Source organism: Strongylocentrotus purpuratus, unplaced genomic scaffold, assembly GCF_000002235.5.
Source record: "Strongylocentrotus purpuratus isolate Spur 01 unplaced genomic scaffold, Spur_5.0 spur5_scaffold_7, whole genome shotgun sequence".
NCBI lineage: Eukaryota > Metazoa > Echinodermata > Echinoidea > Camarodonta > Strongylocentrotidae > Strongylocentrotus > Strongylocentrotus purpuratus.
Genome location: NW_022145613.1, coordinates 22306630 through 22432257, shown reverse-complemented (window position 1 = coordinate 22432257; position 125628 = coordinate 22306630). Strand labels below are relative to the sequence as shown.

Here is a 125628-nt window from a genome sequence, read left to right as displayed (position 1 = left end):
ATCTTTAAAGTGTTTTAGACCTCGTCAAAATTATAGTACATAGTCTTTTGATTAATTATGCACAAATCAGATTGAATTCTGCTGTATGATGGGTTTGACAAGTTGTGAAAACACTTGTTTTTTATTTTCATTCTTCGTAAAATATTTGTATTGATATCCACATTATTAATAATCATGAAGTGTTATAGTGTATTAATGTACATACAAAACAGTATGAAATTGTATCACCTATAACAGGATGAAATATTAATGAGAATTATAATTAGAACAATATTACTCTGTGCACACGAAATACTTAAATAATCATGATAATTTCTCGTGCATTTTCTTTGTGTAAATAATCTCCTCTTCTTATGATATACCGAGTGTATCGATACTGAGCATATCACAAGCAGTGTTGAATTTGAACTTTAGATGAATATTCATCTACCGATGAGTTTAAACCTCTATGATTGTAATCTTGTATGACTTTTTAACTTGGATATTTCCACTGTACCAATGATACTAATCAACTATACCAAACAACATTCTGCGAGTTCACCACGTAGCTATGTAAATGCTTTTGTATAAATCTAATTGTACTTTGTTCCGACCTTTTTATCGGATTAGATCGAATTAAGTACTTTAATGTTGTAAATAATCTTATCGCTTTGTGTGATAAAGGCCTAAGAGGTAGACACATGCGTTATTATTGTTGATGTATGATCTAATTACTATGAAACTATATTAATCTGCGTATATTTGATGCCCTTTGCACCTTGTCCATCGCCGTACGATGCTTAATTGCAGCATAGTTCTGCGATCAACATTATTCTATGATAATATTGTGATTTTTCTATTGCATCCATTCTCTCCCACTTGAAGACCATTTCTATTTTCTTCAAAATAGTTTCGTCCTTTCTTCTTTTCTCTCACAATCACCCCTCCCCTTCCCCCTCTCTTTTAACCTTGGCATCGTTGATATCGAAAATATCTTGGTGTAATGTGTCTTCGCGGTATGTCCTGGGTTTTTGTGTATATTATAGTTGGTACGTAATTTGTATAATGTGTTACGTGTTTTATTATAAAGGTGTTTGCTTGTACACGATCGTTATGTTTTTAGGAAATGAATAGGCCGTTTTCGTATTGTCATGCATACGTTTACGTCTTTGAGAAGTGCCTCAATAAAAATGTTCATTCACTTGTTAAGAATAATAACGTATTTCAATAGTCAGAGTGCAAACTGCATATTATGTGTCGAGAGTGCAAATATCGACTTGCGCCAAAGTGATGCCCACAGCATGTATTATGTTGGGATTAGCGGAGTGAGAGAATAAATTGAATGTATCAAATGGAATGCATTGCATATGCTTTTTGCAGAAGCAAAGTCACACACGCTCACACACACACGCGCTCAAATGTTCGTTGATATTTGATATTCGATATTTGATATGTGTGGCATGATTAATTTTGTTAGGGATGTTATTTGGATCTGCAAAAAAACGATTTAATACCAAATCCTAATTGTTTTATTTAAACATCAGATAAGCAACTTTGGCGCAAGTCGATTTTTGCATCTCGCAAACACTTTTCTAGGTGTAACCTTTTTTTTTACTCACACTGTATAGCATATTGAATGAGAGGTATAGTTAGCGCAGCTATGACGGAACTCATTGTTCCTCCTGAATGCCTTGCCTTTAATATATGCAGAGGTTGAAAGAGCTGCTACCAGCATAAATCGAACACGGATCGTTTGGTTGTGTACGCCAAATGCCAGCCCACCGCACACTATACGATCCGATTTTCGAAGATTTTGCAACAGCATTTGATACGAATAATCAAACATGAAAAATTACTATGACATGAATAATCATGACATAGAATCTGAATACACGAACAGTCATATGATTAAGAATATCTAAATTTCAAGGGATTTCATTCTTTCTTGGAAGAGGAGAGCTAAATCGGCTCAGAATCGTAGTGACGTCAAACTTGTAATGCGATTGTTGTAGACTGACTAAAAGAGTTCAATGCACGAAAGTTTCGGCTGCTATTATTCTTATAATTATTTAGAAACTAACTCAAGAAGATGATGTTTGTTTGGATTTCCTATTTAAGACAATTGCCTTTTCGAATGCAGTGGGCTTCACATATCGTGTTAAGTTTATCATCATGTTACTTGAAATAATAATCTATGGGTCTGTCTGTACAGCTCTCATAACGTATAACGAAAAATAGATTATCTAGAATAATTACTATTGCATGTTAACACAGGGGCGATGGGGCCTCTTCTAAAGTGGGGGGGGGGGGGGGGATCTTTCTGGAGAGTGAAGCGGCACCTACAAAAGGAAACCTCAAAGCGGAAAAATACCATTTTTGGACATTGGTATATACCCCTACATTGTCATGATTGTGTTCACATTATCAGGAATTATATTAATATTTGATTCTCTCTTTACATGGTCTGACATAAGGCTTAGGCCTTATACCTCGCAGTTGGTCTAAATATTCTAAGATTTGTGAGGTCGCAGTGCGAGAAATTACATCTTATGAAGAGGATACAAAACAAATCCTTATGAGTTTTCCGCACAGTCATATCATTAAAGACTAGCAAGACCCTTTATAAGTAACATAATTATATTAACTATAAATATGAGCGAGCTTTGGGGGGGGGGGGGGAAACTGGCTCTGAGTAGCTTTAAATTAGGGGCGCATGTTATGGGAAAAGAAAAAGGGCATTTATCAGGAGGGAGTAGGACACTTTTTATGAAAGAAAAGGTGCACGTGTCAAAGTAAAAAGGGAGATGAAAATGGGCACTCATGAGAATGAGTGGAATAAATGGAATGGAATCAGATTTTGATAGAGGCATTCATCAGGGGTGAAAAAAGGGGCATTTATCAGAAGGAAAAGGGCACTTATTCGAATAGGGCGTTGTTGAAGGAAAAGGAGCACTCATCACAGGTGAAAAGGGGCATTTATGAGAAGAGGAAGGAGCTCTCATGGAAACAAATGGGATCACTTATCACAAGAAAAAGGGGCACGTGTCAAAGTAAAAGGGGGCACTTTAGGGTACCTTAAAAAAGTGGATGCACTCTGCCCCCCACCCCTCTGTGTTAACAATGTCAAATTTAGATTTCTAATGATACTAATTACTGCTTTGTTGTTTGGTAAAATAGCAGGTGTGCGGTTGTCTTGATCCTTGTACACTGTTGGTCATAATGGTGGAATATTTATTTGTACCCCAGTTTAGGGAAGGATTTTCAAAAATTATTTATTTCTAATAGATCTAGATAATGGCATACATTCTCAGATTTTATTGAATATTAAATTGCGAGTGTTTGTTTTGCGTGACTGCTATATCATATGTGTGCTACTATGCTAATCAGCTAGGGAACCTACTTCCTTAAATCATAATTGACAGTAATGATGATTAATGCCTCACAAATGGGCACTAATATAGCTGATCAGCACGATTTTTATCCTGGGGCCTCACAGCAACGAGGCTATTGCTTAGCCCCTGAATCATGACTGTACGCAGTGTTTGCTAGGGTACGCGGCCCCTTCCACAAATCCCCCAAACGAAGAAAATGCAATAAATTGTCAAAAATTCATTGCATTTTTCCCCGGCCCCTACAGGAAAAATTCCTGTTTGGCCATGCCTTGAACCATAATGCATGGCCCTACAGAGGAATTTTTCCTGTTGGGGGCCGGGGGGAAATGCAATGAATTTTTGACAATTTATTGCATTTTCTTCGTTTTGGGGGATTTGTGGAAGGGGCCGCGTACCCTAGCAAACACTGCGTACAGTCATGATTCAGGGGCTAAGCAATGGACTACTGCAAAAAGAAAAAAAAAAGGGTCAAGAGCAAAGGCGTATACTGTGACATCATCATTATGACCGAAGATGGCGATGGTAAAATTGCCTTGATGACTCTCTCTACAGTGTGAGTCAAAAAAATGTTTACACCTAGAGAATTGCTAATTATTTTTAAAATCATCTATGAACAGTGAATTGTTATACATCTTATGAAAGAGTGTTTTATCCCAGATCGTATGGTATCATTTTTGTGTGGTATGTGCTCACGCTTGGAAGAACAGGAGGCATTGTTTGCGAGAGTTTAACAATCGACTTGCGCCAAATTTGCTTATGTAATGTTTCATTAAAAAAATGGGGAATTGGGTATTAATTCGGTCTTTGCAGATCCAATCAACATCCCTAACAAAATTAATCATGCCACACGCAGGGGCGTCGCTAGACCTTTTTCAGTGGAGGGTGTAAAGGCCAACGATTACCGACGAAACTAGCCACCAATTACCGACAAAATTGAATGTCCAATATCTACATTTTAAACTCTATAAACCTGGGGTCGAAGGCTAAATTGTTTTTCCTATAGACTATCTATAGTACTTGCATTATGCGCAAAATGGTCATTTTCCTCGACGACATAAATATACGAATTATTTCTTCAATTTAGTCAGCATCATAAATATATATTTTAGTCCAGGCGCGGAGCTAGGATCTTATTTTAGGGAGGGGCGGTAGTGAGCAAGAGAATCACTTAAAAACGCGCTCATTAGGGGGGGGGGTGGGTGGGTGATGAAGCTTTTACGTTTCATTAAATCATTATAAAAAAGAAGACGATTTGCTGTACCGTTCTCGACTATTTATCCTTTTCTGAATTCTTGGCGTTTCATCACAATATAGAGAAAGGAAGACGATTCCTCGTACCGTTTTCGAATCTTAAGCCCTATTCATCTGAATTCAGTTTCCCCCTCTCGCGCGAAAGCATTGACGTTTCCTCAAATTATTAGAGAAAGAACACGATTCGTTGTACCGTTTTTTACTTTTAATAAGCCCTATTTGTCTGAATTCAGTTTCCCACTCTCGCGCAAAGCGCGGAAGCTCTGACGTTTCCTTAAATTATTAAAGAAAGGAAGACGATTCGTCGTACCGTTGTTGACTCTTAAACCTTGTTTGAATTTAGTTTCCCCGAAAATTTTAAACCTCTGATTTCTTTAGCTGATATTATAGGAAAGTGAAACTTCGAGAAAGTATTGTAGTTGTAGTCACTCTCGAAGTCGTCACAGCGGATAAGAAGTCACAGTTCGTAGGGAAAAAAACTCGTCGGCCGACCGACAATATACATCTCACCGGCTTCAAACTTCTGCATTGATATAGTACACGAGGATCGAGCAAGAATACCGACACAGCTGACCCGACACAGCAACATATTTACCCGTGTCTTTCTTGCTCCCTCGACGAGACGACTCCACTCAACAACCCCCTTCTCTCTTTTACTCCCACTCCTCCTCTCTCAGACTCTTACCTCCCCTCTCTCTCCTCTTTTTCACCCCCCCCCCCCCGTTTCTTTTGTTTCTCTTTCATTCTTTTTTTCTTCTTTTTTCTTTTTCTTTCTTTACCTTTCCTTCCTCTCCTCCCTCTTTTTCTCTTTCTTTCCTCTCTTTTCTTTCCTTACTTTTCCTTTCTTTCCTTTCTTTTCCTTTCTTTCTTTTCTTTTCCTTTTCTTTTTTTTTTCTTTCCCTTTCCCTCTCTTTTTTTTTTTTTTCCCTCTTTTTTTCCCTCCCTTTTTTTCCCTCTCTTTTTTTTCCCTCCCCCTTTTCTCTTTTTCCCGACGGCAGCGCAATTTTACCGACAATATCCTGACAGGTGGGGGGGGGGGGGGGGGGGTGTCGCACCGCCACACCCCCCCCCCCCTTTGACGACGCCCCTGGCCACACGTATCAAAAAATGAATATAAAATATCAGCGAACATTTGTGCGCGCGTGTGTGACTTTGCTTCTGCAAAAAGCATATGCAATGCATTTCATTTGATACATTCAATTCATTCTCTCACTCTAATATAATACATGCTGTTGGCATCACTTTGGCGCAAGTCGATTTTGCACTCTCGCAAACAATGCCTCCTGTTCATCCAAGCATGAACACATACCCCATGAAATTGATACCAAATGATTTGGGATAAAGCACTCTTTCATTAGATGTATAATAATTTACTATTCATAGATGATTTTTAAATAATTAACAATTTTCTAGGTGTAAACTTTTTTTTTACTCACCCGGTATTGATATCCCCCCCCCCCTCTCTCTCTCTGTCTCTTACTCTATCTCTGTCTCTCTGCTCTCTCTCTCTCTCTCTCTCTCTCTCTTTCTGTGTGCCGCATTATTGAAATATGCCTATTAAAAACGGGGAAGTATTTTGTTTGTCCAAAATGATTGCGTGTGTGCTGTGAAATAAATCCAATGAATATTGGAAAGTGTGTGTATAGGCGGTGTCACACAGAGGCCAAAAATCCGGATTTTAGTTATCCTCTTTATTGCTGTCTGTCATTAACTATCCCCTTAAAAAATCCTCTAACGCAGCAAGAAAGTTCTCCCTTGAAAGGATTTTTCAAGGGATTTTTTAAGGGATTTTTCTGTGTGACACCGCCTTATACGCACAAAATTCTACCAAAAGAAGAGTGAGTGTCAGGCGCGCCGGAAGCAGTTTGGGATTGGGGGGGGGGGGCAAACATTCCAGGGGGCTCACCTTCCAGGGGCAGATGACGTAATGAGAAAAAACATTCGGAAGGAGGGGGGGGGGGGGCAGACGAAAAATCTGCATCACCACCAGTCTTACATGTTACATGCAGGTCCCGCGGAACGTTTTTTAAAGTGGAGTATTAACGATCAGGCAGAGCGTAAACTGGCGTGGGGTCCAGGGCATGAGCCTCGGAAGCTCTGGGGTTTTAGGTATTTAATTACGGTCAGATGAGCATCCAGGGCCCTCTTTAAGGTCATTGACGTGTTCCAGGGAGGGGGAGAGCCCCCAGAAGCTCAGGGGTTTTAGGTATTTAATTACGGTCAGTTGAGCATCCAGGGGCCCACCTTAGGGCCTTGGTGGGGTCCAGGGGACTGAGCCCCGGAAGCTCAGGGGTTTTAGGTATTTAATTACGGTCAGATGAGCATCCAGGGGCCCGCCTTAGGGCCCTTGGTGAGGTCCAGGGTACTGAGCCCCCGGAAGCTCAGGGGTTTTGGGTATTTAATTACGGTCAGATGAGCATCCAGGGGGCAGAGCCCCCGGAAGCTCAGGGGTTTTAGGTATTTAATTACGTCAGATGAGCATCCAGGAGGCAGAGCCCCCGGAAGCTTAGGGGTTTTAGGTATTTAATTACGGTCAGATGAGCATCCAGGGGACCTCCTTACGGCCCTTGGTGGGGCTCGGGGGCAGAGCCCCCGTAAGCTCTGGGGTTTTAGGCATTTAATTACGGTCACGTACATGAGCATTTTTTATACCTTATTTGTGACATTGGCAGGTCACTTATTTTTCTCTCCGTCTTTCTTTCTCTTTTTCTTTAACAAACTTTTTCAAAAAGTGAGGGGGGGGGGAGCTCGAGCCCAGCCACTTTGCACACCATGACATAAAGGCTTCTAAATAAGCGAATTTTTCGCCAGACTGTAATTTGGAATTTCTTATTTTCCAACAAACGCATAACAAGGTACGACTTACAAAAAAATGGAGAAAAAATACCTGGAAATCATGTCATAATAGCAACATTTGTAACCATTGATATCGAATAAGAAATACACCCCCCCCCCCCCATCAGTACGCCATCGTTCAGGGGCTCATGTCTTCTCAAACCTATAACCAAAAAACAGACACGCTTTCCCATTCTCGCACAATATGTCCACGATATGCGCGTATCGCTATTATAAAGACCTCCATTGATAAATACGGTATAGGTGGCATGCGCAATGTTTATGAAATTTAATTCCTGTGAACTTTCCTTTTCTTTGAATGGAATTGTATATGCATGTGTTTTAATTCAGGTTTTTATTATTGTTATATTTTGGGTTAAAAATACAAACCATGTTTACTCCTTTACTGTGACACCACCGGTGGACAAGCATTTGCAAGGCTTGTTCACAGGCATAATAGGAATATTATCGATAGTTCGCCACGAGGGATTGGGGGAACCCAAATCCACAAATTTGAGGAAAAAAAACAAAACAAAACAAAACAAAACAAAACAAACTCGAGTACACTGAATAATAGTAAAACCGAGATTGGTGAGCAAAAAAACAGAAAACACTCGCAGTATACCATTACTCATATTTATTTTGTTAGTACTGTGTAGCAATTTGCGTACTGTTGAGCAATATTAATTTTGAAATTAGATTCATAAAAAAAGGATTTCAGCTATCAAATGCATCATACTCATGCACAAGAATAATCCTTCTTGGCATAGTTCATAATTATACGAGAGAGGGAGACAAGTAAAGCTAATGGCACTCGAAACATGAATTCATAACGTAGGACACTCTCATTCCTATACATGTATTTAGTATATGTGGAAACCCATTAATAGTACACCATTAATAGAACTCTTTACTTGTTTATTAAAGAACATTACTAATGACAATACAATGTACCACACCGTATACTTGGAATTGATACACAATAAACAGGTTGTCAACACATGGTTCAAAATATACATATATTGATGCATACAATATATTCACGTAGGTCGATTCATTGAAAACAGATCGCTAATCCACAATGTAATGATCATCTCTATTAGTACTCAGATAATAAATATTTTGCAAATAAATGCATTTAGAAAATCAAGTTAGTTGTTAAAGAGTGTTTAAATAGATTCATTATAAATGAAAACAAAATGAATACAGATAAAAACAATTTCAGTTGTTGAATTTAAAATTAAGTGCCGGGAGTTGAAACAAATAATCTAGTATTACAGAGAACTTGCATGTACATAATGTATTATTTCACATTATGTAAAAACTACATTTCCTCACTCACCATTAATTTGGGAGAGATAGAGTCGAGCCGCTCTTATTTCTTTCATTTTTAAGTCAATATTATCATTCCATTTTTAGTAAAAAGTAAAGTGAAAAAGGAAGACACATGAACGATATTTTTTCTGTTACTTTTCAATCGCAATTTGCATTCTTTAAACCGAGATCACATATCTTAGTTGTCATGGACATCAATTGCATAAAAAACTTCGGCTTAATTCTTAAACATGCTCTTCCTTGTTGTTCTTCATCTTGTTCTTCTTTTAATTCCCCTTCCTCTTCTTCTTGTTCTTCGTCTCATTCTTTTTATTGTTCCTTCTTTTTTTCTTCTTCTTGTTCATGTTCCTCCTCCTCCTCCTCCTCCTCCTTCTTCTTTTTTTTTTCTTCTTCTTCTTCTTCTTTCTTTCTTTCCTCTTTGTTTTTGTTATTTTATTCCCCATCCCCTTCTTATTATTGCAGAAATTAACGCAATGTTTTTTCGCCTCCATGTTTATTTTCTTTCCTTACCTACCATATTCACATACTGTATTATTTCTTTAAATGCAGCACACGTTAGTATAACTGATTGCAAAATTGACATATTCACAACACTTATATACAAAGTGAAATACAATACATTAAAAATATATATGTTCATATATGATGAAGAAAACAAATTAAATAAATAAAACATAATATTCACATTGATCAAAATGCATGTATCTACGTAAAATAGGACTTCTTTCGGGTAAAATGACAAGATATATATTTAAAAGAAATACCTACATGTATGTTCTACTACAACATATGCCAAATCCTTCTAAAGGATATTCTAGTACAAACATGTATTGGCATCAAATTACAGGGTTCGTTAATGGAAATACAATGATGATTTAGTTATAATGACATATTTTTTTCTTCAAAGATTTATGCAAATTTGTCCTTTCTGAAGGCAAAGAAGTGCCGTTCATTATGAGGTCATGGGGTCAGCCAACTTTTACATTTAGCGACCACATCTAATTACTATCATATAGCCTACAAAACTGTATATTCAGGCCTATGTAAATTGAAAGGAATGATGTGTACTGCTAAAGGTTACAAAAAAATATGTTGACAAGGGAAGCCTGGGGAAAATCTTTTTTTTTTCATGAACTTATCATGTACAATATTTTAATTTTGGCACCAACTGTTCTCATCAGAAAGAGCAGAGCACTTATAATACCTTAGTTCTCTTGAATAATTGAAAGGTAGAATGATATTTTGAGAATATTGATTTCAACACATAAGATTCAATAAACTCTCTTTTTGTTTGCATATAGCCAAATTGAGTACCCTACCTTTATATGGTTCAATCAATAGGGACATAGAATGATTCAATGCTATGCAAAGGTATTGCTTTACATGCTATCTATTTCCATTATTTATTTTTAGCAATGCAAGGAAGAAAATTTCCTTCAAAGTCCTGTTTCCAACAGCATATTTATCATTAAAGCAGCTAAGCAATTTTGTTCACAGTAATGGTCTTCAGGATGTCTTCATGAAAAGAAATGCATTACCTGCTCACAAAAAAATAATATACGGTTGACACTTTTACATTTTGAATATTCTTACACACGAAAATGGGTTATTTTGAGTTAATTTTATAAAATGCTATTACCTGGAATAGATTAAATATAATACACAAAATATAGGTTATAAGCATGGAATATGAATATTGAGTAATAAATTAAATAGCATGAATTAATACATTTGAAATAATTTAAATGGAATGCATACTGCTCTTCTGGAAATGTTACATATATCAGAACTCAGAATGCAAACTGGATATATGCTTTGGTAAATGAGACGATACATACAAAATATTCTTACAAAAATAAGGGCTATAATAGTGCAAGTATGCTTAAACTTGTCATAGTAGTTACACTGAGTACTGCCTTACATACAAATATAGTGATAACTGTCTCCTGGAATAAATCAACACATATTCTTTTATAAAGAGTTTTTCGTATTTCAATTCTCAACGAAATTCTGTAATATACATGTAGATACACATGAAGCAGTATCATGTGTGACGGAGGTATGCCTTGAATACAAATTCCTGTGATGTTATTTTCATGCAGAGTTTACTCATATATTATGATTTGGGGCTGACTGTCAATAACCTCTTCCTAACCTCAGGTACACCAAGTTGTACATATATGTTTAACCCCCCCCCCCTCCTCCCCCCCCCCCCTCTCTCTCTTCACACACACAAAGTTCTTCTCTCCATATCGCTCTACTTCTCTCCCAACAATATCAAGTAGTCCTCAATAGGACTTAACACTAAAGAACTTATACTTTTTTTTATCCCCTTTCAAACCCAACACTCCTTTTTCAGGACTACCCAAAAGGTTTAACCATAAACCTTATAAATGTTAATTTTTTTATCACATCCTACATCATAAAACTCCCATGAAGTGACTCACCAGGGAATGGCTCATGTGACATGAAAACTCCCACCATAAAATAGATTATATATGATGTAAAGTTAAATATGATACAGAAGTGGCTGTACCATAATTCATGTCACAGGTCAAAGCTATCAATAGCATGATACTGCATCCTACTAACTGCAGATTCAGTCAATGGTGCAGCGTACAGATAGTACAATGCTATAGAGAATCTCAACCAGAGCCTCTAACTGAATGTTATATTTTAATTTTACCCAAGTTCTTTTCTTACATTTTGTTGGGGGGAAGGGGCTGACAACACTATTTATTATGTATTGCACCCCTTTCCCTCTGGTGGTAATACTTGATGGATCTCACATCTATCTGCTATCTACTAGTCAAAATTTGACAATTGTCACTTCTTTCATATTTCAGTCATGATTCATTACTTCATGCTCCACGAACTGCATGCATCTCCTAGGCTGCTGTTTCTAAAAAATGAAAAATGTTATCATCACACCTGTTTGCATCCGAGTTCATCTTCAAGGTACTTTTGTTCAGAGTCACACCAGGTGAGATTAGCTGTCAATGAAGATGCTCGATGCCTTGGTTGACGTTCACAAGTTGGTCTGTGGTAGGAAGTAGTTGTTGTTTGATGATGACTTTGGTCCATCCCCTAAGAACACCTCCTCAAATCCAAGATTGTCCAGGGCTTGCATGTCCATACTATCTTCCTGTATTGGACACAAATAGATCTTGCCTTAGTGATTGGGAATTTGTTTCCAAAGGCGAGGTCTCACTTATTTGTGATTACTGTAATCACTCGAGAAAGAACAAGACTAATGTTTCATAAGAAATGAAAAATCTTCAATTGAGGTATCCAAATCTGGCATAGGTTGAACTTGTAATTTTGCTAAAAGTCTTAAATTGTAAGCCCGTCAGAACTCTAGAGCATGCCCATTAGAAATAACTGATTACTGCAAATAACAGCTACTAGTACTCAAATGGGTCAATAAAACCAAAATAAGGAGTATAAAGAAGCAACTTTCAAAACTACTTGAAGTTTGAAGTTTTTAAGTTAATTTTGTTCCACATTTACAGTTACATCAAAAAGCAATTTATTGTTTTTATTTTGTATACAAGCGTATAAGCGTAGATTACATTGAAGAAGAAAAAAAAAACAAAAAAAAGAAAGGTAAAGATTTCAAAGCAAGTATAATGTGCGAAAAACAGGTACAAAATTTTAAAAATATTTGGTATATGAAACAACTTTAGTAATTACAGTAGTAGTCATATTCCTGAAGTAAAATTCATTGTCTATGATCTCGTCAAATGATTCCCCAAGGGTTGTATGAACCAACCTGAGGTAGTTCTATATGCATTGCCATGGCATCCAACGCCAGGCTATTTCTCCATGAGCTGATGCGGTCATTACGATTACTCTGTGAGAAATCCAAAATTTCCTTTTTCATCTCTTTCTTTTGTTTCCTTATGGTCCTTTGCCTCAGTTGGTAGCAGTGGAACAGCAAAACTGGAAAACAACATGAAATCAATTAAAACCTATATCAGTCAAGGCCAAGAGATATCAAATATCAAACAGTGTTTATGCATACTGCATTTTCTTTTTAAAAACATGCTATGGCATCAATAGAAGTATTTGCTTCTTATGAAATATGCAGAAAAGAGGGCTAATCTGTGATGTCATCAATTAATGAATAGCGACATGTTCCCAAAGTAAACCAGTGATTTTGATTTTTAAAATTTATATCAAATCAAACCCTGTAAGGTGATACCATGTGAAATTTTGTGTACAAAATAAATGGAGAGCTGTTCATAACTAACATCATGGAACAGCCAATTTTTAGTTTGTCCATAACTTTCAAACTTACTTTTTTTCTTCTTTGCCATATTTTCTTAAATCTTTCACTGAATCTGTATCTCCTATATGCTCTTATGACCCCAAACTTGATGCAATGGTGAACTTCTAACTTAATATCATCTGCATACATGTAGGTATATAACAAAATACAAATTCATCTGGATCTGATTTAATCTGGTCATTGTACTGAAAATTAACTCATCTTCTATTCTATCATACACCTACATTGTACAGGTACCATTCAAATCCCCAAAAGTATGAATAATTCAAGTATTCCGGCAAAAAACAAATCATATGTAAACATACTCACACAAAATAAACAATACTGCAGCCCCTCCTACTGCAATGCCGAACCACTCTAAGATGGAGAGTTGATCTGGTCCAGCTGTAGTTAGAGATGGTTGAGTAGACGTGTCCATTGTAGTTGACGGGGTAGGAATAATAGGAGTTGGACTGAGGGATTGAGTTGTGGTAAATGCAGCACCAGATGATGATTCATTGATCAGTGAGATGGAAGACTGTGATGCCTCGGGTAACAATGGAAAGGATGATAACAACAATGATGATGATGATGATGGTGATGGGGATCTAGAAGTTGTTGGCATGGAAACAGATGATGGCATCAATACTGTTGGAGTTGACATGATAAAAGATGCACCCAGTGAAGAGGGTGGTGGAGATGATGAGGATTCCATAGAAGATGGCAAAGGTGACAAGTTTTGTGACATTGTTGGTGAAGAATGTCCAAGTTCAATTGATGTCACTCGCATCTCTTCAGTCGAAACCACTAAGGATGTTGCTCTTAAAGTTTGAGATGCTTCCACTATCACTGAACTTTGTGATGACAACGATGTACTTGACAAAGGAGAAGTTGATGAAGATATCAACGAAGGTGTAATGAATGTGGCCATGAGCTCTGAAGTTATTTCAGAAGCACTGTTAAATGCAGTATATACAGTGAAATCACTTGTCCACATTTGAGAAATACCTGATGGACTTGGAGAGGGGTATAGAGCTGTGGATGGCACTAGATCAAAAGAAGAACCTACTAGGGACGACAATGATGATGATGATGACGATGATGATGATGATGGAGTCGGAATGGATGTAAAAGGAACCAATATTTCCATTGTTGAATTAGGAATGATTATAGTGGTGTACTCAAGCTGCATGGAAGTAGTCACAGTGTTGCTCTCTGTATGCACTATATTTGCTAATATAGTCAGGAGATCTGTATGCAACGATAAAGAAAATTATCATTTAGTATGAGCAAGCCTTTTCTTTTTTAAATCATATTATAACTGCAAGCAATCCCTTCTAAGTTCCAACCAGGCACTGATACAATTTAGATTTTGACAGTGATGTGATAAACAAGAGAAATGAATTCTAGAATGTCACATCTTGTCAAATACTCTTGGCCTGCATTCAATAAACTTCTCAGGCATAAAATTTAAGGACTTTTAAAAATCTTTTTGCCAAGAGAAAAGTATCTAAATCAGGAAGTTTTGATTAGGCTTCTTGACTAATAATTAGTGTCAGTCGGTCAAGCCCAAAACAATTTTGTGGGCATTTATACCTTTAGTGTTACAAACTCCCATAAACATGTACATTTCTGTACAATTTTTTGTGCAATGCAGTTTTAATTTTAACACACATATTGCATAGGTAAATAAAAATGCGGTTGAGTCGGTCAACTTGACCAATTTGACTTTCTAAAATGATGTCATCGGAGCATCTGTTGTCTAAGCTTAGACAAAGTACTTAACGTTTTTAGAATACTGCTGAGCCACTTAAATGAAACTACATGAAATGGAATACGCATGAGGAAAAAACTTACAGATGCAGAATCCTTGCACCCTGTGGCTTCTAAAATCACTGCATGAAGCTCGCCTAGGAAATAATCTCCCTATCAGCAACGCCATCTTGAGTTCACTCAATGACAATGCTTCTTCGTCTCATTAGGGATCATCATATTGCTGATCCGGTAGGAAAATCTGGAAAATAATTAGAATAGATGAGAAGATTACCATAGGTGATGAATTATGCAGTAGACCGACTTGTCAGATGATGATACTGGCCATGCTCTACACAGACTCTAACTGAAAAGGAGTTATTTAATTCATTTCATTGCTGTGCATGCAAAGTTAATAAAGACATGAATTGAAGAAGGGGAAATCATGTTGTACCTACATGTATTTCTCTTCATACACTGCTACTGTACTTCATAGTTGTATTACCAATGTAATTACTGTAGCTGGTCATAGAGCTTTTTTCTCTTTCCTTTCTTTCTTTGCTTGTCATATAGTGAAAGAGATCACACATTCTCACAATTCTAGCTTTGAATGTCATGATGCATTTGTAACTTACGTCTTTGAAAAATAACAAGGTTGGCAGGATTTTGTAATCACTCTTTGCTATGATTAAGAACACAGATTATAAAAAAGAAGATTAAAATGGAAACAAAATGATCAGAATCATGTTCATAGACCCCTACAGACATTAAAAAATTACTAGAAACCGCTAAAGTTTGTAATTTAAATAGCATTTTAAGGATAATTAAGTGTCTTTCTTCATTTCTGGCAGCGAAGTGTCACTGTTAACCTAGACCGAAGTTTCTGTCTCCTTCGTTCGTTAGCCTAGGGTAGTAAGCACATTTTTTTTTTTTTTTGGTCCTCCAAAATTTTAAAATTTGCACCCCCCCCCCAAAAAAAGGTAAAAATTACGTGATTTTACATGATTTTTTTCTCAAAGGGGGTGGATCCGCCACTGATTTTACCTGATGCATATCCGATACATCTATTATTACCGGTATTGAAAATTAGGCCTACTATACTACAAGGGTTCCACTTACCAACTTGACTGAAAAAATGCGTTTAATGGTCCCTTTTCAGGAAATTATGGGTCAAAATCGACATCCATGTTGAAGATCTTGCAGCAGCATTTTAAACTTTCACCTGCGCTTGACGTCATCTAAATCTCATCCCTTCTAGAATTTAGTCTATGCTCTAGGCAAATTGATTATGAAGGAAACACTGTGCACGAGCTACGAGTTCGTATTGACGTTATCACAGTGGAATGATGTATAGTAGCCTAGGCCTAATTTTCAATAACAGATGCATTGGATATCCGATATGCATCCGGTAAAATGGAGTATTTTGGAGTAAACTGTAGACCTAGACCTCCTATCTATTAAAAATCAAATGGCCAAAATGCTTGAACAGGAGCAAGCGCCTATGTATGGTTGGCTTCTGTCTCTAGCTAAAGAGAGGAGCCGACCCTACCCAAATCAGAGGCTAACGAATGAAAGAGACCTAGAGGTCTAATACTGTTAACCCAGCCCTCGCCTCGACCTCTCGCTCGCTCGCCTGTACTGCTCCTCTGATCCTGTGACGTGAGTGTGACTGTAAGTGTAACACCGCTCACAAATCAGACACAAATAGCAGTAGGTGGGCGTGTACCGAAATCAATCGGATTATAAACATAGCAAAATACAATTAATATACAAAACTAAAACCCATATCGTAACTTACAAACACCACACTAAGTCAAATGTATGTCTGCGATCTGCCCATATATATCTGATATACTCTGCTTTTATTTGGAGCTTACCCTTCCATCGGCCACAAAAAGTAACGTACTAGACCTCTATCGGGAGTAAATCTCGGCTGGATGGGCGGGGTCAAAGTTCAGTGAACCGTAGACTCGACTAGACTACATGTATACACTCTGCAATCTGCATGCAAAGTTACCCACGAGCTATGCACGTTCATTATCATGTAATATACTTGTACCGTACCAATACATTAGTATTTAGTGATGAATCTTCATCATCATTTGTAATTAAACGAATTTCGGAATTGTAGGCTACCCATCCCCCATCCCCCTCCATGTCCCATGATCCGCTTTGATTTGTACGAGTCAGGGGTGTTGGAGGGGGTGTTGGAGGGGGGGGGGGGGGGGGGGGGGGGGGTACAGGGTATATATGCAGCTAGGCACGTAGCCACGGTTGACCTTTGTTAGACCCCTTCCCAGGACGTCGATCAATTACATGTATGTACCCCCCAAAAACAAAAAACAAACAAACAAACAAACAAAAAAAAACCATCAAACTCTGACTACGGCCCTGTATGGGGCTAAATGATATAAATTTGTAATTGTAATTTATACATGTTTATATGCATGTAGTCGAGTCTGGAGCATAGCTACTTAGTCCCTGTGTTAGTGTCGTTTACTGGTGATGATATACACCGGCCCTTAATTCTCGACCCATTCAAATTTCTGCAAATTGGCTGCAATAAAAAAAAAAGATGTTGCTTTTTGTCTTGATGATTGAAAATAAAATATATGAGACCTTTATCAAAATGTAAAAGCCAACATTGACATGACTTTGGTCTAATAGCCCCAGTGTGAAAACATGGTGTGGATGGTCTGGACGGCTTAAGTAAATCAAGAAAACATATCATTTCCTCATATAATGCAATATCCCCAGTGGCGTACCTGGGGTACTCCGTCAGGGGGGGCAAGCGACCGAAACAAACAAAAAAGGCGATGCTAATTTTCACTTCTGGCGAGCGAGCGAGCAAAAAAAAATCTTTAAGTAACGTTTGGTATATAAACTGGTATTGTTGCAAGTTGGGGGTGGGAACATTCACTTGTTAGCGACGTTAATTTCATTTTTTTTGCAAACGAGCGTAGCGAGCAAGAAAAAATCACTTCTTTTTCAATAATTGCCACTTAAACTTGGTTCAATTGTCCCATGCAGGGCGCGGGAACAATATTGTGTTTAGGGTGATTTTATACCCATCTTAGCTAGCGAGCGAAAATACATCTTTCTCTCAATGAATTGCTATATAAATTTTGTTTCATTGTTGCAGGTCGGGGGCGGGCACAATCGTGTTTAAGGCAATGTCAATCCCATTTTGGCGGGCAGGCAACCCCCTACATTTCTCTTTTTAATGATATTGTAGCAGGTTAGTGGTGGGCACATAATTCCACGAGCTAGCGAGCGAAAAAAATCACTTCTCTTTTATAGGGAAAATATGGTACATAAAACTTGGGTTCATTGTTCCATGTCAGGGACGTGATTATTAAAAGCGGTGTTATTTCTATTTTGGCGAGCGAGCGTAGCGAGCGAGCAAAAAAAATCGCTTCTCTTTTATAGGGAAAATATGGTACATAAAACTTGGGTTCATTGTTCCATGTCAGGGACGTGATTATTAAAAGCGGTGTTATTTCTATTTTGGCGAGCGAGCGTAGCGAGCGAGCAAAACAAAATCACTTCTCTTTTATAGGGAAAATATGGTACATAAAACTTGGGTTCATTGTTCCATGTCAGGGACGTGATTATTAAAAGCGGTGTTATTTCTATTTTGGCGAGCGAGCAAAAAAAATCACTTCTCTTTTATAGGGAAAATATTGTACATAAAACTTGGGTTCATTGTTCCATGTCAGGGACGTGATTATTAAAAGCGGTGTTATTTCTATTTTGGCGAGCGAGCGTAGCGAGCGAGCAAAATTTTTGTAATGATAATTGGTTCATAAATTTCAGATTTGTTTGTTGCAGGTCAGGGCTTACACGATCATGTCTAAGGTGATGTTAATTCCGTTTTGGCGAGCACGAGCACACCAAAACTTCTTTAAAAAAAGTTTGGTACATAATTATTAACTGGTTGTTGCAGGTTGGGGCGGGCACGATAGCGGTGTCAATGCCATTTTGGCGAGCGAGCATAGCGAGCAAGCAAAAAAAAAAATTCTCTTTTAATAGAAATTAATAAATAAACTTGTTTTTATTGGTGCAGGTCAGGATGGACGCAATCGCGTTTAACGCGATTCAATTCCTTTTTGGCGAGAGGGCGAAAAAAACTCTTCCATTTTTAATGATATTGTTGCAGGTCAAGGGTGGGCACAATTGTTTCCAAAGCAATGTCTATTCATTTTATTCGCGAGCGAGTGTAGCGAGCGAGAAAAATGAATTAGTCTCTTTTAGTAACATTTGGTACATACATTGTGTGTTATTGTTGTCATGATTGCAGGTCGGGGCCCGTCGGGGCAGGCACAATTGTATTCTAGGCAATACTAATCCTTTTCTTTTTTCAGGGGGACGCGCAAGTGAAAACATTTAATACAAAATAGGCTAGCAAGCAGTTCGCGCCAGCGAAGAGTTTCGAATTTGTTATATCACTTATATTTTCCTATTTTCATTTGTCTTAATTTTTCAGGGCCGTATGCGGAATATTTTTCTGGTGGGGGAGGGGGAAAGATGCGTTAAAAGTTTTCGAAGAATCTCAAAAGCAAAAGGAGTGAAGGGAGTTCGAGCGACCGAACTGGTCATGAGGGTACTTTTGCATTTTCAAAAGTAGAATTGAAGGATTTGGTATAGGCCTACATTTTCAGGAAAAAAACTGTACGTTTTCAAAATATCTGGGGTTAACTGCCCCCCCCCCCCTGGTGCGTACGGCCATGGTCTTTTTTTTTTAATTTCTCCATTATTTTCCTTTCCTTTTCTTTTCCCTTTTTCTTCCTTTTCTCTTCTTTTTCCTTTTTTCTTTCCTTTTCCTTTTTTTTCTTTTTTTCTTTCTTTCCTTTTTTTCTTCCCTTTTCCTTTTTTCTTTTTCTTTCCTTTCCTTTCTTTTCTTTTCTTTCCCCTTTTTCTTTTTTTCTCCTGGAGCCCGTCAGGGGGGGCACTCTGCCCCCCCTGCCCCCCCCATAGGTACGCCAGTGAATATCCCCCCCTGCTGGGAAAAAGTCTTTACTGAGAGTTGGGTATAAGAGCTCTTTTTTTTTTTTTGTCCCAGAAATTGGAAAATTATAACGACCGATATTTCGTTCAGGAGGGGGGGGGGGGGGGGGGGGGGGGGGGGGGGGGGGGGGGGGGGGGGGGGGGGGGGGGGGGGGGGGGGGGGGGGGGGGAGGGGGGAGGGGAGGGGAGGGGGGTAAGGTCAGTTTTTGTTTCTTCACCCTTTAGCACAAAGTTATAAATTATATATATTTTTTTTTTTTTAAAACACTTGAACAAAAAATGAGGGGGGGGGGGTAATAACTCCCCCCCCCCCCCCCCCCTGCGTACGTATGCGCCTGGTGCCAGGAGACTACATGGGACTTCAGCAACATAAGAACACCATAGGTACATGTATCAGGTGATCAGGTCCAGATACAGCAATGCCGATGTTATTTCACCTATAAGTTCGACTAGCAGCTCAATTAATTGGATTTTTTTTTTTTTTTACGTATACATGTATATGTTTGATGTTTAATTTTGGGGCGATCACACATCTACTACAGTGACAACTGCTCAAGGTTTTATTTTGTAAAAAGGATAAGGTTGGGGATGTCATTGGGTTTTAGGTTAGGTTTAGGGTTATTTAGGAATTTGTTTGGTGTAGGAAATTACCAAGGATCATAGTCACAGCGCAAGACCACTTGTCATACAACCTTTTACCCATCTTCTATCACATTTTAAACTAATTGTACTGCTTCAGTTTGGTCTGTATACTAATTATTCAGTTTAACCTGAACCCCCCCCCCCCTCGAGTCTAAAATCATGTTCAACAAAGAGAAGGTTATTTTGATGATGCATTTATCATACCTGCAAACATTTGAAAATAAGAAATCTGTACCCTTAGCGGGGGTCTGGGGGCGTAGCCCCACAAGGGCCAGTGTCCCTGCGTGAGTACACTACAGGCATACATGTAGGTGTGTATTGAACAGGCGATTTCACGGCCTTACATTGGCCATGTATGGCAGCAGCAGTGTAACTGGCAATACGCGGTAAATCTGTTTTTTTAAAGCAAATACACATGCCCTGCTCGATTGTGCAGCCATTCAATAATCAACGCACACAATTTTTTGTTTAATATAACAAATAATTGGTCATTCAAAATTTTGAATTATTTAGATTAATTTGGAACAGTTAGCAGGTATGATGTATGTCTATAACAAATGTCAGTTTTAATTTAAGTAAAATATTGGCCTTTAATTTTTTTAGGTGGGAGGGGGGGGGGGGGGGGGGTGGGGGAGCCCCTCAAATAAGTGATGCAATATCAACAATCCCATTTTAAATTTAGTCCATTGTTATCTGTAATTGTTTCTAAATCTGGTAATTAAACCCAGTAAAAACTCAGCTGTCCTATCTCATTACAAACACCCAATAAACGCATTCATCATACCAGTCACTTGCACTTTCTTTATTACTCCTGTTCATCACCTCCTTCATCAAAAACCAATATTTTTACAAACACATTTTGCAATATAATACTGCATCAAAAATATTTTGTCAAGTCGTGTATAGCTTTCCAACTGTTACATGCTTGCCGACATGAATATCTCATTGTTTTCTTTAATTATACATGTACTAAAATATCGAAGCTAAATTATTAAAGGGCAGTCCAACCCTTGCAATTAGTTGATTTGTACGAAAATTGATTTGTATAAAAGCAGTAAAATAACAAACAGAATGGCAAAAGTTTGAAATGAATCGGACTAATAGTAAGGAAATTGTGAATGTTTGAAATATGAAATCACCAAGTCTTTGCGAATCTCAAATTGGTAGTTTGGTCAGTGGGTAACTCTCCCATTTGCTGTATACAAAATATCTACAGGCTAAATCACACACTGCTATTTGTTGAAGACAACCTGACATTAGGGGCCAAAATGTTTTTCTCGTAAGTTCCATCTCCCTTGGGGCATAGTATTATAGGTCCTATAATAGAGACTCCTGAGCAATGAATATTTCAGAAATTTAAATTTTAGTCATTTTATACGTTTTCGTTTTATACTACATCACATTGACATTACCGCTTCAGCCAATTTGAAGTGCCCATATGAAGTGATTACAACTTTCAAAAATTCATAACTTTCTTATATTTAGTCGGATTTAATTGAAATTTTCATCAGTTTGCTTCTCTGATTTCCCTTGAACTAAAGCCGAACGTGTTGGGAGCGGCAAAATACAGTTTGACTTGTCCAAATTTGACTAACAAGGAGTAAATAAGACGTTTTACAACAAAGTTTGGTCAACAACGTCAACATTTTTAAATTTTACTTCAGGGAATATTTTATTTGTGTGACTTCGAGTTATGCAGAGTGAACTATATTAAACAGATCACTTTCTCCAATTTTGGCCCCATATGTAAGGTTGTCTTCATGAAACAATAAATAGCAGTGTATAATTTGAACTATAGAAAATGGGGTATTCAACATGCACAATCAACAGACTCCCATGAATCGCTCCATTCATTCAAAGTCTGGTGGCTACTTTCGACAAAATGGAAAATAAAACAAGAGAATACGGTGCATTTTATTTTTTATGTCATTTTTATTGATTTTTTTTGTTGTCGCCGCTTTTGCACTTTTTACACTACTCCCTCAGGAAGAAAGGCTTTGGATCTATTTGCCCTTCTTGGCACGCATCTTCCTCATGTAGAAGTCAAGCTCCTTTCCTTCCAGGATGTAGCCATCAGCACGTCCACATTGGCCAGGCCTTGAAGCAATGCATGCTGTGGACATACAACAAAAACAGAAGAAAAGAAAAACAAGTTCAGGATTGATCAACTAATTCACATTATAACAAGAACAGATTAGACTGGAAAAAAAGGGGGAAAAAACAACTAGATGGATCTTCGACTGCGTGTATTCCAAAATTATGCCCCGCCATAGAGCGATTTTACATTTACCAAAACAAAAGCAATTTTTAAAATTTAAGTTTGATTGTAATCCATTAACAGGTCCTCAGAATATCATGATTACAAGCTATCTTTCATATACATGTATGACCCTTTGAACTTTGACCTCATGACCCTAAAATATAATCAGTTTATTGGCTCTGTAAGATACATACATGTCTGTAGTTGATGATAATGCATTTACAAGCTATTTCGGCATACATGAGCATACATATTTACACGTATACATGTATGCACATTGAGATCACATTCGTAACAAAACTGCTTATAACTTGTTATTCTTTTTTCTTTCTAGATAAAATGACAATTTTGGACTACATCTAACATCATTCTTCAGGAAAAGGTAGCCTTAGAATAAACATGTCAAAGTCATTTTCAGATATCAGCACTATAGAGTGGTGAAGTGTGACGTCATCAAAAATAATATCCAAATGTCGAAAACCAATTGAATATATTAAGTATTGGCTGAGATATGACCATCTGAATAAATATACTCCCCATAGGAACTCAGTGTTATATGCTCTGGCTCCTAATGGTTAGGAGCCAGAGCATATAACACTGAGTTCCCATAGGACATATATTCATTCAGATGGTCATATCTCAGCCAATACTTTACATATTCAATTGGTTTTCGACATTTGGATATTATTTTTGATGTTCTTTCGGAATATGAAGAAAAAATCGAGAAATTCTCAAAATAGATTTTTATGACGTAACCCTGTAAGTTGGGGCTCTGATCGGATCGGAAGATCGGAGCGACACCCTCGCACCTATGATCGGTATCGGATCGGAAGATCGACAAAAAAAATCGGCCGATTTTTTTTTTTTTTAAAGAGAAGGTTGAGTTCTGGGAAGAGGTGAAAAATAATTTGTGAGCATTACTCATTCTTACTATGCAAGTGTGGAAGAACATCAGTTAAGACATGTTCCCTGAAAAGCATGGCTCTTCAAATGCCTTCATATTCTAAATATGCATGTAACATCGTAAAAATCGGGGGGCCGTTTTTTTACGCCACGTGTTCGTGTAGTCCCATATACATCTTTCTGTGCAAGTGTTTGTAACTTTACCAAGACTTGGCCAAATTTCTTATCATTTTGATGATTCCAGAACCTTGCAATACACACAAATTCTTATATGCTAGATGATCAACCTTTTCTGGTCGGTTCCACACCGTTTCTTTCACAATGCAATCGCATGACCAGAACTCAACTTCATCTTTAAATGACGAAAATTTTCAAGTTTGGGCTATCAGATTGCTCAAAAAAAATTAATGGCTGGAACTATTTTGTCATTTGGAGTTGTTGTAGACCATGTTTGTTGATATTTGGTGCCTTTTCATGACTTTGAAATTAGTAATATTGGTCTAAGAGCAGAGGCAAAACATGCGGGCCGCCATCTTGGATTATAATGTAGGTATATATTTTTTTTTAATGACGAAAATTCTCAAATTTTTGGCTATCAAATGCTTTAAAAAAATTCATGGCTGGGATTATTTTGTCATTTAGAGTTGTTGTAGACCATGTTTGTTGATATTTAGTGCCTTTTCATGACTTTGAAATTAATAATATTGGTCTAAGAACAGAGGCAAAACTTGTGGGCCGCCATCTTGGATTATAATGTAGATATGCATTATAATCCAAGATGACGGCCCGTATGTTTTGCCCCTGCTCTTAGACAAATATTATTAATTTCAAAGTCATGAAAAGGCACTAAATATCAACAAACATGGTCTACAACAACTCTAAATGACAAAATAATCCCAGCCATGAATTTTTTTGGGGGCATTTGATAGCCAAAAACTTGAAAATTTTGGTCATTAAAAAAAAAAATACCTACATTATAATCCAAGATGGCGGCCCTCATGTTTTGCCTCTGCTCTTAGACCAACATTATTAATTTCAAAGTCATGAAAAGGCAATAAATATCAACAAATATGGTCTACAACAACTCCAAATGACAAAATAATCCCAGCCATGATTTTTTTTTTGAGCATTTAATAGCCAAAAACTTGAAAATTTCAGCATTAAAAAAAAAAAAATTCTGCCAATTTTTTTTCTCTCGATCATTTCAATTGATCGGCGATCGGAAATTTTTTATCCGATCATCGGCGGCCGATCCGATGATCGTTTACAGGGTTATTATGACGTCACAGCTTCGGTACTCTATTCTAGCTGGAGTTTCTTGCCACACTGACTACAGGACTGGGGTTTTGTTGGGATGAATATTCACTTTTCAGCATAATGACTTACCAAGGAGACGACCGGTACCGAACTGTTCTTCAAGAGCCTGGGCAACCTTGGCAGTCTTCTTGCGCTCCTCGAACTTCTTGACAACTTTCTTGGAACCAGACACAGTCAAAGCCTTCTGCTCATCTTCGGTCTATTCAGGAAAATAAATGCTTGATTATTAGATTGAATATCATAAACAAAGAAAATGCATGACATATCATCTGCGATTTGGATGTACAAAAAAAATTCCCCCTAGGAAAGCATTACTTTTGCAAGAAAAAAGTTCTTGAAAACAACTTTAGCATCACAAGCAGCATTAGCGAACACAGCAGTCAGTGTAACTATGACTTTGTCTCCAATAGGCTGATCCAATGTCAAAACGACAACCAACCAGTCAGAAAGACTAAATTCAACATCATTCTGCAATTTATCACAAAACATGCCTACTTGAGCATCAATGAGCTCTTTTTATGTAATGTATTGGCTATGTATGGTTCTACACTCTTTTTTATTGCATGGTCCAGACAGACAATTTTGCAGGTCTGTACACATGGGCCAAAAGGGCATGTCTGTGCACTAGGTGCTTCTATGTAAAGCCCACCGCACACTCTACGATCAGACTATGATCCGATTTTGGAAGAATTTGCAATAGCATTTGATACAAACATTGAAACATGTAAAATGACTATATCATGACTATTCATGAGAGAGGATCTAAATAATCATATGAATGAGAAAATCAAATTTCAACGGATTTCATGCTTTTTTGGAAGAGAAAAAGCTAAATAGGCTTAGAATCGTAGTGACATCAGACTAGTAGTGTGATTGTCTACGATTTGAAGTGGGTTCAACTTTTATTCTGACTAGAAGAGTTAAATGCACTAAGATTCCGGTTTAAGTATTCTCATCATTATTTAGAAGCTAAATCTTTTGTCACCAACTATTTTTCAGGCCTGTGATTGGTTAAATTTAGTCAGCGCTGACTAAATTGTCGCTCTCTTTGATTTCTACAAAAGAGAGATATTCTCAGACATATATTCTAGCAAAAATTTAAACCAGATGCTGGGCTTGAGTTGTTTAAAATCAGGTTTAACAAAGGACTTTAGACAGAGCTCTATGGTTTACCTTCACATGATCTTAGGCCTCGGGTCGAGATAAACTGTAATAAGTAGAATACAGACCTTTGTGATTTACACAATTTTAAAGGTTTTTTTTTCAGCTGCCACTCAACTTTACAGAGCTGCTTTGCTCTCCAATATCATGAATTTTGATTTCTTTCCGAAACGGAGGGTACAATTACTATATTTCTTTTGAAGGGAAAACTCACCAGCTTAGCTCCCTTCTTCCTGGCAAGAGGCAGGGCATAGTGAGCCTCATACCACTGACGGAATGGTGTGGAGTCGATCTGAACGATGGCATTCTTCACCAGAGTCTTGGTACGCACCAACTCGTTGTTGCTGGCATTGTACACAACATCGATGATACGGGTCTTGCGGGTAGTGTCTGAGGGTGGAGCGTAAAGCAGAAGGGACAATTAATACATAATTATAGATTCTTATTAATAATGAACAACTAATTCTTAGTTGGAATGCAGTCAGTAAAGTTTAATTGTCTTCATGTGGGTTAAACCCATCAGAAAGACTAATCATAAGCATCATTCTGCAATATGTGAGACTCAAAGATTGCTACAGTGGAACCTCATTATAAAAAGCTCTAATAAAACAATGTATAACAAGTAGTGCTGTAACCAAACGTTTAACCGTCCGGTATCCGACCGCCCATGGCGGATTCCGGTTTGAATTTGACGGTTTCGTTTACCCGATTTTTTTTTTTTTTTTTTTTTTTTTTTTTTTTTTTTTTTTTTAAATTTGTGTTTTTATTGGAAAATCAAAAGAAATCACAATATTTACAAATAATTTACACATTTAGAAACAAAATCACAAAACAAAAACGGAGACTTAACTGTCGGGCATGCATTGGAACATTGACTAGGTTTCACTTTGTTTATGAATCTAATAAATCAAGTTTTGCCGACATTATAGTCATCATAAGTCAGCCCCGACTTGTGATGTTGAATTGTAGAGCAACACAATCAACTGAGAAGTTGACCCGTAAAACTATTAAGTGCCCAGCCTAAAAATAAAACAGTTCAATCAAAAGCCTCTAAATTGTAAAAATAACTCTGGCTTCACGTGACCGCGCAACGCATCGAAAGTCCCAACCATTAAACGAGGTCAATGAGACAATGACCCCAGCTCATGCCCCAGTTTTTCTTGCGCAATATTACAACAAATTTGGCGAGGCCGGGTGAAATACATAGTCTGTACTTTCAGTCACTGATAATGCGTAACCGTCCCAAACTCCATAGACTCCAAATCACATTTTAATTTTTAAAGTTACTTACAAATTATGTACAACTTTGCAAGATAACTACGAAAAGCGTGATTATGGTATTTATTGAAGAATCATATTCAAGAATGAATCAATAAACCCAGGCAAAATGTTGAGTTTCAATAAAGTTTTGAAGTTTATGTTTGTGTTTGTCTATGATTTATACTTAACTTGAGTTACGTTCATATTTTGTAAACAGCTACGTTACTGGTGTGTTAATCTGTCATGTGGAATTATCTAGTGACTAGAAATAACCCGGATCAGTAATTTTATTGAAATTGGGATCTAGGGGAAGCCTTTCTTATTTTCATCATTGATCAATTTCTAAGTCCTAATTACTAAATAAAGGGTGCATGGACGGATAATACACCGCCGAACTGTTTTTAATTCATTAACTTGTCGACAGACAAGTCGCAGACGACAGTATCTCTTCATAGTTTATTTGAGTGCCGTTGTTCTTGTGTTTTCACTGGCGGCCTTTTTTTAGAAGTTCGTCGGAAAATAAACTTAGAGAAGAATACGTTTCCGATTAGAATCTATAAATCAGCCGAGTGTCGATTTTTGTTTAAAAAACTGCCGATGATTATTTTGGCGGTTGTTTTTTTTCGGACGTCATTTCGTAATTTTCGTTCAAGAGTATATATCAATTTTAATGTATTAAACAAAATGATTAATGATGTAACTGTTAACTGAAGTTAGGAGTTTGAGATAACCCAGGGTATTTCGCCAGCTGATTTTGGAAGGGGGTAATCCTTTTTTGTTTAATAATATTGTAAGTCAAGTTTACTCCTGAAACAATTCTTTCATTTAATTCCGATTGTCAATAAAGAATCTAACATTCAGCCGAGTGTCGATTTTTGTTTAAAAAAACTGCCGATTGTTTTGGCGGTTGTTTGTTTTGGACGTCATTTCGTCCAAGCGTACATATTAATTTATTAAACATAATGATTAATGATGTAGCTTTTAACTGAAATTAGGAGTTTGAGATAACCCAGGAAATTTCGCCAGCTGATTTTGGAAGAGGGTAATCCTTTTTTGTTTAATAATATTGTTAGTCAAGTTTACTCCTGAAACAATTCTTTCATTTAATTCCGATTGTCAATAAAGAATCTAACATTCAGCCGAGTGTCGAGTTTTGTTTTAAAAAATGCCGATGATTGTTTTGGCATTTTTTTTTTGGACGTCATATCGTCCAAGCGTATATATTAATTTATTAAACATATTGATTAATGATGTAGCTTTTAACTGGAATTAGGAGTTTGAGATAACCCAGAAAATTTCGCCGGCTGATTTTCGAAGGGGGTAATCCTTTTTTGTAAAATAAATATTGTTTATAAGTCAAGTTTACTCCTGAAACTACCTATCACTATCATCCTTTCGTTTGCGTTCGTCCACGACGGTTATAATTATATCTTTCTCGCCTTCGAATTCGAATATTACGTCAAGATGCCAAGCAAAGTTTGGCGCGTGTTTACGAAAGTTTCGTCGACTACCGTGAAATGCACTATTTGCGATCGTGTGCTGGGCTATAAGGGAGGGTCGACCGGAGCTATGTTAAATCACATGAAGACTCATCCCAACTCCATTGAAGATGACAGACAGCCGAGACTTTCATCATTCAACCGACAATGTAACCCGGATAGAGCACAGCGAATTTCTAATCTCATCGCCGATATGATCGCAAAGGATGGACTGCCCATCAACTTTGTTGAGGGCGAGGGGTTTCGAGCACTCATGCACGACGTCGAACCAGACTTCACAATCCCTAGCCGACAAACTGTGATGAGAATTCTTGAACTAAAGTTTCTAGAGCAGAAGACTAAAATTAAGCACTGGATGAGCGGATGTGAACACATCGCAATAACGACCGACTGCTGGACAAGCTTGGGCCAGGAAGGATTTATGACCGTGACCGCACACGGCATCGATAAGGAATGGATCAAGAGAAGTTTCGTTCTCAACACCAGCCCTGTGGCGAGCCTCGACGACAACGATGAGGACAACGATCCCCCACTCCCACAGCGGCATACTTCCCAAGCGCTAAAGTCGCAACTCAGAGAAGTTGCTCAAACCTGGGAGATAAACAATAAAGTGTGTGGGGTTGTGCACGACAACGCAGCCAACGTCAGGGTGATTGGCGAGGCCGTGGGAGCACCGGACGTTCCTTGCACAGCTCATACCCTCCAACTCTGTGTGAATGCTGGCTTGAACTCGAACGGCCAGTTACAAAGAGTCATTGGAGCCGTGAGTCGCTTGGTAGGGCACTTCAAACACTCTGTGGTGGCATCACAAGCTCTAACTGCCAAGCAAGACCAGCATAACTTGCCAAAACATCGCCTAATCCAATCTGTCAAAACGAGATGGAATTCGGTGTACGATATGTTTGCTCGAGTTACGGAACAGCGCTGGGCCATCACAAGCGTTCTGAGCGATGAACGTTTGACGCTTCATCGTGATGCGACAACCCTGCAACTCAAGGACGAGCACTGGTCTATCGTCGACAACATGGGGAAAACACTGGAACCTTTTTTGGTAAGTACAATTGAAATTATTTTCATTAAATATATTTTAATTATCTTACAATTTTCTATTCAATTTCACAAATAAGAAATAATTAGAATGCATCAATCATATGCAATGAAATTTCAATTAACCATTCTACTGTAAATAACCATTTTTCATTAACGATTTTATCGTATTTTTTAATATGTTAATTAATATAATATACATAAATATATTTGCTCGTAAGTATGAATTTATGAACAATTTGCAAAGATGCAAACTTGAAAAAAGAAAAACTGACATTATTGCATTGGATTTGTAAGTTGTAAGTTTGTAACTAGTGGCTAGGTCTAGCTGTAACCATTGCATTGTCTTTTTTCACTTAATAGGTAGCAACAAAGGTACTTTCCAGCGAAGAACATCCAACGGCATCAACAGTCCTTCCAATGATCACGGGACTACTTGACAACTTCCTCATCGTGGAGGAAACCGATAGCGGAATAGTCCGACAGTTCAAGGAAACAACATCAGAGCAATTGAAGAGAAGGTACCGATTATATTAAACAAAACGCAAATGCTTCATTTAATTAAAGAAAGAGAAAAAAGAGACACTATCTCATTGGAAAAATTAACAACTTATTCGATTTTTAATATCAATTGTAAAAAAAAAAAAAAAAAAACTTGTATAAAATGTTGCTATCGCAAATAAAATGACAGCACTAGACTTTTAAAAAAAGCAACAACAACATATATAATGCTGATGCTCAAATATTACATTTCTAATTCATAAATTTTTCGTTTCATCCTTAGGTTCCATATCAAATCCGCTCGAGAGCGAGACGAGGATGTCGAGATAGAAGATGTATCGGCTTTGCATCTTGCTTCAGCATTGGATCCCCGCTACTCAAACCTCACTTATCTACCACGCGCCATGAGAAACGTCGTAAAGAACAAGCTGAATGAGCTTATCCCAGAAAGAGATGACGAAGAACAGAACGCTGATGTCGAGCAACCATCAACGTCGCTTGATTTCCTTATTACGGGAAGGAGGTTTACAGCTCCGCAACAACAGCGTGACAGTGTGGAAGAAATTCATACATTCTTTGATCTGCCCGTGGTCCCCTCTACTGCTGACGCAGTTGCGTGGTGGAAAGCGAACGAAGCGTCATTTCCTCTCCTCGGCAATGTCGCAAAGAGGTTTCTAACAATACCGGCAACATCTGTCCCATCCGAGAGGGTGTTCTCCACTGCGGGCAATATAGTCACCAAGAAACGGAGCTGCCTTTTGGCCGAGAATGTGAATATGCTGATATTTCTCAAACATAACGCAAAGTCTATCCCTCTGATCTGAGAAAGGACTTAAATTGATGATGTTATTTCATAAACTACATGCTCTTTATTACTCTTGTAGTATACTTCTCAACGATAAAGATGACATCACTTTGTTATTGTTAATTTGTTACAGACTTATTCCTCACTTACCCTTTTATCCCCGTTCGTACGATATGATTCTAGTTTCTGTTATAAATAATTAAAATATGTTATTTTATGACTTATCTTTCAAAGTCTGAATATACGCTATTCATCTAAAATGTTTGAAATTTGTTGAGTTTTTTCATGGTGATGTCATTTTTAGGCAATGAGATATCACCGAATGAACAAGTTAAATTTTTGAAGTACAAACTAAAATCGATTATTATCAAAATAAACTATTAGAATCAAGGTCACAAGTTTTCACAACGCTAGTTTATTAAGCCAACACAAACTTAACTGCTGAGCGCAGATCTCTAAATGTTCTTTCGTAATAATTATTATGCTCGGTATTTGTTATATTTCATTTTCTTGCCACATTTGCAAAAAGGGGGTAGACAACTAGGCATGTTATAATTTATAATCCTTGCCTAACACGTAGTATTGGGATAATTGTATCAAAACATAATGCGCCTGTAAATAGCCTGTACTGTTGTGTGTCGAACTGTCGATTTGTTTTATTTCTTTGTCAAAGATAAATAGCCCAAACTCTGAAGTTTGGCATTTTAATCTTTGAAATGTGCGTGCTTGACTAGTCTTGTCTCCCTGTCAGTATATTTCTTGTTACCGTAATTCAATGAATAGGAGACGATTGCCATATTTAAAATTGTTAACTTTAGAGAGTTAGACACAAGGCTTATGAAAATGATGATCCATGTACTGACCTCCGAAGTCCGAATTTCAAAGTCAAAAAAAGTTATAGCATCAGCGAGGGGTCGGGGTATGGTAAATGTGTTTTCTTCGAATCACATGTCAACATCTCGCTGTTTTATATTTGGAAGGAAAACATAGGAACTTAGGAAGCACGTGAATGCCCAACTCATTTACATATGCCTTGTGTCAGCTGCTGAAGTTGAATTAACAAGCAGTGATATGATTGGCTAGTCGATGTATGGATAATGTCCGCGCACACAATGCATGGAGTTTTGCGAGGGAGATCGAGAGAGAGAGAGAGAGATAGTGCAGTGATGATTAGAGCATGATTGGTCATGAATAATGATAAGTTGGTGCTGATTGTGAGCGATGATTGGTCGCTTACATGAGACACGATGCAGACAGCGCGGGCATGGTGCGAGAGAGAGAGAGAGAGATGTGTGCATGAGGGTACCGGGTCGGTGACGGGTCATAAAAATAAACATGATTCAGTAATATTCTTTGAAACCGCGCGCGGTGTCTAGATATTTACAAACTGAACAAGAAATAACAACCAAGTGATAAGCAGTAGTATTCAGCTTAGATTTCAGCTGGATATTTAAAAAATGAACAAGAAATGACAACCAAGTGATAAGCAGTAGTATCTGGCTTAGATTTCAGCTGGATATTTACAAACTGAACAAGAAATGACAACCAGTGATAAGTAGTAGAATTCAGCTGTCAGGGGCGGTTTAATATTTACAAACAGAGCAGCAATAACATCGCACCGCACCGATGAGTGATTGAGTGCAATGAATGACCTAGAAACTTGATACCTGGCGTGTGCTGGGTGCGTGATATACTACTATTCTTTTTTAATCAGCGGCGACCCTGGCAAAAGTGAATAATTTTCGTTTAACCGAAAACCGTCCGGTTTTGACTGGCGGTTAAACGGAATTGGAGATATCCGTGATGTTACAGCACTAATAACAAGGTGATTTTACTGGTCCTGCTCTTTATATTCTTTTGTTTTTTAGCCTCATATTACAAAATCATTTCCATGGTCCTAAGGACATTGTTTTAACGCGTTTCCACTATGAATACATGAAACCAGAATACATTCAAAGACCAAGTTGGGTTCTGGTCATGCGATTGCATTGTGAAAGAAACAGTGTGGAATTGATCAGAAAAAGTTGATCATGTAACATTTATGCATTGGTGTCATACTAAGAGGTTCTCGAATCTTCAAATTTTAAAGAAATTTGGCTCAGTCTTGGTAAAAGTAACAAGCACCTGTACACAGAAAGATGTATATGGGCCTACACAGACATGTGGCAAAACAATGTGGTACTCATTTTTAAAACTGTTACATGTCATTTTTAGAATATGAAGAGCCATGCTTTTCAGTGAACATTTTGTTCTGATGTTTTTCCAAACTTGCATAATAAACAATGAAAATGGTCACAAATTAATTTTCACCTATCCCCAGAACTCCACCTTTTCTGTCAGTGAGAGAAACCAACCAGGTATTTGAACTACTAAAAAGATCAAACATTCTACTGATGAAATGAAATGAAATACACAGGAATGTCATTATTCTGGGAGGTACATGTAGAAGGCTACTTCTAAGTTTACTTTCTTACGTTCTGATCCCCATGAGAAGTTTCCATTGTCTAGACGCAGAGCACGGCGTTTGATGTTTCCTCCCATGCATCGAACAAGATGGATCCTCTTGGCCCCAAGCTGTCATTAAAAAAATAAAAATGAAAATAAAAGGTTTATTATATTTTACCAATTTCAATAATCCCATTATTATCGATGACACATAAACCAACTACTTGGCGTATTTCTTTATTTAGGCAACAATCAAAATATATTACCTCACTAATAGTATATTATGGCCTATGGGCAATTTTAATTCAGAAATCTCAAAGAAGCTTTCCTTGGTGAACAATAACAGAACGATTGAATGTTGAATAATATGGACTTCGGTAATTAAATAATAAACTGATAACGGGGAGATTGCAGTCAGTGTAACTATGACAAGATAAAAATCCACATAGCTGATGTATGTCAAAACGACAATCAGCCTGTCAACAATTGAAAAAAATTGACATCATTCTGCATCTCCCCTTTCCTTGCCTTACAGTAAACCAGTGGACTGGTACATGTAACTGAATCACAAGTAAAAATAAAAAATAAAAAAAATCATTTTAAACAGAATTGTCTCTTCATATTTTTTAAGAAAACTGAGAATTAATAATAATAAATAATAATATTTAATTTTTATATAGCACTTAATACAAATGTCTCTAAGCGCTTTACAAATAAACTATTACCCCAGTCATTGAATTCTTTGGGGTATTAAATTTGCTTCTTTTTTTATCATTATTAATGCTGTTTTTTTTTTTACCAGCTACTTATTTACTTTATTTAAAGAGTAGAGTAAAGGAGCCGGTTTTCGGCCACTTAAGACAAAATCCTATTTTTTGGACCCTTTACTTCCTATTTATTATCATTTCTTGTTCAAATCATGAAGCAAATATTATTATTATTTAAACAAAAAAAGAATCCCAGAAAAAAATCACGAATTGCCATGACAATATTCATTTCAATTTTCACTGTTTTGGAGCCGGTTATCGACCTAGCGAGTCAGTTTACGACTGCATGTACAAAGTCCATAGGAAGCGCGCACGCGCGCCGTTCATTTCCGCGCTGATCTATAGCACAAGCGGGCGGAGCAGGTATCCCACGCCGGAGCTCCCCGGTGCTCGCTTGTCGAAAACTAGCACTGCGGTGATCGGAAATTGGAATCTGAATTAGATGGACATATCGTGTGTCCGTCGCGGGGTTCGGCTGCATTGATTTAATACATGCGATGAGATACTTTTGAGCTTGCGACTAGCACAAAATCGGGCTCTAAATCTGAAAAATACTTGAAATAAAGCTCATTTTATGGTACCCATATTTCTTACAGACCATGTAAGATACTCGATTTTTCAGATTTGGGTAGCGCAGCGGGACCGCCGATTACATCGCTAAAATGTGATATTTTAGGATATATTTTCCATTGCAAATGTGGTTCTTTAGTGACTCTGGCATGGTATGGTATGTGTGGGATATGTGTTATGCTATTATGCGATGTATTTTAAAGGGATTTTATCATGCATCCAACGAATCAGCCGAAAACTGGAGCTGGTCGATTACCCCCTCCTTTACTCTAGTTTGAGCTTATCAAGTGATATCTCACATTTTTCCTTCCTGAAATTCAGCTACTGTAAGCATTAGCAGTTATTGATAGTCATTACCTTGGTGAGTGCAGGTGGGCGACCCAGCTCAAACTTTCGCTTCATGCGAATGGGAGGGCATCTTCCTCCCGTCTTTCGTCTTTTGTGCCACCTATCACGTGAGATACCTGCAATGAAAGTGGAAAATAGTTTGCATCTTATACCACATCCACTTAATAATATGTTCTATCACTCCCATAGTCCAGTCAATATCCATTCTTGAAAGAAAAAAAGTTTCAAGTTTCAAGTTTCAAGTTTATTTATCTTTCTTTCATAACACACATTACAAATATGACATGAATATAAAAGAGTGAACAGAATATGGCGTTACAATAGAAAGATGAGGTGACCTTGGTTGAAAGCAAGGCTTGTGGATTTAAGGTCCCTCATGAGTAGATCTAGTGAGAAAAAGAAATTCTTTGGCGCACTTGCAATGCGAAAAACAGATTCATCACAGACTTAGTTTGAGCATCGACAACGCATGTAGACTCTATCCGTAGTTTTACTTTTAAGGCACGCTTTGTCTGCGTCGACAAGGATAATGAATATCCTCGCAGAATCCTTTTTTTGGATCGCCCAAGTGCCGATCAAAAATATGAAACGTCTTTAAGAATGCAGACGCTCCTTATTTTAAAGGACGCATCCGTCCGCATTTACGAAGATGATCCTTATTCTCAGACCAGCGCCCTTTCTGTTCAGCTTTTGTTAAATTATTGACCAATTTTAAAGGGCCTTGTACGTTGTAAGTTGTAAGAGTACCAAGTAGACCTAACTTAGGCGGCGGTAGGCCCTTGATCTAGATTTTGGAAGAGGCTTCTCTTTTTTTCCCCGATGAGCGACCACAATCAGCAAGCCGCTAGCAGAGTAGACTCTAGGCTAGTCTAACTTAGGTCTAGGCCTACTCCATTTTTTCACTTTTACTTTCTATGAGGTCAAGTTAATGCACATTTGCAGTAACTTGTGTTTTCTCGTTGAATTTATTAAGTAGACTATTACTAGCATAGGTCTAGGTCTAGGTTGAACTATTCCAGACCTAGGGTATCATAAAACTTGTGATTTGTGCGACGGAGAAATTGGACGGTATTGAATTACGATGCGAAACGTACATACATGTAGTTAACGCATATGGTGTTTTACATCTACGGTACATTCACACGTATTTTGAACTAAATTTCTCAGTTATCAAAGAGAAGAATTCAAACAGAACTTAACTAAAATGTAAAGTCATTGTTTTATTTGTATGCATTCCCACTTAGAATTCTGATAATTACACGAAACAGCTGATGTATTAGGATTATTTTCAGAGTAATCTTTTTTATCGTACCCATTTTGAACGGCTAGAGGTGTAAGAGGAAGTTGGAGGGCAGCGCAAAGGCATTGTGGGATAGATAAACTGCGTGTAACGCAACGATGTTATCAGTGAAGTTGTGTTTGAGAGCATGCAGTGGCGTAAAGATTACAAAAAAACCTGAGGGGGGGGGGGGGGGGGGGGGGGGGGGGGGGGGGGGGGGAGAAAAAAATCCGCATCACCACCAGGCGGCATAATGGGCATTTTTTATCAGGGATTATTTCAATGTTTGTTTCTCTCTGTATATGGTCCAAGATACTGCTTAAGCACCATACATTGCAGTTGGGTGTGATGGGCAGCAGTGGCGGATCCAGGGGGGGGGGGGGGCCGCGGGGGGCCCGGGCTCCCCCCCCCCCCCTTGAGAAAAAAATCATGCAAAATCACGCGATTTTTACCTTTTTGGGGGTTGGGCCCCCCCCCCTGGCGTTCAAGGGGGGGGGGGGGTGCAAATTTTAAAATTTTCGAGGACCAAAAAAAAAAAATTGTGCTTACTACCCCCCCCCCCCCCCCCCCCCCCCCCCACTGAGCGACTTTTCAGCTGGCTTAGTCGTTGTGATTTTTTTTTGGGAATCCAAAAAAAAAAAAAAAAAAAAATGTCCGCTTACCCCCCCCCCCCCCCCCCCCCCCCCCCCCCCCCCCCCTGAGCGACTTTTCGGCCGGCGCGATTTTCAAATTTTCGGGCGCAAAAAAAAAAAAAAAAAAGTTGGGCCCCCTCCCCTAAGAAATCCTGGATCCGCGCCTGATGGGCAGACCAATTTGCGAGCGAGCAAAAAAGTTTAAGATTTGTGAGTACGCAGTGTGGAAAAAATACATCTTAGAAAGATTGGGAAAAAACACAATTCTGATGGGGTTTTGAGCACAATCTGGACATGACAGACTGAAAATATATTTAATAAGAAACATAATTATATCAACCCTAAATGCGTAGCAAGCGAGCTTTGGGCGAAATTATTGAAACAAACTGCTCTTGAGTTGCTATGAATTACGAGCACTTATGATGAAAGCCCCCCCCCCCCCCCATTAGTAAGCCATACAATTTTCCTGTGAGAAAATTTCACATATACTTTTATGGAAGAAATTGACAACTAATCAGAGGCAGCGCTCCAGGAAGGGGGTTAGGGTGCACGTACTACCCCCACTGTTTTGGTACCCCCCAAAGTGCCCCTTTTTACCTTGAAAATGCCCCCTTTTTTCCCTTTGTGATAAGTGCCCCTTCCCCTCCTATTTTGTACCCATTTCCCTTTCTATTAAGTGCCCCTTATTTCGTGATAAGTGTCCTAATTTTTTTTTCTTCGATAAGTGCCCCTTTCCCCTAATTCTCGTAAATGTCCCTTTTTCACCCGTGGTTAATGCCTCTTTCATGATCTGAGAGGTACCTTTTTTCTTTATAATAAGTTTTTAATTCTCATAAGTGCCCCATTTGCATTTCTGGTGAGTGTGTCTTTTCGGGTGCGAGAAGTGCCCCATTTTAACCTTTGAAAATTGCCATTCTTACTTTGACACCTGCACCTTCTTTTGTCTAATGCCTGTTTTTTCCCCTCCTGATAAGTGCCCCTTTACCTTTCTCCACAACACGCACCCCTCATTTAAAGCCACTTAGAGCCCAGTTTTTCTTTATTTTCAACAAAAGATCGTTCGCTACGCTCGCTTGCATTAATAGTTAATATAATATATTACTGAATACTTTTAAAAGGGCTTTTCAGTCTTGAATTATTTTATTGTGCTTCAAGTAAAAAAATAATTAGTGCGCAGGCCACTTATAGTCAGTTGCCTATAATTATTACCACCTATCCTACAACGCCTTCTTATACCCTGATTGTTGAGGTGACCGGGCCTGTCAAATTTATATATCCTGCATTTATTTAGGCCACATCTAAAGTCAGTCTCATATGGTGATGTCAAGAGGGTTTAAATTCGAGGGAACAAAAACACAAAACAAAACATATTATAACACGATGCTTCTCTCCCTATCACATATGGTAAGTTTAATCATGGTTCATGATTTAACCAAGATTTTGCGCCCCGAATATACAATAAATTGCATAAAATAGCAATTTCATAGATTCAGCTTTCAGGGCATTTAGTTGCATAGGTAAAATGTCCGCCTTTAACCCCCCCCCCCCACTCCGTGAACGGAGGGATACCATGCGTGTTACCAAAATGTTCGGTAAAGGGGTACTTTTCACGCACCAAAGTCCGGCTCGTAGTACACAAAAATCCGGCCCGTATTGACTTTACAAACCGGACTTAGGGGGGTGTTTTCAAAAGGAGGGAATATGCATATGCGTACCCTAAATAACACCGAGTGGGTGGTGGGGGGGGGGGGGGGGCGGGCCTTTAACAATCATAGCTTCGTATATTTTTTTAAAATCCCGAATAGTAATAGCGTTTTTAATCATGGGCCTATCTCGGTAGGGGTTAACTCTTACAAAATTTTACTGGTAAATTTTATTGGAAATTGCGTTTGAATGAATTCAATATAAAAATTACACCGGTAAAATAACATTTCACGGTGCCATAATTTCTTGACCCAAGCATTTTTAGCTCATAAGTTTGGGCATGGATTGTTTGTCCCCTGAACGCCAAAATTATTTCTGAAACATCCCTTTCACTTTCTGCTTTACTGATGACGGAATATATTATTTTTTATACAGGGGTTGAATAGAATCATAATTGCGAAATTCAGCTTTAGGATAAATATGTTATTTAATATTTTATTGAGGGAAATAAACTTTTCTGATTGTTTTGGTACAGAGCAAGATGGAGGGGAGCTCGCAGTATTAGATACGTCACAGAGTTGCAAATAATGGGTTTGATTCCTCGCAAACTAAAAAATTCATAACTTTCTTATTTTAATCGGAATTTGCTCTAACTTTTACTGACCCGTTGCTCTCATTTTATTAAAACCAACTTAATGTCGGGATGGACTATTTCTCCTTTATTCACTTTTCGTATTTCACATATGTCAACGAAATATTGGGTCCCTTAAAGGGACTTAGTAACATTGTTCAGAGGAGAGAAAATGGTGCTAAGGTAGTGACTTCAATGCTAGATGTACAATTAAAGATAATCTGAATGTTTAAGTGAAAACGGACCATTATTAACGATAGAAATTGGGGAAAATGATCTGATCGATTCCTTAATTCTCCTAAATTTATTATTACAATTAAATTACATTTTAGGTGAATGTAAATCGTCACAAAGCACTGAATCGGCTTTACATACCATTCCAGACATTTCAGTGTTGAAAGATTTTTATAGCCTGTCTTATGTCTTATTTTTATGGAAAAACGGTTGAAAAAATTCAAAAGTGGTTGGGAGAATTTACTATTAATCACTGTTAGATTTGGTTCAGATGAACATATTGGAAGCAAATGTTATTTTAGAATATTCTATGATCGTTAATTGTCGAGGTTCAAAGTGATAAAATTGTAAATAATGTATAGGCCTATTATCACTGGTCGGGTGAAAACTCTTTGTGATGTATAGCTCCCTCTCAAAACTTATATTACTTTAGCTTTAAATATGTTTCTTGACTTCAATCGACTGATTTGCTATTCCCGTTTAGAAATTATGTATCAGAACTACATTATTCTAAGATTTTCATTATAGCAGCTACCATGGAGTGGCCTTAGGCGCTATTTGAAATATTTGAAATTTACCGGGAGCACCGGTAAATTTTGACTATTCATTTTGCTCGAAAGCAGATATGTTTTAGGGGCTAATTTCTCTAGTGCTTATAATACATCCACAGGGATCGACATTTTAAAGAATGACTATCTATCCAATTTTCAAAATTTCCCAAAATTTTGCATTACACTATTATAGATCAGATAAAGCGTGTTCTAGCTTGTAAAGTACTTAAAACATGACAACGTGATAACGCGATTACGTGAAGCAGTCCATGCTCTAACGTAGGCCTATAAACAAAAAATAACCACCATAAAATATATTTTTTTTGAAAAATGGCACGAGGGTTGTAAAACAGAAGGCATCTGTTGAAAGAACTCCGTGTTCCATGCACGTTTACCAGATTAATGTAGTGACCTCGAGGGGCATATCTAACTACCCATGTGGGCATGTGCTCGGCCATTAAATAGGAAATTAAACCAAAAAACACAAGCTGTATTAAAACATACCGTGTAAAGCAAATGGAAACAAATTAAAAACATATATTAAGGCAGTTCAGAATATTTGAAGGTGCGATCAATCAAACACAAATTGGCAACAAAAGTGACGTATTTTGCGAAGGCGCCTCACATATTTTCAATCATACGTTCACCCTAAATATACTATTGCATGTTTTTGTTTTTATACAACCCTGTATGTAACAAAGATATTTTGTCATCAATAACTTAAAAATGAACTTTAATGAAAGTTTCTGTAACGAATTGGAGATGAGCTCTAAAAGTATGTCACAGTGTGTTATCAGTTTTAGTTAATTTCACATGTGACAACTTCAAAAATTCATAACTTTCCTATTTTTGATCAATTTCACTAAATGTTATCACTGCCTGGGTTGGATTTGAACACACGACACGATCCTTGGTTTGAAAGGCATGTAGGCCTATATTATATGATGTACAGTATATATAATGATATTACATGTATATTATCATGGTGAAAAGTAATTATACAGAATCAATATGCACATTTATCACTTTGTTTTAGTGTGATTTCCCCCAAAACAACCAATATGCGGTTGTTTACAGAAACGTGGACAAATATATGCCCCCTCGATCGTCATTGCTCCGTCTAACTGAAATATTTATGTCCATGGTAGATCACACTGATTCATTAACAAAAAAAAATCATGCATGGTGACATGTTGAAAGTTGATAGGTTCAAACAGTATTGTGTATCAACTATCTCAGTCTATCTCTTTCTGCTTTATCTCATTCCCCTCCCCCCCCCCCCCCCCCCTCGCACGCGCGCTCTCTCTCTCTCCCTCTCTCTTTCTCTCACGTATATGTGCGCTGGCCGCCAGACAAAATTAGCAGTTTCGAAGAATTTGTTGGCCTAATATTCGGGGAAAAACTAATCTGAGGAAGCCAAGGTTTAAACTTGACGTACATTTTAGGTATTATGCTCCCTGAGTAACCTGGAAACGGTGCTTGCGTGCATGGTTAGCTTGAACATTTCGATCATGCCTATTACTAATAATCAGCTCTCTCCTGTTAGTCTGCAGGTACAGACTCGACTCATGCTCTGTCAGTCTCTGGCTGTGCCAGCCTATATTGGGTGCAGTGTAGTTCAGACCAGGGTCCATGCACTATAAAACAAGAGAGCCGATAAGGGTCTGTGCATGTAAAATACATATATTCTATGTTCGCTCCTCAAAATGATCATGGATCCATGAACTGTATAGTTGCACATAATTATACTGATATATTAACAAACATGCAGGGGCGCACGCAGAATTTGTTCAAGGGGGGGGGGGGGGGGGTTAAAATGTGAAAATCGCGCCGCTGAATAAGCGAGGGGGGGGGGGGGTCATCCAAAACACACACACATAAACAAAATTGAGGGGGTTCGACCCCCTACCCCCCCCCCCCCCCCCCCTCTGTGTACGCGCCTGCATACATGCATACAGGTATCCTATACATACATGTATGCGATAAATTGATGGAGCACGGCCTTCCAAAGCTTCCATTCGTCACATACACAGTAACTAGTAATCCGAATCCTACGATATGCAATATAGTTCAGAATTTTTGATGGCTGAATTTGTATGACTTAACATTTATTTATAATTAATTGACACGATTCGTTCCTGCATGATCTACCAGCAGGATATATTACATCACCAAAATAAAGCAAGATTACACGAGACTTATAATGTTCAACTTGTGTACGTTTTGTGAAAGGGAAAAGGGTATGCATGCAAGGGATTGATGCATCCATTCCACCTCCCTGATCTAACCAGGGAAGTGTCTTATACCTCTCTGATCTAACGTACTAGATGCTTGCAGTGGATGCTACACTGGATGCAATAGATGATATTCTGGTAGACAGGCCAGCCCTACTGTTATAAAATGCTCACACCATACCTTGCCGTGTAAACAATATTAACCCTAAAAAGACCGGGCTATTTGAGGTATTAGTACGGCCGGGGGGGGGGGCATTATGGCCCCCCTTAAGATCTCGGCCGCAAAGCGGCCGATCGCCGCGAAAATTTGCACGCATGTCAAGTGAAGTGTATAGAATAATATGATTATTTCATTATTTTGACAAATTCACTCATTTACATATTAATGGTAATTTATGCTAATAAAGTCATACAAATCACATTTTTTTACCCATAAATCATATATTATTTATATTTAAGCATTCTTTTTCACTACATATATTCATTAGACCATTCTGAATAATAATACGACAATTTTGTTTGGAAGAGCCAGATTATTCCTTATGTTTTCCCTTGTTTTAATAATTTCTTATGTATTGTTTTTTTTAACTGATGTATTTCATTGTTTTTGTTGTTTCATTTCATTTCTTACTACAATTCAACTATTTTGACTCCCAAAACAACCACCTAAACTTTAAACAAGACCCAATAACCCATGTTTGATCTGTTTTTAGGAAAAATGACCTTTCCATATGTCTTGTACACAAATCACGAAAATGAGCGATTTTCGGACTGACATGCAAAGACAAAAGGTCACGTGACCTTGTAACCGTAGGTCCGATTTTCCAAAAAAAATATTTTAAAAGTTGCGCAAGACTCGAAAGAAAAAAGTCAGCGAGCGGCGGGGCGCCATCCATATGCGTTCCCAAGCAATCGGAAAAAATCATGGAGGGGGGGGGGGGGGGGGGGGGGGGGGGGGGGGGGGGGGGGAGGGCATAATGCCCCCCGGCCTTATTAGGGTTAAAATGTGGTGTATGGGTGACCGCATGATCAGCATTCACTACTTACCTAGGCCTATCAAAGGCGACTTTAGATATTTTTTCCAACCAGAAAAAAATGATAGGGCCTCAAGTTTGTAGATTTCGCCAGCAGTGATCCTTTTCAGGACATGAATTATGCATGTGGCGTCTCTTTTACGTTTCTCGCGATGGTTGGGATCAAACACAAAATATGTAATCATGATGATTATAAATTCTTTCTATAATTCAATTCAATTTAATTCATATTTATTTCATTTCCAACAAAGATATTCCAAAACAAAGATATTCCTTTTTTTTTTCATACATAATTCATTTTTTCTGGTAACTATATACAAATACACTTTGCACATAATAAAATTATTACTAAACATATTCTTAATTTTCCGATGCAGACTATATTTCCAACAGGAAAAACAAATCCTTTTAAGGCTTCAGAATGTAAATAACCAGTATGTAATGCCTTTTTTGTCATGGTATATCACTATAATGACGTATAACCTTTGGTACCGTGAAATTGTATAGACGCGATTCTGGCTAATCCGAACAAAAGTGTTGTGCTGTCAGTTTGCGCTGCTACACAGCCTACAGTACTCTCACTACACTGTACTGCATGCTTATTGTTATTATTTTGTCAACAGTGTTCATGCTGCGTGTACTGTACAGTCATTATACATATCGAGAAGAACTGGGATTTCTAAGCTTTACAAGTACTTGATCACCGTTTACTGTCAGGTAAGTCAGACAATGTCATACATTACATGGTTTTAGAATTGTTTATGTTAAATGGATGATGACTGCTGGAAGTCATCACGAGAAAATACCGTGTTAACATTGGTTAACGCGTCGACACTGCAAAAAGATACGAACTACTTGTATTTTACACTGTAATATATACAATACTATACTGTCGACTATGTGACAGTGATTCTATAGGTGTTATTTTATGTGACACAAGAGCCTTCATCTCCATTGCTTTTTATTCACGAAACTATTGTCTTGTATTACCCATGCACATCATGTACATTGTAGTAATCTACTATGTGTAGTACTAGTAGTGCAGTGCATGTGCTTGTTGTATGATTCTGGACGTGTGGCTTGTAACGGAACATTGAGATCAATGCAGGCATATGCTCTTGTCTTTGTTATTGTTTGGTACTACAACCATTGACCCTAAGTCCCTAACCAACCATCACTCATCATACACTATTATATTGCCAGGTGTATATCAGGGTATATTGTACATACCTTATATAAAGATATAAATATATATTATAAACAACAGTATAATCTTGAACTTTTTTTGTTCATGATGATGATATGTGCCCGTTGTTGTTGAGACCTAAAGATGAGCTTTGATAACGTGTGAAAAGGGAAGTGAATTTCATCTTGACCGTTTTGCAAATGAAAATAATGTCTAACAGACGTGAAATTTGATTTCACATTTTTTAAAACCAAATATATAATGTTGATACATACAATATACATGAGTTATCAATACGAGGTATATACCAGTCCACTTAGAATCAGACGGTCTCCATCAGTTACCTTCAGAAAGGCCTTAGAAACAGGTTTTTTTTGCAGTTTGTAGTTGTACGCCTGTTTTTTCTAATTATATGTACACTGTCGCTCATAAAGTTGGAATATTTTTGTTTTTCCCCAATTTATGGAATTATTTTAAAAATAATTTTAAAATAATGGATCTAGATAATAGTATACATTCTCAGAATTTATTGAACAATAATTTGACAATGTGTGTTTTGCGTGACTGCTAAAGCATGTGTATGCTTCTGCATATCAACTAGGGAACCTATACGCACTTATAAGTCATAAATGACAGTAAAGAGGATTAATGCCCCACAAAAGGGCACTAATATGAGTTTGAGTTTATCAACAACAAAAATAATAACAAGTAAAACATAATGTATCAAGCATGACATTACATAAAATATAACAATATAACACAAGATCGATAACATTACACATGAATAATATAAATATTGTTTTACAAAGTATGTCGTATACAAATGGAATAAAATGTTATGTGTACACTTTTGTTGTTAAAGGGGGTACAAGAAGTTAGCACAAGTGCTAGTCGAGTCTGGTTCCCTGTCTTTGGCAAGAATTTTAAAACTATTTTTTTTTTTTTTTTTTTTTATTTTTTTATTTTTACTATACTACATTATATACATGTAACATAAACTATATAAGTAAACAAAGAAATAGAATAGTCCTTTAGAAGTATTCCTTACTTAATATACATGGAAGTCAAATGTGTGTTGACTTCCGTTAGTTCCGTATCAATACCAAACATACAGTAAATAAAAAATATATCATTATCTAGTGATCTTTTTAGAAATTTTCTAATCTGAGATTTCTTTTTGCCATTTTAAGAAGTCTTAACTTTTGTTTAACTCAAAGTATTTAGATGTTTCGTTAACCCCTTCCGAAAAGCATTTTTAGATCGTATTCCTCTTAAATCGTATGGTATACTATTCCATATTTTCACGCCCATAAATGATATTGAAAATTGACCTTGTGTGGTTTTGCATTTAGGCAGATATAGTTGTCTTTGTTCTTTGCCCCTTGTGCCATATCTGTGCTCTATTACCTGACAGTATTCAATTAAGGAGTGAGGAAGATTGCCATTTAATAAGTCATAGATGAAGGTTGAGACAGATAGGAAATGAAGGTTGTAAATATTTAAAACTTTTATCTTTTGGAACAAGGGTTCCGAATGGGTACCTCTTGGGCTAAAAGTTATCGCTCTCATTGCCATTTTCTGGGTAAGGAAAATACAATTCAAGTTGGTTTTGTATGTGTTCCCCATACTTCAATTCCATACAAAATATGTGGCTGGATTAACGCTTTGTATAATAGCACTAAAATGTTCTGTGGGACATAATGCCTTTTTCAGGTGGCTGTCCAGACAAACCCTCTAGGGTTTTTATACAGCAACCTAATTCCTATTTGTTTGTTTTTACTGTCAATATTGTACTATGTTAATCATATTTATGTAAAAGTAATATTTTGATGTCATCGTTTTTGTTTTTTTTTACTATGGAATTAAATAAATACTGAACTGAACTGAACTGAACATAATGCCTTATTCTGAACAAAATTCCGACTTTTGAACGAATATTTCGATTTACCATTTTTATATGTTCAATCCATGTGAGATGCTTATCAATTTGTAGTCCTACAAAAGATGCCTTATCTACTTCAAGTAATTTAGATCCAGATATTTCAAGAGCACCTTTTACTTGGACAGATCTCCTTTTGCCCTTTATTATCATATAATTTGATTTGCTTAGATTAATTGTGACTTTGTTGGCATAACACCATAGCACATCGACACGGTTTTGATCCTTGGGCCTCACAGTTACGAGGCCATTGCTTTGTCACTGAACCATGACTGTACGCAGCGGGGGTCTAGGGTAGGGGGCAGTTTCCATAAATAAAAAATAATTAAAAAATGCAATAAATTTTCAATAATTTATTGCATTTTACCCCGGTTCCCAACATAAAAAAATCTTCTGTGTGCCCATGCCTTGAGCCATAATGCATGGCCGTCCAGAGGATTTGTTTATTTTGGGGACCGGGGTAAAATGCATTTTCTGTGATTATTTTATTTTTTGGAAACTGCCCCCTACCCTAGACCCCCGCTGCGTACAGTCATGGTTCAGTGGCAAAGCAATGGCCTCGTAACTGTGAGGCCCCAGGATCAAAACCGTGTCGATATGCTATATTAGTGCCCTTTTGTGGGGCATTAATCCTCATTACCAGTGGCGTAGACAGGTTCGTACACCTGGGGGGGATGACTGGGCTGTCAACGCTAGTGAGGGCGCGAAGCGCCCGAGCGAGGGAGCGAAGCGACCGAGCGGGGGGAGGGTGTGGGAGGGGGTGTCCCCCTCGCACGGTAGGGAGCTTTTGCAATTTTGAACTTGAAATCGTGCAATCTGATGCATACTTAATGAGGTAAAATAACACACATAAGCGTGCACACACACACACACATACTCACACACACACACACACACACACACACTGACACATAGTATTGCATATTGAACCACACTACGTATTTATTTATCTCTGTGAATTTTGCTGTTACACCTCTTCAGAAAAAAAACCAATGTCAACTGTGTACACGCAGGTATAGTCTTTGTTGTCTTGATAGGGGTATGTGGTTATGAATGAAAACAGCCTCTGTGGCCATTTGTGAATAGAACACATAAACAACAAACAAATAACGATTAAACTTTGAACAATATGTCTGTTCATTATAAAGCATAATGAGTACGTACATACTATGCTTTTTTTACCTCAAAGAAACAGGCATAGTATCCATAGATGGATATTGGCTGGCGGCTCATTAACATACAGATACAAAAAACATAAACAGTATCACTATGATACTGCTTTGTAAGTTTGTGAAGAAATCGGAACCATAACGGCATTGCATGATCGTTTCAAATTAGGGCATTATTTACTTCTATTTGATCTCAGTCTTATAATAGTAATAGTAATAATAATAATAATAATAATAATAATGATAATAATAATAATAATAATAATACAAATAAAAAATAATACAAATACAAATAATAATGCTTATACTAATAGGTTCCTTTTATCTCGCATTTCAAGACAGGGTAAATTCACACTGCGCTTTACATGAAACAAACTTCTTTAAACATTTCAAACTTATGTCTTCATGCATCAATCAACATACTTTAAATGAATACAAAACAAAGTGCATCTTAAATAAAACAAAAATAAATAAATAGTTAACAATACAGAAAAGATGTAGCTGCTGCAAGCTTAACAACAAACTAATGTATACCAGTCAGTCCTGATATCAGTATTTAGTGTAACAATAGTCATATAGTGGGAGCATGAAGTTGAACAATTCATGATTATACATAATTATATATGTTTGTTTGAATAATACTTGTTATAAAGATAGTAGTATGGTACTCTCTGTCACGAATTATTATGTATACTGTTGTATCACATTCATTTTCTATTCTGTTTTAGAATTGGCTTTCACCGTGTGAATGCGGCTAACAATAAACACAATTACAATAATGATGAGGATTATTATTATCATCATCATAATTATTATTATTATTAATATCATAATTGTTATCATTATTATTATTACTATTATTATCATCATTATGACTTATTAAGAAAGCAAATATCATTCCCCAAAACCTGGGGGATGATTGTACATGCCATCCCCCCCCCACACCTTGTGAGGTGGGGGGGGGGGGATGCATCCCCCTCATCCCCCGTTGTCTACGCCCCTGCTCATTACTGTCATTAATGACTTAAGTGCGTGGGTCCCCTAGTTGATAAGCATATATAGTAGCATACACATGCTTTAGCAGTCACGCAAAACGCACATTAGCAAATTATTATTTAATACAATCTGAGAATGTATACTATTATGTAAATCTATTATTTTTAAATTATTTTAAAAATAATTCCATAAATTGGGGTAAAACAAAAATATTCCAACTTTATGAGCGACAGTGTATTTATGTAATTTTTATTTTCATTCACTGTAAGCGCTTTGGGCCTTTTGGGAAAAGCGCGGTATAAGTAATAATAATAATATATAATATTATACATGTACTTTATTGTTCACGTATTGGCTTGTGTTAGACTGAAATGCCGAGTCGAAAGTTCGGTTTATAAACATTTTATGGCTTATTGTTATTGGCCTTACGTCTCCGTCGAGAGCATTTGATTCGATATCACACGCACACGAAATTGAAATAATATACTGCAGGCAGGGAGGTGGGAGGGAAGGTCAGGATTACAGTCGTCAGATGACTCCATTCGATTATAAACTGAATTCAGGGCGGAGGCAGAGGAGACGAACGTATTTGCATTTATCTTGTTTCTCATGTAGCCCTTGAAAATCAATACTCAACGATGGTAACTCAACAGTATTATGTACAATAATGTTTCGGTTATTTACATTTGAATGATAATATTCATGTTTATTGACTTACACTAATAGTTTGCAATAGTGAGCAATCCAAACTTAAATAAAATTGTAAGTATACACAAAGAACTAAATCATAAACAAAACTTAACGATTCGACAAAGATAAGACTTCTACATTTGTGGGATCCAGTGTCATGTAGCTTCAGATCTTGTAATATTATGTTAAATTGTATAACTGTTATGAGTAATGATTTCCAACTGTATAATTATGCTTCTGTTTTGTTTCTGTAGTGACTGAAGCTATGTATGCTTTGTTATGCATTTGTAAGTTTGATGACGAGATGTTTAACATGGAAAGGTGCGATTTGTTATCATATGTTTCATTTATGTCGAAGCAATGTTACTTTATTTAATAATAATATATAATATCAAAACAAGTAAAAAGGTTTTTTTTTGTTTTTTTTTGCTCAAGGGGGGGGGGGAGGGGTGTTGAGAAAAAAGGAGTGTTCACCCCCCCCCCCCCCCCTCACTGAGCGAAATATCGTTCGGCGCGATTTTTAACATTTCAACCTGGCTTGATAGACTTATTTATATAGGTCTGATGATAAAATTTTAACTACCACTAATCGAATCCTCCGAGTATACCAATCTTTGTATAGGACTACAGTGGCGGACCAAGGGTCCCTGACAATACTATTTGTGCATTTTAAGCGAGAAACTATTGTAAGCCTTTTTCAGTTATGACGCATTTACACGTAACCCCCCCCCCCCCCCCCTCCGCGGTTTTTTTTTTTTTTTTTTTTGCGGCGGTTGATCTCGTCATATCTGAAGCAAGTCTTAACCCTAATAAGGCCGGGGGGGCCATTATGGCCCCCCCCCCCTCCACAATTTTTCCGATTGCTCGGGAACGCATATGGATAGCGCCCCGCCGCTCGCTGACTTTTTTCTTTTGAGTCTTGCGCAACTTTTAAAATAATTTTTTTGAAAATCGGACCTACGGTTACAAGGTCACGTGACCTTTTGTCTTCGCATGTCAGCCTGAAAATCGCTCATTTTCGTGATTTGTGTACAAAACGTATGGCAAAGTCATTTTTCCTAAAAACAGATCAAACATGGGTTATTGGGTCTTGTCTAAAGTTTAGGTGGTTGTTTTGGGAGTCAGAATAGTTGAATTGTAGTAAAAGATGAAATAAAACAACAAAAACAATGAAATACATAAGTTAAAAAAACAAGAAAATACATAAGAAATTATCAAAACAAGGGATAACATAAGAAATAAGCTGGCCATTCCAAATTTTTTGTTGTATTATTATTCAGAATGGTCTAATTAATATATCTAGTGAAAAAGAATGCTTAAATATGAATAATATATGATTTATTGGTAAAAATGTAATTTTTATGACTTTATTTGCATAAATTACCATAAATATGCAAATGAGTAAATTTTTCAAAAAATTGAAATTATCATATTATTCTTTACACTTCACTTGACATGCGTGCAAATTTTCGCGGCGATCGGCCGCTTCGCGGCCGAGATCTTGAGGGGGGCCATAATGGCCCCCCCCCGGCCCTACTAAGACTTCAAATAGCCCGGCCTTATTAGGGTTAACTCGTAAGTGTGGGCCCCGGCAGCAAATTCAGACCCTTTCCCCCCCCCCCCCCCGAAACAAAACAAAAATAATGAGTAAAAAGGGATAAAAAGAAAACTGAGAGATGATCTTTCAGTTTAAGGAAGCTTGTTTTCCCATTGTTTATCTAATTTTATCGTGCACATGCGTGCTTGCTTCTCAGAGAAATAGAATGAATAGAATTGAATGAAGTTTCTCTCACCCGCGCGAAGCTTTGACATTTCCTTAAAATATTAGAGAAAGTAGACGATCGTTGATCCGTGCTCGACTCTTAATCTTGTCTGAATGAAGTTTTGACGTTTCATTAAATTATTAGAGAAAGAAGACGATTCGTTGTACCGTTTTCGACTCTTAATAAGCCCTAATTGTCTGAATTCAGTTTCCCCCTTTAGCGCGAAGCGCGGAAGTTTTTACGTTTTATTCAATTATTAGAGAAAGAAGACGATTCGTTGAACCGTGCTCGACTCTTAATTCCTGTCTGAATGAAGTTTCCCCCTCCCGCGCAAAGCGCGGAAGCTTTGACATTTCCTTTAATTATTAGAGAAAGCAGACGATTCGTTGTACCGTTCGCGACTCTTAACCCTAATTTGTCTGAATTTAGTTTCCCTCCTTCCGCGCGAAGCGTGGAAGCTTTGACGTTTCCTTAAATTACGAGAGAAAGCAAACGATTTGTTTTACTGTTCTCGACTCTTTATCCTTATCTTTATTAAGATTTTCCCCCTCCCGCGCGAATCGCGTAAGCTTTGACGTTTCCTTAAATTATTAGATAAAGAAGTCGATTCGTTGTACCGTTCTCGACTCGTCTAAATGAAGTTTTCCCCTCCCGCGCGAAGCGTGAAATTTTTGCCGTTTCATCAAAATATAGAGAAAAGAAGACGATTCGTCGTATCGTTGTTGAATCTTATTCCTTGTTTGAATTTAGTTTCCCAAATTGTTTTAAACCTCTGATTTCTTTAGCTGATATTATAGGAAAGTGAAACTTCGAAAAAATACAAGTATTGTAGTTGTAGTCTCTCTTGAAGTCGTCACAGCGGATAAAAAGTCACAGCTCGTAGGGAAAAAAACTTGTCGGCCAACCGACAATACATCACACCGACCTCAAACTTCTGCATTGATATAGTACACGAGGATCGAGCAAGAATACCGACACTGCTGACCCGACACAGCAACATAATTATTTACCCGTGTCTTTCTTGATCTTTCTATATCGAGGGGGAAACTTCATTTAGACGAGTCGAGAAAGGTACAACGAATCGTCTTCTTTATCTAAAAATTCAAGGAAACGTCTAAGCTTCCACGCTTCGCGCGAGAGGGGCAAACTGAATTCAGACAAATAGGGTATATTAAGAGTCGAAAACGGTACAACGAATCGTCTGCTTTCTCTAATAATTTAAGGAAACGTCAAAGCTTCCGCGCTTTGCGCGAGAGGGGAAAACTAAATTCAGACAAATAGGGTATATTAAGAGTTGAGCACGGTTCAACGAATCGTCTACTTTCTCCAATAATAAAATGAAACGTCAAAATTTCTGCGCTTCGCGCGGGAGGGGGAAACTGAATCCAAACACGGATTAAGAGTCGAGCATGGTTCAACGAATCGATTACTTTCTCTAATAATTTAATGAAACGCCAAAATTCCGCGATTTGCGCGGGAGGGGGAGAAACTGAAATCACACAAATAGGGCTTATTAAGGGTTGAAAACGGTACAACAAATCGTCTGCTTTCTCTAATAATTTAAGGAAACGTCAAAGGGGAGAAACTGAATTCAGACATGGATTAAGAGTCGAGCACGGTTCAACGAATCGATTACTTTCTCTAATCATTTAATGAAACGCCAAAACTTCCGAGCTTCGCGCTAGAGGAGGAGAACTGAATTCAGATAAGGATTAAACAGTACACCGAATCGTCTGCTTTTCTCATAATTTAATGAAACGCCAAAATTTTTGCGCTTCGCGCGGGAAGGGATAAACTTCATTCAGACAAGGGTTAACAGTCGAGAACGGTACAATATATCGTCTTCTTTTCCTAATAATTTAAGGAAACGTCTAAGCTTTCGCGCTTCGCGCAGGAGACCTATCTCCCATCCCAAGTGATTCACTTGCTCACTACCACCCCTCCCTAAAGTAAGATCCTACCTCCGCGCCTGCATTAAAATATATAGCTATGTTGCTGACTAAGTTGACGAAATAATTCGTATATTTATGTCGTCGAGGAAAATGACCATTTGCGCATGCGCAAGTATTATAGATAATTCATAGGAAAAACAATTTAGCTTTCGGCCCCGGTTTATAGGGTTAAATTTTATATATTGTTACATTTAATTTTGTCGGTAATTGGTGGCTAGTTTTGTCGGTAATCGTTGGCCTCTACACCCCCCCCCCCCCCACACTGAAAAAGATCTAGCGACGCCCCTGGTCGCAACCCTTCCCCCCAACACCTCACCTTTGGAGACGCCCCTGATAGGGAGTAGTTGGTTATTAATGAAGCCCATTGTTGTTATACAGTCAGTAATTGGCTGTTTACTCACGGGGAGAAGAAGTACGACCATATCACACCAATCTGGAAAGAATTACACTGGCTGCCGGTTGAGTACATGATAAAGTTTAACTGCTGACATTTAAGGCTGTTCATGATCAGCTCCCAGGATATGTGGCTTCCCTGGTAGAAGAACAGTATTCTCGTCTGGGTTTACACCCCCCCCCCCCCACTCAGGGGTCGGAATGGTCGCATGCGTGTTGCCAAAATGTCCGGTAAAGGGGTACTTTTCGTGCGAAAAAGTCCGGCCCGAGAATTGTAAAAAAAAAAGGGTGTATTTGACTTTTTACCCGGAGATTTCTTTAAAAAGGGGGTGTTTTTTTCTTTTTTTCTCTCATCTCTTTGGACTCCTGAGAAGTTATTCCGAATTTAGGGGGGGGGGGGGTACATTGAGCATTTTTCCTGATTTAGGGGGGGGACTCCAAGGCAGGAAAAGCCCGCGAAAAGCCCGCGAAAAGCCCGCGAAAGGGGAGTTCGGAAATGTTGGCAGTCCTCAGATAGGGGGTGCTTTCAAAAAGAGGGAACGAGCATTATGCGTACCCTAAATAACACTGAGTGGAGGGGGGGTGGGGTTTACGCTCGTCTGGACGACTAGTTCTTCTGGTGTATGGTGATCGTGCCTTCTCTTCACTTGCTCCATGCCTCTGGAACTCACTCCCTCCTATTCTTCGCGACACCGACAATTGAGAAAGCTTTAAAGTCAGGCCTCTTTTCCGAGCAAAAATTTGTATTACATGGCTATTGGAGGAGCGGGCGCCTTTGAATGTTTGAAACAGACAATGACGCCAAACAACTCAAGCGCTGTAGATCATCATCGTCGTCATGAAGATACTGAAGTGTCTTCTGTTCCAAAAACAACAAGAGGATACCATCAGAGCGAAATGATTGTCAAAGTTATTTCGTAATTTTCTTTTTTTTTTTTTCAACAGATGGCTGCAGTTCAATACCCACCCAACGCGGTCGCACAGGTAGTCATGCATCAGGCTGGCGGCCATCCAGTCCAGGTTGGGGCCCACCAACCAGTTAATATCGTCGTGCAAAAGTCCAATAAATCAGATGGATACAATGCTAGGAGTGGAAAAATCACCGGTTGGATACAGCTCAGCTGTGCCATAGCCTCGTTCGTGATTGGTATTGTAGAGCCGCTTCTCGGCTCAGAAGTCAGCATAGTCGGTACAGGCATATGGAGCGGACTGTTTGTGAGTAGTGGCCGCTGGACACAAAACTACTTCAATGTTTATAAGCCCCCCCCCCCCCCCAAAAAAAAGGCCGAAATTGTTGATCGTGTAAATATTTGCTACTAAACGATCTGACTTTTCTTTTCAAGTAAAAACTGAAATAAATAATCGAATTATAGTGATGTATTTATAGATAATGTCTTTTAAGCTTCGTGTACTGATGAATAATTATGAACGCTTGGAGCCCTAAAGGTAATACAAAGTTTGGGACATTTTGAACATTTGGTTAATAGTGATTCTTTACAATTTTGATATATTTGGATGCCTTGCCCCTGTGGATGTTTTATAAGGACTAGAAAATTTAGCCCCTAAAACACTTCTGCTTTCGAGAAAAATTGAATATAAAAATTTACCGGTGCTCCCGGTAAATTTCAATAAATTTCAAATAGCGCCTCCGGCCGTACAATAGTATCTGCTACCATGAAAATCTCAGAATATGTAGATGTAATATGTAATTTCCAAATGGGAATAGCTAATCGGTCGATTTTAGTCAAGAAACACTGTTTTATAGCTTAATTAATATCATGACCTTGAGAGGGAGCTATACAAAATCAAGAGTGTATTATTTACAATTTCATAACTTTAGACTCGATTTCAACCACGAAAACGATCACTGAATATTGTAGGATCTCATATGCTTCCAATATGTTCATTTGAACCAAATTCATGACCCCATGCCAAAACTTTGTATGACTTTTAATGAAAAGGGTGCATAAAAAATGAATTTGAACGAGAAACATGTTAATTCGACTGAAGAAAATGCGAACTTGAATGCACGGATCATGAATTTGATTACCAAAGTTGCGATGTTGGCCGGGAAAACTTATATAATTAAATTTACAAAGATATCCATAATATGAATTTGTCATCCTGAATCCCCAATATCTTTTAAAAAAAATAAATAGTGAAAGTGGGTTCTAGGATAAAAACCCACTGGAAAATCCCCCCTTCCTTCCAATTACCAGCGGGACTATTACCCCCCCCCCCCTCCAGGACGGACAATTACTCCCCCCCCCCCCCAGGATAATTCCCAACGGGAAATTAACCCCTATAACAACCACCCACTTGGTTTATCACCCCCCCCCCCCCCCGAGGACAATACCCCCCCCCCTCCAAATTATCAAAACCAACTTATTAATTTTCAGGGGGTGTAATTGTTCTCGGGGATGGTTGTCCGTGGTTGTCCTTGAGAGGGGGTAATTTTCAGGGGGTGGGGGTGGGGGCAATTTTCCTGGGGTAAATGTCCTCGGGGGTGGTTGTATTTGGGTGGGGTATTGTACTTCGGGTTATTGTCCTGAAACGGTGATAGTGATATTACAAATTTTGAATGATTTTTTGATGTGGTTTATAACCACCAATGATTCGTCCCTTGTAACGTTTCCTAAAGAGTAGTCACAGAGAACTTGTAAAGAGGGGTATTCTCTCTTTTAATTCGGAATAGAAATGCATTGGCAAAGGCAAAAGTCTTGTGGAAAGTTTGAAATAGAAGGGTTTGAGCCGACTATCAATAGTACATCTATTTTTCCCGCCAACTGGCATTGTCAGGGACGAAACAAGCTAGCACACTTATTTCATTGTTGTGATGTTATCATTAATTATATTTTCTCTGATGTGCATACCTCTCCTTATAATGCTCTCACCTCCCCCCTCCCCCTCTCTCTCTCTCTTTCTCTCTCTCTCTCTCTCTCTCTCTATCTCTCTTTCTCTCTCGCTCCCCCACCCCTTTTTCTTAAATCTCTCCCCTCTCTTCCAGTTTTTTCTTCCAACCGGGATCCTTGGAATAGTTTCCAATAAGAAGAATACATGTGTGGTAAGTAATGCAACATCCATTCCGTTAGGGATCCACCTTAATGAATAACTAGTCCCATTTACAAGGGCCTATATAGGACTCAATTTTAAAATAAAATAAACACCTGTCATTGCATTACTATCCAGTCAATTTTCTCTTTTTGTTTTCCTTTGTTATATAATTACATTTTGAAATACGCAAGGATTACAATCTTATTCTACGCCTCCCCCCCCCCCCCTGTGACGCATATTTCATGTATGATATAAAAAGTTAATACACCGTCTTTGAGTCTTTGAAAGAAACTTCACCCCAAGAAATAATTTTACTTATTATGAGAGATTTATTATATTCTTGCCGAAGAGTAGGAATACATATCAATTTTTAGAAAACCTACACTATTTCTTTGAGGTGAGATTTCCTCTAACCCTCAATTGCCCGGGGGGCCCCCTAGACATTTTTCGCGATAAATTTTCAACGCAAAAAAATCTTGCCCTGAAATTTCATGACTTTTATCTTTCACATTACGCGCACATTTTAATACCCTATTAGCGAAAATGTGGGGTACGCGGTTGCAGAGATATAGCACATATTCGTGACCAACGTCACACAAAATGGCGGTTTCCAAGATCTTGTGTGTACAATGTATGGGTTTTACAAGAAGTGTTGTCTGCAGAATGTTTTTTTTCTGTTGAATAACAATAGATCATAAATTTGACTAACATTCTTGTAAAATACATGATGGGACCAAGTTTGCTCAAAATCGGTCAATAAATGGCTGAGATCGGGGTAGGGGCAAAATTAGCCCCTACCCCCTCCCCAGGCAAAATAGTCCGGGCTATATACTTTAATTTAGAGATCGCGCTTTCGTAATATTTTAATCCTTAGTTTATATTAATATCTTTAGGAGATTTTTTTAACTTGCTTCCGCTTATAAAGAAATGTTCATACTTTCAATGCCGGTTGAATCTAAATTATTTGGATATCTGTTATGGTTTTTATTTGTTAATATTGCTTTGTGTTTAACTTCATTATATTTGATATATTTTATTTTACAATTGTTTATTCATGTAACTTTCATTTGTTACTAGATCGTGGCTTACATGGTGATGTCTATCATATCTGCCATTGTCGGTTTTGTTGTATTTGCTATGGGCATCACATCTGCAGCAGTGAGTGCCAGTAATACCTGTAGCTTCATCGGGCTTTGGGGTTGTGGATACGCAGTCACGGTAAGTTTTTTTTTTGCATTGCAAATAAAAACCTTTTATACCAAGGTTCCGCTTGGGATAATATCCCAATGTTATCCCGTATAACCTTTTGGTATGACAGGTGACCGGGGTAAAAAAAACAAGCAGTAAAACCTGGGTAAATCCGTGGTAAAACCATATCCAAGACTATTAGGGATAACTCCATTTCCACTAAGTATTTTACAAAGTAACAACAATATAGTACGAGCTCATCAAACTATGCTAACATTTATTAGACACATGACAGCCTGAAAAGGGATCTTATTCCCTGTTTCAGAAATGTCTTGAATTTTAATATACAAAGAAGAAAAAATTAATGTAAATGCAGTTGGATCATCTAAAGTTTGGTATAACTTGATCCCCATTTAGGCCTTCATGTCTTAAACAGGAATATAATGTCTCAAATATTTGTAAATATTAAAAATCTCACCTTACATTCCTGTATCATTGGAAAATCATATTAGGGGCAATCTCTCCCTGTCCGCACATCACACACAGGGGCGTCGCTAGACCTTTTTCATTGGGGGGGGGGGGGGGGGGTGTAGAGGCCAACCAACGGTGTCGATTTGTATCCGTGGTTGGGGGGATGATAGGTGCCAAAATATTTTCGGCAGTGGATCAAAGCAACCAAGAGGTAGAAGCGTGTGGCAGGTTGCACCCCCTCCCTTACAAGTTATTAACTTTTTTCAAGTCACCCTCAATAAAGATAACATTTCAGAGAATATAGGACCAATGTGGGTCCCACATGGCTTGCAACTTGGGTAGTGAGCACGCGAAGCGTGCGAATCACTTACAGAGCGCGCGACCTAGGGGGATGGGTGCAGAGAGGGGGGTTTCCCCGTCCCACGCGAAGCGCGGAAGCTTTAATGTTTTATTAAATTATTAGAGAAAGAAGACGATTCGTTGTACCGTTCTCGACTCTTAATCCTTGTCTAAATTTAGTTTCTTTTGACGTTTCATTAAATTATTAGAGAAAGAAGACGATTCGTTGTACCGTTCTCGACTTTTAATCCTTGTTTGAATCAAGTTCCCCTTCCTCCGCGCGTAGCGCGGAATCTCTGACATTTCATTAAATTATTAAAGAAAGAAGACGATTCGTTGAACCATTTTTTACTCTTAATCCTTGTCTGAATTCAGTCCCCCCCCCCCTCTCCCGCGCGTAGCGCGGAAGCTTTATTGTTTCATTAAATTATTAGAGAAAGAAGACGATTCGTTGTACCGTTCTCGACTCTTAATCCTTGTCAAAATTCAGTTTCTTTTGACGTTTCATTAAATTATTAGGGAAAGAAGACGATTCGTTGTACCGTTGTCGAATCTTAATCCTTGTCTAAATTCAGTTTCTTTTGACGTTTCATTAAATTATTAGGGAAAGAAGACGATTCGTTGTACCGTTCTCGAATCTTAATCCTTGTCTAAATTCAGTTTCTTTTGAAGTTTCATTAAATTATTAGAGAAAGAAGACGATTCGTTGTACCGTTCTCGACTCTTAATCCTTGTCTGAATTCAGTTGGCGCACTGCATTTCTATAATGCTGTTGATTGAATAAATTGAATAAATTCATCAATTTCTGATGAAGCCGTATGAGCGAGAATTCCATTTATTCTTGTCTCATATACGGTTGTCTCATTTACATATGTTTTATGAAAATGAGATAATAAAATGTTATATTGATGGTCATCTTGCGAGTAATAACCATTAACTACTCTCATCGGGCTCTCATCATTGATTTTTCTCTTCATTTTTTTTTTGATGGTGAATTTTTTTTTGGGGGGATGATTGTACAGGCCACCCCCCCCCCACCTGAAATATTGGGGGGATATATCCCCCCATCCCCCCCCCCCCCCGGGATCGACACCCATGAGGCCAACGATTACCGACAAAACTAGCCACCAACTACCGACAAAATTAAATGTCCTAATATCTACAAATTTAACCCTATAAACCCGGGGCCGAAGGCTAAATTGTTTTTCCTATGGACTATCTATAGTAATTGCGTATGCGCAAATGATCATTTTCCTCGACGACATAAATATACCAATTATTTCGTCAACTTAGTCAACATCAAAGCTATATATTTAAATGCAGGTGCGGAGCTAGGATCTTATGCTAGGAAGGGGCGGTAGTGAACAAGCGAATCACTTAAAGAACGCGCGAAGCGCGCTCATTAGGGGGTGTCGGTGTTAGGCCTCCCGCACGAAGCGTGGAAGCTTAGACGTTTCCTTAAATTATTAGGAAAAGAAGACGATTTATTGTACCGATCTCGACTGTTAATCCTTGTCTGAATGATGTCCCCCTCCCTCCCGAGCGAAGCGTGAAAGCTTTGACGTTTTATTAAATTATTATAAAATGTAGACGATTTCCTGTACCTTTCTCGATGTTAATCCTTGTCTGAATTCAGTTTCTCCCCCTCCGGCGCAAAGCACGGAAGCTTTGACGTTTCATTAAATTATGAGAAAAAGCAGACGATTCGGTGTTCTGTTCTCGACTCTTAATCCTTATCTGAGTTCAGTTCTGCCCCTCCCGCGCGAAGCGCGAAAGCTTTGACGTTTCATTAAATTATTATAAAATGAAGACGATTTGCTGTACCTTTCTCGATGTTAATCCTTGTCTGAATTCAGTTTCTCCCCCTCCCGCGCAAAGCACGGAAGCTTTGACGTTTCATTAAATTATGAGAAAAAGCAGACGATTCGGTGTACTGTTCTCGACTCTTAATCCTTATCTGAATTCATCTTAATCCTTGTCTGAATTCAGTTTCTCCCCCTCCCGCGCGAAGTGCGGAAGCTTTGATGTACATTAAATTATGAGAAAAAGCAGACGATTCGGTGTACTGTTCTCGACTCTTAATCCGTATCTGAATTCAGCTTTACCCCCTCTCGCGCGAAGCGCGGAAGTTTTTACTTTTCATTAAATTATTAGAGAAAGTAGACGATTCGTTGAACCGTGTTCGAGTCTTAATCCTTGTCGGAATGAAATTTCCCCCTCCCGCGCAAAGCGCGGAAGCTTTGACTTTTCCTTAAATTATTAGAGAAATCAGACGATTCGTTGTACCGTTTTCGACTCTTAATCCTTGTCTGAATTAAGTTTCCCCCTTCCAGCACGAAAAGCTTAGACGCTTAATTTAATTATTATAGAAAGAAGACGATTCGTTGCACCGTTTTCGACTCTTATTAAGCTCTGTTTATCTGAATTTAGTTTTCCTCTCCCGCGTTTTTGCGTTTCATCAAAATATAGAGAAAGGAAAACGATTCGTTGTACTGTTCTCGACTCTTAATCCTTATCTAAATTCAGTCCCCCCCCCCCCCCCCCCTGCGCGAATCGCAGAAGCTTAGACGTTTCCTCAAATTTATTAGAGAACGAAAACGATTCGTTGATTCGTTATACCGTTCTCGACACGTCTTAATGAAGTTTTCCCCAACCGCGCAAAGCGCTGAAATTTTGGCGTTTCATCAAAATATAGAGAAAGGAAGACGATTCGTCGCACCGTTGTTGACTCTTAATCTTTGCTTGAATTAGTTTCCCCGAAAATTTTAAACCTCTGATTTCTTTAGCTGATATTATAAGAAAGTGAAACTGGCGAGAAAATACAAGTATTTTATTTGTAGTCACTCTCTAAGTCGTCACAGCGGATAAAAAGTCACAGTTCGTAGGGAAAAAAACTTGTCGGCCGACCGACAATATACATCTCACCGACTTCAAACTTCTGCATTGATATAGTAAACGAGGATCGAGCAAGAATACCGACACAGCTGACGCGACACAGCAACATTTTTACCCATGTCTTTCTTGCTTCCTTGACGAGACGACTCCACCCACAACCACCCCTTTCTTTTATTCCCACTCCTCCTTTCTCAGGCTCTTACCTCCCCCTCTCTCCTCTCTTCACACCCCGTTTCTTTTGTTTCCATTTTCTCTTTTCTTTCCCTTTCTTCCTTTTCTTTCTTTTCCTTTCTTTCCTCTTCTCCCTCTTTTTCTTTTTTCTCTTTCTTTCCTTTCTCTTTTCTTTCCTTTCTTTTCCTTTCTTTCTTTTATTTTTCCTTTTCTTTTCTTTCCCTTTCCCTCTCTTTTTTTCCCTCTCCCTTTTCTCTTTTTTCCCGACGGCAGCGCAATTTTACCGACAATATCCTGACAGGTGGAGGGGTGTCGCACCCCAAACCCCCCCCCCCCTTTGGCGACGCCCCTGTCCTGATCACACAGCCCTTCTTAGAGGGCTGGTGAGGTTCTATAAATTGTGTTCCCGTGTGAGACTTTAAGATGTTTCAATTTCTTATTTTTGGTATTCCCGATGAAATGTTGTATCTTCTTATTTTGTCCCTCAGAACGCCAAGGTGTCATTCGATTCTTTCCTAGCGATAACAGGACTTCTCGAGCTTGTTGTTGCGATCGTTGCAGCTTGTTACTGCTGTGCTGGGGTTTGTTGCGGACGAAAGGACACACCAACAAACACAATGGTGAGATATTAGATGAGGAAGAAAGTGTATAGACTATAGTGTAATACTGCAATTAGCGTAATTTTTTAAGTGAACAAGAATATCTAAAAGAAAGGTTTAATTTAACATACGGGTCGTTTTTTTAAAACGAAAAACATGGAATTGTTTTGTTCTATTTATTTTCATAATATTTTTTATTAGAATGGACAGCAAAGTGTATTTATTTTCCTTTCTATAGTAAAGTAAATACCTCATTGTTAAACAGATCAAAAATGTAACCCTGCCTATAATATAAGCAGATCTTCCTCTGTATTTATCAATGAGGACTCTATACTTAACACAATGTTAAATTGATGATTAATCCCTTTCCTATTGTTAGGTCTACCACTATCAGAACAATGCCACGCCCATGATGGTGATGGTCCCTGCACCTGGTCAGCAAGCTGGTAAGTTTATTTAACATTCTTTTTGAGAAAAAAATATATCTGGGCTGTTACTAGAGCAAAATATCATTCAGCAGAAACTAAACAAATTTGCGGATCGGATACAAATCATAAAGTATGATTATATTATTTAGGATAATATATAGTTACTTGATTTATGATTACTTTTAATACATGTATTACAGACATTGTGCCTTACTACTAAAGCACTGACCGGTCATACAATTATCATTTTAATGAAAAAATATATACAAAGAAGAGTGAGATTTTTGTTGTTGCAATCATAAGTCATAGATAAATAAAATCTTCACCATAATACTTTTATTCTGCAGCTTGCCCTTTCTTTGTGTGATTTCGTGTTATGGTTCAATTTTCATCATAAAATTGTGTGTCAACTTTAAGATGCTGAAGGCGTGAAAGATTGTTTTCGATAAGAAAGTAGAGAGAGTGAAAGCTACAGTTTTTTTAACTCGCTGGGCAAAATCTATAGAGATGTATTTCCGAGCTTTAAACGGATTATAGCAGTCATCAAAGGGGAAGCGATAAAAAGGGCTGCTATAGACATGTGGCCACTATGAAACGGTCGCAAGCGGCCATGTTTAAATTTTACTCAACTGTACACATCCGTGGTTACACGTGTACCGATGTTAATTTGGAGATAATCTATTTGCTAAATAATTTCTTAATTTGGTAGCTATAAGCAGGGAGTCGCTACGACAAGTTCGACTGTATTGGAATACCGATAAAATCTTTATTCTCTTTGTGTTTGCCAGGACAACCAATGTTATATCACCAGCCCCCACCAGTCAATCAACCCCTGGGAACTTATCCCGCTCCAGTGGCCTACCCCCACAGTGGACCTCAACCAGGACCAGGACCTCAACCAAATTACAACGTGGAAGCACAGGCCCCTCCCCTCTACAGCGAAGTAGGCCCTGACACTCAGACAGCACTGCCTGCCAAGATGTAAATGGAAGATGAGGTTTCAGCAAAATTTGAGGGCCTGGATCGAGGTCACGACACGTTACGAGAAATAAACGAAATTCATTGATAAAAACTGATAAAGCCTGATAAACACTGCAAGGAAATATATAAGCGGATCAGAATGGTAGAAGGAAGGCACAATAATTGGAATTCCCTGAAAATCTAAGATTCCTTAAAAAGTAGATGATAATTTACTTATTTGTTGTTCAAAGAGAGGCGCGGTAAATTCATTGTTTAGTCTTTTCCACTACCTGCCGCCTACGTACGTTTGTTAACTCTCTTTCAATCGCACATTTGAGCATGTTTGGAGTCTGGGCCTCAATGGTAAACACTTATTATAGATATTTGTCATTATTTAAAATGTATAATTCTTTCCAAATACTAAAATAGGATAAACTTGTTATTAATTCTACCATCATATGCTCTGAAAATGATGTCGGTAGACTGTATTTAACACAAAGGGATTTGGCTTTCAGAAGACAGTATTTAGTCAATAACTCGAAATGGCTGTAAGAAAAAAATCTCGATAAAAGACAGCCCTTCTATGGTTTACCATTGACATATAAACCAGAGGCAAAAGTACCCCTTTCAATATAGGAAAAGTGTACTTTTTTATTTCGAAAAGGTGCCCCTTTCATTTTTAAAATGTGCCCGTTTCACTTTGTCACGTGCGCAAATTTGTAGACGTCTTGGCTGAAGATACAGTGTACAGCTTTAGTTAACCCGCAGTCATCTTCTATAGCATAAGTTGGTTCCCTAATTCAAATAATGAAATACCTAACCCCAACCGTAAAGATTACCAACAAATCTTCGATCGTAATCCAAGTCTCTTTGCCTATAGCCTAGAGCAAAATTCGCTGCAGAAAATATCCAAATCACTTTAAAAGTCATGATTCGAATGTGTGTACATGTATTAAGAATTCATATATTTTCTCATTTTTATAGATAAACGTGATATATTCTGTGTTTGTGATGACTTGGTTTGTTTATGCTTAAATGAGGTCAAAGGGTAATTCTAGACAAGGTGAAGTTAATTTTAGGATCGTTCCTTTATCAATAGCATAGACAATATGTTGTAATCAATATGCACTTGCATTGTGTTTTTTGAAAGTCTTAATGCTTAAAACTGTTTTATTCTCTCTTTTTTTCTTTTCTTTCATTTTCTATTCATCACAAATAAAATACATTATGAAGTGCGCTAACTAGATGAATTCTATGGGAAATGAGTTTTAAAGGAATAAGCGAGTTCGTAATTAGGATTTGCGCATGGGCAGATAAGGGTCATTCGTACCCAAATTGTAAAACCATTGAGACGAATACTCGGATCGTGCTCATGACAGTTATGTAATCAGTATTCATGTATGCACCACCAGTACATTTATCTAATACACAGGTGGAAGTATTCTTCGCAAGAGGCAAACAAAAGGTTTTCATGAAGCACCTCCATCACTTCGGCAGTGATTATTCTAAAATGCACACGTGGAAAGTATCCATTGTGTCTAAGATCTCTGGATATTTCGGGGTCAAGCGGTCCAGAGCTATTTACGAACTCGCTCATTGGTTCCTGAATAAAAGGAAATCCTGCTTAGCGTTTACCGTAATACAATGCCAAAGTTATATAATATATGTATACATGTATTTAAATATATTATGTCTTTCTGTATAAAGTATATACATTTACTATATGCAAATGTAGTAGGAGAATAAATAAACTTTTAAGAGGTAAAGAGTGATGGGAAAAACGAAGTGAATTGATTCTTTATTTATTGGCAGGCCCTACATTTAGGCCTACTACAGAATTAACCTTACCTTTTTTTTTTTTTTTTTTTTTTTTTTTTGGGGGGGGGGGGGGTATTGTTTGTATTAAGTTTTATGAGGAACGGTGTTATGATAGCTACTCTGGCTACTACATGTATAATGTCTTTTATGTTTGTGAGAGTATGTAAAAAAATGACGAATTTGAATTAGGGCAAGATTGGTCTGCACATAGTCGAGTTACAAGCTGCATTTGCGCAAGCACGGAGTATTAATTTAGTGTATTTCGGGGAATGAAAATAAATATACCTTTCACTAACATAAATGACAACCTTGGTCGTTTTTATTTAAGTATTTATTTTGCATTACAATGACTAAAAAACAATGTCAAAGATATTTCAATGCTTATTTCTGTTATACCATTACGTTTATTATTGTTTGTTATTGTTTATATTATGTGAAAAAGAAATGGAAAATAAATTCGCTCTGTAAAGAGCTATTATATATATATATATATATATATATATATATATATTTTATTTATTTATTTATTTATTTATTTATTTATTTTATTTTTTTTATTTATTTATTTATTTATTTTTTTTTTTGGGGGGGGGGGGGGGGTTGTTTGTATTAACCCTAATAAGGCCGGGCTATTTGAGGTCTTACTATGGCCGGGGGGGGGGCCATTATGGCCCCCCTTAAGATCTCAGCCGCGAAGCGGCCGATCGCCGCGAAAGTTTGCACGCATGTCAAGTGAAGTGTATAGAATAATAAGATAATTTCAATTTTTTGAAAAATTCACTCATTTGCATATTTATGGTAATTTATGCAAATAAAGTCATAAAAATCACATTTTTACCCATAAATCATATATTATTCATATTTAAGCATTCTTTTTCACTACATATTTTCATTAGACCATTCTGAATAATAATACAACAACAAATTTGGAAGAGCCAGCTTATTCCTTATGTTATCCCTTGTTTTGATAATTTCTTATGTATTTCATTGTTTTTTTAACTTATGTATTTCATTGTTTTTGTTGTTTTATTTCATTTCTTACTACAATTTAACTATTTTGACTCCCAAAACAACCACCTAAACTTTAAACAAGACCCAATAACCCATGTTTGATCTGATTTTAGGAAAAATGACTTTTACATATGTTTTGTACACAAATCACGAAAATGAGCGATTTTCGGGCTGACATGCAAAGACAAAAGGTCACGTGACCTTGTAACCGTAGGTCCGATTTTCAAAAAAATTGTTTTAAAAGTTGCGCAAGACTCGAAAGAAAAAAGTCAGCGAGCGGCGGGGCGCCATCCATATGCGTTCCCGAGCAATCGGAAAAATCGTGGAGGGGGGGGGGGCCATAATGGCCCCCCCGGCCTTATTAGGGTTAAGTTTTATGAGGGACGGTGTTCTAATGGCTACTCTGGCTACTACTTGCATATTGTCTTTTATGTTTGTGAGAGTATGTAAAAAATGACGAATTTGAATTAGGGCAAGATTGGTGTGCACAAAGTGCAGTTACAAGCTGCATTTGCGCAAGCACGGAGTATCTATTTAGTGAAATGAAAATTAATATACCTTCCATTGATATAAATGATAACCTATTGGTCTTTCTTGTGTTTGATATATTTAATTATTTTTGTATATATTTATTTATTATTTATTCATTTATTAATTCATTTATCGATATTATTTATTCTTTTAAGGGCTGAAGATTGGAATTTGAAGATGTCATTCCATCGTTGTTATGAATTACTTTCATTCACAGTCAACTATTTACCTGAAAACGGAGTACCAAGTGATGACTTTCATGTCAATAAGAGCTGGCAACGTTGAAATAGCCTATATAAGTTTTCTTTTTAAACAACCTATTAGACTAGAATTATAGTGGGCATAACATCAAACGAATAGATGTAATTCTTCGATAAACGTTTATCTGTAGTAAATTAATGACAAACCTTGCACAGGTGAAAAGAAATGATACCAATGGAAGAATGATTTAACACTGCATACAATTCTCCACAGGGGAGAGGGACACATGAATGCAAGAATGAAGAGAGAGAGAGAGAGAGAGAGAGAGAGAGAGGAGAGAGAGGGGGAGGAGAGAGAGAGAGAGAGAGAGAGAGGGGGGGAGGGAAGAGAGAGAGAGAGAGAGAAATTGGGGCCGGGGGGGGGGGCGGAGAAATAGGAGTAGAGATGGGCAGGGGCGTCGTCAAAGGGGATATTGTCAGGATATTGTCGGTAAAATTGCGCTGCCATCGGGAAAAAAGGGAAAAGGGGGAGGGAAAAAAGAGAGGGAAAGGGAAAGAAAAGAAGAAAAAAAGGAAAAGAAAAGAAAGGAAGGAAAGAAAGAGAAAAAAGAAAAAGAGGGAGAAGAGGAAAGAAAGGAAAGAAAGGAAAAGAAAGAAAAGGAAGAAAGGGAAAGAGAAAAGGGAAACAAAAAAAAAACGGGGTGAAGAGAGGAGAGAGGGGGGAGGTAAGAGCCTGAGAAAGGAGGAGTGGGAGTAAAAGAAAGGGGGGGGGTTGTGAGTGGAGTCGTCTCGTCAAGGAAGCAAGAAAGACATGGGTAAATATGTTGCTGTGTCGGGTCAGCTGTGTCGGTAACACTGTAAAAAAATAATAGTCGAAATAACTCAATAAAATTGAGGAAAAGAATTGCCTTATTTTTATTAAGTAAATATTACCTACGGCATCTTAAGTAGAATTTACTTATTTTGCTGAATAAATTTTTACTCAGTTAAATCGAGTTACATTAACGTAAATAATTTAAGTATTGTAATCATTTTATATAATTAAAAAAAAGCTATGATAGGATTACATATTGCACGATTTGGTACCCATCTAATCTAACAAGTAACATCCACTAATCTTTCACTACTTCTATTTAAGATTTAACCGTGTATATACATCTACCACAATCACACACTATTACATACGCTTCAATTCGACACATATTGAAAGGCTCCAAATTTTATATATACTTGATCGTAGCATCTTAAAAGGAAAATTGGTTGACAATTTCCTGAAATATCAAGTTTTGATTTGTTTTGAACTGGGTAACAATTAAAAATTGTCTTGTCTTTGCTTAGCCATGTTAAATGAATTAGTAAATGTTTTTAAGTCCTTAAATTTTCATTCAACCACAAAAAAGAATTGTTTTATTTAAAAAAGAGTTTAATTTGGTCTTAATGAATATTCATAAATTATGTAAATATTTATATTACGCACTGCATCGGTCCTTACTTTAAAAAGATAAGAATAATCAACATAAATTGTTTGAGTAATACCTATAATTTCTGATTTTGAGTTAAAATTACTAAATTAATACAAGCTGAAATTACTTAAAGTTCTTATGTATTTGATTTTACTTAAACATTCCACGTATGTTCTACTAAATTGAAAGTTTGAGTTAGCAAGACTTAAATTTAGTGCGTAAGTGGCAAAACTAATGTTTTCAAGTAAATTCTACATGGAAAAAATACGTAAAAATTACCAATGAACAAATTCTTTTTTACAGTGTATTCTTGCTCGATCCTCGTGTACTATATCAATGTAGAAGTTTGAAGTTGGTGAGATGTATATTGTCGGTCGGCCGACAAGTTTTTTTCCCTACGAACTGTGACTTTTTATCCGCTGTGACGACTTCGAGAGGGACTACAACTACAATACTTGTATTTTCTCGAAGTTTCACTTTCCTATAATATCAGCTAAATAATTCAGAGGTTTAAAATTTTCGGGGAAACTAATTCAAACAAGGATTAAGAGTCAACAACGGTACGACGAATCGTCTTCCTTTCTCTATATTTTGATGAAACGCCAAAATTTTCGCGCTTCACGCGGATGGGGAAAACTTCATGTAGACGAGTCGCGAACGGACAACGAATCGTTTTCTTTCTCTAATAATTTGAGGAAACGTCTAAGCTTCCGCGATTCGCGCAGAGGGGGAAAACTGAATTCAGATAAGGATTAAGAGTCGAGAACAGTACAACGAATCGTTTTCCTTTCTCTCATAATTTAAGGAAACGTCAAAGCTTCCGCGCTTCGCGCAAGAGGGTGAAACTGAATTCAGATACTTAGGGCTTATTAAGAGTCGAAAACGGTATAACGAATCGTCTTCTTTCTCTAATAATTGAATGAAACGTCAAAACTTCCGCACTTTGAGCGGGAGGGGAAATTTCATTCAGACAAGGATTAAGACTCGACCACGGTTCAACGAATCGTCTACTTTCTCTAATAATTTAAAGAAATGTAAAAACTTCCGCGCTTCGCGCAGGAGGGGGAAAACTTAATTCAGATACGGATTAAGAGTCGAGAACAGGAGGCCGACACCGAATCGTCAAAGCTTCCGCGTTTCGCGCGGGAGGGGAGAAAGTAGAAACTGAATTCAGACAGGCAGGCAATTCACGAAGGGAATATGAGCTAGACGGTGTAAAGATCCCAGAAACCAAAGAAGAAAAGGATTGGAGTGGTCATTGACAAGAAGCTCAGATTTCATTAACAATCTGCAATTGCTGCTAGAAAAGCGAATGGAGTACTAGCTCGCATACGTAGATCTTTCACTTGCAAGGACAGATCAACAATTCCACTCCTCTACAAAGGTCTTGTCTTGGACGAAAAAATTATAGAGAAAGTACAAAAAAGAGCAACAAAAATGGTACCAGAGATAAAACACCAAAGCTACCATGAGAGACTTGAGAGTTTGAAGCTTCCCTCACTTAGCCACCGTCGCCGCCGAGGAGACATGATTCAGGTGTTCAATTTGATGCAGAACATTGACAGTTTGGACTCTACCAAATTCTTCACACCTGCAATCAATTCAACAACGAGAGGGCATGCATTCAAACTGTCCAAACCCAGGTGCAACTCCAAACTCAGGCAAGACTAATTTAGCCACAGGGTCCTCAACGACTGGAACTCCCTCCCTGAGTTGGTGGTATCTGCAACCTAGGTAAACAGCTTTAAAGCCAGATTTGACAAATACTGGAAGAAAGAGCAAAATAATTCACCATTCTCCCAGTAGACACTCCAATTATGACATTCCTGATATGAGCCAGCAAGCAAGATAAAGATGTAAAACGACTATGGTGCAAGACCCGGAAGCTGGGACATCCCCCACCCCCCTTGAAGTTAGACCTAGAAGCTTGGCAGCTGGAGACGGCTTTCTTCCAGATTCTTTGGTATTCAAGGTATTCAAGAGTCGAGCACTGTTCAACGAATCGTCTACTTTCGCGCGGGAGGGGGAGAAACTGAATTCAGACAACGATTAAGAGTCGAGCACGGTTCAACGAATCGCCTACTTTCTCTCATAATTTAAGGAAACGTCAAAGCTTCCGCGCTTCGCGCAAGAGGGTGAAACTGAATTCAGATAATTAAGGCTTATTAAGAGTCGAAAACGGTATAACGAATCGTCTTCTTCAGAGGCGGCCCCCCCCCCACTTTTTCAGATACCCCAAAAGTGCCCCTTTTACTTTGATAAGTGCCCCTATTACTTAGTAAAAGTGCCCCTTCCCCCTTTTCACCTCTGACGAGTGCCCTTTTTATTTTTGACACGTGCCCTTTTTCCTTCGACATGTTCCCATTTTCCTTTGCAATAAGTGTCCATTTTCCATTCTCATCAATCTTGAAATTATCTTGAATAAGTGCCCTTTCTAATCTCTAGTAAGTGCCTCTTTTCAGGTACGAGAAGTGCCCCTTTTCACTTTTAATAAATGCCCCCTTCACCTCTGATTATTGCCTTATTCAAAACTGAGAGGTGCTCCTTTTACTTTGACAACTTCCCCTTTTTTCCTTTGTAAGAAGTGCCCCTTCTCCTTTTAATAACTACCTCTTTTTTTAAACTCGGATGAGCACACCTTTCATTTTAACATGTGCCCCTCTTATTTTCGAATAAGTGCCCCTTTTCCTTATGATAAGTGCCCCCATTAAAGAGAGATAGCTCCTTCCCCTTCTCACAACTACCCCTTTCCCTTTCTAATAAGTGTCCCTTTTCCTCATGATAAGTGCCCCCATTAAAAAGAAAGAGCTCCTTCCCCTTCTCATAACTGCCCCTTTTAAAAATCTGAACAGTGCCCCCTTTTCATTCACCAAATGCACATTTTCCTTTATTATAAGTGCCCCTTTTACATTTTCATAAGTGCCCCTTTTCATATCTGGTCAGTGCCCCTTTCAACTCTGATAATTCCCCTTTTAATAATGATACGTGCCCCTTTTCCTTTTTAATAAGGGACCTATTCCCTTTTCACCTCTTATAAATGCCCCTATCAAAATCTGATGGGTGTCCTTGCAATTAATTGCATTTTGCCCCGACCCCCAACATAAACAAATCTTCTATGTGGGCGTGCCTTGGACCATAATGCATGGCCCTACAGAGGATTTTTTCCTGTTGAGGACTGGGGGGAAATGCAATGAATTATTGAAAATTTATTGCATTTTCTTTTCTTTTTTTATGTGTGTGGGGGCGTCGACGTACCCTAGCGCCCGTTGCGTACATTCGTGATTTATTGACCAAGCAATGGCCTCGTTACTGTGAGCCCCCAGGATCAAAACCGTGTCGATGTGCTATATTTGTGCCCTTTTATGAGGCATTAATCCCCATTACTGTCAGTTATGACTTAAGGACATAGGTCCCCTAGTTGATTAGCATAGTAGCACCCACATGCTTTAGCAGTCAGGCAAAAACAAACACTCCCCTATTTTCATTCAATACAATCTGAGAATGTATACTATTATCTAGATCTATTAGGAATAAATCATTGTCAAAATCATTTAATAAATTTGGGTAAAAATAATTATTCCACCATTATGACCAACAGTGTATATTTTATCACATACAACATACAAGTACATGACTCTGTGTATAAATTTCCTGGTACGTTGGCTCAGTAAATGAGCTCCAAGATTGTAATGGTCTGACATAAGACACATAAGAATGAATCAACTTTCACATTTACATCCATCAAAATCGTTTATTTGATTTTCTTCTTACATATAAGATTCTGTAATTGGTCTTGATTTTTTTAACAAAATAGTGTAATGAATAAACTTTCATCCATTTTGAAGGCTGTCCGATATCCACTCCCCCAACCGACAATGATTATCTCCATTACCCCAAAACAGAGGGTAAATTAAATTGGGGATAGATTTCTGGAAAGAGGGGGGGGGGGGGGGGCAGGTAATTTTTTGTCCCAGGGTTAGATTTTCCTCAGATTCCTGTTTCATAAGACACAAGCTATCTCACACACACAGAAAGTTACAGTGGTCAATCTGGATATGTGTATATAATACTGCAAATAGTAGATTAAACAATTAATAAGTTAGTTTAGTCTCCCCCCCCCTCCCCCCTCCCCACACCCATACAGAAATAGTAATTCTTGCAAACTTGAGAGTACATGTAATCAGGACGTCGTATCATGAAACCAAATCCATGACATTTATATCTTTGTCCGTGTCCTACGGATGTCAGGCAGCGAACAACCCGTTTTACAAAATCATGATTTTGATACGATCGGTTAAAAAATATAGTTTGTTTGTTTATTTTACCTGATCGCTAAGAAAGCATGTGTATGTGGGTTGTCATTACCCATCAGATTTTTTTCCTGAATTACCAAAAGAGATTATGAAGCTTAATTCCATTCAAACTGTTTGCAAAAAGTACAAATCTAAAAGAGTGGTAGCACAAATTATACAAACATCAATTTGCATGAAAAAATATATGTTACTAATGTTAAGAATTTACCAAATTGAGGAAACTTGAGGTTTCTTGACAGTTTCTTGTGGACGAGGGAATCAGAATTTGCAGGTAAGAGAATACCATAACTCATCTCCGATTGAAAGAAGACCCTGGTTTTATTGCTATTTAAGAAAATAATGTGAACAAGGCATTTTGTGACTCATAAGTTTTGAAATTTATTTATCAAATAATTATGTGATATAATTTTTATCAAGGTTATGCTTCATAAAAGGAAAATATCTAAAGGAATTCCTATACAAACACAGGTAGGCATTTTTTTTCCAGTTTCAATTCAATTCAATTCAATTCATATTTATTTCATTTCCAACAGAAAGGTAAACAAAGATATTCCTTTTTTGTTCATACATAATTCATTTTTTCTGGTAACTATACAAATACACTTTGTACATAATAAAATTGTTACAAAAGATATTCTTAATTTTCCGATGCAGACTATTTTTCCACAGGAAAAACAAATCCTTTTAAGGCTTCAGAATGTAAATAACCAGTATGTAATGCCTTTTTTGTCATGGTTTATCACTATAATGACGTATAACCTTTGGTACCGTGAAATTGTATAGACGCGATTCTGGCTAATAATCCGAACAAAAGTGTTGTGACGTCAGTTTGCGCCGCCACACAGCCTACAGTACTCTCACTACACTGTACTGCATGCTTATTGTTATTATTTTGTCAACAGTGTTCATGCTGCGTGTACTGTACAGTCATTATACATACCGAGAAGAACTGGGATTTCTAAGCTTTACTAGTACTTGATCACCATTTACTGTCAGGTAAGTCAGACAATGTTTAACATTACATGGTTTTAGAATTGTTTATGTTAAATGAATGCAGACTGCTGGAAGTCATCACGAGAAAATACCGTGTTAACGCGTCGGCACTGCAAAAATAATTGTACTACTTGTATTTTCCACTGTAATGTATACAATACTATATACTGTTGACTATGTGACAGTGAGTCTATAGGTGTTTTTTTATGTGACACAAGAGCCTTCATCTCCATTGCTTTTTATTCACGAAACTATTGTCTTGTATTACCCATGCACATCATGTACATTGTAGTAATCTACTATGTGTAGTACTAGTAGTGCAGTGCATGTGCTTGTTGTATGATTCTGGACGTGTGGCTTGTAACGGAACATTGAGATCAATGCAGGCATATGCTCTTGTCTTTGTTATTGTTTGGTACTACAACCATTGACCCTAAGTCCTCAACCAACCATCACTCATCATACACTATTATATTGCCAGGTGTATATCAGGGTATATTGTACATAGCTTATATAAATATATATATAAAGATATAAATATATATTATAAACAGCAGTATAATCTTGAACATTTTTTGTTCACTATTTGATATGTGCCCGTTGTTGTTGAGATTAATGGCGTTTCCATAAAGAGAGGTAAACTTTTATTTAGGTGAAAACCTAAAGATGAGCTTTGATAACGTGTGAAAAGGGAAGTGAATTTCATTTTGACCGTTTTGCAAATGAAAATAATGTCTAACAGACGTGAAATTTGTTTTCACATTTTTTAAAACCAAATATATAATGTTGATACATACAATATACATGAGTATTCATACACTAATACGAGGTATATACCAGTCCACTTAGAATAAGACGGTCTCCATCAGTTACCTTCAGAAAGGCCTTAGAAACACTTTTTTTTTGCAGTTTGTAGTTGTAAGCCTGTTTTTTCTAATTATATGTACACTGTTGCTCATAAAGTTGGAATATTTTTGTTTTTCCCCAATTTATGGAATTATTTTAAAAATAATTTTAAAATAGTGGATCTAGATAATAGTATACATTCTCAGAATTTATTGAACAATAATTTGACAATGTGTGTTTTGCGTGACTGCTAAAGCATGTGTATGCTTCTGAATATCAACTAGGGGACCTATACGCACTTATAAGTCATAAATTACAATAAAGAGGATTAATGCCCCACAAAAGGGCACTAATATAGCACATTGACACGGTTTTGATCCTGGGACCTCACAGTTACGAGGCCATTGCTTTGTCACTGAACCATGACTGTATGCAGCGGGGGTCTAGGGTAGGGGACAGTTTCCATAAATATAAAAAAAATTAAAAAATTCAATAAATTTTCAATAATTTATTGCATTTTACCCGGTTCCCAACATAAAAAAAAATCTTCTGTGTGCCCATGCTTTGAGCCATAATGCATGGCCGTCCAGAGGATTTTTTATTTTGGGGACCGGGGTAAAATGCAATAAATTATTGAAAATTTATCGCATTTTCTGTGATTTTTTTATTTTTGGAAACTGCCCCCTACCCTAGACCCCCGCTGCGTACAGTCATGGTTCAGTGGCAAAGCAACTGTGAGGCCCCAGGATCAAAACCGTGTCGATATGCTATATTATGCTTTTGTGGGGCATTAATCCTCATTACTGTCATTTATGACTTAAGTGCGTAGGTCCCCTAGTTGATAAGCATAGTAGCATACACATGCTTTAGCAGTCACGCAAAACGCACATTAGCAAATTATTATTCAATAAAATTTAAGAATGTATACTATTATGTTAATCTATTATTTTTAAATTATTTTTAAAATAATTCCATAAATTGGGATAAAACAAAAATATTCCAACTTGATGAGCGACAGTGTATTTATGTAATTTTTATTTTCATTCACTGTAAGCGCTTTGGGCCTTTTGGGAAAAGCGCGGTATAAGTAATAATAATAATATATAATATTATACCTGTACTTTATTGTTCACGCATTGGCTTGTATTAGACTGAAATGCCGAGTCGAAAGTTCGGTTTGTAAAACATTTTGGCCCGAATTCACAAAGGAGGTTTGTCGACAAACCTTGGTTTTCGTACGTCATATGACGCGTTTTACGCGTTTTTTACAAACCTGGTTTGTAAAGAACAAAAGGAGGTTTGGCGAAACAAAAGGAGGTTTGAGCTCAAACCTTGGTCTGAGCTCAAACCTTGCTTTGTGAATTCGGGCCTTTATGGCTAATTGTTATTGGCCATACGTCTCCGTCGAGAGCATTTGATTTGATATTACACGCACACGAAATTGAAATAATATACTGCAGGCAGGGAGGTGGGAGGGAAGGTCAGGATTACAGTCGTCAGTTGACTCCATTCGATTATAGACTATTTTGTTTTTATCGTGATATGTCATGAATAATTTCATCCATTTCCTATACTGAATTCAGGGCGGCCTGAATAATCAATACTCAACGATGGTAACTCAACAGTATTTTGTACAATAATGTTTTGGTTATTTACATTTGAATGATAATATTCATGTATATAATAGTTTGCAATAGTGAGCAATCCAAACTTAAATAAAATTTTAAGTATAAACAAAGAACTAAATCATAAACAAAACTTAATGATTAGACAAAGATAAGACTTCTACATTTGTGGGATCCAGTGTAATGTAGCTTCAGATCTTGTAATATTATGTTAAATTGTATAACTGTTATGAGTAATGATTTCCAACTGTATAATTATGCTTCTGTTCTGTTTCTGTAGTGACTGAAGCTATGTATGCTTTGTTATGCATTTGTAAGTTTGATGACGAGATGTTTAACATGGAAAGGTGCGATTTGTTATCATGTTTTATTTATGTTGAAGTAATGTTACTTTATTTAATAATAATATATAATATCAAAACAAGTAAAAAGGCTGTTTTTTTTTGCTCAGGGGGGGGGGGGGGGGTGTTGAGAAAAAAAGGAGTGTTCACTCACACACCCCCCCTGCCCTTATTGGAAAATCCTGGATCCACCACTGATATTACCTATCGCGATCGAAATAAACGTTTGCATTTGTAAGTTTGATGACGAGATGTTTAACATGGAAAGGTGCGATTTGTTTATATGTTTCATTTATGTCGAAGTAATGTTACTTTATTTAATAATAATATAAAATATCAAAACAAGTAAAAAGGTTGTTTTTTGTTTTTTGGCCCAAGGGGGGGGGGGGGTAGGGGTGTTGAGAAAAAAAGGAGTATTCACTCACCCCCCCCCCCCCCTCACTGAACGAAATATCGGTCGGCGCGATTTTTCACATTTCACCCCCCCCCCCTCCCCTGCCCCTATTGGAAAATCCTGGATCCACCACTGATATTACTTACAATTATATCTTACCGTTATGTAGATTTTAGTTCGCCAGGATGTGGTAATAGGGGGGGGGGGGAGAATGAAATACCACAATGACATTACTTCTTTTTGAACCTGGCTTGATATATATAGGTCTGATGATAAAACTTTAACTACCACTAATCGAATCCTCCGAGTATACCAATATCTTTGTATAGGACTACAGTGGCGGACCAAGGGTCCCTGACAATACTAAGCGAGGAAACTATAGTAACTGTAAGCTTTTTTCAGTAATGACGCATTTACACGTAACCCCCCCCCCCGCTGTTTTTTTTTTGCGGCGTTTGATCTCGTCATATCTAAAGCAAGTCTTAACTCTTACATGTAAGTGTGGCCCCGGCAGGAAATTCAGACCCCCCCCCCCCTCCCCTCGAAACAAAACAAAAATAATTAAATAGGGATAAAAAGAAAACTGAGAGAAGATCTTTCAGTTTAAGGAATCTTGTTTTCCCATTGTTTATCTAATTTTATCGTGCACATGCGTGCTTGCTTCTCAGAGAAATAGAGGATACCCCCCCCTTTCCCGGCAAGAGAATCTTGGATCTGCCTCGGCTATATGCTGTGTACTTGCATGTTTTATATACTTACATATTAAGGCATATTGCCTGAATTGTCTGAATTCAGTTTCTCCCCATCCCGCGCAAAGTTTTTTGCGTTTCATTAAATTATTAGAGAAAGTAGACGATTCGTTGAACTGCGCTCAACTCTTAATCCTTGTCTGAATTCAGTTTCTCCCCCTTCCGCACGAAGCGCGGAAGCTTTGACGTTTCATTAAATTATGAGAAAAATCAGACGATTCGGTGTACTGTTTTCGACTCGTAATCCTTATCTGAATTCAGTTCTCCCCCTCCCGCGCTTCCGGAAGTTTTGACGTTTCATTAAATTATTAGAGAAAGTAGACAATTCGTTGAACCGTCCTCGACTCTTAATTCTTGTCTGAATGAAGTTTCCCCCACCCGCGCGAAGCTTTGACATTTCCTTCAAATATTAGAGAAAGAAGACGATTCGTTGTACCATTTTCGACTCTTAATAAGCCCTAATAATTGTCTGAATTCAGTTTCCCCCTCCCGCGCTTCCGGAAGTTTTGACGCTTTATTAAATTATTAGAGAAAGTAGACAATTCGTTGAACCGTCCTCGACTCTTAATTCTTGTCTGAATGAAGTTTCCCCCACCCGCGCGAAGTTTTGACGTTTCATTAAATTATTAGGGAAAGTAGACAATTCGTTGATCCGTGCTCGACTCTTAATTCTTGTGTGAATTAAGTTTCCCCCCATCCCGCGCAAATTTTTGGCGTTTCATTAAATTATTAGAGAAAGTAGACGATTCGTTGAACTGCGCTCGACTCTTAATCCTTGTCTGAATTAAGTTTCTCCCCATCCCGCGCAATTTTTTGGTGTTCATTAAATTATTAGAGAAAGAAGATGATTCGTTGTACCGTTTTCGACTCTTAATAAGCCCTAATTGTCTGAATTCAGTTTCCCCCTTTAGCTCGAAGCGCGGAAGTTTTGACGTTTCATTAAATTATTAGAGAAAGAAGACGATTCGTTGTACCGTTTTCGACTCTTAATAAGCCCTAATTGTCTGAATTCAGTTTCCCCCTTTAGCTCGAAGCGCGGAAGCTTTGACATTTCATTAAATTATTAGAGAAAGAAGACGATTTGTTGAACTGCGCTCGACTCTTAATCCTTGTCTGAATTCAGTTTCTCCCCCTTCCGCGCAAAGCGCGTAAGCTTTGACGTTTCATTAAATTATGAGAAAAATCAGACGATTCAGTGTACTGTTCTCGACTCTTAATCCTTATCTGAATTCAGTTCTCCCCCTCCCGCGCTTCCGAAAGTTTTGACGTTTCATTAAATTATTAGAGAAAGTAGACAATTCGTTGAACCGTCCTCGACTCTTAATTCTTGTCTGAATGAAGTTTCCCCCTCCCGCGCGAAGCGCGGAAGCTTTGACATTTCCTCAAATTATTAGAGAAAGCAGACGATTCGTTGTACCGTTCGCGACTCTTAACCCTAATTTGTCTGAATTCAGTTTCCCTCTTTCAGCGCGTAGAGTGGAAGCTTTGACGTTTCCTTAAATTACGAGAGAAAGCAAACGATTTGTTGTACTGTTCTCGACTCTTAATCCTTATCTTTATTAAGATTTTCCCCCTCCCGCGCGAATCGCGGAAGCTTATTTATAGATAGATAAAGAAGTTGATTCGTTGTACCGTTCTCGACTCGTCTAAATGAAGTTTTCCCCTCCCGCGCGAAGCGTGGAATTGTTGGCGTTTCATCAAAATATAGAGAAAGGAAGACGAATCGTCGTACCGTTGTTGACTCTTATTCCTTGTTTGAATTTAGTTTCCCCAAAAATGTTAAACCTCTGATTTCTTTAGCTGATATTATAGGAAAGTGAAACTTCGAGAAAATACAAGTATTGTAGTTGTAGTCACTCTCGAAGTCGTGACAGTGGATACAAAGTCACAGTTCGTAGGGGAAAAATTTTTCGGCCAATCGACAATACATCACACCAACTTCAAACTTCTGCATTGATATAGTACACGAGGATCGAGCAAGAATACCGACACAGCTTACCCGACACAGCGAGACGACTCCACCCAACAACCCCCCAACAACCCCCTCTCTCTTTTACTCCCACTCCTCCTCTCTCAGGCTCTTACCTACCCCCTCTCTCCTCTCTTTAACCCCCTTTTTTTTTGTTTCCCTTTTCTCTTTTTCTTCTTTTTTTCATTTTCTTTCTTTTCTTTCTTTCCTCTCCTCCCTCTTTTATGTTTTTTCTCTTTCTTTCTTCTCTTTTCTTCCCTTTCTTTTCCTTTCTTTCCTTTCTTTTTCTCTCTTTCTTTTCTTTTCCTTTTCTTTTTTCTTTTCTTTCCCTTTCCCTCTCTTTTTTTCCCTCCCCCTTTTCTCTTTTTTCCCGACGGCAGCGCAATTTTACCAACAATATCCTGACAGGTGGGGGGGGGGGGGTGTCGCACCCCCCCCCCACCCCCTTTGGAGACGCCCCTGATAGGGAGTTGTTGGTTATTAATGAAGCCCATTGTTGTTATACAGTCAGTAATTGGCTGTTTACTCACGGGGAGAAGAAGTCCGACCATATCACACCAATCTTGAAAGAATTACACTGGCTGCCGGTTGAGTACATGATAAAGTTTAACTGCTGACATTTAAGGCTGTTCATGATCAGCTCCCAGGATATGTGGCTTCCCTGGTAGAAGAACAGCATTCTCGTCTGGGTTTACGCTCGTCTGGACGACTAGTTCTTCTCCAAGTTCCACTTACACGACTCTTGGTGTATGGTGATCGTGCCTTCTCTTCACTTGCTCCATGTCTCTGGAACTCACTCCCTCCTATTCTTCGCGACACCGACAATTGAGAAAGCTTTAAAGTCAGGCCTCTTTTCCGAGCAAAAATGTGTATTACATGGCTATTGGAGGAGCGGGCGCCTTTGAATGTTTGAAACAGATACATGACGCCAAACAACTCTGTGGATCATCATCGTCGTCATTAAGATACTGAAGTGACTCCGGCTCCAAACCGATCTTCACTCTTAGCTTCTGTTCACAAAACAACAAGAGGATACCATCAGAGCGAAATGATTGTCAAAGTTATTTCGTTATTTTCTTCTTTCTTTTTTTCAACAGATGGCTGCAGTTCAATATCCACCCAACGCGGCACCACAGGTAGTCATGCATCAGGCTGGCGCCCATCCAGTCCAGGTTGCGGCCCACCAACCCGTTAACATCGTCTTGCAAAAGTCAAATAAATCAGATGGATACAACGCCAGGAGTGGAAAAATCACTGGTTGGATGCAGCTCAGCTGTGCCATAGCCTCTGTCGTGATTGGTATTATAGAGCTGATCGTCGGCTCACAAGTCAGCATAGTTGGTACAGGCATATGGAGCGGACTGCTTGTGAGTACTATAGCCGCTGTACACAAAACTACTTCAATGTTTATAAGCCCCCCCCCCCCCCCCCCCATGGCCGAAATTGGTGATCGTGTAAACTTTTGCTAATATAAGAACTGACTTTTCTTTTCAAGTGAAGAAAATAAATCAATCGAATTATAGGGATGTATTAATAGATAATGCCTTCCAATATAACCTAATAGCACATTTGAAAAATCAGTACTAGTACTCGAGTCATAACATATAACACTAATTTGAAGGGAATCATCAGAAAATTGGACTATCAAATTGGTTGCTGTAAAATGAATTTAAATGTACGAACTGCAGTATTACGTGACCGTATGATCATATCGGTCATGCTAATAACTATAAACGCTTGATGAAAAGGGTGCATAAAACATAAATTTGAATGACTAAAATGCGAATTTGAATGCATGGATCATGAATTTAGCAAAATTGCGAAGTTGGCCGGGAAAACCTATATAATTAAATTTGCACAGATATCTATAATATGTTAAGATTGTCCTAGGGGTGATTTTCAGGGAAAGGGGGGGGGGGATTTTCCTGGGGTAAATGTCCTCGGGATGGTTGTCTTTTGGGAGGGTATTGTCCTTGGGGGTTGTTTTCCAGGGGATGATTGTCCAGGGGGGAATTGTCCTGAAACGGTTATAGTGGTATTAGAAATGTTGATTTTTTTTTGTGTGTGGTCCTTATTACAAAATAAACACAGAGGGGTATCCCTTCTTTTTAATTCGGAATAGAAATGCATTGAAGGCAATAGTCTTGTTGAAAAGTTTGGAATAGAATGATTTGAGCCGACTCCATTGGCATTGTCAAGGAAACAAGCTAGCACACTTATTTAAGGTATATCATTGTTGTGATGTTATTATAAATTTATTATATTTTCTCTGTGCATTCCTTCTCTCTATATGATTCCCTCTCTCTCTCTCTCGATCTTCCCAACCATTCCCTTTTTCTTAAATCTCCTCTCCTCTCTTCCAGTTTTTTCTCCCAACCGCGATCCTGGGAATAGTTTCTAAGAAGAAGAATACATGTGTGGTAAGTATTGCACCCCCCCCCCATTAGTGATCCACATTAGTGAATTACTAGTCCCATTGGTAACTACCTATATAGGACCTAATTTTAAAATGAAATAAACAGCTGTCATTGCATGGCTATTCAGTTATTTTCCTCTTTTTTCCCTTTGTTATATAATGTAGTTATATTTCGAAATACGCGAGTACAACCTTATTCTACGCGCCCCCCCCCCCCCCCCCCCCCCCCGCATATTTCATGTATGATATAAAAAGTTAATGCACCATCTCTGATCTTTAAAAGAAACCTCATCCCCCCAAATAACTTTACTTATTCTGAGAGATTTATTATATTCTTGCTGAAGGGCGGGAATACATTTTTCAGAATACCTACACTTATTCTTTTGGATGAGATTTAGAGATTTTGCTTTTGTAATATTTTAATCCTTCGTTTATTATTAATATCTTTAGGAGATTTTTTTAAATTTGATTCCTGTAATTAACAATTAAGATTATTATATACATACTTTCAATGCCGGGTAAATCTAAAATAATAAGATATCTTTTATGGTTTTTATTTGATAATATTGCTTTGTGTTTAACTTCATTGTATTTGATATATTTCATTTCACAATTGTTTATTCATGTATCTTTCATTTGTTACTAGATCGTGGCTTACATGGTGATGTCTATCATATCTGCCATTGTCGGTTTTGTTGTATTTGCTATGGGCATCACATCTGCAGCAGTGAGTGCCAGTAATACCTGTAGCTTCATCGGGCTTTGGGGTTGTGGATATGCAGTCTCGGTAAGTTTTTTTATTTGCAGTGCAAAATAAAAATCTTTCATACCAAGGTTCCGCTTGGGATAATATCCCGAAGTTATCCCGTATAACCTTTTGGTATGACAGGTGACCGGGGTAAAAAACCAGCAGTAAAACCTAGGTAAATCCGTGGTAAAACCATATCCAAGACTATTAGGGACAACTACATTTCCACCTAGTATTTTACAAAGTAACAGCATTATAGTACGAGATCATGAATATTCGAACTATGCTGAAAATAATTTTACACACCATGACAGCCTGAGAAGGCCTCTTATTCCCTGGTTGTAAAAAAAGGAAAGAAAAAATCTGTTTCAGAAATTTCTTGACTTCTATATATAAGAAGAAAAGATTAATGTAAATGTAGTTTTCAAATCATTTTAAAGTTTGGTATAACCCATGTAGGCCTTCATGTGTAAAACAGAAATATAATGTATAAATATTAAAAATCTCACATTAATTCCCTGTATCATTAACAAATCATAGAAGGGGCACATCACACAGCCCTCCTTAGGTTCAAACTCCTATAGAGGACTGGCGAGGTTGCGAAGTTGTGTTCGTATCTTCTTATTTTGTCCCTCAGAACGCCCGGATTACGTTCGATTCTTTCCTAGCGATAATAGGACTTCTCGAGCTTGTTGTTGCGATCGTTGCAGCTTGTTACTGCTGTGCTGGGGTTTGTTGCGGACGAAAGGACACACCAACAAACACAATGGTGAGATATTAGATGAGGAAGAAAGTGTATAGACTATAGAGTAACGCTGCAATTGGCGTAATTTTTAAAGTGAACAAGATTATCTAAAAGAAAGGTTTAATTTAACATTCGGGTCGTTATTTTAAACGAAAAACATGTAATTGTTTTGTTCTATTTATTGTCATAATATTTTTTATTAGAATGGACAGCAAAGTATATTTATTTTCCTTTCTATAGTAAAGTAAATACCTCATTGTTAAACAGATCAAAATTGTAACCCTGCCGATAATATAAGCAGATCTTCCTTTGTATATATCAATGAGGACTCTATACTTAACACATTGTTAAATTGATGATTAATCCCTTTCCTATTGTTAGGTCTACCACTATCAGAACAATGCCATGCCCATGATGGTGATGGTCCCTGCACCTGGTCAGCAAGCTGGTAAGTTTATTTAACATTCTTTTTGAGAAAAAATATATCTGGGCTGTTACTAGAGCAAAATATCATTCAGCAAAAATAAAACAAATTTGCGGATCGGATACAAATCATTAAGTATGATTATATTATTTAGGATAATATATAGTTACTTGAATTATGATTACTTTTAACGCATGTATTACAGACATTGTGCTTTACTATTGAAGCACTGACCGGTCATACAATTATCATTTTAATGAAAAAATATATACAAAGAAGAGTGAGATTTTTGTTGTTGCAATCATAAGTCATAGATAAATAAAATCTTCAACATAATACTTTTATTCTGCAGCTTGCCCTTTCTTTGTGTGATTTTGTGTTATGGTTCAAGTTTCATCATAAAATTGTGTGTCAACTTTAAGATGCTGAAGGCGTGAAAGATTGTTTTCGATAAGAAAGTAGAGAGAGTGAAAGCTACAGTTTTTTAACTCGCTGGGCCAAATCTATAGAGATGTATTTCCGAGCTTTAAACGGATTATAGCAGTCATCAAAGGGGAAGTGATAAAAAGGGCTGCTATAGACATGTGGCCACTATGAACAAGTCGTCAGTTGTACACATCCGTGGTAACACATGTACCGATGTTAATTTGGAGATAATCTATTTATGTTTATATAATATATATACATGCTAAATAATTTCTTAATTTAGTAGCTATAAGCAGGGAGTCGCTACGACAAGTTTGACTTTATTTGAATACTGATAACATGTTTATTCTCTTTGTGTTTTTGCCAGGACAACCATTGTTATATCACCAGCCCCCTCCAGTCAATCAACCCCTGGGAACTTATCCCGCTCCAGTGGCCTACCCCCAGATTGGACCACAACCAGGACCAGGACCTCAACCAAATTACAACGTGGGAGCACAGGACCCTCCCCTCTACAGTGAAGTAGGGCCTGACACTCAGAAAGCACTGCCTGCCAAGATGTAAATGGAACATGCGGTTTTAGCAAAATGTGAGGGCCTGGATCGAGGTCACGACACTTTACGAGAAATAAACGAAATTCACTGATAAAAAATGATAAAGGCTGATAAACACTGATAAACACTGATAAACACTGCAAGGAAATATATAAGCGGATCAGAATGATAGAAGGAAGGCACAATAATTTGAATTCCGTGAAAATATAAGATCCCTTAAAAGTAGATGATAATTTACTTATTTGTTGTTCAAAGAGAGGCGCAGCAAATTCATTGTTTAGTCTTTTTCACTACCGCCGCCTACGTTTGTTAACTCTCTTTCAATAGCACATTTTAGCATCTTTGTAGTCTGGGCCTCATTAGTAAACACTTATTGTAGATATTTGTCATTTTTTTACATGTATAATTCTTGCCAAATACTAAAATAGGATAAACTTGCTATCAATTGTACCATCATATGCCCTAAAAATGATGTCGGTAGACTGTATTTCACACAAAGGGATTTGGCTTTCAGAAGACAGTATTTAGTCAATAACTTGAAATGGCTGTAATAAAAAAATCTCGATAAAAGACAGCCTTTCTATAGTTTACCATTGACATATAAACCAGAGTCAAAAATACCCCTTTCAATATAGGAAAAGTGTACTTTTTTATTGCGAAAAGGTGCCCCTTTCATTTTTAAAATGTGCCCGTTTCACTTTGTCACGTGCGCAAATTTGTAGACGTCTTGGCTGAAGATACAGTGTACAGCTTTAGTTAACCCGCAGTCAACTTCTAGCATAAGTTGGTTCCCTAATTCAAATAATGAAATACCTAACCCCAACCGTAAAGATTACCAACAAATCTTCGATCGTAATCCAAGTCTCTTTGCCTATAGCCTGGAGCAAAATTCGCTGCAGAAAATATCCAAATCACTTTAAAAGTCATAATTTGAATGTGTGTACATACATTAAGAATTAATATATTTTCTCATTTTTATAGATAAACGTGATATATTCTGTATTTGTGATGACTTAGTGTGTTTACGATTAAACATTTGGGTTGCTTAAATGAGGTCAAAGGGTAATTCTAGACAAGGTGAAGTTAATTTTAGGATCGTTCCTTTATCAATAGCATAGACAATATCTTTTCAAATTGTAAATTGCAGTTGTGCGTCGGTCAATGGAGGTGCGCACCATATTTGTCTTTATTTAGTTGATTGCCACTGTTTTTCTTACCTTATCTATGTTACTTTTGTATTTTTGCTTTTTCTTCTAATTTAATTCTACGGGTTATAGTCTTCTCTTAATCAGAACACTGTGCGCTTAGAAACATCAGTATTAAGCGCCTAATAAATGTTATGTATTATTATTATTATTATTATAGACAACATGTTGTAATCAAAATGCACTAACATTGGGTTTTTTGAAAGTCTTAATGCTTAAAATTATTTTCTTCTCTCTTTTTTTCTTCTTTTCCTTCATTTTCTATTCACATTGATAATATATTATGAAGTGCGCTAGCTAGATGAATTCTATGGGAAATGAGTTTCAAAGGAATTGGTTCCTGAATAAAAGAAAAATCCTGCTTAGTGTTTACATTAATGTGATGCCAAAGTTATATAAGAGAAGTATACATGTATTTAAATACAATATGTCTTTCTGTATTATATATTTGTACTATGCCCTTGAAGTATAGTGTAGGAGAATAAATAAACTTTTAAGAGGTAAAGAGTGATGAGAAAAACGAAATGATTTGATTCTTTATTGGCTTGTCCTACATTCAGACCTGCTACAGAATTAATCTTACCTTTATTTTAGAGCATCCGCTCAAATGTTCCAACAGCTCAACCAAATGTCTGGTCACAGTATGTGATGAAAGAATTTCCTTTCATCTGAATATATTTAAAAAATGGTCTATCATTAGGAAGTCATTGTCATGGCTGAATTTCACAGGTGAAGCCGTGTCCTACAAAATACAGGTCAGTGGGTATCTCACAAGTTGTATCACACATGTATTTTAAATTGGCGACTCTCATGTGAAAATGCATGGCTAGCAAGGAAACTGCAAACTTGGGAGATACACGTAAAACAATTTTAAGATACATTGTACATATATTTCAAATTCACTGGCAATTTTTGAATAAGAATATCAATTATTATTTGATGGATTTCTTTCTCCTTTAATTAACCGTTTTATTTACTTACTAGTGGAAATCATCTGTGTCTGCTGGCCAAGAAAGCATTCTTTTCACCTGATTCACTAACCGGTCTACATGTTTTCTGATCAATCAGCAAATAGAGGTCATATGGACATCTTAATCCCCAAATTACTTGGGACAGGAAAAGGTTTTCGGCGGCATTCTCGATACCACTTTATTCTTCACGATGTTCCCGACTTAAATCTTTATGTTTTTGGTAACGTACTAAAGCACGAAAAGAGGGAAATTAGTTTAAGTGTAGGCCTATATTTCTGCATTTGAATGATAAAATCATCTACGGGAGATTAGTTTGTACTTAGACCCATATGCAGGGCCCACAGCTTATTTCAGAATTTGCGCCATTTCAGATCCAAGTCTCCACATCTACGTCAATGAATGGTATACTCCTCCTAAATGTACATCAATAATGATATACACTTACAAATTTGATGATAGATTAAGAGAAACGATAAAAAGAATCTATTGATGATTAATTCCTATCTATTCAGATTATCAAACTATCGCCAGCATAGCTTCATCACAGCAAAGTACACCTTAGATATTGGTTTATGGGCTGTATAAACCATTGATGCTACATCTAGTGTTCATATCATGCAGATTATGTCTTTCTGCACTAACAGCTGTAGGAGCATACACATACATTTCTTTCCCCCAACCCCTCTCTCTATTAAAAAATCTCTCTCTCTCTCGCTCACTCCTCTCTACCCCCCCCTTCCTCTCTCATTCACCCTCTCTGTCTGTGTCTCTTTTACTCCCCTCCCCTGTCTCTCTCTCTCTCTCTCTTTCATTCCTCCTACTCCCCCCCCCCCCCCCCTCTCTCTCTCTCTCTCTTCTCCTCATCATTTCCTGGTACTTTGTGAGTTACAGGCCACCCAAGGTAACAGTGCAAGATAATATATATTATCACATACAACATACAAGTACATGACTTGTGTATAAATTTCCTGGTACGTTGGCTCAGTAAATGAGCTCCAAGATTGTAATGGTCTGACATAAGACACATAAGAATGAATCAACTTTCACATTTACATCCATCAAAATCGTTTATTTGATTTTCTTCTTACATATAAGATTCTGTAATTGGTCTTGATTTTTTAACAAAATAGTGTAATGAATAAACTTTCATCCATTTTGAAGGCTGTCTAATATCCACCCCCCCCCCAATGATTATCTCCATTACTCCAAAACAGAGGGTAAATTAAATTGGGGATAGATTTCTGGAAAGGGGGGGGGGGGGGGGCAGGTAATTTTTTGTCCCAGGGTTAGATTTTCCTCAGATTCATGTTTCATTAAGCATCAAGGAAGACTCAAGCTATCTCACACACACAGAAAGTTACAGCTGTCAATCTGGATATGTGTATATAATACTGCAAAAAGTAGATTAAACAATTAATAACTTAGTTGAGTCCCCCTCCCCCCCCCCTCCCCCCTCCCCACACCCATACAGAAATAGTAATTCTTGCAAACTTGAGAGTACATGTAATCAGGACATCGTATCATGAAACCAAATCCATGACATTTATATCTTTGTCCGTGTCCTAAGGAGATGTCAGGAAGCGAACAACTCATTTTACAAAATCATGATTTTGATACTATCGGTTAAAAAATATAGTTTAGTTATTTTTACCTGATCGCTAAGAAAGCATGTGTATGTGGGTTGTCATGACCCATCAGAATTTTTCCTGAATTACCAAAAGAGATTATGAAGCTTAATTCCATTCAAACTGTTTGCAAAAAGTACAAATCTAAAAGAGTGGTAGCACAAATTATACAAACATCAATTTGCATGAAAAAATATATGTTACTAATGTTAAGAATTTACCAAATTGAGGAAACTTGAGGTTTCTTGATTCTCGTGGACGAGGGAATCAGAATTTGCAGGTAAGAGGATACCATAACTCATCTCCAATTGAAAGAAGACCCTGGTTTTATTGCTATTTAAGAAAATAATGTAAACAAGGCATTTTGTGACTCATAAGTTTTGAAATTTATTTATCAAATAATTTGTCGCTGTTTTCACGAAGTTACGGTAGTGAAAAAAAATTGCATTCACTTTGCGTTACGATTTTCCTCACTACCGTCACTTCGTGAAAATAGGGACGAATTATGTGATATAACTTTTATCAAGGTAATGCTTCATAAAAGGAAAATATCTAAAGGAATTCCTACACAAACACAGGTATTTTTTTTCCAGTTTTAATTTTTTTGCTGCCCATATAATAACTTAAACTTTAACCCACAACAAGTGGCTTGTCAGGGTTGTTCGTTTTGGCAAAGACAGTTTTATGAAACCCTTAGTGGAAATGTAGAGCAATAGCATTGTAATGTACTTGATCTTGTACTTACATAGAACTCACATATAAAGACTGTAAAAAGTATAATCCTGAACCCATTCCAAAAGAGTGTGGAGCCCTGGAGTAATGCATGATTTTAGCAGTTTACAGTATAGGTAACAACTGGTAAGAGACCCAATATGATCATCATCTCTTCTTTCCAAATCCTCGTTTCTCTACAAAGCTTGAAACCGACTTGATAGGCGTGCTCAGTTCAATGAAAACAACCTTGCGGGATTCGGTGTCTGCAGCGTCACGATCAAGATCATCATCATCATCGTCGTCGTCACTGTCATCTAGGTTTTTCTTCTTCTTCTTCTTCCTCTTCCTCTGTTTCAAGGGTGTTATCGTTTGAGAAGCAATCTTACAGCCAACGACTCGGGCATGTGTTAACAACCTAAACATAACAACAAGCAAAGTCTTAAAAGGTTATGAGCTGTTTGGTTAATCTGAATTGAAGAACACACATCAAATTAAAAATGAGCAACATACAGTAAGCCCTAAAAATAGATTATATTTAATAAAAATTTAAATACCTATAAGAAAGCAAATATCTATAAAAGCCAATATTGGGCTGAAGATGAAACTCTATCACAGATTAATACTTATCTTCTAATTACTAAAAATCAAGAGAAAGACCGCAATGTTATCAGGAGTACATCATCATTGTTGCAATGTGGAGGCAATTCTGGATCATATTACAGACTTCTAGATGAAGAGGGCTATGTCAATGTGACCCCTTTGAAAAGTGATCTTTGGATGACTCAAATGAAATAAAGCAGCACATGATAAACTAGTAAGATTAAACGAGAACTTACCGTTTGAAGTTTGATCTTTATTTTATGAATATTTAGGAGGAAGTTATTACATGAGAGATCCCGCCAAGCGCATGCGCAGTCAATATTCAAAGCTACAAATGTGGCTACTCTCAGTAGTAAGGAACTGGGAACTTACACTTAAGTTTGAAGTTTGGGTGGGTGAGGAGGGCATGTAATAACTTCCTCCTAAATATTCATAAAATAAAGATCAAACTTCAAACGGTAAGTTCTTGTTTAATCTTACTATTTTATATCATATTTCGTCGTTCGAAATTACATGAGATTTTGAAGCATAGTAGCCACATTTGGAACGACCAACACGTACGGAAAGTGAACACTGATTATGCAGATTGAATTGAATGCTTCTAATCAATGACTCACCATATTTGACAGTTATTGTAGTCTGTTCATACATGTGGCAAAACATTTCACATACAAGACGTCCATATATAAGACGTCATAATGTTGCAAAAACATTGTTTTTGCAACATTATGACAAAAAAATTGTTCGTTTCTGTATCTAGTTTATTCTAGCCATCTGGTTACTTAATCCCAGTTCTATTAAATAGACAGCTGGTCTCTTAATGCCAGTTCTATTGAAAAGCCTTCTGATGCAGTTCTTAAAGCAGTGTGCTATCTTGTAAGACTGCCTGGGTAAAGTTTCTCTTGTTTTCAAAAGGTTTCCTGTAGAACTTCCTAAACGTTTTCTCTGAAGACCATCCTGCTCGGGCTAGGATCTGGTCCATTGGAAGTGCTGCTTTGGCAGCTGCTGAAGTTGATGCTGCCTGCGTTGAATGAGCCTTATAAGCGTTTGTATCCACACCTGCTCTTTGCAAGCAGGTCTTGATTCAGCGAGATAAGGTTTGAGTTGTTACTCTATTATGAGGTCTGGTGTAACTTACAAAGAACGAGTTCTCATTCCCATGAAGTGGTCCTGTGCGCTGGACATAATGTTTCACATATTTTACAATACACAATCTTCTATCAGGTGGATATGCTTCCAATTTAAACTTAAAATTGGTATTTCCTGGTTTGCTTTGCTTCAAGTGTTCATCCAAATGAAAAACCACAAAGCCCCCTTTCAGGGTCATCTTGTTAGTCTTCAATATATGCAAGGTTTGCACTCTCTGTGCCGATACAAGAGCCATTAGCATACATACTTTGAGTGTTAAATCTCTGAGGTTTAAGGAGTTTACTGGAGACAATTTTCTTAGAAAATTGAGAACTGGACTAATATTCCATATTTCTGTATATCTAGGTAAGACAGGTCTGAGTTGAAAAACACCTCTCATCAGTCTGGTTATAAGTGGGTGAGTACTTATTGTCTGATTACTGTCAACGAGAATCAGAAAAGTGGATAAAGCGCTACGAGCTGTATTGATCGCACTGTAGCTAAGGTTCCTGTCATGAAATAAACTACTAAGGAATTCTAGTACCGTTTCCACCTCGGCTTGGAGGTAACTCGTATTCCTGCTGTGGCAAAATCTTCGCCACTGTGTGATGTAAACTTGGTACTGATTGCAGGTTGATGCTCTCCATGAAGCTGTAATGATATCCACTGTTCGTCTGCTTAGTCCCCGATTCTCAAAGTGTTGCCGCATAACCTGCAACATAAGAGGTCAATATTAGCATTAAGAGGGTGGGTGGTGTTTAACACAGGAAGGAGTAGCAAATCTTCTTGCCTTTGGATAAACAATGGCTCTCCTTCCATCATGCTAACCAACTGAGGGAACCACGTCTGAGTAGGCCAATTAGGGACCAGAAGTAACCCTCTAGCTTTATCCTCTCTGATTTTTTGCAAGCATTTGGGGATCATACAGAACGGTGGGAATGCATAGAATGCAAAAGGTTTCCAATCTAGCATAAATGTGTCAACTGCAAAAGCCCCAGGGTCTGGGTGCCAAGTGACATATTTCTCTACTTGAGCATTTAGTCTTGAGGCGAACAGGTCTATTTCTGGTACACCAAAGTGGGAAACTATTCTATCGAACACTTGTCTGTTTAGATTCCATTCTGTTCGATCATTAAATTTCCTGGATCTTTCATCTGCTATAGTATTGAGCCGACCAGGTACATGGGCTGCGGAGACCCAAATATTTCGAGAAATGCACCACTGCCAAATTTCTCTCGTCATCTTGTCACACATTGCGGACTTGCAACCTCCCATGTGATTTAAATAAGCCACTGCAGTGGTATTATGTATTCTTACCATCACATGAACGTTACGCTTATTCATGCAAAAGGATTTTATCCCCAACCCAGCGGCTAGGGTTTCCAGGAAATTTATTTCATTGTTTCTTGCCCTTTCTGCCTCAAATTCATTCCAACGACCCCCTGTTTGCTTCTGGAGGTCAGTAGCTCCCCATCCAAGGCCACTGGCATCTGTGTGCAATTCTAAGTCAGGTTTTTTCCTAACAATTGGGGAGGAGGCCATAGAAACATTGTTCATCCACCACTTTAACTCCTCTTTTGCCTCAAGGGACAACTTCCTCTTTCTGTCAAAATGACCCCTGTTTTGTCTGAGGGCTGCAATTTTGTCCCTTTCCATTGATCTATAGTATAAGGGGCCATACTCAGCCGCAGGGAAAGTTGCTATGACCTTCCCAATCACTCGTGCTACCATTCGTATTGATGGGAGGTACGTGCCCATTAATTCACGGCATAAATCTTTCACTTCTTGTGCCTTTGTTTGAGGCAATTTAACAATCATATTCTCAGTGTTAAGAATGAAGCCAAGAAAGGCTAGTTCACACGTTGGGATGAGCACTGATTTTTTAGTGTGAATGAGGAATCCTAATTCTGAGAGGATCTTGGTTGTTGCACTTACACTCTCTTTAAGCTTTTCTTTTGTTTCACCAATAATTATGGTGTCGTCCAAATATCCTATGACTGTATGACCTGCTTGTCGCAGTTCGGCAAAGACTGGCTTCAGCAATTTTGTGAACAGTCTGGGGGCTGTGCTGAGCCCATTAGGTAAGGCTGCAAATTGCCAGCGCTCACCCTGCCACATGAACCTCAAGTATTTTCTACTATTTGGGTCTACTGGAATGGAGTAATAAGCATCTTGGAGGTCGATTGATGCAAGATATAACAGTGCAGAGAAATCAAGTGCTTGGCAGTGTGGATGTTATCCATCTTAAAGTGTTGTACGTTCAGACTTTGATTAAGCTCTGATAAGTCTAAGATCATACGAGTACCCCCATCTCTCTTGGGTCTCATGAAGATGTTTGAGAGGAATTCTCCCTCTTCAAATGAGCAAGGTTCTAATACGTTTTTTGCTTGTAGAGCCAAGATTTCTTTAGTAATCTGATTTATTTCTAAAGGGCTCTTTTTGTAACCATAGAGGGGCTTATTTCTTGAGGGAACCCCTTTCGAATAATCAAATTCGATCTCATAGCCTCGCACTGCCGATAGCAGAAATAGATCTGATGTTAATTCACGCCATCTACGATAAAAATATATCAATCGACCTCCAACAGGCACATTTGAGATGCATTCTTGTTGTAATGTACATGAAGTAGAAGGAGCATTAATCTTAACATTCTCAAAATATTCATATGTGCTACTTACCTCTTTGGGTAATGGTGTAGCTATTTCCTCCTTGCTGCCTGTGGCCGCTGGAAGGATTGGGTCTGTTTCCCCATGCTCATTGTCTGGGTGTGAGGCGGAGCTCTGTATGGTCTGCCTCGTTGGGTTCGCTGGCCTAAAAAAGGCCTGTTGTAGTTCCCACTTGCGGGCCTGCTACTTGGAAAAGTTTGTGATGTGCCGGTGGCACGGTTCCATCCTTGTCTGCGGTATTGAAAAGTGCTGGACGCTTGCGTCCTGTACGGATGGTACTGGGGGCGGGGTGTACGTTGTCCACGCACCACGCCAGATGCAGCTTTTTGTTGTTCTGTAAGTTCTTTGACTCTCTTTGTTAAGTCATCGCCAAATAATGCTGACTCACTGGTGTGGCAGGTTTGCAAAGATGTGAGTACTTGGCATTTAAGTCTGGCTTAATCTGATCTTTGCGTAAGCAGTTGATTTCAAAGTTTGTGTTACACAGCAATGCCAATGCATCCTGTTGTGTCTATTGACATCCTCTTGAGGCTATCGGGGGACAGAGTTTGAATAAAAGCTGTGAGTCCCCTAGTCAAAGGCTTTTGGATTCTTTGCAGTTTCAAATCCCAGCTTCTTGTGTGCGAGGAAAGGTTTTCCCATATTGCTGCATTCACTTTGGGGCAACACAGTGGAGTACAATTGCTTGGAGGAGGGTATTTCCCTCCAGCTTCCTCCAACACATTTTCCTCTAGCTGGTGGGACATGAGGTACATGGCAGACTTTGCTAAATCATCGTGGATCGCGCCACCTATCCCAGTGGGGATAGCACATTTCTGAGCCAGGGCAGGAACTTTGTCCTCATTTTCCTGGTCTAAACCTGGTGCAACAGTTTCGTTGACATCATCATCATCATGTTCAACTTCAAGAAATCTCACGTTCGCCGCAGCTGTACAAGCTGTCGGTGGTGTATCCCCTGTGGGGCGAGTTGCAGATTGACAAGGCAAAAAATCCACCATTCTCTCCATTAAAGGGATCCGGTAACTTTGTCTCAGATTCTGAAACAAATTTCTGGATTTAGCTCATGATGCAATGATAATTATAAACCTTTAGGTCAGTCAGGAACCCCATGACTTTACAAGCCGATCGCCCGTCTGATTATCAAGATATTAATGATTGGAATTACAAATTTTGAAAACCGTTCGCCTGACGGTTTTCATAACACTACAGTCTATTGGGTAAAACGAGTATGGTAAAACCGGTCACTCAAAGACTTTTACTTTTTTGAGGCACTTCTTGATCATTTTGAAGCGCAATTTTTTTAGGGCTTCAATATTACACCATATCACAGACACTGTTGACATGTAGGGCCGTGTATCTCAGATTTAACATTGTTAAACGATCCCTTTAAGGATTCCAGTTTGTCAAGTCTTCCTCGTAAATCCGTGAAGTCCTCCTTTTCTTCAGGCTTTTTGCCCTTCTTTTTAGGCCCAGAGTTCTTAGACTCATTCGGGGCAGGCTTTGCCAAGACACTTTTGCGTTTCGTATCGGAGGATTTCACTGCCGATGAGCGCTTTGGCTCAGGCTTCTAGAGGGGCCCGCGGCGGTTTCGCCCGGTGAAGTTCCGGCTTTAGCCGTGCTCAGCGTATCGCTGGTTTTCTGCTTGGTGCTGCCTGACGGAGACGCCATCGTGTACGTGGAAATCGGAGCAAAACTTTGATATTTGATATAAAAACAGCCCAGATTCTCAAAAGTCTTCCAAAAACATGAATTGAAGTATTTTTTCGAAACCGCTGGTCCGAAAAAATGCCGAAAATTAGGTATTTTGACTGCTGAGGGAAAATTACTTTCCCGGTAAAAATCAATTGCGCGGCGAATTGACTGCGCATGCGCTTGGCGGGATCTCTCATGTAATTTCGAACGACGAAATATGATATAAAATACTATGTCTTCTTGGTAAAGGAATAAGTCAACCTGCACCCCATTCAGGATTTTAATTTAATCTGTCTTATAAATTGTCATAGCAGATACATTAATTGGCTAAAATATGGCGCAAAAAATGGTTAATCAGACAGTCCATCAATTATTTCCGTCTTTTTTGTGATATAAAAAGAAAGAAAATATTAAAACCATCTTTCATCGGCCACATATACATATAGACCATTTTAGAATAGCTTGTCTTGGAGTTGAATGGCTTGAGATAACAACTTCTTACTTTTTGACCGAGATGTTGAGATCTTTGGTGAGTGATGCAATGTCTGTGTGGAAACTATCGATGAGCTGAGCCAAGACTAGAATGTAAGATAAGAGCTTGTCCTTGCAGCTCTTAGAAAGTAGCCTGAATAGGAAGAAAGAAAAAAAAAATACATCTTCAACAAATTATCAATCTTGAATGAGCATGATTTGGTTTTAATATAGGAAAGGGAAAAGAACATCATTGTCACATTGCTAATTAAAAAGAAAAAAGTATCACAAGTGTATTTCTGTCACTTCGATGTCACATGTTGAATTGCAGCAAAAAAAATATATGGATGTGGATGGAATACGTAATTGCATTAATTACTCTATTTCCATTGCGAAAAATAAGATTAGTAATTGCAGTGCCAGCAGGAAGAACAGAGTTAATACTATGGCTACAGATGATGAGATCAAATTATTATTATTGTTATCATGAAAACAGAAGAAAAAGATCATACAGGATGTCCCTTAAGCCTAAAGGACAAGGGGTTAGGTGGAAATCCACTCCACTCCCCTCCCTGAAGTATACAGTTTCCATAGTATGAATAGAGGGAAACAGACTCTGTAACAAGCTTTCTTTACATCCTTAAAAATACCATGTCCCTTTTGCAGCCAACATCAAATTCTGTAGAACTTTGCAGGAATTATTAATATGTCATGTACCGTATGTCCTTTCTGTGAAATTTAAACGTTAGCAGTGTCCTCATATTCAAATTATGAAGGAAACCTGTTTACTTGCTAGACTTCACTGTCAGACACTGTTGAGTGACTGACTTGCTTTTTACTTCTTTGGTAATAACATACATAAAATGAGCTGTAAAGTGTATATGAGCATTTGTCTACATCAATAACCCACTTCTTGTGATGGCCAAAATTAAACTAATTGAATCTTTGCGCAGCATAAAACGTACGATTATTCGGTACCATGATCTGAAAATCAGACTATTACTTACTGGCTGTATAGCTCTTAAGTCGATTCAACAACCAATAGTCGTTATTTTCTCCAAGTTAAGTTTCATAATCAAGTGTCGCCCCACTACCAAGATCTGAGAGGTGGCACAGTGGCAGTATGCATTTCTACTTAAAGCCTATCTGCACTAGTTTGGCCAGGAGGGATTAGACCTGCCTGCATGGTCACTGACAGGTGGTTATCTCATCAAATCAGCTCTCAATTCACATAAGAACAAGGGGACACACTGTCATCCATTAGGCATTGTTTGCTACATAGAGGGCACAAGTAGCTATAAGTAGTGCAGTGGGGCTTCAAAATTGTTGGCAGGGGTGATAGTGAGCACTAAAGATTTTTTTTTTTCCCCCTCAACCACGCCCCCTTGAGTAAAAAAAAAAGAAGAGGATTCGGGGGGGGGGGGGGGGGGGGGGAAATGGCATCCAACATTCCCCCCTTTTGAGTAAGAAAAACTGGGAAAAATAGGGAAGAATAGGGAAGAATAGAGAAAATAAGGGAAATAGGGATAAAATCGGGAAGAAGAAAAAATGAAAAAATTGGGTAAAAAAAATATATAATTTTTTTTTTTTTAAATTAAAAAAAATCAGGTTTTTATCAGGCCTGTGTTGGTTTGTTTGTCTTTTTATAATTCAACTACTTTTGCCTACATTTCACTCAAGTATTTTGTTCCTTTCTACTACTAATTTAAGTAATACTGGTCAGCATATTCACTACTTACCGTTTTTCACTTTTACCATCTGGACTTGGTGTGACTTGAGTGAAGGTTTCATACAGATGAGTTTTGACGCCAGGAGGAGCACTCTTCAGACAAGTTTCTTTGAGAGGCAAGGAGAAAATGTGCTAAGATTCTTTTTCAAAATGTACAGTGAAACAGTGTATTCAAAGACCACTCAAGGGAGACAAGAAAAGTGGTCTTTATATACAGGTTCCGTTAGTACAGGGGGGTGTTTCACAAAGATCTTAAGTTGAACTTATCTCTAAGTTGGACTTAAAAATTATGGAAAGCCATTAGCATCTTTGAAAATATTTTGTAAAAGTTATTTTGAAAGGCATAAAATGTTGATTCAAATCATTCATATATTCTATCATCAAGGAGATTTAATATTCTGGATGTGGAATTTATAAAAAGTCTAAAATACTTGAATTTCTGCTTTTGAATATATTTCATTTTAAGGCTCCAATGGCTGTCCATAATTTTTAAGTCCAACTTAGTGTTAAGTTCTACTTAAGATCTTTGTGAAACACCCCCCAGGTTTCAAGAAGGACCCATTTTCAAGGGAAATGAAAAATTTGTTCTGTATATACAGGTGGGCTCTATATGAAAGTGGTCGCTAAACAAAATTTTATTAACAACAAGCTATCCTTCATTCACAATGTGGCCAGATGATGATGTGTTAACATTTCTTGCAATTTCTACCTTTCTTGTTTGGACTACAAATTGCAAGCTTAAATTTCTTTATTTGAACAATTCTGTGGTACCATATGTGTCAAGGGTAACACATGTCTTGTTTCCATATATATATATATATATATTTTTTTTTTTTTAACGATAAATATCCTGATATGACTATTTAATAATATCAGTGATACCAGAAAGTACCCTTTGTCAATGTACAGATTCAGAGATTCTCATTTTTTGATAAATAAACTGAAAAAAGTCATGTTATATGGGACACATTTCATAGTATTGCCAATTGTCTTACTATCACCATGACCATTTTAACTACCGGTACATGTATATGTGCATGGCTCAGATCAAGGGTACACTTACAAAAATGTAGATTGAACACTGGGAAATTGTTGAATTATCCAAAACCAAGAGACCCAGACACAAATTAGCATTTTTATATTAGAAAGTACCATTGGGGGAAGCTCCAAACAAGTTTTCAGCTTCATTGAGTTCAAATTAAAGATTTTAGAGCAATTTTATGATGAAAAAAGGCCTATTTTCAGCACTTTTAACGTTACATTCAAAACATGCACTAATTGGATACCATATTTTTACTAATGGGATGCAAAACTTGTGATTTTTTTAAATCTTGATGTAGAATCTATGTAATAATTAACATTTCTGTTGAGTTAATTCCTATTATTTTACTTTCTTATTCCATTTACACGTGATACAATTTTTGTGATATGTACATAACTTTGGTGTCCTGCAAATTTCAAATCTTACTAACTGAAGAATGGTGTATAAGTAATTGATTTATTTACAAGCTTGCAATGTTATAATGTTTAGTTTCACTTTATCTTTGATTTCTAATCAGATCATTTCATTCTGGGTCATGGTTTTAACAATATTCAGATTTCTGAAAATGGAAAATGTTTGGTGTCCTGCAGTTATGAACAAACCATGCAAAAGAATCTATACAAAAACTTATTGTATTCTTTCAAAATGATAATGCAATGGTGTATATAGGTAAATGAAGAGCACTGATAACATTGGATTCCCCATTTTAACTTGTATGTGTGATTTAATCAACAATGAATGGACACCGAGTTATGTACGTGATGAGTTATGTACGTACACCATGTTTTTTTTTCTTCAATAAGACCACCTATATTTAGTTATTTGTTATGGTAAGGTAGTAAACAATGTATAAGGCATACACACGTCTGATTTGGTGAGAAGAATATTACAAAATATTGCAGTTTGAGCTTTTTCATGTCATGTACATAACTAAGACACCGAGTTATGTACGGTACTACCAATCACAATTTGAAATAAATTATCATAAATTAATCAATTCATTTCTGTCAGCATGAATTGCACCCTTCTGCATTTTCATTTAAACAAACATTTATTGAATTTAAGGAACAAGAAGTTATAATTTGAATGTAAAACTACTTACTTTTGGTGTCCACAGTTATGTACGATTAAGTACAGAAATCTAACATTTCAGTCCTGAAATAGTAGTTTACAAACTATTTACACATTGCAAATTATGTTTCATTCAGGAAACACATCATTCCTTCAATTGAAGTCGATATTAGACTAATGCAAAACCATATCTGACAATAAGGCAAAGAGAAAGCATCTAGAGAATAAGATGTACTGTACATAACTCGGTGTCCATATTTGTTTTGGCCAAATTCTAATAACTAAATTGAAAAAAGTTGATATGGCAATGGTTTTAAGTTTTGTTTAGGGTATGTTTTAACATCTCATGTACTTTGTTGAGAAAAATTTGAATTATAAGAGAAATATCAGCATGAAGTGGACACCGAGTTATGTACGTAACATTTTTGATGATGTGATATTTGGCTACTGATTGCCGCTTAACGGCAATTTGTTAAGGTCTGATTTTTTAGCTATGTGTTGCATAATGTTTGCAGATTACAAAAATAATGTTGCCACAGTCTATAATTGACTTTTAAAATTCACCTCATATGTAACACTTTTATGCCCTTGATCAGAGCCCTGCACATATGGAACTACAAAATAATAAAATATCCATTGACATTCATTTCATACTTTGATCAACTAAACTGAGGGTATATTCATACTGTTGATTTATCTCATTACAAAAGTATGATACAATGTACAGGACACAATGGACTGTAAGGACACACTTCAGCTTCAATTTATCAATGGGCTAGGTTAAAGGCCCACTGTACTACTTGTAGCTACTAGCTTGCTCCCTCTATATAGAAAACAATGCCTAATTGATGATCATTGGTCCCCCATGATCCTCTTTTTCTTATGTTAACTGAGAGATGAGTTGATGAGATAACCACCTGTCCAGTGACCTTGGATGGTGGTCTAATCCCTCATATAAACTAGTACAGATAAGCTTTAAGCTGGGCTGAACTTTGGCCCGTTTCAAGAATATTGGCTTAGGAACAAGAGAGACTCACTGAGTTCTTTTGGTTTGGCAACATGCAGCTGCATGAGGAAGGTGATGAAGATTAGATTGGTTGCCTGGGTAACGCATCTCTCAGTTTCTGGTTCTCGTGACAAAGCAGGCAGATGGTCCAACACATACTGGGGGAACCTGTGCAAAGAAAGAAAAACATGTGATGTTCAAATTAAACTGCTAGGATATATTTTCCTCAAAATACAATGCTCTGTTTATCACAATAGATCAATTATATTGTCTTAGAATAAATGCACTGCTGGCTCTGTACAGAATTTATGAAACATAATTAACATAATATCATACTGATGCTTGTTCAGTATAAATCTCCATTGTATCAACAGGAGAGTCGCTTACAAAGTCTTGAGATGTAATAGATATTTAATATAAAAATTGGATATCGTACACTCATTTCTTGTTCAAAATTACAAATTGATAACACTACACACTTATCCTTACTTCTTAGTCTTCTTCCATTCATCTGCTTGTGTTTTAACACCTAGTAACAGCTCTTCTGTCTGGACTTGCAGTGCTTTTTTATGTCTAGCTGATATGACTGTGAAATATGTCAAGGAAAAACTAAAACTTTCTCTATGCATACATTTGTTTAAAGACCTCGTCTTGTCACTACATGCAAACAGAAATTGGAGAATCAAAGAGATAGAAAGAGAAAGATGCAATGAGAGAGACAAGTAGAAATACAAAAAAAATGAGTAACATTGACAAAGTTAGGCAGATAATGGAAGAGAGAGAGAACCAAAAACTAGAGGATATCAAGTGAAAACAAACATGTGAAACAACTAGCATCCAGTTGCAGAGTATGTCATCTTTTAACATTTTACCAAGTTACAGGCTCATTAAGTAAAGATCAGTATTTTGGTTGGTTTGTCATTCTTAATGTTCAATGATTATGACATAAAATACAGTTGCAAATCTTAAAAAGATGAATTGTATTATTTTTAGTGTGTAGATGTCACAGATATCATAATGAAATAATTTGACTATTCTCATTAAACAGTTCCCCCTTGACTAATATGAGATAATTCTAGCTGGACTCTAAGATAAGATCTTTCTAGATGGACTCCCTAGAAAGTGTCTGTTATACTGTTCTAAATCAACTCCTTTTCAATAGGTTATTCACAAATCATTGGTAGTTCAACCGGTTGGGTTATTATTATAGTATTAATGACTGCTTTGAGAGAAATAGTTGTTTTTATACGCTCAAGGGAAGGTTACAATTGTGCTATTGCCCGAGGCGTGCCGAGGGCAATAGCACAATTGTAACCTTCCCGAGAGCGTATAAAAAACAACTATTTCTCGAATATCAAAGCAGTCATTAATACTTTTATATACTGAAGAGTCAACTTACCAATCAACTGGTAGAACAGGTACTCAGAACAGGAACTCAGAACTCCGTAGAAAATAACTCAACTGTAGAACCGTAGAAAATAACTCAACCGTAGAACCGTAGAAAATAAACCGTAGAACCGTAGAAAATAACTCAACCGTAGAACCGTAGAAAATAACTCAACCGTAGAACCGTAGAAAATAACTCAACCGTAGAAAATAACTCTATTTGTTCAAAATGTTTACCGTACAATTGTGAAAATTATACGTGGGGGCTTGCACCTGCTGACTAGTGGCTACATGGCTACTTGTGGTGATGTTGCATGTGCGTGGGAAGTTCTCTGGGTTATTTGTGATCTCATTGAAAATGTCATTTAGTTCCCGCAGTTCCTGGCTTTCACTACGCTGACCACCAGTAGATGTTGATGACGATGGTACTGATTTCGGATCAACAGCTGCCGCGATACCATGACCTAGGTCTATGTTTGATGAGGATGGTACTGATTTCGGATCAACGGCTGCCGCGATAGCATGACTCATGTTTTCTTTGGCTGTACTGCTGGTCATAGCATAGTGTTTCAGACTGGTCTCCGCCTTGTGTCCGGAGACACTCATTATTTCTCTGTCTCTGAACCCAGCATTTTGTAGGGTACTGATGCTGGTTGCCCTAAGGCAATGGTTGGTGTAAGCCTTGGTACCTGCACGAGATGAAATTGTTTTCATCTTGTCTCCGATGCTGTTTTTCCCTAGGGGTGCATTACAGTACCATTGATCAAAAGAAGATGGATTGGATTTGAACTCACGCTTGGCCTGTGCACGTGCATTTGCCGGTCTCTGCCAAAAACTCTTACATTGTGGATTCAATTTATCTTTGTAGCGTAAGAAGGAGGCAACAGGACATCGTGGACCATTAGTTGGAATCATGACACCACCTTGGCTTTTCTCTAGTTTATCTGCCCTGTTGTTTTTTGTGAGTGTATCTTTCAGAGTTATGGAGCATTTTCCCCCTTCATCACAAATGTCAAAGCTGTCAAGTGTCATTTCACGCAAATTCTCTCTACCCCGATTGCAAAAGTACAACATTACATCCATAAATACCTTGTCCTGAAGACCCACAGGATCATCCAAATCAAGAGAACCTTGGATTTTTTCCATGTCTTCTGCTGAGATAGCTGGTTTGTGAGTTACAACTCCCTTTCCTTCCTGTTTAAGCATTGCTGAAAAACACTTAAAAACTCTCGTCGAGTTGGAAAAATCTTCATGCTTGATGATATCTATCTTATTACAGTTGAGGAAATGACGCTGAAGTCCGAATCTAATAGCTAACATTGACTTCTTCATGTAATAACTTCCGTTCTTCCGTCTGGCACCAGCGTAAAACTTTTGCAGTACATTGTCCAGCTCCGAATTTGAAAGCTTGTTTACGCTATCGAGGTCTGTCTTGATAACTTGCAGGAAGTCTTCGAATATTTTCATGGAGCATTTAACGGAATTTTTCGTGTTCTTGCTGTCAGCAGAATCAATCAAGTCTCTCATTTGATCATCATCAAGAAGCTGAAATCTTGGGAGCGTTTCTATTAATTCCGCCATTTTGGCCTAGTAGTACAGTCGGTCGTCTGCGCTGCACTCGATCACGATCACTGGCACAACAATGATACAAATTCACAAGGGAGTCGGGCTAACTCGCCCCACGGGACATCTCGCCCCAGCGAGATATCCCGACATGATTTATCGATCGAGAGATACCAGTAGTCTGCTAATTAACGGCCAGGACGAAAGAATGTGAACAAATATCAGCCATATCGTCTAAAATGTACAATGAGCACAAACATATACACATTGGTATCTCTCGATCGATGAATCGTGTCGGAACATTTCGACCCAGTCTTTGATGCTGGGGCGAGATGTCTCGTGGGGCGAGTTAGCTGCTAGTTGTATTACAAAATTGGTAAAATGTAGCGACCATTTCTTCGCACACATATGGTATCCTCCATCGCTCAAACCATTTTTTAACATGTAAACCTATGGGGTAACCATGGAGACTGAACTATTTTTTTAATAACCATGGTTATTAAAAATATTGAAATGTTTTATGCATGGTTACCGAGAATTTCACAGGAACAGTTGAAGTTTATGAATGCAATTTCGACCAATCAGATGGCTGGATTACTTAAGTGAGGTATATAATACTGATTGTAGAGCATTTGAAATCACCCGTGCTTCAAACTGAATCACTATAACCATCGGGTTAATGTGAAAAGGTGGTTACTCTCCTCTATCAAACGTCATATGTGAAAAATGAAGTGTTTTCTGATGACATGTAGCTTGCATCTATGAAATAGGAGAGGGACAGTAGTATGCAGGCTTCGGTTATCCACCTGGAATGCATTCAAACCCCTTGATCTTTGGTTTGACGGACAAGACAAATAACTATTTTGCAGACCTGGGGGCTGTTTCACAAAGTCTAAGCTTGACTTTAAGTTGGACTTAACTATGGCAGGCCGTTCATGCCACTGTTTGCTCTCACCATTTACTGGCATTGGTCTCTCAAGGGACGTACAAATTATGGTCATAAATCTACATAATTTACATTTTTTGATAAAGTATTATTGAAGGAAAAAATATTCTCTAAAGATCATTATGATGAGAGCAAACAGTGGCATGAATGGCCTGCCATAGTTAAGTCCAACTTAAAGTTGATCTTAGTCTTTGTGAAACAGTCCCCTGTATGAATATAATTGGCAGACATGGTAGTGTCCATGTTTTGAAAGGATACTATCTTCTAGCTTGTAGACACCTTGAGGTCTCTTTGCTGATCTGTCACACGGTGGCAGCAAACTGGTATCCATCTCAAAGTCTAGAAGAAAATGAGAAGATGACCCAAGACATAACAAAGATTATCCAAAACATCATGTTATATTTGCATACAAGAATAGTTTGTGTAACTTGCATTTGAAGAGTTGGTCCTGTATAAACTTGCCTTCAAAGAATTCTTTGTGTAATCTGTATTCAGAGAATTGTATGCATTGAGACATGCACAGTATTGCACAATTACCGATTGAGCCAGTAACTACAATCTATGTGTCATCAATAAAGTTAACAATAATAATGATGTCGATAATAATTATACTACTGAAAATGGTAATCGATAATAATAATAATAATAAAAATAATAATAATAATAATTTATTTATTTATCATCATTTTAAGATTTACTATGGAATAATCAATGATATTAAATAATTTAGCTTCATATTTTGTAAAATGGAATCTGATATTACCTCTATTGAACCACCATATATACCGTGGCTTACATATATATTACCTCATTTATTATGTATGTTTATCATATGTGTATGTTTATCACTGTCCTGTAATATTTAATTTATATATTTGTATTGTAATACTCTGTAACCAGTGGAAACCAAATTTCCTGAAAAGGACAATAAATTATTATACTTATTAGACACATGTTATGGAAATCGTTACAATAAATGTGCCAGGTATGACAACAACAAAAAAAGGATTTTAATGACAAGAATAAAAAGTCACCAATCATTGGCATTAGTCATAGATGTCTGCCGACACCACATGATCATATCAAGTCAGTTAGTGAACTGGAAAGGAGTGAGGAGGGTGCTGACTCTTACCTAGAGGAAGTGATGGTGTATTAGCAGCATGGGTAAGAGCCTTTGCAGCCGATGTTTCCAAGGCTTCTGTTCCAACCTTGTTCTTTAGACGAGATTCCATAGCCCTCTGTTTCCTGGAACTCCCAAAGGCTTCGGTCAGTCTGTCTTTCTGTAATAAACAAGAATGGGGGGGGGGGGGCAGAAGATGAGTTATGGCACAAACTGAGACTATTTTTCTTATTTCTTTTTCTCTTCTAAAAACAAGTATTTCTTGTTTCAATTTGTATTTACACATTAAAAAAGCAATAAGAATAATTGCTCATGAGAACGATCCATTCATTTTTTTTTCAGTCAAAAAGCCTTTCTTAAAATATCTAAATGACGGTGGTTGAAATGGCATAAAGCACTTAACAGGCCTTTTCAGAAATGACACTAAAATGTCTTTAAGGAAATTATTAGTAAAACGTAAATAATGAAAATACCATGTAAAATTTAAAACATTTGAACAAGTCAATGAATGTTAGCTGAAGATGATAAAAAGGCAGCTGTGCAGTATAAAGGCTCCTTGTTTTCTAATGCACAGATGTTATAAGATATAAAACACGCTACACTTGCGTCCTCTTTTCAATTTCAATTTGAGGTTTATTAAAAACATGTGTCGCAGCCCAATGGCTAAATTGGTCATGTGTACAATTTGAAGACTCATTGCATATTTCAAACATAGAATAATTCACTGTAGAATGTCATATGTGAATAAATCTTAAGAGCAATAGATTTGCATCCTGTAACACAGCTACATGTGATAGTTGTAAATAGATCAAGACCAAAATAAAGCATGAACTACAGCAAACTAGATTTGTCTGCTTGCTTCCATCATTTTTCACTTCTACCTTCTCTTTCTTGTATCCATTCTTTTTCTATTATTTTTTCTTTTAGTTTTCTTTTCCCCTAAGTTTCTCTTTCCTGTTCACCTTGCTGTCGTCCTTAGATTTTACTTACTCTAAATAATGATCTACGTGTAAATGTTTTTACCTTTTCAGCTAATGATAAATCCTTGGCTTCATCAATTTGATCTTCTTTCTCCACTTTCTTTCCAAGCCATGGATGCAGCTCTAATAGTTGAGCATTGTAGACTTTCATCTTTCCTGTCTTCTTGTCAAACACCCCCACCATGTACCTGAAAATAAACAGTGACATTATAAACATGAACTCTATATGCAGGGGTGATGGTGAGCACTAAAATATATTTTTCCAGAGCCCATTTTGACCAGGGTTAAGTATGTGAAAGATAATTTTGTTTCTTTCTTCTACAACCTTATCTTATGTTATTCTTTGGTACTTCTTTCTCTAACCTTTTCTTATGTTATCATTTGTTTCTTTCTTCTATAACCTTTCATTAGGTTATCCTTTGTTTCTTACTTCTATAACCTTTCATTATGTTATCCTTTGTTTCTTCCGTCTATAACCTTTCATCATGTTATTCTATGATTTCCTTCTATAATTTTCTGTTTCTATATTTCTTATGTTATTATTTGTTAATCCATCATTCACCTTCTCTTCTATCTTTCAACTATGTGTTCTTTATAATTTTCTTTTTCTGTCTCTCCTTATCAAGTTCTTTGTTTTTTCTTCTATCATCTCTTATGTTATTGTGTGTTGTTACCATTCCTGCACCACTATGAGACCGAATAAGAATGAACCGCCCATTTGCATTTTGGCAATGAACTGCCACCTTACCATCTCGTTACGTTCTTTCAGGATAAACAGAAAAAAGATACATATTAGGCCAAAACTTTGGTACTACAGGACAGGCTGTCCGATGCTTTAGTCAGGACAGATACATGAAAGACATTACGCTCATCAATAACAACACTATTTGAGTTATCGCATGACACTCATAATCTAGATGGAGTGTATACCTACTTGCACATCGAGTTAGCTTTGGAAGCTTGGTCACCATAATTTTGACCTACATACTGCATGGAGTCAGCTTCTGCAACCTACATGTAACAGGGGGAAAAAAGGAAACAAATATATCACAATGATGAATTGCAATTCCTTATCTAACTTTCAGAACAAATATCATGAAATTCTCTTCCACCATATGTTATTGAGGTCATCTATCAATAAATAAAACTCATTTAAAGAAAAAAAATAGTATTTTGTTTGTGTGATCTTGTTGAGGTATTTATCTTAATGTCATTTGACCCTGAAGCATCATTAAATGACATTCATACAAACAAAACTATATACATGTACTAAATAAAGTGGACATCACTTTATCTAAAACCAAAGTTCAAGATTGAAACAGTATGATATAAAGGATTCAACATAAAAATATGAATAAAATTCAAGAACAGAATCTGAACTGAAATACAAGCTGACACAATTTGTGGCTTCTTGGAAATCAAATATGTGATCAGTTCATCACAACATTTACTCCATTGTATATTTCTAAAGTTTGTCTTTAAATAATAGATCGCATTCATGACTGACCAATGTTCTTCGTAGATTCTTCCGCTTGTCATCTGTGTCAGAGCTTCTTAGGAGGGTGAATGAAGGACTCTGTCTCCATGTACCATCTGAATTTCTCTGAAGCCTTCCATGAGAGAACTTGGCTGTGAAGATACAAATCACCAATGGAAAGAGGAACATCAAATGACCTATAGACAAAATTTTCTCTAGAATTGGGTGTGAAACTTTGAAAATATTGACAAAAATGTGGCAAATTTTGCGGTCATTTGTGTCCGTTCCGAAAAACATACTCACTTACCGATAAGGGTCTGGAAATATTCATTTTGAGAGCAGATCTCCTCAAAATTGTAAGTAATAAAGTGGTACCGACTGATTGTATGATATTTTGCCTTGCAAATTATGAAATTACCTTATTTTTGATGGCCCTCATTTTTTAATAAATCAACTGTTAACCCCTGTGCGTGAAGTTAGGTTTTGATCGGATATTGAATTTTAGATCGCGATATTTCCGAAATGTTTTGACGATAAATTTCTAGTTGAACCAATTTGTAGTTAAAAAACTTTGCCATCCATTTGGTAACAATTGAACTACATAAATTTGTGTAAAATGTGAGAATTCATAGATCGAATATCACATTTTCTAATATGTTAAAAAATGTCAGCGAACTTTGGTCACCCTTCTACTAGTATTATTAATAATGATCTAACTTTACGCACAAGCGCGCCCGGCCGCCCGCCCGCACCCCTTCGTCGGGTAGTCGGTACTGTAACTACATGCAATTGTATCGTAATTAATTGTGCAGCGTTTTTGCCGTAGAACCTGTCAGAAAGTGTATACTCTTTTTAAGGAAAAATACTCCAAAAGAGATAAGATTTTTAAGAACATTGACACGGAACAGTAAAGGTTTAATTAAGAAACATAACTTTCTAACCATTATTTGAACAATAGACTCTAGATCTAGACTCTAGGGGGCCGTTTCTCGAAACCAACTCCATGACAGTCATATCTTTGTCGGCGACCTACGGAGAGATGTCATGAAGCGGATAAACCGTTTCACAAAGCCATGACAGACATGATATCGATATATCGCGATACTAGCAGCTCAAGAACATAGTCTTTGTCACGATCCATTTGATTTATCAAGAATAACCCAAAACAAGTTTTGGGGCTAAAATTGTTCAAAAAGACATATATACATATAAATTCTCCTAAAATAAATAATAAATAGTGTCATTATCATATTTACATCATCAAACGATTTGCATATTTCTGTAAAGATTCTTAAATTGAAGAAAAACCGGTGAGTGTTTTTTTTTCGACAGTCGAATCAAAAGTTAGTTGAAGGATACCGTAATGTGATAGTTTATCAATACATACTTTTTTGTTTATTGTGAAGAGGAATTTTAGGCAAAATGTCTTTTCTCAGCCAGTTTTTAATCCAGAGTCTCATAAATACTCGTTTATATAATTGATTTGATATTGAAAATATAATTTGGAAGAAGTAATTAGAGAGGGAATAATAATGCACATAGGCCCCAAAGGTATGACGGTATCCTAAGAAAAGACTATGGATCGACTATGGAAAACGGTGTGTAACATTCTTACCTCTCTTATTTATATGATATAGCTTAATGATTTGTGATGTAATGTTTATATTCAGCTTTTTAAAGTTTCTGTATAATTTGTATTCTCATTTTTGTACATTTGCATTTCGCATCCCAGAGAATTACGTACCGAACTCGTCTATATTTTTCTCAAAATGATAGTGAAACTAATCGTCCATTTCGCGGCCCATGGAATGGCAACAAACTGACTTGTGATGGCGCTTTACAGCAATTAAAAAGATATGACAGGTTCGGAGCAGTGACAACTCGCTTGTCGCGGAAGTTGTCGCTCATCTTGGCAAAGACGGCTTCGTGAAACACTTAGCTGACAAGTTGCGTGACAGTGGCGAGATGTCGTTGATCTTGTAGTTATGACGGTTTCGAGAAACGGCCCCTAGATGAAGATTTAGTTGATTTTTTGGGCGCTAGTGTAGTTCGGTATCCATTTTTTTTAGCAGTTTTATATCCATTCTTAGCAACGGAATTTTAGCCCAATTTTTTACCAATTTTAATCATAATCATATAGGGTAGAGTGTCCAGTATTCGGTCACTTAAGGGGAAATCGCAAATATTTAGAATTCTTACCTCTTTTATTTGGCAATCTACCCATCAAAGAAAAGAAATTTATTCCTCTAACAGGATTTATAGTCACTTAAAATATAGAATAATGATACTGTAAGCAAAATACTTCCGAAAGAAGATGGAGCATTTTTCTGCCCAGAATTTGGTCGCGCCGAATAGAATTCGGTCACGAGATTTGTGCATGGTATCTCTGTTGCCAAGGAGCGAAACGCATTTGCGCACTATTTTCACACAATTGGGCGATAAAGCACTGAATGTCAATGCGTTGACCGAATACTGGCCGAACGATACCGCATGGCAAGGGTATTGTATAAATACCTCTTGCACATCGGTAAGTGCGTCATTTGCAAATTCGCTGCGATGGAGTGAACACGGAAGTGATTCTCTTCACACACATACTAAGTTCATTGCGACAGCACACGTAGTTGTTTCGCAATAGACTTCTGCATATGGCTATGCATGTTGGCGCATGTGCTAAGACTAAGAGAACACGGAAGTGCAGAAAGTTGTGCAACATTGACCAATTTCGAGCTAAGTTGGAGATCTTTCCGGGGCCCTAAATCTGATTTCATTTTGAGTATTAAGAAAGAAAAGTTGTTCAGCTGCCTGATTTGTGCAAGTTTCGTGGCTCATAAATTATTTTTTAACTTGTTACAGCTGTTGAAACGGCTGTATGACCGAATACTGGGAATGGACTGAATACTGGGCGCGCTACCCTATTGCATTTTCCACCATGAATTTGGATCACATTCGACATCGGGAAACCTTCGTTTAGGGCTTCGATGTCTATGTTGTCGCTCAGTACCATCTCTACGCTGTAGTCCTGCACCTCAAACTGAAGCTATCAGTACAAAATGCACACTTCTCGTATGGTTTATGGTATCGCGCATACGAGAAGTCTGCATAATTTTGGACCAAGGTGCAGAACTACAGCGTAGAGACGGTACTGAGCGACGACATACATGTAGACATCGAAGCCCTAAACGAAGGTTTCCCGATGTCGAATGTGATCCAAATGCAGGTTGAAAATGCAATAGACAATCTATATGATTATGATTAAAATTAGTAAAAAATTGTGCTAAAACTCATGGATAGGTCTAGATCTAACAGTTAGACTAGGTCTAGATTAAACTGCTAAAAAAATGGATACGGAACTAGATCTAGATCTAGGACTAGGTCTACACAGTACACTAGCGCCATTTTTTGTATGTTTTAGTAGGGTATCTCTCGCCGCCGGAGTTACAGGTCACAAATAGATACGAAACTACATTAGCGGCTAAATCACAACGTCAACGACAATCAATGCAACGTTCTGTGGATTGTCATCATGTGGTCACGTCGCGTCATGCGTCTGTCAATGGATTGGCTATTGCGAAAACTGGTCACGAATACTAACGAACGGGACTACAATAAACCAATGGCAATGGTTCGGCAACGGACAGCTTTCGTGGGTTATTCTAAAGTTAAGTCCACTCATTTTTTTAAAACTAAGAACCGTTTCAGGAGAAAACAATGGAAGGTAACATACCTAAGGTGAGCCTCTCTTGATCACATGAAATGAAGGAACATGTGGCCATATCTTCCAAAAATTATGAATTGAGCCTTGACTTGAGGTTGATGATCCTGTTGGTGAGATTTAGATGGCGCTCTTCAATTATAAGCTCGGAGGACATACTGTGTATGATCGAATCTCTTTGTATAAGCTAGCTAGCTAGAGCTAGACTAAGATTTTCTGCGCCACAAACTTTCACGATTGGATCCCTTATATCAAATCTTTTGATTTCTGTGTCAGTTCGTTTTTTTCTTTCGTAATCGAATATCCGGTTCCAGTCGAGGGTTTACCTGCTTTTCAGCAACGTGCAAAGGGAATTCATATTTACTTCCTGGGTTTACTTATCATTAATATTCATAATGCATTACTGTCCTTTTCACATTTAGTTTCTTTTCCATTTTCTTTTTTAATTTAACACTTTCTTTCTTTCCTTTTTTTTATCACTCATATAAATCGTTTTGTTAACTATAAGTAAATCAATACAATTCTGTATTTAGTCATATTCAAAAGCGTCGAAAAATTTGAGGATTTAGTATTTAAATACCTGTTTGGTGGACGGTGACCATAGTTCGCGCGTGACCTAAATCTAAAAAAATCGGGAAGATTTCGAAAATCTGATGTCAAAACTAATGATCGGCAAATTTGGCAGTCTTTTGCTTCCGTTCCGAATATGAACTTACCCAAAAGGGTGTGCTGTCCGCATATGGACATCTTCAGAATTGTATGTTAAAATTGGTACCAATTGATTGATATTTTGCCTGTATCGTACATATTTTATTGATCGGGTTTTTTTATTATCATTTTTTTTTTTTGGGGGGGGGGGGGGGGGGGTAAAATTCCCTGTATACTCCCGTGCACGGATATTAAGTTCTCTTTCAATGAATTTTGGCGTGAACTGCACGCAGCGCATTCCGATCCGACATCGGTAATTACGTTCACTGTATTTTTTTTCCTTTTTTACTTTAGCAAATGTCTGGGCTTACCCTACGCCAGTGTTCGCTCTTTAATCGGTGTCAATCAGAGTGAACAGTATTTCTTTCTCTTTTGTAACATCAGGCTAACATCAATTCAAAAGCTTCTATCCCACCTATGTCGGTCTTCTATTTCTCTCTCTTTCACTCTCTCTGTTTCTCTCACTGTATCTTCTTCTTGCACACACACACATACACCCACACCAACACCCACCAACACACCCACACGCATACAACCCATACCCTTATTTTTTTCTCTCTTTCTCTCTCTCTCTCATATACTTAATACTCCCTCCATCTCTTTATTTCAACCAACTCATTTGAACATTACATCCTTTGTTAAAAAAAGACATTCTGAAGAGCAGGATTAGTCATCCTATCTTAAGGTGTGCTCTCTTCCAGTGGCTCAGCTTCGTTTTCCGTTCAGCATTCATTCTCATCTCACCGAGTCTCTCATGTTTTCATACCAGAAGAACTGGACATCACAATAGTTTTAAGCATTCAACGTTTACTATTTATTCTTTTAAATTATGCTAACACGCAATGCATGCAAGAATCACGATCCATTATTGACGGATGAAAAATATTCAAATATTGCCCTGCTATTACAGTTATGACATAGGTATATACAGGATACAGTTCCATTTATAGAAATATTATACGTAAAGTCCAAGTTATGTCAAGTACAATTAGTGGCAGTATAACCTATTGTAACAGTAACATTATGATTCAGGCAATATGACCCCAAATGATGTAGAAGATTATTGATATGTTTGTTTATCTCACCTTTGCAACATGCGACTAGGCAAGCATGAAGGCAACTTTCTACTAGAAAAAGTGTATGTTCATAGATTTAATATGCAACGTTAACCAGTTTTAAAATATAAAATCCTCTTTTGATCGGTTTATCATGAACATTTTCAGAAAGGTGACAGAATAGGTATTCAAAATTCACATAAGACGACGAAGATAATATGGATCCATGCAGTATTTACATGAGATTGCCAAAATAATTACGTTCTTTTTATTACTGAATCACATAATGTAATGATAATAAAAATGATGACATAAATTTATTTCTAAAACATGATTATGATGATGATGAATATAATATACATGTCCACAAGCTTCAGACAAAATGTTGCAGTCGGCCGTTTAATTGGGCCATACATTGCATATCATTCAACCATCTACACAGATCATTATCCACATGTTTGATTAATATTGTATTCATATTTAATGTTGAGCTTACATTTTTAATTACAGGTTGTTGTTTTTTGGCTCCTTGTATGTCTTAACGCATTTATATGAAACAGTTTATTATTGACTCTCCTTCCTTTCTCTTTCAAATTTACCGCGTTGTATGCAATATGATTTTGTATTCACAAACAATTAACGTAACCTTTTCGTTAACTGGTGACGGGACATCGTGGTCCTTCTAGATCTGTATCGTTAATCTTCCGACTAGTTGTCAAAGTATGTCCGCGGGACCGAAACTTCATGGAACCGATGTTTTGGGGTTCGTAGCCCACACACTTTAGTTTTCAGAGGTTCAATACAACTAAATTTCTCGGTCTAGTACTTCTTGCACTTTCATGAACAATGGGCTAAACTTAAATTTTTCAGCCTTGCTTCATAAAGTGTAAATATTATGTCATCAATGTAAGATTTCTGTACTCATGAACGCCTTTTCATAAGGCGCTGTAAAAGTTTCCAAGACAAAGTACTCGCTTCTTCATTAGTCAGTAAATACAGCATGGGTTGAATCCATGTGTTACTCACTGCTAACATCTTCACCCAGCTGGGTGTCTTGTCCAGATAAAACTGAAGGATATACACTATCCAAACGACACAGAAAGATCCCCACAGGAGGAGAACGGTGATGATTCATTTGAATCGTTTATAGAATCCTGCGTTGTTTTGTCGCACCATTTCTCTCCTTGGATCATTACGATTTGGATGACGCGTTGGTGGCTGATTACAGTGGTCCTGAAGGTTTTCCCGCGGCTCAACCGCTACGGTCTTTGGCCGCTTTACAAATCGAATGACGTTTTTCTTATAGGCAATCGCTAGGAGCCTTATGTAGATCACCAACGTAAACGAAAGAACCAGGCAGATGGTAATAATAAGTATTAAGCCGTCAACATACGATGCCTGGCTTGTGTTTATACTTAGATCATCATTCAGGCAATGAACTATCAGTACACCTGTCATCAATGAAAAGGGGGAAAGTGGTATTGCCAAATATATACCGCATAGCAATACAATAACTATCAACGTCGACACCAGGATGGAAAAGAATCTCGCCCTTGTTACTATGGTATAGTATCGCAATGGTCTTGTGATCAGGAGATACAGATTAAAGGTGATGCCACAGAGACAAAACACGACTGACATGACGAGGGTGCGATGGAGGAAAGCTAACATCTTGATTGTGGTAATGCAATTCTCCAGGCTCTTGAAACAGTACCAAATGACAGACCAGGAACACCATACAATCCCAAGAATGATATCCAGTGCTGCCAATGCTTGGTACAAAATTCGCATGTATTCGTTGAGTTCCCTCTGTTGATGAAGTATAGCTAGAACGACAGTATTAAATGTAACATCCATTACAATTACGCCAATGTAAATGGCAGCTGCCCCGGACTCTATTCCGGACTCTACTTCTCTGGCAGTTACCAATGTGTCGTTCTGGGCTTGTGCTAGAGCCATTTCGCAGCTTTTTGCAGCAACTATAACATTCATTTATACAGCGAATGTGATACACCAAGATCCTGGGTTTGTCTCTTCAATGAAGACCGATACCTTTATGAAAATTTGTGAAGACTGTTATTCATTAAAGTAAGTACATTAGCGTCACTCAAAAGCATCAAGCGGATTTTTTTAAAAATCCATATCAGGAGAAATTCTCTTTCATTGTATCAGCACCCAACGAACATCTTCTTGTTGGCTGCGCGGATCTTATTTTCGTGGCAGGAAAGTGAAGTTACTCTGTATCAATGCGTATGTACTCAATTGTTTTGGCAAACATAATAACAGTTTGACAGACAGTGCTCAATTTCTCTGTTAACTCGTATCATATACATCAATTTACAAAATATGCGATCAGAGTATTAAAGACGGAAATTGGAGAACATGGAAACAGTCATGACAAGAGCATTAAGAAAACAAGCACATCAAAATCACAAAAGGACATAACATGTACTATTTCTGGACACCTAACGCTATATCTCCGTAATACAACAATGTTTTTTGATGAAATATCTTGAAAAGTAGGTGACATACAAACAAAAACTCGAGGAATGTAGTCCACTAATTTTGAAGCGGTGAATCTGCGGGATTTACCGAGGATCCTCAAAGCGATGGAACTATTAAAATATTAAAAAGCTAAAAAGCCTAAACTTAATACCGTACTCTCGATATATCAGTGAACTTCAATGGAACACTGATATCAAATGAAATTATATTTCACATTTAATAACAAGTCCATGTGATCGACAAGATCATAAGGATACAAACTTAACTTGTTTGCAAATTAAAAGGATCTCTGAAAATGTAATTTTTAACGTATATTTCTCCTTCTTCTTCTTCTTCAAAATAATCTGCCTCCTTCACTGCTGAAGATTCTTGCAGATGTGTGCGAGTGCATGTGTGTTGCGACATGGGGATGTCCAGGTGTGCAGGTGAGAGGTGTATATATACATAGTGCCAGTAAAAAAACATTGCCGGAATTTACTTCCCCCCGGTCTTTAGTTGTCGCTGGAAGGCTTCCACTGATGGAGCCAGGACAACCTCAAGAGGGAGAGCGTTCCACTGTCGAACAGTGCGAGGAAAGAAGGAGTGAATATGTTGCTCTGTTCGTGACTGCATGACACGATAACAGTAAGGACGAGACGATCTTGTAGTTCTTACGACTGTTGCCGGTTGGATGTAGTGGTGGATGTCAAAGTCAACCAAAGAGTAGTGCATCTTGTACAGTAAAGTGAGACGTTGATGCTCTCTTCTCTTCTGGAGGGAGGTCCATCCAAGTTGACTCAGCATATCAGAGACGCTAGATGTATGATGATAGCGGTTGAGAACATATCTCGCTGCTCGTCTCTGGACCATCTCCAACTGGTTTACACATCTGATGGTGTGTGGATCCCAAACAGCACTCCCGTACTCAAGAAGAGGGCGAACGAGAGCCTGGTATGCAGTAGTCTTAAGCCGAGTGGAGTTGACACGCAGGTTCCTTCTAAGAAAGGCTAGGGTGTTGTTTGCCTTCTTGCAAGTGGCAGATACATGCTGTGTCCAGTTGAGGTCAGCAGTGAGAGTAATGCCAAGGTATTTGGCAGCTGACACAGACTCCAAGATTTCTCCGTTGAGTGAATAACGATGGACATACTTGGTCTTCTTCCTGGAGACAGTTATGACCTGGCATTTCTTTGGATTTAGTGCCATCATCCACTTGCTTGACCACCTACAAAGTTGATCAAGATCCTGCTGTAGCAAGTCTGCATCCTCAGGTGTCTGGATGGTATGGTACAGAACCGTGTCATCGGCGAAGAGTCTGACTTTCGTTGAAAGTTGGTTTGGCAGGTCATTTATGTAGAAAAGGAAGAGGCAGGGTCCGAGTACTGACCCTTGAGGCACACCTGACTGGACCTCTACCGTTGATGACGTATGACCATCTAGAACAACTTGCTGCTTACGGTTGGAGAGAAAACTGGATATCCAGTCAATGTTGTGGCCTCTCACACCATAGTATTCCATCTTCTTCAGAAGCCTCTGGTGACCAACCTTGTCGAAGGCTTTACTGAAGTCTGTGATTACTATGTCCGTCTGATTGTTGTCCTCCATGTTGTTCAAGAGGTCGGTGACAAAGCCAGTCAGTTGGAGTTCACACGACTTCTTAGCTTGGAAACCATGTTGAAGTGGGCAGAGGATACTGTTTCTGCGCGCATGACCCATGATGTTACTTGCAAATATGTGCTCCATCATTTTGCAGATGATACTTGTGAGAGAGATTGGGCGGTAATTCTCAGGATCTGTTTTATCTCCCTTCTTGTAGATGGGGACCACGTTCGCAAGGCGCCAATCATCTGGAACTTCACTGGTCCTGTATGAGACATCAAAGATGGCACGCAGAGATGGAGCTACCACTCTTGAAAGCTTGCGGAGTACCAATGCTGGTATTCCATCTGGTCCCGGGGCTTTCCGGACTTTCAACTTCTTTAACATCTTAACAATGCCTTCGGTTGAGATGTGGATGTCTGGCATGGAGTCATACGGAGATGTTTCAGGAAGGAGATCAGCAGGAACATCAGTTTCATTGGTGAAAGCCATCTTGAATTGTTTGTTCAGTGCTTCAGCCTTGTCCTGGGGGCTAGTGATAGTATGCTCATCAGTTTTCAGAGTATGTATCCCACAGCGGTCAGTACGATTGTTCTTCTGGTACATATTTGAGATCTCATGTTTTTCCCTATAAAAACTGCACAATATTGTGAACTAACCCGTGGTGTTTGCGTAATTAAAACACAATATAGATCCATGAATTCAGCAAAAAGCGCTCCTTACATCTTTACATAGATGAATTCATATTTTGTAAACAAAATTTTAAAAGCAGAATCCCTTGTAAAGTCCGATTGCATTCGCGCTCTCAGTAGAATGAACATCTTACAGTATATAGTTCTTGTATAACACGAATTGAAACCAGCGTTTTTTCAACCTTTTTTTCAGTCACGGCACCCTTTTCAGAAAGAAAAAACTTGTGTCTCCCCAATCTCGAATTCATGAAGGAATAGTACTTGTGCATCACTCTGAAACTTGTCAAGTGCCATGCACACAACTAAAGGCATACTTGTTTCTCCTTTTAAAGATATTTGGCAAATCACGGGGTATCTGGTAATATAGGTTCAGTTACCATATTAAATCTCGTGCATAGATTTATATCGGAAAACTAATCCAACTCATTACACCTTATTTGGCCAATAAACTGTCCTTTAGATTTTATGTGCCCCAAATATACGACAGGGCAGACGTATTTCACGACATCGAATAATATACAAAGTCTTCATGACTCTACACTCAACTAAGCAAGACCCTGTTTTAACTTTGCTTTCTGGGTAGGTCTGCCCACTCCCTTTTTGTTCTCGTATTACAGCTAATGGGGGAGCTTGGGGCAGTTCCCCCCCCCCCCAAACTAAAACGAATATTCAAACGTGGTTTATTTCTAACTCGATACCAGCTATGATTAACACATGTTGCTGAAATGGCATGATTTCCCCCTAAGCTTCCAGGGGCTCTGCCCACTAGTCCCCACCAAGGGCCATATAAGCTGGCCCTTGGTTGCTTATCTGACCATAATTAAATGCTTAAAACCCCTGGGCTTCCGGGGGCTCTGTCCCTGGACCCTACCAGGGCCCTAAGGCCCTGTATGCTCATCTGACCGTATTTAAAAGCATGCGTTGAATGAGATTGTGTTCCACATATTAACAACTAATGGTTTACAGCGACACAAGAATCCCAAACACTTTTCCTTGCCAGGACTAGTGTTTGGAATTTATTGATGTTAGGACACAAACCTCTGTAACCATGGCAACAGAAGCCAGGTGTACCACGCATCAAAACCATCTTCAAATATCTTAACTTATTATACATGATCACGGAGATTTTCACATAATATTGCCTATGCATCCACTTAAGATTATGGACACAATGAAGCATTATTGCAATATCGAGATCAAATGTGTATATTAATAAAAGAATGAGATCACTTTAACAAGTATACTTTAATGCCTTTGAATTCGGCGTTGAAGAAATTTCCAACCCAATTTCCTCGCCTCTTCGTTAGTAAGTAAATACACCATAGGTTGTGTCCACGTGCTGCTCACTGAAATAACGTCTATGAACATCTCAATCCAGCTAGGCATCTTGCTCAAAGAAAAGTGAATGATGTACGGAATCCAAACGACACAGAAAGAACCGTAGAGAAGGAGAACGGTGATGATTCCTTTGAATCGTTTGTAGAATCCTGCGTTGTGTTCTTGTACTATTTGTCCGCTAGTCTCAGCAACACTGACTCTTGGACGACGAGATGGTGAATGATTACCGTTCTCCTTAAGGCCTCCACGCGGCTCAACCTTAATGGCCTTTGTACGATTCTGTAGACGTATGTTGACATCGATGCGTCTTTTCTTGTAGACGATTGCTAGGAGTTTTCCGTAAATCACCAGCGTAAATACAAGCGCTAGGCAGATAGGAACGATGATGAGTAAACTGTCAATAGCAGAAGTTTGATTTGTTTGAATCCCTATTTCAGGATTCAGGCAACGTTCAATCACTACATTTGTGATCTTTAAAAATAGCGAATATGGTATTGGCAAGTAGACCGCGCAAATCAGTACGATAACAATCAATGTTGCCACCAGGATGAAGAAGAATCGTGGTTTTGTGACAAGGTTGTGGTAACGCAGTGGCCTTGTGATCAGGAGATATAGATTGAAGCTGATGCCACAAAGACATGCCATGACGGACAAGATGAGTGAGCGCTGTAGGAAAGGAAGCACCTGACCGGCAATGGTGCATTTTTCAAGGCTTTGATTATTACAGAACCATAGGATGGACCATGTACACCACACAATCCCAAGAAGCATGTCCAGTGTCGCTAATGCTTGGTATAGGAATCGCATGTATTCTTGAAGTTCTCTCTGTAGGCGAATGATGGCTAGAACGATAGCGTTAAGAGTCACCGCAGTTATGAGAATTAAAACGTAAATTAATGCAGTTGCTGGCTCTACATCTCTGGCAAACACAGATGTGCTATTTAGAGCTTGGGCTGGATTCATTATGCAAATGGCTTTCAAAGAGCCGGTCAATCAAATCTTTTTTGCTGATAATAACGATTGGAAAATTACCAATGACCAAAAGTGAAAATAATCATGATAATCGTAAGCTTTAGCCAAAAGTTGGCCTAAATGTCTCAAAATATAAACTAGACTGAGTTTTTGAAACGCGTTTAAAATTTAACCTGTTTAAGCTATTCGAACCTTCCCCATCAATTCTTTTTATTTCCTACGAGACATCAAAGCCAACTCGACTTAACAATGGTGATATGAGACATCGATGTGGATTGTGGATTCACCATAATACTGGTATCTTTGAAGCCAGCTTAGAAAGACATTGCATTGGCTTACTGACGTAGGGACTGCCTCTGATTAGCTCTGTATCCATAATGTGTTAAGTAGCTCCAATATTCACCAATGTTGACCAACCTAGTTTGCGACACAAACAAAACGTTTTATTTCGATGGCAATAGCATTGCAGATTGGTGAACCTATGAGTGAAATTTTAAAAGAGCGATGATCTACAACAAGAAATGTATACATTTAAGACAGATTCTTTCGGTAAACATAATTAAAAGTCGGAATGATCTTGTGGCAATTCACAAGCTTTTCACAAGAGATGATTTAGTTTGTTCATCCATTCATGCCATGTATACCAAAACGAGATGCAATCATCTTGTCATAATGCGTATAAATGCGAAGATTGGAGACGGAAGTCAAGTGACAAATGGATTCATTTACAACACCAATAATTAGATGATGGTAGAGGAGATGAACAGCCAACCCAATATCAACCATCAGAAATCTAGCTCATTATAGCACGCATGACTTGTCATAATGCGAATACAAATTAGGCGGGAGACGGAAATTAAATGTCAAATGAATAGACCCTTTTTGTAATGTAATTAATTGTAATACACAAGTCTTTGTGAAGTGCATCGTTACAATATATGTAACGAAAAATTGTGTTTCAACAATCAGGATACGAATTGCATATATTATCACATGTTGTTAGGTAGGACAAGCCATAATGTTTGTCCTACCTAGCATCAATATGCAACTCGCATTCTGTCTATCGAAATCTAACTATTCGTTACAGGTGAATGAAATGATTAGTAGCGAGGCACTTAACAAAGATTTGTGCATTCAATTTGATTACAATTACGAAAATGGTATATTTATTTACAACATCAGTAGTTAGACTATGTTGTAGAGGAGAGGGACAACCAGCCCAATATGTACCATCAGAAACTAGCTTATAGTAGCACGCACATATGATTTTAATCAAGATGAACAACGGGAAAAGCCCTGTCAATATTTTGTCATATGGAACTGTAATGTAAGTTCCCTGTGAATTTGATTATTCTTAATTTGAATCAGTTAGTTTGATTTACTAAAGGGCAGTGCCGTAGATATGGGGGCACAGTGGGCATGTGCACCCCCCCCCCCATCGAAAAGCAAAAAAACTTGAGCGAGGGGGAGATGAAGAAAAAGGAAACAAGACGTGAAATAATATAATTATGATGGACTCTTTGATTGTGAAAGTCCACGTTTCCAAGCTTAATTTAACTATGATTCATATATCAGAACCTATCTTTCTTTCTTTCAACACACTCCTGTAATCTTCATTCTTTTGCCATAATGCAGCAATTTCTCTTACAGGATTCGAGGTTCGTAGAACCCCAATTTATTTCCGCATATTCCTGAGTGGCTCAATGCCCCCTCCCCCTAGCTTGACAATTTCAACATGTTCAAGAAATAAACCACCAACGTTTTCTTTGGATGATTTGTTCAAATATCAATTGTTAAATCGGTGACAATGACGGCTCAAGTTAACCCACCTCATATGCAAAATCAATAAACCATGCATGAGTACAGTGTATTGAATTACGAGTCAGACATGCAGATAATTTTATAAATAGCCTGATCCAGATAGAATCTAATACTACACCCAAAAGGAGTTAATGTGTGATATTTGGGGATTTTTCACTTTTTATATTACCTTACAACCGTTTCCTTGTTGTTGTATTATCATCCATACATACAAATATTCATCAGAGATATCGTGTGGTAGTTTTATTCGACATGATCAGGATTAATGATTGTATTGTAAAATCATTTTGGAATTTTTGGTAGAATTTTTTTATCCATATTTTTCCCTCCACAGGGATTTTATTGATTTTCATTTGAAACACATACAAAAATATATATTCAAGGTAATTTACATTATAACATAAATAAAATTGGCTTTTCAAGATACAAAGATTGTTGAACTGTTGAGTTAACATAAAACTAACAAATCAATAATTCATTTCTGACACTCATGGAAAGAAAAACAAATACAGAAAAAATGTCATTTTAAGTAAACAAATTCCTGAATTGAAACCATTTTCTTGTGAATTTATTTTTTCTACAGTTCGAATTTGCAATATACTTTTCGTTTTTGAAGTAATTTATAATCGAATCTCTAATATTATCAAAGTCGGGCAATTGTTTCTTTATTTTGCAAGTATACACCATCTGTCGCACCACAATCAGTATACAATTCAATGCATAATTAATTGAACCTTTTAAACCAAATAATTTATCTTGTAATGAAAATGTTAATTTATTTCCGGTTCCAGTATTAATCCAGTGTTCTAACCTACCCCAAATATTTTTAACATGTGTACAATCACATAGCAGATGTATAACTGTTTCAATCTGTTCATTACAAAATGTACATTCTTTTCGTGGGACTAAATTCATTTTAAACAGTAGATCGTTCGTATATAATATGCGTTGCAAGACTTTAAACTGAAACCATCGTAAGCCCACATCAATGGTACAATTAAATCCAATAGAACAATATGTTTCCCAACTCTTATCGTTCAGGTCGAAAATGCATTTCCATTTAAGAAAACTTTTACATAGTCCTTTTCTTCTCTTTAATACAATTGCATAGATATGTGAACATCCTAGATACGTTTCATAACAAATGCCATTGTATCTGGGAAAAGAGGTTGTGGCACCTTGTTAAAAATAGTACAATTGTTAAACCCTTGTCTAATTGCATCGCATAATCCACGATAAAAAATAAAATTTATTTGAATATTATACTTTTCTTGAAAGTGTGCCAGAGAGAAAAAAAATCACCATTTGTGACTAAAATATAACTGACAAAACGAACTCCCTTTTGACACATTGAGCTATTGCATATTTTAATGTAATCATTATTCCATAAGGGTTGGCAAGAAATGTTATCATAATGCACGGACAAGAGCGTACTATAAGCCGTGAACATTTCTTTCCAAAAAAGGTTCTTTGTTTTACCTGCCAGTTCCCAAAAATAATTGTTTCCCATATATAATTTTAAATCTTGCCGTTCAGGCAAGAAATATTGCAAAAGACAGAGGATATTGCTATCTATTGAGCCAATTACTAATCTGTTAATCCAGGAAATTTGTAATGATTGGCAATGTGTGTATATATCTATCATTTTAATCCCTCCGTCTGAGTAACTTTGTGACATCTGATTTCTACTTATTTTATCAGGTTTCTCCCCCCATATAAATCTATAACAGTGAGCATTTATATCTTTCAAAAGATTTTCACCAGGATTAGGGAGGGACAAAAAAAGGTAGTTTAATTTGGATACCAACAATGACTTGACGACAGTGATTCTTCCAAGAACAGTTAAGTAGAATGAAAGTTTTAGTAGAATGCACTATACTTCCTTTTTCAAAACTGTAATGTGACAATTGCCTAAATATTTCAGATGTCACCATTTTTCGGGGCTGCGGCCATTAGCCCATGTGCTTCGTAAACACACACACACACACACACACACACACACACACACCCTCGCCCACACACACCCACACACACACACACATTGCTCAATCTTCCATTTATTTCATTTCATTTTATTTCAACGAAACCAAAAATGTTTGCTTATAAAAAAGTTCAGAAATAGAATAGAAAATCCTGCAAAGACTAGTGGCTTGTTCGGAACAGTTCCCTATTAAAGTACCTCAGATCAAAGTTAAGTCACAACTTGTTTTTCCTTCTTGTTAACAGGTTAAAAAGCATTGTAAAATAACATAAAAAATGACGACGACAATAATGACAGAGAAGATGTATGGTTGGTCATCAAAACATCTAGTGTATAGTAGTATCCTCTTGTCCTACATGAATCTTAGAAATGTTCTCCTTAATTACTTACAAAGTAAATATTGATATGTGTCAAAACACAGCCCCACCCCCGTATTATCACCTTCAATGATATTAAACTACTTAAAGTGCCCACGATATATATCGCGAGTGGTGTTTGTCAAACTCAAACAAATTCAACTATAGATTGGATAT

The 125628-nt window shown here is 37.7% G+C and overlaps 6 protein-coding genes across 10 annotated transcripts; 3 read left to right on the top strand and 3 right to left on the bottom strand.

The window, feature by feature from the left end:
- Window positions 1-11019: 11019 nt before the first annotated feature.
- LOC100889530 (uncharacterized serine-rich protein C215.13) lies at window positions 11020-16846 on the bottom strand. Of its 2 annotated transcripts, none has more exons than XM_030974195.1 (5): window positions 16613-16846; window positions 14920-15076; window positions 13393-14313; window positions 12565-12734; window positions 11020-11937 (listed from the first exon to the last, which is right to left on the bottom strand). In XM_030974195.1, the coding sequence occupies exons 2-5, from the start codon at window positions 15002-15004 to the stop codon at window positions 11821-11823; spliced, it is 1293 nt and encodes a 430-aa protein (XP_030830055.1). In that variant the 5' UTR covers window positions 15005-15076; window positions 16613-16846; the 3' UTR covers window positions 11020-11820. The 2 variants fall into 2 exon arrangements, with proteins under 2 accessions (XP_030830055.1, XP_011669202.2); XM_011670900.2 differs by having other exon boundaries at window positions 16692-16846.
- Window positions 16847-22375: 5529 nt separating this feature from the next.
- On the bottom strand, window positions 22376-36751 carry LOC764368 (40S ribosomal protein S8). Its single transcript, XM_030974251.1, has 6 exons — window positions 36659-36751; window positions 35356-35462; window positions 33691-33790; window positions 26319-26494; window positions 25013-25142; window positions 22376-22576 (listed from the first exon to the last, which is right to left on the bottom strand). The coding sequence occupies exons 1-6, from the start codon at window positions 36660-36662 to the stop codon at window positions 22467-22469; spliced, it is 627 nt and encodes a 208-aa protein (XP_030830111.1). The 5' UTR covers window positions 36663-36751; the 3' UTR covers window positions 22376-22466.
- Window positions 26883-33030, top strand: LOC105440580 (zinc finger BED domain-containing protein 1-like). The gene is made up of 3 exons (XM_011670898.2): window positions 26883-29914; window positions 30274-30431; window positions 30695-33030. Exons 1-3 carry the CDS (start codon window positions 28829-28831, stop codon window positions 31233-31235), a joined length of 1785 nt encoding a protein of 594 aa, XP_011669200.1. The 5' UTR covers window positions 26883-28828; the 3' UTR covers window positions 31236-33030.
- Window positions 36752-43970: 7219 nt separating the features above from the next.
- Window positions 43971-65897, top strand: LOC115919744. The gene is made up of 7 exons (XM_030973831.1): window positions 43971-44302; window positions 54619-54888; window positions 56681-56737; window positions 57805-57945; window positions 62280-62411; window positions 62770-62836; window positions 63607-65897. Exons 2-7 carry the CDS (start codon window positions 54619-54621, stop codon window positions 63801-63803), a joined length of 864 nt encoding a protein of 287 aa, XP_030829691.1. The 5' UTR covers window positions 43971-44302; the 3' UTR covers window positions 63804-65897.
- An 8040-nt stretch (window positions 65898-73937) lies between these two features.
- Window positions 73938-86326, top strand: LOC593349. Its single transcript, XM_030973830.1, has 7 exons — window positions 73938-74110; window positions 81129-81398; window positions 82395-82451; window positions 83094-83234; window positions 83833-83964; window positions 84322-84388; window positions 85158-86326. Exons 2-7 carry the CDS (start codon window positions 81129-81131, stop codon window positions 85352-85354), a joined length of 864 nt encoding a protein of 287 aa, XP_030829690.1. The 5' UTR covers window positions 73938-74110; the 3' UTR covers window positions 85355-86326.
- A 2235-nt stretch (window positions 86327-88561) lies between these two features.
- Window positions 88562-112602, bottom strand: LOC588897 (DNA-directed RNA polymerase I subunit RPA49). Of its 4 annotated transcripts, XR_004062011.1 has the most exons (12): window positions 112461-112602; window positions 108767-108888; window positions 108194-108270; window positions 107303-107447; window positions 106292-106439; window positions 105418-105498; window positions 101754-101850; window positions 101296-101432; window positions 98156-98252; window positions 96448-96570; window positions 92132-92299; window positions 90163-90274 (listed from the first exon to the last, which is right to left on the bottom strand). XR_004062011.1 is itself a non-coding variant. In XM_030973950.1 (11 exons), exons 1-11 carry the CDS (start codon window positions 112507-112509, stop codon window positions 90025-90027), a joined length of 1326 nt encoding a protein of 441 aa, XP_030829810.1. In that variant the 5' UTR covers window positions 112510-112600; the 3' UTR covers window positions 88562-90024. The 4 variants fall into 4 exon arrangements, 3 of the variants coding, with proteins under 3 accessions (XP_030829810.1, XP_030829811.1, XP_030829812.1); XM_030973950.1 differs by lacking the exon at window positions 92132-92299 and having other exon boundaries at window positions 88562-90274; window positions 112461-112600; XM_030973952.1 differs by lacking the exon at window positions 90163-90274 and having other exon boundaries at window positions 90295-92299.
- Window positions 112603-125628: the final 13026 nt, after the last annotated feature.

Bases quoted from the DNA above. Each gene is read 5' to 3' on its own strand.
- LOC100889530 (XM_030974195.1), bottom strand. From the start codon at position 15,004: ATGGCGTTGCTGATAGGGAGATTATTTCCTAGGCGAGCTTCATGCAGT. The intron at 14,314-14,919 runs GTAAGTTTTTTC...CGTTGCATACAG, and splicing joins GGTGCAAGGATTCTGCATCT to ATCTCCTGACTATATTAGCA. The intron at 11,938-12,564 runs GTTGGTTCATAC...TGTCCAATACAG, and splicing joins TGCATATAGAACTACCTCAG to GAAGATAGTATGGACATGCA.
- LOC105440580 (XM_011670898.2), top strand. From the start codon at position 28,829: ATGCCAAGCAAAGTTTGGCGCGTGTTTACGAAAGTTTCGTCGACTACC. The intron at 29,915-30,273 runs GTAAGTACAATT...TTCACTTAATAG, and splicing joins AAACACTGGAACCTTTTTTG to GTAGCAACAAAGGTACTTTC. The intron at 30,432-30,694 runs GTACCGATTATA...TTTCATCCTTAG, and splicing joins TCAGAGCAATTGAAGAGAAG to GTTCCATATCAAATCCGCTC.
- LOC764368 (XM_030974251.1), bottom strand. The intron at 26,495-33,690 runs GTAAGAAAGTAA...CTCCACCCTCAG, and splicing joins CTTCTCATGGGGATCAGAAC to ACACTACCCGCAAGACCCGT. The intron at 22,577-25,012 runs GTAAGTCATTAT...GTATGTCCACAG, and splicing joins CGGTACCGGTCGTCTCCTTG to CATGCATTGCTTCAAGGCCT.
- LOC115919744 (XM_030973831.1), top strand. From the start codon at position 54,619: ATGGCTGCAGTTCAATACCCACCCAACGCGGTCGCACAGGTAGTCATG. The intron at 56,738-57,804 runs GTAAGTAATGCA...ATTTGTTACTAG, and splicing joins ATAAGAAGAATACATGTGTG to ATCGTGGCTTACATGGTGAT. The intron at 62,412-62,769 runs GTGAGATATTAG...TCCTATTGTTAG, and splicing joins ACACACCAACAAACACAATG to GTCTACCACTATCAGAACAA.
- LOC593349 (XM_030973830.1), top strand. From the start codon at position 81,129: ATGGCTGCAGTTCAATATCCACCCAACGCGGCACCACAGGTAGTCATG. The intron at 81,399-82,394 runs GTGAGTACTATA...CCTCTCTTCCAG, and splicing joins GCATATGGAGCGGACTGCTT to TTTTTTCTCCCAACCGCGAT. The intron at 83,235-83,832 runs GTAAGTTTTTTT...TTTGTCCCTCAG, and splicing joins GTTGTGGATATGCAGTCTCG to AACGCCCGGATTACGTTCGA.
- LOC588897 (XM_030973950.1), bottom strand. From the start codon at position 112,509: ATGGCCACATGTTCCTTCATTTCATGTGATCAAGAGAGGCTCACCTTA. The intron at 108,271-108,766 runs GTCAGTCATGAA...TGTTACATGTAG, and splicing joins AGAATCTACGAAGAACATTG to GTTGCAGAAGCTGACTCCAT. The intron at 101,433-101,753 runs GTAAGGATAAGT...TTCTTTGCACAG, and splicing joins GAATGGAAGAAGACTAAGAA to GTTCCCCCAGTATGTGTTGG.